Below are 121,896 nucleotides of genomic sequence, written 5' to 3' on the forward strand. Positions count from 1 at the left end.
CTAAGAGCCTGTTGTTACTTCCGTCCTTGAATTCTCTCCAATCAGATACTGGAGCACTCAGGCTTTCTGTCTCTGTCTGAATGACTCTGTTGTAAAACCATGTACCGGCACAGAAGAGCATTATAATCCACTGAAAACCTTCTGTAGTCTTCTAGGAGGCTCTGAAAAGTCTTCTTCTTTTATGCCATCGGCTTCGATTCACAACAGCTACCATGGTGATGGTTTCAAATCTAATATGCATAAAATTGTCTGAGGAAACTTTAAAAAAACGTACGGTATTATATCATTTTGAAGTACTTAAATGTACTTGTGTTTTTACATGTTCTGCTATATAAACTTCTACATCTCAGAGAGAATAATGTCTTCATTGAATGTGTTTGATAACTTTAGTGACACAGCATATTCACTTTTTATAACAAGATATAACCAACTTATAAGGAAGGATTTCACAAGCTACCTAGCAGTGTATAAAGTAGTTTAAATTAGCTCTACGTTTACCAAAATAATCATTTTTAGGGGCGACTGTGGCTGCGAGGGAGTGCGGTCGTCTTTCAACCAGAAGGTTGTGGGTTCGATCCCAGCCCGTGCAGTCAACATGTCAATGTATCCTTGGGGAAGATACTTAACTAGGGATGGGTATCGTTTGAAATTTATCGATTCCGGTTCTGCTTATCGATTCCGGTTCTTATCGATTCCCCGTTTCGATTCCAAAATTGTAAAATAAAGAGGTCAAACGTTTAGATAACAAAAATATATTTATTCTTAAAAGCTTTAACTGAAATTGTTACTAAAAAATATACATGCAATACAAATATATTGCACAATAGCTGTGCTTTATTTTAACTGAGCTATGCCTGTGGCAAGCTATTAACAGGCATTACACTTTGCCTTTTCTTTTTCTTTTTTAGTGTAGTGGAGCCTCACTTCAGAGTGTTTACCGCGACCTATCTTTGGTGTTATGAAGTGACTGAGCTCGTGAAATGTCTACGGGAGGGCGGGGGAGCATCGCTGCGGGGCAACTGTGGACCTCTGTCGCCTGTCAGCGCAATTGATATGATGCCGTTTAAAAAAAATGAAGGGCGGTGCCGGCCGTCAGCGTACCGAGCCGGCCGTCAACGGCCCGCTGACGACCGGCCGTTCTGTGATTCTCCAGGTCCGCCCTGTATTCCACCGGGTCACCGCAGCACCGCGGTGCAGACGGACCCGCTGGAATACAGGGTCTACCGCGTTTAGGAACCGTTAAGCAGAACCGAAATTGTGTATTTTGTATGGGCACCCGGTACCCGGCATTTTCTTATCGGTTCTCATCTGGAACCGAGTTTCGGTTCCCAACCCTATACTTAACCCTGAGTTGTTCCCGATGGCATGGCCAACGGTGTGAATGTTAGGTCCTAGAGTAACATACACTGCTCTGTGTGAATGGGTGAATGACATGTAGTATGTAAAGCGCTTTGAAGGGTCGTAAAGACTGGATAAAGCGCTATATAAGTCCAGTCCATTTACCATTTAACATTGAAATCATGTTTCTACTAGTGTATCAGTAATTAAAGAAACATTTTTTACCTATGAAACGGATGATTTTGCATAATGAAAACCATTTTTTTATATATATATTTAGCTAATACGATTGTAGTTGTATTGGAGTAGTTCTACATTGTGGTTTAACTGTACTACAAAGATCTCCATCTGTATTCTCAGTATATTTGCTCAGTTTCGCTCACATTAGCTCAGTTAGTTGTTTATGTTTCTCATTAGCAACCAAAAAAAAGTAAAGCTAGTGATGAGTAGTGATGTTACGTATTGCGCCGAGGCTTCGGAGCGTGTGTCGAGTAATCCCCGAAGCTTTTTGTGAAGCTTGTATCGAAGCTTGTATCGTTTTGGGCCAGTGACGTCATCGATGACAAACGAAGCCTCGCTGCCTGTCGATACCACGTGACTGCTTCACGAAGCGATTCAGATCGGTTGAACCACAACGCTCATAATACCCATGGATGTATAATAAGAACCATATTACCCCTCCTGTACCCGGGCCCGGTGACACGATGGAATCAAGAGAGCTCAGACCCTCACTTATATATAAGTGAGGGTCTGAGCTCTCTTGATTCTTGTTCCGACCTCTATGTATAGAGGTCGGAACATGTCATAAGTATAAATGGATACAAGCATAAATAAATGTAGGAATAAAAACATGAATGAATAAATACAGGAATACATATGGTCCAGTGTTTTCAGGGAGCTTCAGTGTGTGTGCTGTGGCTCAGCTGGAAAGCAGTTGACTCACGACCGCAGGGTTCCTGGTTCAACGACTGAACGATATGTATTTGTTGTTGTTTATAAAAGCTACAGCTAAATGAGATAATGTAGTTAATACATGTATTCTTTGATATGGTTTAGCCTTTCTCAGGCTACAACATGGTTAAGTTTATGAATATTATTAAGGAATACAAATCTCTCTTTGCAATGTTTAGCAGCCTCCTTAGGCTTTTCAATCACAATCATTAAACTGGAATAAATACAATATTGTTAACATGAAAATATGATTTAATGTTCGTTGTTTAGAGTTATTCTAAGGCACTCATTGGGAACTCGGTATGAGATGGAGCACACTGTTGAGATGTCCAATCTGCCTGTTTTACACACTTTGACCAACAGGGGGTTTGTGTTCAAATGAAGCCCATGATGAAGCCTCATGAGATGAACCCTTTTGCGAACCAATTGGCTGGAAAGCTTCAAAGCTTCATAAGGCTTCATCTCGCCATCACTAGTGATGAGTGTGAATGAGTTAAAAACACATTGTGCTATACTGTGGAGAGCAGAAAAGTTTCTAAGGACACTTTTTGGCATTTAAACTGGATAACCTTTTTAAAATGAGTGTAACCATTGCAACTCCAAACTGATTGCAGCTGCTGTCCTTGAGAAAGAAGTGACATATCAACTTTTTATAGCCAGTATTCAAGGTCACAGTCTTTGTAACTAACTCAAAGGATAGTTGGACTTAACATTTTAAGAGTTGTTAACCAACAACACATGAAACACACCAAAGTAAATGACGTTATCAATTGGTACTTTGCCACAAAATGTATTAAATAAATCCTGCTACCGCCACACTGAGATATATAGCATTAATGCCACCAAGAAATGTAACATTGCAATCCTAGAATCAAACCTCTGCAGAAGTCGTTAGTAAATGTAATGGAGTTGTTTTGGAAGCTCTTTGAGAATCTATCACAAAGATTATGTACCAGAGCCTTGTGTTTTAGGCTTTGTCCTTATAACTGGATTTTGAATAAACACATTTTGAAGGAAGTCCAACAATGGCAGCAAAGGACAAAAAGATGAATTGCATGTCAAGCAAAAATAGCCCTGGTATCTTCCTCCCACACAAAGTCTGTTTGGTTGAAGGTAGATGGCACTTATCACACTGTCATATATAGTGAGTCCCACTAAGATTCATGTAAACATTCATATTTCAGCTTAGGCATAAAAAAACATGGGATAGAAAAAGGATTTAGAAACGTATCAAATGGTAAATTTTCAAGCTACATGGTGTCACATGTATTTTGTCAGAACTGTTTTAAAGGTCCCATGTCATGCTTTTCTGGTTATTACCCGTCCCCTTGTGTTATGTAGGTTTTTCTGCATGTAAACGGTCTGCAGAGTCAAAACCCTCAAAGCACACCCTGTAGCGAGTAAAACCCTAACACAAAAAATACCTGTCTGTGCTGCCCCAGAACGCCTCGTTGGACATTTCTCTTTTTCCATTGTTAACTTCTTGGGTATAGTGACGTATTTCGGGTATAGTGACGTAACGTAACGTCCGCGGAGCCGTTACGTTTGGACCAATCCGCGGACTTCCTCACACACACACACTCGGCGGGACGTTGCGAGGCTCGCTGCTGCGAGGAGCGGGACACTGTGAGCTGGCTCACTGGTCAGCGAGACAGCGAGACACCGCGGAACTCAGCCTGGGCACACACAAACTCCCAGCCAGGGTGTGTGTGTGTGTGTGTGTGTGTGTGTGTGTGTGTGTGTGTGTGTGTGTGTGTGTGTGTGTGTGTGTGTGTGTGTGTGTGTGTGTGTGTGTGTGTGTGTGTGTGTGGTGTGTGTGTGTGTGTGTGTGTGTGTGTGTGTGTGTGTGTGTGTGTGTGTGTGTGTGTGTGTGTGTGTGTGTGTGTGTGTGTGTGTGTGTGTGTGTGTGTGTGTGTGTGTGTGTGTGTGTGTGTGTGTGTGTGTGTGTGTGTGTGTGTGTGTGTGTGTGTGTGTGTGTGTGTGTGTGTGTGTGTGTGTGTGTGTGTGTGTGTGTGTGTGTGTGTGTGTGTATTGGGCTGGGTTTCGCTGTGTCTCGCTGTCTCGCAGACGGCCACTGGGCTCACAGGGGGGGGGGGCAGGAGCTCCAACAAGCCATTTAGGACAGAGAGTGAACACACATACTATACAGAGATGCTGTTTGAGAAACCAATGTGAGTTTGGAACACTGAACAATATAAATGTATCTTAGTAGACCTCAACAATGGAATTATTACATGGACCTTTAATGGACACTTTCTGACCTTAATTAAAGAGCTGGTGTGAAGAACTTTTGGCACGTACTTATTGTTTTATAGATGGTTTTTTATTGCTTCAAAAATAGTTCCCACTGATGCATTTATTATCACAGGACCGTAGAACTGTACCGCTGGTCGTGTTAATGATATGTGTTGTTATTTGGTTATTAAGGGATGTGTCATTTGTCTACGTCCATAAACTGCGTCTACGCATGTTAAAGGAGCTAGTTCATTTTGTACATTGTTATTAATAACCCAGTAAGATAAAAACAAGGACTGTTATTCATGTTATTTAAGGAAAGGCAGCTTGGTAAACCGGCAGTGGAGCAAACAAGTGGGTTTATAGGAACTGTCGTTTATTTCGGAAATATTAAAAGACAATTTATAGCGATTAAGGAAGTAAGATTTTAATAATATAGCAAGTGTTTTACGGTTAAAAACGTACATTTATAGTTATAAAGGTCAGAGAACTTTAAGGCGCAGGACTTCAGTCATTTTGAAATAACTTTTGTTAATTGACCTAATGCTATATTGAAAAAAAAGGATAATTGTAATTGTTATGACCTGGCTCAAAAGGCCACAACAAAGAGGAGACACACCATATCCACGTTTAACAAAATATGTTTATTTAAGCAAAACATTCCAATCAACCAAATTAATTAAGTGCAACGCAAGTAAAGTATGAGGTGTGGATGTCAGCGGTATCAGTCGTGTAAATGCAGGCTGAGGAATGTATGGACATGTGAGAGTGTTGAAGTGCACAAAGTGAAGCAACTGAAGGAACTCATAGCATACTCAACAAAACTGGGTGCCTGCAGGGAGAAGCAGAGCGAGAGCAGAGAGGCGTTAAATAGCTGCAGGGTGCCCTGAGTTATTGCAATCAAGCAGCTGGATTCAGCACAGCCACACCCACTCAAGATGAACCCACAGGGGCATCACATAATGAATTGGCAGCTGAGCAGAGTGAATACAAGAGCAGTAGTTTAACGGTTTTCATTCATTAGCTATAGGAAAACCCGAACCCTCATGTATGAATCTTTAGCTGTATACTCGTCCAGCACATCAATCATTCATCAGACAAAGTGCCTGTTTCCTTATTCACAAATAAATCATTAAAGATGAATCAATAGGAGTAATAAGGGATTGGCTTCCAATGATCACACCCAAAGTTAAACAAAGGCACAAAAAAGCCTCAAAGAAGAAGCTGATAGTTCTTTTTAAAGCTTTTAACATGTGCAGACTAGGAGTTCACCAAGACACCCAGAACCGTGAAGTTGAGTTAATGAACGGGTTTAAAGTTTTAGACTTAGTGGTTCTCTGCGGTGTCAACACGTTCAAAGGTAAAGATTTTAAGATGATATAATGCATGCACCTATATATAGCCTCGGGCGTCAAGTTGTTGAGAGTGAATCTTTAGGTCTGAGTCTAACTCGGCTGATTGCATAATCTTGAAAAATGCAAAAATAACGTCATGACATCACGAGATGTGACGATATCTAGTTTATGTCAGCATTACGAGACACGGCAGATTTAAGTGCATGTTGAGCCATGATGTTTTTTAATTGATGTGTTTCATCACAGTATAAAGTAATTTTGTTTAGAGATAAAGAATATGCTTAAAGGTGGGGTAGGTAATATTTATGTTTTTTCCCTTAATCTGCTTTTTTCTGGAGTGTAGCTGATGTTTTCACTTTTTTTAAATAAGTTTGAGGTTTTAAAGCATATGTCATGATGTGTATGTGAATCAAAGGCTGTGAGATTTGTGCCCATGTTCTCCCCCTCCTGATCAGCTGTTCTCCCCCAGGTTTGGAGGACTACATGAAGCGGTATGGAGAGGGAATAACGAGGGTCCTGAACTCCTTTGGGCCGGTACCAGACTTCTCCGGCGGAGAGGCAGCCAAAAAAATCGTTAGTGTAAGTATGATGGAGGTAAAAGAGATAACACTTATACTGAAACATCCTAGATTTCATAGACTGAAACTTAAAGGTTTCAGTCTATGAAATCACCTGAATCTCCTCCTAGAGCACCATTGAGTTCTTTGTAACCAAATCTCTCTCAGAGGGGCGTGGGGAGGGGCTCCTTATTTTCATCTAAAGTAACAGACAGAGAATCAGCTCTTTGGAAACAGGGCTGAAACAGAGGGGATTATGGGTAATGCTGCAATGATCTGTTTGGTGTTTGGATCCAAACACTTCAGAGACATGTTCTGTATATATCTGATCTATAATATATTGATGATAAACAGTATAATAGGGGACCTTTAATAATCAAAACAGATATTATTCCCTGATTTCTTCCTGCTGTTACATTGAATGAGTGTTTTGTTGATGGTGTCTTTAGTTCTGCATGACTGAAAGTCAAGAGGTCCTTCTCACCCGGGCCCCAAATTGCTCTCTCCTACGCAGCGTTACTTAGTCACATGCTATCACAGACTGTTAAAACCATGGTTTAAAACGTTAGCCACAGAAGGTCACTAGGTGAGGAAACCCTGAGCCAGTGCAATAAATAGTTTCAGGTCAAATAGTTTAGAAAGCAGAAACAATCCATCGGGTTTCCTGCTGCTTTTTGCCTCGCTTAGAAACTTCTACACTTCAGTTGTTGAGAAATCTACACTCTCAGTACAGGCTTTCACTTTAAATGTTGTCTTTGCAAGTTGACTAAAGTTGTATTTTTACAGATTCACACCTTGGAGCGACATTTCTACTGTGACTCCCAACATTTAGCTTGACATTATTACGTTTTAAAGGAATACTTTTGAAGGACTTGAGAGTTTGACCCCTTTATTGGTTTGAAAGGCACTTCAGTTTCTAGATTGCTCTTATAAAGGAAAGCAGCTGTCAGGTTTCCTACGGTCAAAACCTGGAAAAGTCATCTAAATTCAAAATGCTAATTCCAGGTCCTGGAAAAGTTTTGGAAAACAATATTTTTCCCAAAGTTTTGGAAAAGTCATGGAAATGTAACCAAAGTTGCATCAAATATAATTTATATTTCAGATAATCGCCGAAATAGTAATACTATAATGATTATAAATACTGTATCGTATAGTAATGAAACGTAAAATGGCATTTAACTGACAAGGTATTTTGCTGGTGAGAGATTTTAGTTGCTTTAGCGTAGAAGCTAGTAAGCCTATTTGATTTGTTTTAGATAGGCACAACATGTTTCATATGCAGACCTTATTTTCCTGTTCCATGTTCAAACTAGAGAATGCAATTCCTGCAGAAATTGCTAGTGGGAATGCTTTATGCTGAAAATCTGACGCTAAACTGCTATGCTGAAATGTAATGTGTAAGAAGAAAGTGAAGAATTTAGATTGAGATGATACATGAACACTGAGGGCTTGGATGTGTGATGAGAGAAGAAAGTAAAAAGGCTTTGGAAAAGCAGCAGAATATTCGAACTGCAAACTTCTGAACTAACTTGATGGCGAATGATCTGTCGCCATGGCAACAGCATTTGACGACACCCTATAATACGCTTAGATGCGTTGATGGCTGCATCGTTACCACACCTGTGAAGTTTTGGGCTGTTTGGAGTATTTTCACTGAAGTTTTTTGAAAACCGTGTTTCAAGGCGAGCATTGTGTTGCCATGGCAACGGCATTTGAAGAAATCTCAAAACTGTCCCGTAGATGTCTTCACGGCTGGACTGTTAGCACACTGCTATCTGAAGTCAGCTGCTCTGAGCATGGCAGTTGGAGCGATGACATCATCGTGTTCCATTACACAGGTGTTTATATTTGAACTAACGAGGTGTGCAGAGATCACAGGTTTCCATTGTTCTGAATGAGAGATAAACCTCCTACATGTGAACGTTTTGTGGAAGAACCGTAACAGATATCTGTGAAATTTCAAAACGTGAAGCATGTCAAGGAAGTTGAGTATCTGAAGTGTAATTTTTGTGTACTTTCGGGTTAATAATGTGGCCTTTTTGGCAGTTTAACTAAAGGTGTGCGGCTGCTGCCGTGAGGAAATATCAGCTTGAAATTACAATGGGCTTTAATGGAGGCATGTTGAAAGTTTTTGTGACTTCATGCCCTCAAGAGGCATTTTGTTTAATTATTTTTGCTTAATTATTTGTCATTTCTCAAGCTACTAGATGTTTTCCTACGTTTGTCATGATAAATGATGTCTCAGGGATGTAGGGTTTGGGAATTATGGCAGTTTTTTAAAAATATATGAAGGCAAATTTCAAGATTTTTTACCCTCTAGCTGTGACATCACGCACTCTAGTTAATGTTAAAATGTGAAGAAAACCTCTAAAACAAGGTCTGAACAATGTTTAATATCTCTAAAAGTAAGAATCAGATTTAAAAGTTGTTTTACACGAATAATGTCAGAAAGATGTGTAACATTTTAAAGTTGGAATGAGGTTTCTGAGTGAAAGTATGAATGAACAGTTAGCAGTTGAATCGCATGAAGATTTGTTGAAGTCTGAAGATTTCCTCCATTGACTTCAATGTTAAAAATGTGATGAATTATGGGATGTATCTCTGGAATTATGAAAGTTATGAATGAGAAAAGTAATAGCCATCGATTCCCGACCGAGCTGAACGTTTTGATGTTTGAACGGAGTTTCTGCGATGTTCAATGTGGGAGAAGAAGAAGGCCAAAATACCGGCGGAATAATAAACTTTTCGTCCGTAGAATAACATTTTCAGTGGTACCGCTGAGAAAGAGTAATTTTTTGGTCATGGAAAATTAGGTAAAAGGTCCTGGAGAAGTCATTGAAAATCATCGGTGAAAAAGTGTATGAACCCTGAGCTTAGTCAGATCCACAACAAACTCAAACAGAAACCCAGGATAATAAAGTATGAAATCATCCATTACATTTCTGAAACCACCGCAGGATTTCTCTGTTGTTCATCCACTTGAAATCTTGCCTGTAACCTCAACTTCAAAAATCTGTGAAACCTCAACAGATCATGGGAAAAGAGTGAAATAACATTTAGAAACAGTGGTGGATTTGTTTTTGTTTTTTGCTCACTGGCCTGCAGCTAAAATAATTGTCACGTCTCTTCATCATGCCATGCTTATTTTTTTTCTCATAACAGTTTTAAGGGCTTATCCCTCATTTTCTCCACGCACTGTTGTCAAGACAGATATGTTACCTTTGTGGATCTTTAGACACTGCACACCTGACCTGATTGACCTAGAATAGAATAGAATAGAAACCTTTATTGTTTCTATAGAGGTACAATGAGATGAGTAGAGCTTTTTTGTATTTTTCATGGAATGCTCTTAACATCCCGATAGCAATGAATATATTAAATGCTTTGACAATAAATACATAAAAGAAATTCATCTCTGGAAGCCGTGGCGCTGTAAAAAGCAAGTCCAGTCATCTGAGCCGGCCCGGCTAAAATAACTGGATGGCCTACCTGCCTGTCAGCCTGCCATCTGTGCACAAACTTATCTCGTGCCCTCATTAGTCATGTGCGCGTTCGTGTGTGTTGGAGGAGGGGCTCTGTAAGGAAGTCTGAAGGAAGGGGCAGATTTTTTCCGGTTGTGTATTTTCAAATTATAGAGCATTCGAAGTACAGGAATATATCGGTTTAAGTAAAATAAATATGTTTGAATGTGTATACACATATTAGATTGGGAGTGTGATTGTAAAAGGCCAGAGAGACATCTTATGTGATGATTAGTAGGCACAAAAAAAAGGTCTAAGAATCAAACCTTAAACCTTAAAGCTATGTAGGCCAGTACGGGGGAAATGTGCCTCTTCATGTTTGTTCCTTAAAGAGAAGCTGCAGCATTCTGCACAAACTGCAAGTGGGAGGAGGTTTACACAGGCGAAGGACACTTGACCCGAAAGTCCAGTTCATTTCATTAATGTAAACACTGTGTCATACCAGGGCACGGTCTACTTGAAAAGCTGGTTTTTCTCATGGTTCATACTTGGTTCGCATGAGGTGGGAATACCAATATATCTAAACATGGAAGTGGACTACTATCAAAACAAGAAATGTTAAGATGTCATGTTGGGTCTGTGGCCATTTTCTGACCTTTCATAGACGAAACCAACTATCATTAGATGAATCAATAATGAAAATGATTTGTTTTAGTTGCAGCCCTACCTTAAAGTGTTCTACAATTGTTTTTTTCTCACACGTTTGCCTCCTTTCTGTCCACAGGAGATGTGTGAGCTGGTTCCCAACGACCCGCAGCATCTGTCGGCCCGGATTGAGCGGAGGGACCAGCTGCTCATGGCTCTGGCCAAACTGAAGAAGGACCACTGAGATGAAGGGCCCAAAAACCAGAAAAATAACTGTGACATTTGTTAAAAAGATAAGAATCAAGCTGACAGACATCTCACAAAAAGATATCTTTGAAAACAGTCTGGTATTTGTTAAGTGATAATGAATACATGTGCCTTTTATGGATAATAACGGACACAACTTCCAGTATTCTAATAAAGAAATCTACCCATTAGCGAAGCAGGGATCAAGTTTTTTCCAAATCTACCAGTACATTTAATATTTGTGTCTGCATGATATTAAGACTAACATTGTGGTTATTAGGGACTGGAATTGAAATCCTCTCACCACATAATGATCATGTGAAATCATGACTGATAAAAACAATGAAATACTTAGTTTACGTAATCGTTTTATAGTGACTTAACACAACATGTTGGAGCCTATTCACATAAAATAATAAAACTATGAAATGAAATCCTGCAGTGGTCTCTGTTCCCTCCACCAGAACCAATGGATGATGTGCGCTTCATTAACGCTCCTGATCCCAGGAAAAGTTGAATGGAAACACGAGTTTTCCTCACTGTGACTTCTCTGCTCTGCTCATGTTGCAGATTTCATTTCACAGTGAGATCCGACCATCACATGATCTTACTGTGCGCACTACATCTGTCAAATGTTAGAAAACAAATCATATATAAACATTTTATACAGTATATTTAATAATGGATGGTGCCAGATGTGGTGTACAGGTGACAGGAATTATTATGCCTATACAATACATAACATGTTACTTGTTAGACGCTTTTATCCAAAGCGACTTACATACTCAGTACTGTGGACAATTCCCACAGGAGCAATTTGGGGTGAAGTGTCAACACAAGGACATGCTGACTGCAGTGGGGTTTGAACCTGTGCTCCCCTGATCCGAACACTAACCCACTAGTCCACTGCACCACACGCCGAACCCTACATAGTCTACATATATTTAATATTGTGTTTGAAAAAGGTTGAATATCAAAAATAAAAGCATGTTTATATATACAATACAACAGTATAGATATATTAAAATAGAGGTTGAATTAAATAAGTTAGTGAGTTATACTGTGTATATATACAGTAATACAGTAGGCCAACAAACAGAGGTTTGATCTAATGTATATATACTGTATATAATATATATATATAAGTCAATGTGTACATTAACACAATATTGCGTTGTTTATAGGTTCAACACAGTATATAAACATTACAATATTAGTATATTTGTACATATAATTATTTAGTTTGAAAGGGTATACCAAAAATATACAATATAAATGGTGTATTTTAAGTTTTTTTAAAATTGGATGTTGGATCAAATGTTTATATATATGAATGTGTAAATATACTAATTAAATATTGTGTTTAAAAAAGTTGATAATGAAAGATATAAACACGTTTACAAGATACAATTTATATGGTGTAAACTACATGAGTTTAGTATAAATCTGAGGTTTGTAAATTGTAATTATAAATGGTAAAATATTCTGAAATGGATAGTAATTTTACTCAAGTTTGTTTTGATGCTCATGCTTTGTACCTATAAATAAACCTTAGTGCCTCTTCCATCACAATAACACACCTGCAGCTCATCGGCTCCAACAATTAGATTCAACCCAATTAAATGACTAATTTTCTTATGACAATTCACATCTGTTTATTATACATCTCTTTCGTCATCATGCACACACACACACACACACACACACACACACACACACACACACACACACACACACACACACACACACACACACACACACACACACACACACACACACACACACACACACACACACACACACAGAAAAGCAGAAGTTAGGAATGAGTGTGTGTGGGCCCTCCCTCAGAGGCCCCGCCCCCTCCCTCAGAATGAAAAGCCTCTCGAGACTCAGGTGCGTCTCACACTCAGCTGTAAGACGCACGAGCTACCCTCCGGAGGAGCGCGGGGAACATTTCACAAAATAATAAGGATTAATTGTTTTGGTCTCAATAGAAAGTCATTGATTGATTTTTGGGTGGATAATCTCCACAAAGACAGGTGAGTTCCCGCTGTTATCATGTTCAGATGTGTGAACTCCTTGCATATAATTTCGAGTTTATATGCCTGCCAAGTTCCAACAACCTCAGCAATTGGCTTTACTTATAATATTGGATAAAATAATCATTAAATAAATGTTATGTAGTATCATTTCTGTCTGATTTACAAGCAGGCACATGTCAAGTAATTAAAACACTTTTTAAACATTGTCTATTAGCCCCTAGTTAGCAAATTACCATTAATCGTATCACAGAGAAATCCAATATTTTATTTTAATAATAAAATCTTGGCATCTTTGCAATAATAACTAATATGCAAAAAGATTGATTGCTGATGGGTTTCTATAATTTGAGGAAGGAGAAGCCGAAAAAAATCTGCAAGACACTCTGGGAGCCCCAGGCAGAAGAAACCTGCCCCCCGACACATCAATCACCAACCCTTATAAGTTAACAACATATCTCTGTCGATTTCATAAAGTACTCTCTCATTGGTTGACCGGGAGAAGAACCCTCTAGTTACGTAGCCAGACAACATCCTTGCGTAACATATACAAATTACCTAATAAAACACATAGTAACAGTTGATATATTGATTATTCTCACATTGCTTTTAAGGAAAGCAAGAGAAAAGATGAAAAGTAAGATTATAGGCTTGTTTTCCCAGATAAGGGAAAAAGACAGGTTTGTTTTCACTCTAAGATGTCTTACTGCTTCTATACATTAACGTATACGTTTACATACAGTCTAATGGAGAAGAGTGATGTGCCTTTTGAAAGCAGGTCCCAGTTCAGTATCTTTTCTGAACTATCAATATTTAAAAATAACAATAAAGTACAATTAGTAGTGGATACTTATTTATATATTGTGTTCATTCATTAGCTGTAGATGTTGTTATGTAATGAAAAATGCCGACCTCTGTAACTGTATGTTTGGTTTCTTGTAAAGGGAAAAGCACTTTGTGTGCATGAAACAAAAATAAATAAATCTCCCGGATGTCCTGGAAAGCTATTTTAAGACCCACTCTTGATCTATGTCATGTATTGTTTGCCCCCTAAAAAATAGTTCAATAAATACATGGTCTGGAGTTTTTAGAAGTTCAAAAAAAGTGCGATCAACTTGCTTTCCTTGGTTGGGAACACACAAGTTTAAATGAGAAAAAAGGTCCAAGGCACTCTTCTGACAAATAATGAATATTCAAACGGGTATTTCATCATGAAATGTTAAAAGCATGGTGACTGTTTATTCATGGTAAAATAAAGCTGAGATAATGACCAATGTGTGGTGGCAAAAACATCCAAAGGTTGTGTTTTGAATTTTTAAATGTCTATGAAATAGCTCCTTGAAAAGATGTTTTGTGCCTTGGAAAAAAAACTAAAATAACTTTATTTCCAAACGTTAACATTTTTGAAAAGTTAATACAACAAGAAGCCATCAACAGTTACAACTTTTAACCTTAAAGATAAATGTGCGATAAAGGTAGACTCTCAAATGTACTTCATCAGTGCCCTGAAGTTGTGTTTCTTCACTGCTAACCTGCTGGTTCCTTCCTCCTAAAGGTTGTCTGATCATCCCGAGTCCTCTCCTTCACAATGAGTTGGGGGGTGCTGTACGCCCAGCTGGGCGGCGTCAACAAACACTCCACCAGTCTGGGAAAGATTTGGCTCTCCGTCCTTTTCATCTTCCGCATCACGATCCTGGTTCTGGCTGCTGAGAGCGTCTGGGGGGACGAGCAGTCGGACTTCACCTGCAACACGCAGCAGCCCGGCTGCAAAAACGTCTGCTACGACCACTTCTTCCCCGTGTCTCACATCCGCCTCTGGTGCCTGCAGCTCATCTTTGTGTCCACCCCTGCCCTGCTGGTGGCCATGCATGTGGCCTACAGGAAGCGTGGGGACAAGAGGACCATGCTGTCCTCCAACGGCACCGATAAGTTGACGGATATGGACCTGGAGACGCTGAAGAGGAGGCGGCTGCCCATCACAGGCCCTCTGTGGTGGACCTACACCTGCAGCCTGTTCTTCCGCCTCATCTTCGAGGGCGGCTTCATGTACGCGCTGTACTTCGTCTACGGCGGCTTCCAGATGCCCCGGCTGGTGAAGTGTGAGCAGTGGCCGTGTCCCAACAAGGTGGACTGCTTCATCTCCAGGCCCACGGAGAAGACCGTCTTCACCATCTTCATGGTGTCCTCGTCGGCCATCTGCATGGTGCTGAACGTGGCCGAGCTGAGCTACCTCATCGCCAAGGCGCTGATGAGGTGCTCCGCCAGGGGCAAAAAGAGGAGACTGGCGTACACGGACAACATGATGCGGGATAATGCCAATGTGCAGAACAAGAAGAACGAGATGCTGTTGTCCTCCAGCACAGATTCCACCAGCAACAAGATGTGTTGAAGGACGATGGCGGTGTTAGAGAAGAACAGAAGCATAAACTGTAAATCCAAACATCTGTAATGGTCACGGTCTGTGTCCACAGTTTGGTATTGAGGCTCTAAAGATGAGCATCCAGAAGGTGTAACAGCTTGTGAAGCAGATTTGAGGACGGGAAATACCAGAACAGAGATTATTTTAGGTAGACAGCAGCGTATGTAGCCGACCTCCAACCCCCATGTGTCGGGAAGTCACTGTATCATGTGCATATTTCCTACATTGTCCTACATATTGGCTCTAATGTGCCACTAAAGGCAGTCTTCCCTGATGAACAAAAGATATAAATGAATGGATCATGTAACAGTGTCATTTTAAATCTGGTAGGATACCAGTGAGTGTTACTTAAAGAGCCACTTCACCGACTAAATTATCATTTGTAATCAACTACTCACCCTTTGTTACCTTCAATTCTTGAAGAACTACAGTAAACCTGGATTTAAAGAACTAAGGAAAATGTGCATCAATGGAAGTAAATGGGGGTTTAGTCAACATTGGCAATCTGTCTCAGACATCCGTTTACAAACTCTGATACAACCCATGCATTATGAACCACGTCTCATTCATCCGTTTGTGTGTGTATTACGTCTAAAACATGCTTTTTTAATAAAATCAAAACACTTTAAAATACAAGAAGTGAGCCGACGCGAGCTAGACAATTTCTGCAACAGTGTTTTAAATAGTAATGTTTAACCAAAAAATGCATGTTTTTGAGACTTGGATTATACTTCATGCGTTGTATGAGAGATTTTGACTGAAGGTTTGATATAGTTTTTCAATGCAGCACCCATTTACTTCCATTCATCCAGATTTTTCCAGCGTTTGTTGACTGTAAAAGCATGCAAGAAAAATCCCATTTTCTTCAAGATTTGAAGGTTACACAGGGAGATTAATTGATGTACAAATGACCGTTTTGTGGGTGAAGTGTTCCTTTTTTAAAGAGCCTGTTTCAGGTAGTATTTTCATAAAAAATATTGGATATGCGGATCATCCACATTATCACAAGTGTCACCTTACTTTTCACGCAGTGGATGATTGATAGAGTTGTATGGAAGGTTTTTAATTTATTGTTAACAGTTTGAAGTTGCTTTAATGTTTTGAAGCAGAGAAGATTGGGTCGACACTGACATCTAGTGGTTCTGAGAGAAACCCCTGAGAGCACAAACACTGTCCTTAAAGCCTGAAGGATGTTGAACAAGAGGAAGGAGAACCAATGAAGTCATGAAAAGTGAAGCAAAAAGTGCCTTTGAGATTAAATTTTTAGTGTCTAGTTTACAAGAGCTGACCTTATATTTGACATGTGTTTACAGTAATTGATGAAAGCAGTTTGTATTGAATCAAGTGACTGCAGCTTGCAGTTTGAAAATTCATAGTTGAATAACTTTTTAGAGTTTTTGTGTTTTATAATTACAGATAAGTGTGTTGCACAGGTTAAGATTATGCTGACTTCAATATAACACGATGACATTTTACACCACGGTACAGATTTAATGCTGTTCAATCAGAATGTCTTTTGTCTTTTACTTGAACTGAAAGTGTTTGAAGTGTGTCGTCACATGAGTTAAATAACTTAAACACACTGAAAATGTGTTGCCTATTTTCACAAATGCACGCCATGTGATAACATATATTTTTTTTAAATAAGTTTGGACTCTTAAAGATGCTGTTATTCTTGAGTCACAAAGTGCAGTTACTATATTGCATAATTCATGCAAATCTGGATATCGAAGTCTTAAAAGAAGTGGCAACAATACTCAAATGATACATTTAGAAATACTAAATGGTGTTAAAACAAAGTAAATCTTGCTTTGAGTCTCAAGATGCTTAATGTTCATGAAGATTTTGAAATTTCAAGACATTTCACTCAATATTTTAGCTTTTTTTTTAACATTTCTTTGGCCCTCTGAAGATGTTGTTATTCTCCAAGACTGTATTTCAAATCTAGGATCATCATTTGGGATCTCAACTTCAAAAATTCCTATAAGATTACTTATAATTTATATTATCATCGGCTGATTCCTCAATATTCAAGTTAACATTGAAGCTAATAATCAAACGTTTGAAAAACTTAGTCCAGAAGTTGTCCTGTTCATCCCTGACATTCAGATCCTCCTGTTATATTTTGGATTTGTGTTGTTGCCGCAGTGTGACCCCAGCTGGCTGTATCAGCTTTCAGCCTGTGCCTTATTTTAGCCTCAGCACTAATCACCGCTCGGCCTCTTAACGTGACGAACTACGGCCGATCTCAAAGTGAAAATGTCTTTGTCCTCCCTCCCCATCCAGGAATAGCTGAGTTGGATTAGTCACATCTGTGTTGTGTGGACGAAGAATTGTGGTTAGAAACGATTGGATGACGGATATGTGAGACAATTTGGTCAATGTATTCATATTTGTTGACATGTTATGGAGTTATGGAGTTACAGCAGGAAGAGTTAGGGTGACTTTTGTAAGCAGGAAAAGTTTTGAGCGGAAAAGAAAGAAATGCCAAGTCATGCATGATTTCAGACAAAGTATTCTGTATGTAGATTGACAGAAAAGTGTGAGTTAAAATACATTTGTTGTGTTTGTGTGTCTGCTCTCCACTGACCTTTAACCTCTTGCTTTTTGTAACAGCCAAATTACATTTTGATGCAACATTTACTGTGATAGCAACGATGAGTTTTTAGGGGATGTTTTAAGATTATAACATTTTGTATCCAGATGTTTTTACACACTCTGTAGTAGTCTGCTTTAACGGCAAACAAACGTACTAATAACAAGACAGTTTTTTCTGAGCACGAAATAAAAAAAATGTTTGTAATTGTGTTTTGTACCTGAGATGTTTTCATCATACTCACACTTTGATCATTGAATTATTTGTGTGTGTGTGTGTGTGTGTGTGTGTGTGTGTGTGTGTGTGTGTGTGTGTGTGTGTGTGTGTGTGTGTGTGTGTGTGTGTGTGTGTGTGTGTGATGCACGATGCACTAACATTGTATTATAATCAGAGAATACTGCATTATCCTCACTTTGTCCTTTTTTCAGGCAATATCATGTTTTCATGAATCTCTCAAAGTAACGGTTTTTTTTTTTTACAAATTTGGTCAATTCAATAGGATTTGATCGATTAATCGTGACTTTATGATTGATTTATAATGCTTTTCCCCTTTAAATAAGTAATATAATAACATTGTCCTACTTTAAACGCAGCATTGATGATTTTTGTATGTGGTTTCTTAAACGTTTGGTTGTGTTTTCAAGTGTTTGTCCCGGGATACCACATCAAAGTTTTGTAAAAATTGCGGGAAAGTTTTGGAGGCTCATTTCCGGCACCTTTTTGCGCACTTTTCGGGCAGGTTTTTGGGGAGGTTGTCAGGGGCGTGGTGTGTCACCGGACAGGCTGATGACTCTGTGGATTCACTCATGCATGGTCACACAATGTGACAGTCCAGACATGGCTGGAAACGGGAGGCAGCTCCGTTTGACCGAGCCCCATCTCCGACTCCAAGCCGCCTCCAAAAACTAACAACAAAAGGACAACTTTTTCTTTTGCGCAAGTTACCGGACCGGGGACAAAAGAGCGAGACCGGAGACGATTGTGCACGAGAGAGTTTGAGAGGCAGGGTTTGAAGAAAAAAAAAAAAAAAGCCGAGAGAGAAGCGACAGGTTGGGAGGGTCGCTGCAGGTCTACACACTTTCCAACCCAAATGATGGCACCAAAGATGGCAGATGGATTTGCTTTCCCTATCTAAGTATGACATCTCCGATCTAAAGGTATGACGGATAAAATCTGCCATGACAAGAATATCCTGGGCTGAGTGAAGTAAGATCAATTAAGAGTTATCTCATGTTAATTAAGAATGGCTTCGGTTTGACTAAACAATAAGAAGGGACACAAAAGCCTGACAAAGCTTAAAGGGAGTCTGGGCTCTGGCACAGTCTGTATTGTCAGCCTGCTGCAGGTATGGCTTTGTATTTGAACCTGGCTCTGTCTGTGAACATTCACCACCAGCCGGCAGAAATGCCTCAAATACCTGTGAAACTCAGAGGAAATCTGTCAAAGAATGGCACTAATAATTGAGCCATCAGCCAATGGTACATGGCTATCTGGGTTTAAGTGTTCCCTATTATTATACCACTTATTATCCTAAAAAACTATATTTGTATTAAGTATTTCAAAGAAAAAAATGTCCATACCATTTTGAAATTCCTTGAAATCATCTAGAAGCTTTATTAGTGTAATCTGGATAGATTTTGTATCAATTATTCATAGAAATAACAGAACTTCTTCATGTATTCTTTAGTTTTATATACTCAGTTTTATTTAAACTCAAAGCCCTAAAGAAAGGAAATTAATTTATGTCCAATGACTAATGTTCTTTCTCTTCCAGGTGTCATACATATTGTGAGCCCTAGTCGATGGATTTATTACCTTTAATTCAAGAATATTTTAGTAAGTTTCTCCTCTGTGTGTTGAATTTGCTGTATGAATATTATTTGTTCCGTGTTTAAAATATGTAAAGGATAGCAACAGGCCCTACCTTTCTCCTTGCACATTTATCAAATGTATATTCCATAAGTGGACAGAGAATATATATGTACCCATAAAGACTAACTTGGGTTACCAAAAACTGAAAATGTTGTTGTACAAATTTAGTTTACTTAGTATAACATCTTTGACATTATATTTCAGATGTAGTGCAAAAAAAGGTGTTAATTAGTAGATTAATAATTGTTTAATTTATAGTTATATAGTTATAGTTATATTATAGCATATTAATAGTTATTAATCTGGCCAAATGTTCTAGAATCAGCTATTAAAATGCTTATTTTCTCTTTTTTATGAACTTATTTGGGACTGTTCTAACAATTGTAGCTATTTAAAGACATTAACTTGGATTTGTATGAGACTTTAAAGACTGAGTTATTGAATTAACCAAAAAACGATTTGAAGATGAATTGGTATTGACCAATGCAAATCTTTTTAATTTACAATATCCACATTTGGTGTTTTTAAAAACTGAATCTGTCATACACTATCGTATTATCTTTATAATTCGTAATTACAGTAAAGTATTTCTATTTGATCCCTGTGGCTTTAGTGTTACAGTTGACAGGCAGCGAGAGGAAGGGAGGGTGGTGTGTGTGTGTGTGTGTGTGTGTGTGTGTGTGTGTGTGTGTGTGTGTGTGTGTGTGTGTGTGTGTGTGTGTGTGTGTGTGTGTGCGTGTGCCACACCAGAGCCCCATCGCTGCTAAATGCTGTTTTCGAACATTATAATGTTGATCTCAGCACATGCCTGCTGAGCAGTGGAGCGAGCAGGTGAGAGAGAGAGAGAGCGAGAGAGAGAGAGAGAGCGAGAGAGAGAGAGAGAGAGAGAGAGAGAGAGAGAGAGACAGACAGAGCGAGAGAGAGAGAGACAGACAGAGGGAGAGAGAGAAAGGGAGAGTGAACCAGGGTTCGTCAAACAGCTGGCCTATACAGTAAAAGAGCTGCCAAAAAGCGTCTGTGTGTGAATGCTGTGTTTAGATTTGTTATCGATATCCGACGCCTACGTAGCAGTTTTTCTATAAAGACCTTGTTCTGCTAAGCGTTTTATGAAAAAGAGAAAAATGTTGGAGTTTAGTCGTCACCTCCACCGTCCTCCATGTGTCTATGTGTGTGTCCACATGTGTAGATCGGGGGTAAGGCCTTGATGATTAATATCTAGGTGAACTTTGAGAGTAGATTCACACACATGTCTTTTAACTTCGTTTCTTCTTTTCCAATCCTTCCCATTCTCTTTGACCTCCAGCCTGTACTTTCTCCATAGGCTAGAAATCGTGAAGCATGGGCGACTGGAGCTTTCTGGGGCGGCTGCTGGAGAACGCTCAGGAGCACTCGACGGTCATCGGCAAAGTCTGGCTGACCGTCCTCTTCATCTTCAGGATCCTGGTGCTGGGGGCCGCGGCCGAGGAGGTGTGGGGCGACGAGCAGTCCGACTTCACCTGCAACACGCAGCAGCCCGGCTGCGAGAACGTCTGCTACGACGAGGCCTTCCCCATCTCGCACATCCGCTTCTGGGTGCTGCAGATCATCTTCGTGTCCACGCCGACCCTCATCTACCTGGGCCATGTGCTGCACATCGTCCGCATGGAGGAGAAGCGGAAAGAGAAGGAGGACGAGTCGCACAAAGGACACCGGTTTCAGGAGGAGAAAGAACTCCTTTATAGAAACGGAGGAGGGGGAGGTGGCGGCGGCAAGAAGGAGAAGCGGCCGATCAGGGACGAGCACGGAAAAATCCGTATCAGAGGCGCGTTGCTGCGTACTTATGTGTTCAACATTATTTTCAAGACCCTGTTTGAAGTGGGATTCATTTTGGGCCAGTATTTCCTCTATGGCTTCCAGCTGAGGCCCCTGTACAAGTGTGCGCGTTGGCCCTGCCCCAACACCGTGGACTGCTTCATATCCAGGCCCACGGAAAAGACTATTTTTATTATATTTATGCTTGTGGTGGCTTGCGTGTCTCTTTTGCTGAATTTGTTAGAGATCTATCACCTTGGATGGAAGAAAGTTAAACAGGGCATGAGGAAAGAGTCAGCCCCCGACCGAAAGTTGCTGCGCAGCGTCAACATCGCCGAGCCCAAGTGTTTGCCCTCGGCCTCCAGAACTGCCCCCTCCAGCCTCAGCTACCCCCCCAACTACACGGATGTGACGGGGGGCAGCGGTGCCTTCTTGGGTCCGGCGGCCGTGCCCTCAGCGGAGGAGTTCAAGATGGAGGAGCTCCAGCAGGAGGAGCCCTCCCCCTCCTCCCACTACTACATCAGCAACAACAACAACCACAGGCTGGCCGCGCAGCAGAACTGGGCCAACCTGGCCACCGAGCAGCAGACTCTGGAGATGAAGGCCACGTCCCCCTCCCCATCCCCATCCTCCTCTTCCTCTTCCTCCACTGACAAGGAGCAGCAGCAGAGTGTGGACACAGCTCTGCTTCCTCCAGCCAGCAACACCACCAGTAACACCACCAGTAAATCCAACATCCACAACTCCACCGCCGCCTCCTCCTCCAGCATTAGCCAGGGCACGGTGTCCAACGCTGGCAGCTGGAGCGGGGGGGGGGAGGAGTGATCAGGAGGAGGGGTCCGTCACCACCACCACTGTGGAGATGCACGAGCCCCCAGTGATGGTCACAGACCCCCGGCGGCTCAGTCGGGCTAGCAAGAGCAGCAGCATCCGGGCTCGGCCGAGCGACCTGGCCATCTAAACCTCCTCCTCCCTTCCATGTCCCTGAAACCCTCCTTTTCCTCCAAACCCCCAAAATACAGTGATTCTCAGAGATAAAAATCCCATACCTGCAAAAAAAAACGAAAAATCAAAAGAAGGCGAGGTGACAGAAGACAGGGAAGCAGAGAAAAGGTTTAATGTGAAATGACTTGACCAGCAGCAGCAGTCGTTGATTTAGTGCAATCGGTGAGTTGCAGAGTAGGTTTTTTTTTTTTGGATTGTCTTAATTTATGCACATTAAATGTGACCATGCAGTGCTTATGAAGTCAGAAGGCTCAGCTCACAGGGATTGGTGGAGCGAAAGACATTGTGATGTCATAGTTTTGCATCAAAATCGACACATCTCACCAACGTGTTTGGTTTGGGGGGGGGGGGGGGGGAGATCTCATGGAGTTTCTCTATTTCCTTTCCTTTTTGTTGAGCCCAAAGGACTACAAATGAAAATGATAATTTGTCAAAAAAAATGACTGGATATTTTTATTTTATCTGGAGGAGGCACAGGTCGCTGGCATTGTTGTACAGATAAGTTATTCCATGTGTCGCCAGACAATTTGCTTATAAAGCTTGTTCTTCATTTTCCTCTGGTGTCACAGTTTAATCTGCAGCAGACTGCCTGGTCCAGCGTTTGTCTTTGACCTAGAAGGTCTTTTGCCCACGCACCAAGAAATATCATCTGCAAACATTACATGTGTTGTGTTCCCTGTGCATGCCAGCATGTGTAGCCCTACAACTTACCGATTCACCGAGAGATCCTCATGGCAACGCTGGCTAGCTTGGTTTACCCATGATCCACTGCAGAGACGATACATATTTAATTGAGATTAAATGGATAGCAATGGACTGATGTGATATTCCCAGAGTCCTCAGCATACTGTGGACAGGATATGGGTCAAACCTGCTGGTAAAGTAATCCCTTTGATTCCCAGAATGCACCTGGGTAACTACAAGCACTACATTCTCAATAACATAGACATCGAAACGTTTCCACATTGCTGTTAGTTTACAAAAGCCTTCCTCTGTCAGCGTTGCCTTCAGGCACATGTCTAAAAGACTAAATCTCTACTAACACAAAGAGATATTGCCTTCAAACTATCTTTAAGATATTATACAACTGCATGGCAGCCATTATCTAATATAAAGAAAAACAATATTGTCCTTATTCCTTCAGACAAAAGACTTCAAACTAACATTTTAACATTCCCCCCTTTTAATCATCACACCAAAAATATTAAGAGCAAGTTTGGGGGTTTTCACCGTCACTCATTTCATCATTGGTTTTACTCTGAAAAGTGCTATTTTTATTTATTTAATATTACTCGGAAATTGCATACTTGTTGTAGTCAGAAATTCAAACGCAGTCGACCTTAACGGCTTCTATTTTGTTGTGTTCATCTTAATTCAGAGATCTTTAGAAACCCACAGTTTGAGCAGCAGTCGTGTCTCTGTCACCTTAACCCACTGTTTCACCCTGTGAGTCACCTCTTGGTCAACATTTAAAGTAAAAAGTCAATTCCTCGGGCATTTTGCGTTCACAAGGCAAAACAAAGCGATTAAGTATTAAGATGTTTGTGCATTTTATGGAAAAACATTTTTCCTGAAGTTAATGTGCAGGTTAATACACTGGAGAAAGAGCAAAGTGGTACCAGCTGTTTAATTTGTATTATTTTTGGGGACGGGGTTACAAAAAGATGGTACTATATGGTGTAAGAGTATCTGTACCCATATCGGTATAATGTCTCATCTTGCTGAAATGACACAGCGCATGAGTAAAAGCAGCCTTTCCAAATCCATGTTTCTTGTTCAAAATGACAACAAAAAAACTGTTATCTGCATTTGTTTTTGATCCCTAAAGTTTACATTTTGGTAGTTGATAAAGATTTGCACATTTAGGAAAAGAAAAATTGCTGTTCTACGATGGTGATATTGGTAGTAGTAGTATAGAGAGAGAGAGAAAGAGAAAGAAAGGGCGTGAGAGAGAGTGTGACGATAAAACGGCCAATCTCCATGATCCCAAAGGAAAACATGTCTTAAAACAAAGCGGCTCCTCACAGAGAAGGCAGTATTAACTAAAACACTTATTCATCTCAAACTCAGATCAGTCTGAAGATAACAAATTAGAACTACATTGGGAGAGAGAGAATAAACAGAGGGGTGTTTTTCTGTGTTCACGCAGTTTGTTCTCACAGACGGGACTCCTGACTGGATGTTGTGTTCAAGGCCCGTCGTTCCCCGTGACTCCTGGGAAACTCTCCTCTTACGTTTCATGCCGAGCGAGATTTCTGCGGCTCGTCAGGAGGAAACCATCTCACAGCAACCTGTCTCAATGCTGTCTTAGACAAGAGAAGTGCCTTGTGTATGAATGATTCTTTTGTAAGAACAAGTTGATGTAAATGTTAATTTACCTCAAATGTTTACAAAACTGTTACTAAATAAACACATTTTTTGTACCATAATTGTTGTTCTCGTTTTTATTAAATGTCCCATCATTATCGATCCTACAGAGAAAGATGTTGTAGACTTGACTAAACACTATCTAGTTTTAAGGTTCAATCGGATAAACTTCAAATGGTAATAAGTTAATCGTAATTGAGGCCTCAGCTAAAAAAAGTACATGCTTTTTATACTTAAATTACATTTTTTACATTATTGTGTTTGTACTAATTCCCAAGAGGCAAAGATTATAGATGAAACCAATTTACAACTATTAAAAAATATATAAATATTTACTTTAAAAAAACAACCGCATTATTGCCTTCAAAATGAAAGTATTTGTTGATAACAATGATAATGAAATAAATCATCTTACATTATAATAAAATGCCCTAATAATTTTAAATTGTGTGTGAAGTGAACTAACACTTTCTGAGGACTTTTGAGGTGACTTTACCTGAAATTTTGAGCAAAAGAGGCCCAACTTTTTTCTCCAATTTGTCTTCGAGGTCTTTTGTCTCGTAACAGAACAGTCTGTGTGTTTGAACATACGTTTCTCTCAATGCACTGAGTCTTTGAGGCTTCTCGTTCAGATTCGATGGTGAAGTCTCTTCCAGATGTTTCCTCTATCGTCAGGATTTCTACCCGCCCTCCAGCTACCAGTTCTCTGGAGGGAGAAACACGGTTATTACTCACAGGACAAAACCTTTCGTATAAGAAATAAAAACTAAAAAGGTCACATCTTCAGTCTTCACAGGCAGCTGATATCAGCTGAGCGAAAACCCCCGCCTCAAGATAAAACTATGTACCCACGAGAATATAATAACACTCTATAAGAAAGGGAAAACCCCAAAAAGTATAAAAAGGACATCTTTAAGAAAATTCATTTCAAAATTGTCTTTTATTTTCTGCTCTTCAGGTCAGGTCTATATAAATGATGAAGTGATGTTCGGCCCACATTAACATCAGGAGGGTTTCTTTGGCATCACTCTCTCTGTAGACTCCTTGACCTCTGACCCCCACAATGTGAAGCTGAGCCAAAGACGCCAGGCCCACTTCAATAACCACATCCAGGAATAATTAAAATGAGACGGACATGTCAGTCTCGCACCTGAGAGTCAAACATCTCTCACAAACTCACCCTCTAAAGAGCGGAGATAATTAACAACGCAGTGTGATACATGAGAGGGGGCGGCGAAATGAACAGCTGCTGGGAAACCTTTTGAACCTTGGGCAAAGCGGGCATCAACACGGCTACAGATAAAAAAACACACTCGTGTACGTGGAGAGAATAAGTGGACTTACTGAAAGATAAAGTATACTTTAAGGGTTCTTTCGGTCATCATAAACAGATTGTCATATCCACAATAGCTCTAGTTAGTTGTCCCAAGCTCAAACAACAGTGCAACATACAATATGCTTAAGACGCAAAAAATAGTACAAGTGAAATGCAGAAATACACAAACTATGTACATTTGCAAAGAATAAGAACTTAATGTAAAGTGAAATACTGTAGAGTGGAAGGAATCAAAGTTTAAAAATACACCTGTTTGTGATATGGGTTTCACCTCAGCCTAATATCAGTTATATTATTTTAATAGCCAGTACTATAAGCAACATTTTGTTACTTGACACTAAGAGTACTCAGATCATGAAGTGGTCTAGCAGACTGATTGGTGAGCCACAGCTAAACCTGGAGACCCTCATACACCTCAGGCAGTTACAGCAGTTATCCAGCTCTATATGAATGATGACTCCCACCCTCTGCACTCAGAATTTAAGCGTCTTCCTTCAGGAGGTTAGTGTAGAACAAGGCGGTATAAAAACAGCTTTTTACCGGCAGCTATCGCACAAAGGATTAACTCGTAGCAGTATCACACGGATGTTTATTTATTTATCAACTTCCATCGCCCATGTTTGTCCTCGTGTTTTTATGTAATGGGGCATGGTAAATAAAGTACTTTTATTATAGATTTGTCGGTTGTCTGTGTTGTTTGGAGAATGTGTGTCAGGATGGATCCCTTGCCTTTTTATCTGCAAACTAAATCTACCTACGGGCACTAATAAATAACCTGAACCTGAACCTGATAGTGGAACCTGAAGATATTTAGAAGAAAAAGGCATCTAAGAACGGACTGTTGTTGCGTTGAACATTCCTGTTTCCCATATTCAACACAAATGGGACGAAGCCTGCGAGCTAGTTCAGGCAGTCAACTCGAGCACCAATGATACATTAACACATAACGCGTCTCTCTTACAACCAACCAAACTGTCATCTCTCGCAAATGATGTTAATTTAGTTTTTTTGTCTTTGTCTAGTGATTTTCCCCTTTAATTTTGAATAGTAACCTTTCCTCTCGTTTCAGATACTCTGACCTCCCTTCCTTGTGTGTCTCCCACTCCTGTGATTGTCGACCACGCCCCTGATTGTTTCCACCTGTTCCCCATTACCTGGTGTATTTATTGTCCTCGTCTCCCTTTGTCCTGTGCCAGTTCGTTTAGTTTCTTGTGACAGTCTGCCAGCGTATCATGCCAGAAAGAATCCCAAGCAGAGCTTTGAGCCACGTCTTGTCTAAGTATTCATATATTCATGCTCCTAGTGTTTTTCCTCATTGAAGTGATTTAGTTTTGTTACTGTTTTTCCTCGTTAAGAGTGATTTAGTTTTTGTTTACCACTGTCGTTGAGCAACGTCTAAAAAAAAACCTGTGTGAGTCGTGCATTTGAGTTCAAACCCGTTTATTCAGTCGTAACACAAACACAATCTCCTAAACTTGCTGCTCTATTTAAGCTGCCAGATCTGCCTGCCTCGCTAATGCTGCTGCTCTGTCACATTGCTGATGCGTTCACGTGCTGCTTGCCTGCCCCACCACCACCCCTGCTTCCACCTGTAGGCTCGGGGATCGTTATCTAATCATCACTCAATGTTCTTTGTAAATCTGTGGAGTGATGAGGCCCGAGCCTAGACGCCAAACTCAAACTATATGCTGCTTCTAATAAACAACTCAAAAAGTTGCATGTTATTGTCCATTTCTAAATAAAACTATTTAACACAGCTGTAGTAGGGCGTCCCTGCTCACTCTCTTTATAAGCTAAGGGATAAACATGGGGAACAACACCTCTTGATTGGTTTTTAAACTGAATGTGTTTTAAGTCTTCATTCTTCACTGTGAAAAAAGGGCTGAACATTAGGATCTGGAATATTTGGCATGCAGTCTGACAGCAGCAGGATACATGAGTGCTGGCTCTTGGTTGCAGTGGCTGCAGAGTGATGGGAGAAGATAGTGGATCTGCTGGTAGACTGACGGAGGCCCCCACCCGTCACTCACTCACCAAATAGGGAGAGGGATCCCTCCTCTGTTGCTCTCCCTGAGGTTTCTCCCATTTTTTCCCCTTAAACTGTGGGTTTTTCTCTGGAAGTCTTTCCTTGTACGATGTGAGGGTCTAAGGACAGAGGGTGTCGTTTTTCTCATACTGATATTCTGAACAATCTGTGCTGTTGTATTTGCTGTAAAGTGTCTCTACTGTAGGCTATTTTTATTATATGTACAGCACTTTGGCTCGACCAAAAATCGTTTATAAATGTGCTATATAAATAAAACTTGATTTGATTTGAAATAGGGCCAAACAGGCTTAATGCTTTTCAGGGACACTGCAGAACTTCTTTGATTCATAACTTCAGAATCTTTTTTAAATAAAAGCCATTTGAACCTGATGTGGTGAGGTCAGAAAGGTCAAAGGTCACACAGCGGTGCAGACCTACCCCCGGTAGTGAACACGGATCAATACATATGAGTTATTCCGATCCAAATATACTACCAACTACAGATTTCTCCCTCAGTATGTTCTCCCCAGATCACAGCATTAGACTTAAGAAACGGGATTGTAACACTGCCATTGTGTCTGACACCTGGAGCTTCGATATAACAGCACTTAGATTATTTGTTGGGCATTTTTACAATACATTTTTAAACAAAACACTGCTAAAGCTTTGGGAGCAGCAACTGTTTCCAAGAGAGACTATTTTTGTCAACACAAACAAATCGAGAAATCTTAATTTGGATGTCAGTTGGACATGTTTAGTAATAGCATTTTATAGATTGTTCATAGCTCAATTTTTATGTATGTTGCATTTTTCAGAAGGGCCTGGGATTCAAGATTTCCAAAACTCTTAAGTCTTTGAATCTTGAATCTCATTGAAACATTTAAAAATAAATTGTCTATATAAACCTTTGTGTGAACCCCCATAAACACAATCACAATACTTTATTTATCATGGGGAACATGTGGTTGCTCCCTTTTAGAATTAAATAAGATCAGGGGGGAAAATCCATTAAGCCCCCGTGGACATTAATGGATTTTTGATTTTTACCCATTTTATACTTGTGGCCCCTATAAAGCCCCTCTTGGCCCCATGGTGGAGAACACAGGAAGAGAGTCGTCTCTCGTCTGCAGCCCCGGGCCGACAGCGGGTTATTTTTAGCCCTTAATCACCTCACAAATTCACACTCAGCCCACAGCACAAATACCTCAGGCCCTCCTTATGTATTTCAGGAGTGTGATGAATCTGTTTCTGAGGCCGGGCCGCGGCTCATGGAAAGAAGTCGGTTTGTTTCACAGAAACCTTTCTGGTTTGGTAGCCGACTGTCAAAACCTCTGAAGGCATTCTTTACAGTTTAGATCAGGGGTGTCAAACTCAAACACACGGTGGGCCAAAATTAAAAAAATGGGTACTAGTCGAGGGCCGGACTGGTTCAATGTTTATTGCAGAACTTATTGAAATGAACTTATTGCACATATTAAACCTGGAACTAACAAAGCTTAAATTATTGCCTATAAAAACAACATTAAACATTAAATAATCAGTTGCATTCATTTCTTACGGCTCTATCTGCAGCTTTTCCGGAGTCATTTCTTATGAGTACATTTTTCCACAGGCCAACAACAGCTTCAAAAAAACAATTTCCCTCAAAGAGAAAACCAAACATGCCCTGTTGTCCTGAGAGAGAAAGTGCAGAAGGAAACATCCATTGAACTCAGTGTGCTGCTGTGATGCTAGTTCAGAAACTACTTGGCATCTCATCTTTGGTGCAAGTTCATCAATGTTTGGGCTCAGGCTCTGAGCGGAGGAAACCCTCAGGATTGAGTGAAGGTATGCGTGCAATATACCGGCGGGCCAGATTAAATCTACCAAGGGCCTGATTTGGCCCCCGGGCCTTGAGTTTGACACATGTGGTTTAGATCATGCAACCTCACAGTTATTTATCAACATGCATTTAAAAAGTATGAAATTTCAATAAGACTTTGAATGCATTTTTTAAATCATCCCTAAGAAAAGGTGATTTACTGAAAAAAAAGAAAATAGAATAAAAATAACTTCAATTTACATTTTCAGGGAGTGCTTACTTTTTTTTTTAGACACACTTTTATGAATTGTATGTATTTATTTAACTGTTATGTATTTTTTATATTATTTTCCCCTCATTTTGATCTTGACATATGCCTGTCTTCACACAGCTAGAAGTTTATTTTCCAGAATCATTACATCCCATACTTACACAACAAGTCGTACAAACTTAAAATGACCAGTCAATAATACCTCCTTTAAAGAAGAAGAATACGCTGCAAATAGTTTGCTCACGATAATAATGAAAGAATAAATCATAAAGCGTTGCCTCAGCACCATTACACTGTCATAGTACAGAAGTAATAACAGCAGAGAGGTGATGTAGGACTCAACAGGTGCTTGTTACGTACCGTTATATAATTCATAATAATAAATAACGTTTAATCATTTTAAAGAAACAATGTTTAGTTCACAAACTGGTCAGTAAGAGAATAAAGACCATCAGAAATCTCAGCCGCGAATCAAAAAAATAATTCAATTGTTATGAAATAACTTTTACCGGCACTGTTACCTTTATTCTAGTATTTTAAAAGTCTATTCACTTAGCTATATGTTGACATATAATATGTCATGATGATTTTAATGTTTTTATTAAGAACTTTAAAATGAAATGTGCTCTATGGATACATTGCCACCATACATTTGTTAAAAGTACATTTAAATACGGTATGTAAACTGTCATTATTTATTTTTTACTTATTTAATTACCTATTTTGAGGAGGGAAAATTGTTGTTTGGAATGTTGTATTAAAAAATAAGCAAAAAAATGTAGTGTCACGGGACAAGAAAACCCATTTTTTGTTTGACTGACTTCACAAAAGAAACAAATTCTTAATAAGTAAAATAAAATCTCCTCTAGTCGATACATTAATTCATTTGTTGGATTTAAAGAGGGCCTCCTCCCATACTACTCATGATGTAATGTTGCAGCATTAGTACAGTGGGGGGGGGCTTGTTTTGATTATCCATAGATACAGGAGGGGGCAGCTCTGAAAGGGACACCTACAGGTGTGGTGAGGGAAAGGACCAAGTGCCCACAATGCACCTGGCTGACACCTGCATGTACAGTCATCATGACTCTAAAAATGCTTCAAACGGAAAAAATGTGAGGTTAAAATGAATGTTTTCACCTGTCTCTTTGGGGGGTTAACGATAGGACACAAACACATTGACACTAATGTGAAAAGTGACAGCCTCTCCTCACTCTGCTCTAAAACTCAGTGACCTTACGTGATCCGAGCTCACTCGTCACCACAGAGCTGCAGACACTTTAAAACCTCTTTCAGTTATCATACTGCTCATGTTTCTCATTCCTTTCATGTGAACAGAGGTGATTAGGTCAGTAAAACTACATATTGGCAGCTGAGGTGTTTTTATTTATTGCTGTGGTAATAGATTTAATGGCTCAGGGAAACCCCAAAGCTTTTTACTGCAGGCCACAGCTACTGTTTATATCACCAAATAAACCTGCAGCGCATTTAAGACATTTTAATTGCTAGGGCCATGTGTGTGTGTGTGTGTGTGTGTGTGTGTGTGTGTGTGTGTGTGTGTGTGTGTGTGTGTGTGTGTGTGTGTGTGTGTGTGTGTGAGATATCTCAACCAGTTGGCTTTTTTGAAAAAGTGTAGATGGTGACTCTGCGCTGAAGGGATTGTTGTACACACGGCTTCTCTCTGGTCAGCCTATCCTAAATTTAACTTAATCCAAGCCCCCCCACTCTGCCTCCCCACCAGTCAGAGTCAAGGTTACACTGTTGTTTGTGTGTATGTGTGTCTTATGTGTCTATGTAGGGTTAGACAGTTGTTGTCCATGAAATTAAATCCAGATATCGTCATCCTCAGTTTGAAGGAAGCCATGACTTATGCTGCATCCAAGACATAAGTGGACATATTTGCTTTATTAAAAAACGAAATCCTCCAGGAAGTAGAGGAGAGAACATGTGTGTTGCACTTTAACCCAGATCCCAGATAAACCTTTTCCCGGCCTCCAGCTGGTCCTGTGCCGCATGTTGAGGCACACAACCTGAGAAATGCAGTTGTCATCCATTCCTGCCCTCTTTGCAGCTGTACACTGCATCCACACACACTTACACACACACACACACTCCCACACACTGGCCCTTCCCTCCCGCCAGAGGCTGTTGTTTTATAATTAAATGGCGACATTAGTTCATATCATGTGATTCGTAGAGGATTCGTTGCACATTAGAGGCCCTAATCGCCGCCTATAGTCTCCCCCCCGGGCCTCGCCCACATGACCCTGCTGACCACAGCACTTTCTTTATGCCCCCTGAAAGAGCTGGGGATTGAGCCCAAACAAAAAAAAACCCACGAGGGTGAAAAAATGTTTGTACACCCGCTCCCTGGCGGGCCGTGGAGCTCAGGGCCGTTTCAGCTTTAGATCAATGGGACAAGTTACTGGAGTCTGGCCAACTCTGACAGATAGCAGAAAGGAAAGAGCTTGCCTCTTCAAAAATGTGGGTTTTGTCACCGTGTTTTGTACCTCCAGCCACAGCAGAACAAGTATGATGAAATATAAGGGATAGTTTACAGTTTCACCCTTAAAGCCTCCAAAATATATTACATTCATGCAATGCTTCTTCTGTGTGGAGGGCGAGGCTGGAGAGGAAGGGGAGTAAAGGGGGATGGGGTGGTGTGCAGAGGCTCATGGGAGGGGGGGGGGGGGGGGGGGGGGGTGCAGAGGAACCTCTTGTCAGATGAAGCTCCTGATAGTGAAGCTCAACAAAGCAGCGGCTCGGTCCTCAGCTAATGATGGAGGTTACAGTTTAACAAAACGTCTGCTGGTGCTGACGGCCGATCAACCAGCAGCTCAGAAACACTCTGCCGGACCTCAGGGGAGGGGGTCACTGCGAGGGCAGAGCGCCCCCCACTGGGAGGGACAGGACACTGCTCTATTACCATTTACTGGTCTTTAATATATTTAACCAATGGACTCAGGCTACAGTCTGGAGTTTTTCTTCCAGTCCAGATCTGAGGGAGAGTCACTCCAGTAGGATTTGGAGTGCTGCCATAAATAACAATAATTTAGGGGAAATAATCATAAATGAAATAATAGGTATATAAAACACATGGAAATGTAAAGAGATCTACATAACATAAGACAAATAAGACATAAGTAATACATAAATGTGGAGTAAAAAGAAGTAAAGAAAATAATAAATACAAAACAAAATATATATATTTTTTTTTTTTATTGTATTTAATAATAAAATAAAAGTGTCACCATTAAAATAATGTATGGCCATGTTGATTTTCACACATTTATTCTCCTCTCATCCAAACCTGTATGTATTATTAAAGTATTGTTTTATCTTTTTTTATTCCTTGTGCGTACATTGTTCTTATTCCTGCGACATACTTGAACCATTTTGTGTATTGCACTATTTTCATTGTACTTTTATGGGAAGTATATATTTTATGTTGCATTATAGCAGTGATTGAAGTCATTCTTAACAAGTACAGGGGAGCAGTGTGGGGTCTACAAAATAGTCTACTCTACAATGTCCTTAAATAGTGTAAAAGTACATCCCTATTTCTTAAAAAATGTCATGTTGTTTGTGAGTCCATAACTCAAAGATATTCCCTGTATTTGGATATAAAGTTGAGAAAAGCAGGATTTTACTTCGACAACCACTCTGCGTCGCTGCCTGGTGAAACAACACATCCCGCCTTTTTTACCTTTACAACCCGACTTCCTGTCTCTTGACTCTGACCCCTGGGTGTCGACAGGCCTCCTCCTCCTCTGCTGTCTGTCATCTCTTAGATAACTCTTCCTGCCTACCTCTCATATCAGCCTGGCACCTTGTAAAAAAGAAAAAGGGGACATGATAGTGAGGAAGGTCAGAACACAAAGAGGCCTCCATGTTGTGTCAATGAAAACACTAGTAACTTTAATCAGGTGGAAAATTCTTGCCTAATGTCATCCACCCTTCACCTTGTCATAAAGTTTGACATTTCACATTTCTGTGAATAGTTATCCAAACTGAGCTAGAACTTGAACCAGAGGTGTGAAATGTTTAAGACATTAAGCATTATATTCTGACCTTCTGATGCCAATTTCCGCCCAAAAAGGTGAGGACGAACTGAAAAAATGTTATTAAATCTGACATTGCACAGTTGGACTATAACATATAATATTCTGATTGCAGGACAATATGTAGGTAAGAGCTGGGTAACGAAAATGTTCCTAGTTACTCTGGATAATTTACAGACCCTTTTTGTTTACTTCTGGAAGATAGTTACATTAACACTTGTGCTTCTATTGGGCTCTGGTTTCAGACAGAGGGTGAAAAGAGTTGCTGCAGCACAGGCAGGCAGTATGAGCAAAAGAGCTTTTTGAACATTAAAGCATACATGGAGACATGTCACAGTAGAGACACTAAATACTAATATTAACCTGAAAATGTGCAAATAGGGCCCCTTCGAGATCAAGTAGCAATTTTGTACTGCTTTGAATGGATATTCAATTTACCTCCATGATGTTAGGAGCATGTTTACAATCTAAAATCCAAACACATGAAAGAAATCTCCGAACTGAACACTAATGTAGTTACCTGACTTTGTTTTTACTACAGGCAAATTAAAACATCACCATAGGTTAGGGTTACCACACACAAAGCATCAGACTCAAGTCACAGTCACTCACTTCCAGTATGTACAGATAGGCACATTCACATTCGGCATTAGAGCCACAGCGTCTGCAACAGGTCTGACCTGGGGCCTCTGATCCGGGGTCAGTTCAGTTAGCTTCCAACATCTAAAAGGTTTTAGGGACTCTGGTCTGGTGTTAGCAATAGCCCAATGTTTACCCTCCATGCCCCCCAAAAAACTGTTCCTCAAATGCAATTCTAGAGTGTTAGATGCACTAGTGTACAAAATAACGAAGAGGAACACCCGCCCTTTACAAAAACTAAAACTCTGGAAGTGTTTTCTCGTATTCTGTTTAATCCACTTCTGTCAGTTTTTTTTCCCGATTTAGTAATAATGGTGGTTGTTACTGTTATTTTTGAGCACTTGAGAAAACTTGTGTATATTTCATTCATCTTCACATCTCAGTGTTCTCCCTTTAAAAGGAAAGTTATGTGAACAAGAAAGTAGGAAAAACTAATCCCAAATAATATTCACTTCGATTTTAAACTTGATGACACTTTCTCCAATTTATTGAAACAATCAGAAAGCAAATTAAACTCCAAAAATGAAAAGTAAAAGAATGGGGACATTACGGACATGAATAAAAAAAAAATACCAAAGAAACAAGTGTAAAACAATGAAGAAAAATAACAAAATGTCCGACCAGTTTGTATAGGCGTCATTTTAGCAGCGCTATCACTCTAAACAGCTTGGAAGAAAAGGGCACTTATTGAAAAGTGCTCAGTTTTAACTCAACCAATACTTAGTCTTAAAGGGAGACTCGGAATAGCAGAGACAAGCCAGGGAAGTACAAACACGGGATCTAAAGCAGAAAGATAATTCTCTAAAATAGTCTGAATACTCTTCATGTTCAGGAGAGGCGAAGGGGTGCAGCAGGTTGTTAATGAACGAGGGCTGAAGAGGAAATGGCACCCGTAGAAATAACCCATCCCGACGTAGAGGATAAACTAATGAAAGGATAAATAAATAGTCAAGGGGTTTGGTCAAGCTGAAGATCTCACTGGGTGTTTTTCTTTCCCCTCCGTGTTGACTCCATCTTGTTTCAGAGATATGTACACTTTGAAAGCAACTCAATCAGGGTTTAGCACGCCCATAATGCTACATCGCATCACTGAAGGTTCCCTTGAAGTCCATGAAGAAACGCAGGATGTCTGTAGGTTGTCTTTGACCCGCACCACAGAGAGCATGAGGGTTACATTAAGTCCTCTTTTTACTGTCTTGGGATCAGACTCCTCCAAATCCTCTGTGGTGAAAACGGGTTCTCCTGAGAGCAGAACTGACAGGAAGAGAGTGAGGGATGATGGGAAGAAACTAACGCAGCTCAGTTATGATGTGAGAGCAGCAAGTCACCCTGACTGAGGAAGTGGTCTTTTTGTGGACAGAAGATAACATGCAACAGAAAGACATTTGGACCAGTTGTCCTAAACCTGGAAGTGTAGCAAAACAAATCCCAGGAGCAAATCATGTTAATTGATTTAATATCGAGTTGGGTGACAATTTGATCTGCTTAAAAACATGTGGGTACAAAAGATGCCCTTCTAACAGCAATGGAAAAGGGTGCGGTCACTTTTCTGATCCAGGTACAAAGTAAAACAGAAACCAATGCAAGTTGTCTTCCGATTGGATGGTGATATACTAGTTTGGAATAAAATATAGTATAATGTTTCTCTTGGCTAACATCTGCCGAGCCAAAAGGTCTGATGGAGATCACGCAGAAACAGGAAACTCCAACAGTTCATGTTAAAAACCCCAAGACAAACTTTACCTGAGCAGAAGTCCAGCAGACTAACAGTAGGTGTGTAAGGATTTTAAATCTTCAACCCAATATTAGTGTTGCTTTCTTTTAACAGTAGGTACTTTACAAACCAGCAAGTGAAGTGGATAGAATGACAGTTAAATCACTGACGGGTCATTGCAAAAATATTTTCCCGCAATAGTACATTTGGTGTTTTATCATCCTTTATTAAAATAGAAATTGGAAATATAGAGCATCAGTTAATGTGGCGTGGTGAGCTGCTGAACGGAACAGTCGTGAATATCGGTTTCTGTACAGTTCATGCAACCACAGATGGAATTTCAACCTGCTCGCTTTTGTAGAACTCTCCAGTCTTGCACTCCCCTCTTCCATCTGCTCATATGGGGGCACTAGACCCTTCCTCTGCCTATTAAATCTTTGTAAAAATAACTCTTGAACTGTTCTTCTGCTCCGTCTTCCATCCACGGAGCGATGGTGAGGACACAAAGCTTCACGACTTGCTGTCCTTTGGCCTGCTGCTGATAACGTAAGAATATGATAACCGTTGATACACGATGAGAACAGATTAAAGCTCCTCCCATAACCCCAGTTAGGTCACATGTCAGGACTCTCTTCAGTTTGGGCTGCTCTTCATCACCACTTTCCTCCTCCTCCTCCAGTTCGTGGTTGTGGACGCCCCTCCCCAGGAGGAAACAGCAAGTGAGGGAAGAGGGTGAGACGCAGGAAAAGCACACGCACTTCTATCTTCCTCCTGCTTCCTCCTCCACTGAGTGTTCTGCAAACAAAAGTCAAAAGGTGCTACTCTCTCTCTGCCCCAGCTGCTGCTTCACCTCCACCCTCCTCCTCCAGGTGGGGTGTGTCTGTGTAAACGTCTCTGACCAGGAGCACTCTGGTGAGCAGACTCTCCAGGATCTGTCTCTCCAGCGGCGTGGAGCTGAACCGCAGCGGGTCGTCGGGACCGCACGAGGGGTCCGGCTGAACGTAGAAGACGTCGAGGCGCTCGCGCAACAACGACGGGCTGCAGGGGGGAAAGAAAGCAGATGAGGATGAGAAGGTGGTGACAATACAAGGAAAGAGATGTCTACAAATTAAGGATAGGAAGGCTGTAGAAAAGGGGAAATATGTAGGAGGTTTATATTTCTGAATATCTTAAATAATTGAGAAAGAAGTGACAACTGAGTCCTCATATTTAAATAAGTCAACATTGTAGTTCTGGATGTGAACAGCAATGAGTTATAATCACAGGACTGAGGGACGCACAATGGAGCAACTCTCACTAACTCTAGCTTTCCACAGATCACAACTATCATACAATGAACGCTTGATATGCAGTAAAAGAACCATTAGCTGTTGCAGCCAGACTAACAATTAATACTCCCGGAAAGATCTCGAGCATGAGATTTATTTGTGTCATTGTTTTTATTCCCCTCATCTGTTCCTCTGGATAAGATACTCAGTAAAGACATTGAACGCACCACTTGGATCTGTAGAGGTCGTACAGGCGAGTCTCGTTCTTCTTCACCGGGCAGCGAGCAGACGAGCCTCCCGAGTCCTCGTCTGCTTCAAAGTCCTGATCGCCGTCCTCTGAACTCCGCTTCCTCTTCCCTGTTGTTTGCACTGAAGGAACAAAGGATGAAGATAAAACATTTAGGATTTTCTCGACTGAAGATATGAACCTCCAACATAAACTAGAACTCAACTTTTTCATTAATGGCTGCCGTTTAAGAGATAATGCCAATTGCAAAAAATGTCGGTCTCATTATGTCAAATGTTTACGCTGCTATGGACGATCTTGCACTAATGTACATTCCCAAAGATATTGAAATGACTGTTAGTTTGTATATATATATTGATTGTTGTGCTTTTATCTTAATGTGTGCATATGTAAAAATGTGTCTGTTGTTGCGATGCAAGTGTCCTCATATTTATAAGTATCAACACTGTTGTTCAGAATGTGAACAGCAAATCACAGTATAATCATCGGACACAAACATCTGCACATTAAAGGTAGGGTAGGTAAGAATGGAGAAACCAGCTCGAGTGCGCTAGAATTTGAAAGTACGCAGCCGGAAAAAATCTGTCATTTGTATTTGGGATTGAGGGAAACGGTATTATATATATATATATATATATATATATATATATATATATCTGGGAACCGGTATTTCGATCTCTCCGTCTGTATACACAAACTGAAAGATTGACAATAAAGTTGACTTTGCTACATGTCTCACCACTGTGATCCTGAGAGAGGGAAGGCACGCGGGCGCACACGCTGGTCTCCTTGGTGACAGGATGCACGGTGTCGGGGCCGTACACGTTGGCGAAGGACAGGCGGAGGTGCTGCTCCACGGTGCGCAGCCCCAGGTGTTTGGTGTTGAGGTAAACCAGCGAGCGCAGCAGGGCGTCCGGACTCTGCTGGCCGAGCTGCCGGCTGCTCCACAGACTCTGCTCCTGCACCCGGCCCCACAGCGAGCCTGAGAGGGAAACAAGGAAACATCTTTAGACTAGAGAGCAGTGTGCAGGATCCAAGGTGGAGATTAGGTGCGGGGTAAAGGAATAGTTATGCCCCTTCATCGATTTTATTTGTGCAGGACATTATGAAATGCAGCATTTACTTTAACTCGTACTTTTTGACCAGGTGTAACAAAATCTCAAATACTTTAGTAGTAAAACGAACACAAGTGTATTAAAGTAATTGTATAAAAAAGGGAAATCTCCCCCCCCCCACAATTATATATAGTCAGTTGTCTTATTCTGTAAATGCTGGATTTTTTTTAAACATCACCCCTGTCCCTAATTTCCCCAATGATTCAACACTACATTCACAGGTCATTAAAAATATGGGGGGGGGGGGGCGCAACACTTGTTAAAAGGATGTGTAAAATCCCACCTTTTACATCGAACAAATGCCTCTTCACAGCCACCACACTAGTTATCTGTTTTGTAACTAAAGAATTCATTTGGTTGTTTAAAGGTAGGTAGGTAAGAATGGAGGAACCAGCTCGAGTGCGCTAGAATTTGAAAATACCCAACCGAAAAAAATCTGGCCCTTCCTTCAGACTTCCTCACAGAGCCCCTCCTCCAACACACGAACACGCATGACCAATGAGGGCACAATACGATTCCATGGAATATAACAAAGTGTTTCTGAAGTGACTTACCTACCCTACCCTTAAGTGTCCTCATATAAGAATAAAAGTCCAATCACAGAGATCAGAATGTGAACAGCAAAATGGTTCTAATCATCGGACACAGAGTTCATCTACACCAGCAGGTGGAGCTTCTGAGCAGACATCGGGAAATGGTCACTTCTTGGTGAAGGCACATGTTTTAATGGACTCACCGTCAGGGAGCACGCTGGGCTGCCAGTCCTTCAAGACTTTGTTCAGCTCTTCTCCAAAGAGCAGGTAGCACGGGTCGCTGAACAGGTCATCAGTCCGGCCTTTGGAGTGAAGATGCTTCAAAGAAAGAAAATCACGTTTAAAATAAATAAAAGTATAACTAAAAAATGTACAATTAAAAAAGCTGGATTGCTTAATTGCTGCACACCGTACTGCGATGCAAGTGTCCTCATATCTATAAGTATCAACACTGTTGTTCAGAATGTGAACAGCAAATCACAGTATAATCATCGGACACAAAAACATTATTATTAACACTACAAGTTCTCATCCGTGCAAAAAGCCTCAAATTAACTTACTGAAAATACATTAGTAAAAAAGGAGGGAAATACAGAAGCAAGGCCCAGAAAAGGTCGCAGACAATTCCCGGTGTTTCAAGCTATATTACTCAGTAAAACTTCACAATAAACAAGAGAATAGTTTAGGGTCTGTTTTTACAAAATGATTAAATTAATCTTACATTTTTCTTTGAGAAAAACCACCATCCAGATGACTTTGGGCTCTCCTGCTCTCATGTCTGCAGCCATGCTGTTCTGCTGCTGTTCTCATGTGAGGGAAGGAGAGACTGTGCGCCTGTTATATCCGTCCCTCTGGGAACACTCCCTCTCTCACGTTAGTTCCTACCTCTAAAATGATTACAAATGGCATTATAAAAGAAAAAAAGGAAAGTTGACTATGCCAAGTCTTTTTCTTGTTTTATGACATTATCTAAAATTGAAAATGTTTAGATTTTATATAAAGAAATGTTATTTTAGTTATTATATTCAGTAGTTTGGAGCAAGTCAATAACTAGTACTGTGATAACGCCACTGCTAACATCGCAAATATTGCCATGCCTTTGAATCTCTTTTTAAATAGCTTTCTAATTATTTTTTTGTATGGAATATTTGCTTCTTTTTTTAAAGAGACAGAGAGGGGACAGGAAATGAGGAAGAAAAAAAAGGACGGACAATGTCGGACATGCACCACAGGGCCGACCACAGGGCCGGATGCTCCATGCTTTTGTGTTTTAAGTTTAAACCTAGCACACCAGAAATGAGTTCCTGTTTTTCTTGCAACTGCTGCACAACAATTTCCTTTATGACGAATAATGTTATTATTTTATAGGCACAATGATTAGGATTTGATTAAAAAAATCTCAATCATCATTTAATTCCCATTTAAAAAAAATGTGTGGCTGTATCTGAAGAGACCCTCGAACCCTCTGTCTCTTTTCTTTTCTTTTCGCTGTGTTCATTTTGCCGCGGACATTTCTCTGTGTTAAACCTCATGTGAATTTATAACTGGCATTCAAACGATTCCTATATCAAATGGAGTGGATCTACCGACATGTCGTGCAATCTCAAGGATTTGTGTCCAGCTCCAATGTTCTACTTTTTGGGGGTTCATGGTCTATGACTTGCTGCATTTGTGCTGCAGTGTTTCTGTAGTTTTGTTTCCCTGGTTCGGTACCCACCTGCTGGATCCCCAGGCAGAGGTAGAAGATGCTGTCCGCAGAGTAGCGCTCGCCCCCCGGCCGGCAGACCTCCCTCACAAACCGGGACAGAGCGGCGTTCAGCTCCTCTGAGCTCAGAGACAGCAGGTTGCTTTTAGACCGACCTGCAGGAGAACAAACATGGAGAGCTCTTAGCAAGAGAGAAGAAAAATAAATAAAATGGAAAGAAATAACCATAAGGTCAACAAATGAATCAAATGTACACATAGAAATAATCAAATGGGAAAATAAATAATTACAAGAGTTAATGTAAAAATAATTAAACACATTTTTATATACATTTTATATATTTTTTTCAAATTAACCTGAAGATTTTCTATTTTACTGAATAATTTCTTGAATTATTATAACAGCAGCTTTAGTCCTCCATACTACTCATCATGATCCGGTTTAGCGCACCTGGTTTGGAGCTGTCCTTTACTTTGGTGTCGTCTGATTGGTCAGGAGACATCGCCCAGCGTTTCCAGGCGTTGACTCCGTATCGAGCTTTGAGAGGCAGCGACCGCCCCGACAGTCTGTCTGCTGGAGAGGAAGACGAGGCACAATCTGAGCCTTCCTCCACCGCCTGCTTCTTGTTCCCCTGTAACACACACACACACACACACACACACACACACACACACACACACACACACACACACACACACACACACACACACACACACACACACACACACACACACACACACACACACCACACACACACACACACACACACACACACACACACACACACACACACACACACACACACACACACACACCACACACACACACACACACACACACACACACCACACACACACACACACACACACACACACACACACACACACACACACACACACACACACACCTTAAAATGTCTAGTAGAAACATTTTCTTTTGGTACTTTCATAAACACACCTCAAAGACTGCAACCAATACTATTTAGAAATATTTATGGCTATCTTACTTGCATCCTTTGGTTACTATAACCCTTTTGTAAACACTCAGTTAGAAATACACTACATTAATACAGTTGTGTACATTTAACGTTTGTAGACTGTAAGTGTAAATATGCACATTGACATTGAATTGTATCTCGTTGCACTGTCATCACTACTACCTCTGCTTTTATCACTCTTATTTATTTATTTGTGTTTATTTTTGACTGCAGTGAGAGTTGCCAAAGAAATGTCGTTATATATAAATGTAGATATATTCTATTCTATTCAATTTGTTTGAATTCCTACCTGTGTCCTGGGCTGGGGTCGAGGCGCAGGCTCCTCCTTCTCCTCAGCCAGCACTGGAGGCAGAGAGAAGCCCAGGTCCTCGTCCATTCCCTCCAGGACTGGAACATGCTCTGAGGCTGAGACACCAAACAACATCTCAATCAATCAATCAATCAATCAATGTTTATTTATATAGCCCAATATCACGTATTACATTTGTCTCAGTGGTCTTCACAGTGTGTACAGAATATCAGTATGACAATACCACACCCTCTGTCCTTAGACCCTCTGTCCTTAGACCCTCACATCGTACAAGGAAACACTTCCGGAGAAAACCCACAGTTTAAAGGGGAACATGGGAGAAACCTCAGGGAGAGCAACAGAGGAGGGATCCCTCTCCCAGGACGGACAGACGTGCAATAGATGCCGTGTGTAAATTGAAAAGATAATACATTTACAACATAGCTAGTCCAAATGTTTGGAAATGCATGTGTGTATAATAGGACATCTGGTGAACTATTTGCTTTTTTGTCACAGAATAAAACTATAAATCCAGTCAGGGAGGAAAGCAAATGACTCTTCCTGCCGTAAGAATGAATACACAGTGTCTTCATGCAGTGAAGACACTGTGTTACTCAGATAAAACCAGGTAAGGTAGGTGATAAGACAAAGGCTTAGTTCCAAATCATTCTCTAATTTTTACCTAGGCATTATAGGTCTTAAAGTAAATGTACAGTAGGTGTTTACCTTGAGGAAAGTCTGCCTCCAGGTCAAGGTCGGGCTCGTACTCTTCCTCATCCTTTTGTTCCTCCTCATCCTTTCCTTCCTCTTTATCCTCCATTTCTTCCTCTTTCTCCTGCTCCTTCTTCTCATCCTCCTCCTTCTTCTCCTCCTCCTCCTCATCCTCCTCCTCCTTCTCCTCCGCCTTCTCCTCCTCCATATCCTCGTCCTTCTTTTCATCCTTCTCCTCTTCCTCCTCTGAGCTGCTGCTCGAGGCCTTCTTCTCTCGACGCTCCCTCTTCACGTCTGAAACACACAGCCAGGTTGTTTACAGTCAACACTTTTTGAACTGTGGGATATGCCGAAAATCAAATATGACAATACTTTTAACCTTAGTACATGTTTCCAGTTTGTTGAGCTGTATTTCTAAGTCAAATGAAATCTCAAGAATGTCCATAAGCTCTGCATTCATCACATTAAGTATATCAGCGTTTCCGCCAGGGGGGCGTCTTGCCGTCATTTGTCCAAAAATCTGGAGGGGCAAAGGAGATTATTTTCGCCGCCAGCAAAAGCGTGTTCCTGTGACGGAAAGTGTCCTGCCAGAGAGCCTTGTCGGGGGGTGCTAGTGGAGCACGCGCGTGGAATGCGAGCGCCGGAGCCTCGCAGCGGCAAAACTGAGGCTCCGTGGTAAACTGTGGTAACATGAAGAGCCGTTTAGGAGCCGAAATTCCCATCACTAATACGTAAAGAGATAGTATCTATAAGGGACGGCTCAATTCAAAATTCAAGTCACGTGACACAACGTGACGTCACACCCCAGCCCCCCCCTCTCAGCCCTGGTCTGGCGGAAACACTGAAGTAGATCATCTCTTGTGTATCAATGGAGACATCATGAGTGTACCTGGCTTCTCGTCGTCTGAAATCACCTCGGCCTCAGAGAGCTTATCGGCCTCCGGAGGGTCTGAGGGAGCCTCTCGTTTCAGATATCTGAAGGTCTGGATGAGCTGCTCCGCCCCCTGCAGGGTGGTGGGCAGGAACACAGGCACAGGGACCTGGAGAACACAGGGCATCACAACTTTAATTAATGAATGGCTTACTTTGCTTGGGTGACACTAACAACTAACAGGTGTTTCCTCATTTCAGCGTTTCCTTTTCGACCTTACAACAGACACTTAAGCAGCCTTGTATTATAACTAGGGCTGTCAGTCGATTAAAATATTTAATCGCATGATTGTCCATAGTTAATCGCGATTAATCGCACATTTTTGATCTGTTCTAAATGTACCTTAGAGGAATATTTTTCAAGTTTTTAATACTCTTATCAACATATGAGTGGACAAATATGCTTTATGCTAATGTTTATTATCATTTGAACAATGACAAATACTCTCATGAATATTAAACACAACAACCTCTGAACATTACAAATATTCGCCTTCAATTCAATCTGGAACCTCTCATACAATAATACAATACAAATGGTGTGTGTGTGTGTGTGTGTGTGTGTGTGTGTGTGTGTGTGTGTGTGTGTGTGTGTGTGTGTGTGTGTGTGTGTGTGTGTGTGTGTGTGTGTGTGTGAGATGGATCGTTGGAACTATGTGCAACTCAAGGCATATGCTCGAACGGGAGCTGCCTGGACGCTGCAATCATGTTGCACTATCCGTGCTGAGTGTGCTGACTTTTCGTACAATGTCCCACTGTCTGGCTTCCTGCATAAAGTCAAGTGCTCGGCGCAGTTGTGGCGAAATGTCGCTCCTCTGTTTTCATTTAAACAGCTCCATATCCGTTAGCGCAGCTAGCTAGCACCGGATGCTAACAACAACAATGCACGTAAGGTCTCTCTCTCGCTCGCTCGGGCCACACATACACACACCCTCCCGGTCCTCCCAACAGCCAGTCGGACAGCCCTAATTATAACTTAAACTGATATATTCCTGCACTTTAACTTTATCAGCATATTGAAGTATGAATGCTTGTCTTTTGTATGTTGTCTTCTCCTGAATGTTGTACGTCTCGTTTGTTTTTTGTATTTTTGATGGCACCTTAAAAAAAGGAGTAGCTCTACTCATCTCATTGTACCTGTATAGACACAATAAAGGATTTTATTCTAACGTTTATTATAGATTTTTTCTATTGTATGTTAAAGTCTTGTTGCCGTTTAGCATGAATAATCAGTGCGTTTGTCATGTCTTACCGGTACAGGCAGAGTGAATGGAGTGGGGGTGAACTGGGAATACATGTTCATGGGTACGGGGATGAAGACAGGCACAGGTATCGGTACAGGAATATACTCCCTCTTCACACCATCGTCTACATCTGTGGACACACATATGCCGATAACATTATACATGCAAATGTGTTTACTGATGCATCAAGAAGTTGTGATTATGTAGGTAAAGCGGCATGAACTGAAGAAATGCCCCAATTCTACATCATATCATTTCCCTTATGCAAACTTAACATTATCTCACCAATATTGTACCCAAAAGAAAATACTACTTCAGTTTTTGCACACTTCTAAGTAAGCTGGATGTTTACCTGTCTGTAAGAGTTTGCTCTGCATGTGAGGCTTGCAGTATGTAGCCTTGGTGAGCGTGAGCGGCTTGCAGAGCACCGCCTTGTTCTTCACGTCTCTCATCAAACCTCCACCAGCGTACGCCAGAGTGCCCTGATTCACCATCTGCAACATGCCAGAGACAAGAGTACAACAATTAACATGAATAGGTTCAATTGCAAACAGAAATGTGGCTTCTGCTTTAACAAAACAACCGTTAGTTAAACCATAAAATTAGGTTTTTCTAAAAAGGACAGAAAGTACACAAGTCTTGTAAAGCAGAAAATATATTCAGCTAACCAAATAGATCCAAAGTGGATACACAACATCTCTAGAACACATTTGTTTACATGTTGGCAGACGAATGCACAACAAATAATTCAGACAAAGCAACAAGTGATGTCTCAGAAACTCAAATAAAACCTTATAAAAATGTTTACAAATTCTCACTTACCCCAAGTTTGACCCCTTGCGCTTCATACCATGTAGAGAGGAAAATAAAAAACATCACATTAATGTCTCATAGAGAAATCTGATTGACATATAAATAGTCAAATAAAGCAGGCAGGCAAGATATTTGTTTTTGTGTAAATATGCTTTCGATAAAGTGAATTCATTCCCTCGTACATTTTCTGCTACATGGAAAAGAAAACTGCACCTGTAACAATAAAATAAATATCTATCCTGCACATAGCACTTACATCTTATGGCTAATTAAAAGCTAATGCACTTGCAGGACGCTAACTCTTTGGAGTGTGTTTCATGGTTGGTTGCACTTACTGTAAGTGTCTTTGGATAAAAGCATCAGCTCAATCAAATGTAACGTAATGAAAACCTGCTTGATACGGTCAAATGGAAACACACGTGCACAAACACAGAAACACTTTTTACGCTGCTCTGGACAATCTTGCACTAATGTACATTTCCCAAAGGTATTGAAGTGACTGTTATATTGTATATATTGATTGTGGTGCTTTTATTTATGTCTTAATGTGTGCATATGTATAAATGTGTCGTGATTATGTATATATAGGATATACATATTTTTGTATTGTGGGAAACGGTATTTCGATCTCTCCGTCTGTACACACAAACTGAAAGATGGACAATAAAGTTGACTTTGAATCAGTTCTTACCCACGGTGCAGTTCTCGGGGCCTTTCTGTGTGACCATGATGGGGTCGTTCTGCTGCAGGTAGAACTTCAGCAGACAGTCCTGATCACAGAACTGCTTCATCTCCTCCCTCCACATCACAGACTCCGTCAGGCTCCCCTGAACCTTACAGCAGTCACACCTCGCCGCCTGGTGGAGACAAGAGGAACTTCAGGACACAAAAACATATTCCTATATCGTTACAGCCAGTCTTTAGATTTGATCAAAAAAAGCTGAATATTGTCACTTAATGGTGACCTCTGTAGTCAAGACTATGAAAGACTACATTTCCCACAGCGCCTTGAAAGACACAGAGATGGGCAACCTGTGTGGACGTTATATTAGCCTACATAAAGTAATAGAAAGACGATCTGTTTTTTATTCTTGTATTTGAGTTGTGCCTCTTTTGTCTTGCTTTGTTTGACTATCGAAGAGAGGCATATTTTCTTTGTTGAATGTTTGTTTGAATGTTTTTATTTTATTTAGATTAAACGCGACTAGCATCAACACATCATCAGAAGGAGAACAACTCCTCACAACTGTAAGTAAAACCAAGAAATGAACAGATAATGCGTTAGAACGGTCTGTTTAAAGCGTCTGAGTGGCTTGATGGTAGGGCTGAACGATTCATCGATTTTAAATTGAAATCACGATTTTAAATGATGCGATTATCAAAATCGCAAAGCCTGAGATTTATTTGTGTTTATTTTCTTTTGTTCTTCTTGTGTGTCAGTCATCCACACCAATCAGAAGTGCTGTGCTCCACATGTACCAGCCATTGTTAACCAATCAGAAGTGGCCCATGATAGAAGGTGATTGACAGATGATCCAATCACCTGCCAAGTATTTTTGAAAGTGCCTGCCCTTTCCAAATGGCTTCTAATGGAGCTTTCCTAGATGCTTTGGTGAACCATCTGGGTCAGGTTAGTAATGCTCCATCACATGTTTCTATTACAGGGTGAATCTTAAACTGAAGCTCGACTTTAAAGCAACCCAACGGAAGTTTCATGTAAGTTTAGTTCTTTCACTCGTAGCTCGGGCTGCGGGGGTGCTAGAGACGGGAGCATGTTGATGCGACCTTCCTAGCCGGAGATATGGCCGCATTTTACAATAAACTTCCGTTGGGTCGCTTAAAAACAAATATCACAAATCGAATCGCAATATTTGTCAGAAAAATCGCAATTACATTATTTCCCCAAATCGTGCAGCCCTACTTGATGGAAGCAAAGTAAGGAAGCTGTGACAGATATATTTGTGTGTTCATTTATTAAAGGCTTCAGTGAGTATGATACCTTGTGGTACCAGTCGTGGAACTTCTTGGCGCAGGCCTCGCTGCAGAAGTCTCGCGTCATGCCTCCGAGCTGCCGGGTCAAACCTCTCTTACACAGCTGGCTGCAGTGGTTACAGCTCACACACTTCAGACCCAGGCGCTTGATGAAGTCCTGCTTAAATAACAGCTTACAGCCTGGGGGGGGAAAGGAAGAGAAGAGGAGGAAAGAGAAAGACAAAGACAATTGTCAATGAAAAGGAAATCCATCTCGACTAGAGGCAGCTAAATCCTGGATATTAAACAACAGATATACAAACCTTTTTAAACTTTGCCTAAAAATCACTACAAAAGTATTGAACACACACAAAGACACAAACCAATCGTCATGCTGCATATTTAGTTGTTTTATATAACTTTTACACAGATTTAATTGTACTATAAAAGTCATGTGGTTGCATGTGTATTAATAAATCCCTAAGAGGTGGGAAACCTCCTGTCTGCCATCAGGATTAACATACAGTACGTTGATGAGGAGAAATACCAAGCACTTGTACATTTTAACATGTCATAGATAAGCACAATACATAGTTTGTGCACATTTGTGTAGGTATCTTGAGCCTATGTTGGATATTGCCTTTGATATTGTGAACATGGGAGATGAAGTGATTTAATGTGACACTTTTTGCTTTCTCCATTGCATGAGATCAGTCTCTGATTACTTCAAAATGACTCAGATTAACGAAGTGTCCTCCAGAGGAAAGCAGATTGATACCTTCGCTGCAGAAGGGTCTCTTGACTCCGGAGAACTTGACCATCTCGTGCAGCGTCTTCTCCTCCTGGCAGTACTCGCAGAACGTCACGATGCAGTGCAGCTTCTTGTAGTCCTCGCAGCACGTCTTACTGCAGAACTGGTACGCCTTTTCCTGAACAAACACACATTTGGATATATGTATTGAACCTCTTATGTCTAAAACATTCAATTACATATGTGACCTGCTCTATCGAAATCAGTCGCATTGACCCGAAGACACATTTTGAGTTGCATACACACTGTTGGAAAGAGGATATTCCTAGCTTTCTAATGATATCAGGATTGTTTTTGTACTTCAAATATTAAGCGAAATATGTCACATTATATAATGACTGTCACCGAGTCCTCATTTTGAGAAAAAGGCCTTCAAAGTTTTCTCTCCTCTGGAATCCATCGATCTGATTGATTATTAGCAAATGATCAAATACTACGGAGGGAAGATATTTTCCTTTGGAGGGAAGCTCGCGAGTGTGTGTGTATACGTGTGCGCGCGTGTTTGTGTGTGTGTGTGTGTGTGTTTGTAATTTTGCGTTTGTGTGTATTGTGTTTGTTTCCCGGGGAAAACACTCACGAGAAACACCGGCTGTTGTTACGCCTGCTGTGACGTCAAGTTACTCCGTTCTCCGCTTGTAATTATGCCGACGCTTCAAAGCTGTATTTATCATCTGAATTTGCCGAAAGAAGTTTAATATTCTGAAAGCCAAGACTTTGTTTAATTGAAATCAGATGAAAACAAACTGTAACGGACCCTGCCATGTTATCTATGATTACTATACGCTTACATTCATAATTTCAGCCGGAGGGAGGGGGGCGGCGCTGCGGAAGAGCAGATTGCGAGTGAGAGCTGTCTTCGTCCCTTTACAAGCTTCAAAAATGTATTTATCGTGTGAGTTTGGAAATAAAAGTTTCATATTCTGAAAGCCAAGACTTTGTTTTTTTTTTTAAATCAAACAAAACACCGAACCCCGAAAAAATAGTTTTTTACGTAAATCCACGTTTATTTTTAAATGAGCCGTTGCGACTACCGACTGATTTCGATAGAGCGGGTCACGTATATGCTCATTGTGCATGATTTACATTTTTTATAATCGGCTTTGACACAAAGGTTTTCTTAACTCGTCACTTTATTCCTGAGCCGAGCTGGACTTAGGTTGCAACTTTAACTACTTGATTATCCGTCAGTTATTTTCTTAACTTAACTGCTTAATCGTTAGGTCTATAAAATCTATTTGTTCCAGTGAATTTGTATTATTTAAAAATATTTATGCAAATCTAAAATATCCGTGTCAAAAATGACAACTTTCCAGGAGTCCAAGTTGACACCAATGCATTGATTTGTAAAAGACCAAAATCAAAACATTTGTACTGGAATTTATGATCACAGGGGAATACAAAAATGATCACATTTGAGAAGCTAGAACCGACAGAATGATTGACAGTTTTCCTTAAGTATTTAAAAAAAAAAAGTATTGCATTGACTGGTTGCAGACACACGTTTGAGCATCTTTATTGTTTTACACTACTAAAGTTTAAAGGTCACCCATCATGCTATTTTTAGGCAATAGCATAGGTCTCAGATATATACAAATATATAAAAAACATGTCTATGAAGTGTTTTGCTCAAAATACCAAACAGATCACCCATTCTAGCCATGCCTCGTATCCCTCTATTTCACTTCCTGTTTCAAAAGTGCTGATTTGAGGTATAAAGCTTAAAAAAAAAAAAAGGAGGGTCTGAGCTCATGTGGGACCCGGCAGCTACCGTCTAAACTAAATGCTGCCGTGATGAAACGCCATATCATGGATTATCAAGGGTTCTCTCTGAAACAGTCTGGAGATCAAAGGCTTTCTCTCTTGCCGGTTATACCACAAGGTGAGTTCCTTTTTACTTCCTGCTTCTTCACACACATGCTCTCCAGCACAGGTTAGCTCTGAGTGTTAGCGATGCTAATGTAAACACTGACCATATTACGTCCAAAACAGTCGGGCATTGTTTCTGATAGCAACGTTTCTGATTGGGCCGTGGGTCCACATTTCAGATATTACGTAATTTCGGACGCAAATCTGGATCAGCTCCGTTGTTCCCCCGTTTTTAGAGATTTGGGTACGGAGGAAAAGAGAGAGGGTTTTATTTTCTGACGCTGCGTGAGTTCCCCGACACACCGGGGACACATGTTTATGTATAGAAGACATCAAAAAGTGCATTTTGCATGATAGGTCCCCTTTAAGTACACTGGTCATATTGTATTTGTACTAGTTGCCTTGTCATTTTGGCGTTAAATGGTTGTATAGTCCCATTTTTCTTTTTTTGTAACCTTACTATTCATCTGTACACATTTTTGTTCTTCTGCTGCTGTCACACTTCAAATTCCCCTCACTCAGTGAAAGTGAAAAAAGGGACAGTTCGTCGATGATACCTGAATAAAAATTACAAATCTCTCCCTCCTGATGGTCTCACCTCCCACTCCAGGACCTCCGGCCTCAGGCTGAACACTCCTCGACAGTAGTTACACTTCAGCTGCACGCCGTTGTTTCTGGTGGAGAGCGCCGTCTGTCCGTTGGTGGCCGTTTGAAGAGTGGTGTTCTGAAAAAATAAATAAAAGAGAAAATTAACAACTGTTCACGTGTGTAATGGCCAACGTAATAGTGGTTGTACTTACAGAGGTAATTAACTAATCTAATTAATACATTGACTTGCAGATATTTTTACACCCACAAACTTGTCTTTGTATGTGGGTGTTATGCATGTGTTATGATATGAAGTGTGTGGTAAACAGGGATAGAGTCATAGTACAACATTCTTGTTAAAGTGTAAATGTAGCAATGTGGTGCTTAAAAAGCTAATTAGGTCATGGAGTCCACTGAGAGAACCTGAGCTGTTACATGTTTTTTGAGCTGCTGTTCATACGAATAATGATAATGGTGTATCTGGGTTTCATTTTCACAACTTTGATTTCTTATCAAGTATAGTTTATGTCCGTATTATTGTGTAAAGAAATTAGGACACAAGCTCTGATCCACACAAGTTAAAACCAAGTATCAATAAGTCGTTATTAATCTAATTGTTTCAACATGTTTTGCATAAGATTAGTATGTGTGCGTATTTTTGGCAACTCTGGAACTCTCTCCCCCTTCACATCCGACAGTCTGACACAATCACCACATTCAAGTCCCTCCTCAAAACCCACCTGTCCCGAACAGTCTACTCACTGTAGTGCTCCCTATCATCTGTCTCCCTGAATAACCTGTCCCTAGCATTTGTGTCCTCTTTAATTGTCTTCTCCATGATGGTATGTTTGTGTTTTTATCACGTTCTGTTGCTTCTACCTCTTAGAATATTTAACAAATTGAACTTGGGTGTCATGGAAGGCGCCTTTAATAAAATGTATTATTATTATCATCACTGCAGCTGCATTTAAGCAAATAGTGTTTTGAACTATTAATCCAGAGCACATCAGAGGTATGACTATTTCATTTCCATTGTAAAATTGTACGTCAAGTAGTTTGTAACGTCAGAGAGCTCTCACCTGGAACTTGGTGACGCACTGCGAGCTGCAGAAGTTCAGGATGTTTCCCTCCGACAGCGTGGCCTGGTACTGCGGTAAAGAGTTCCTCTTACAGAAGTGACATGTAGGCTCTGAGGCTGCGCACACACACACATTAAACACACATTAAACTCACACACAATACATTTAATACACAAGCTTATGATTTTGTTTTAAAGGTCCTTTTACAGAAGATCAAATGACATCAAAAGCCTGGCAATACATTTGATGTTTTCTGGTTAACAGCAGCTTTTCTATTCTCCTCTGTCGAGCCAATTATCAATCATCTGAACATGGAAATATACAAATAAACGTTCAGACAGCTTTCACCACATAACCTTGAGTCGCTCAAATCTGCTGAATAATTTAACGGATTTGTTGAAATCAACAGAACTTCACCTGAAGGTCCTTTTCCGGTAAAAAGAAAATTGAGCATTGTAAAACTTTGAAAGTGAAAAGAATATTTTGGATGTACCTTAGAAAACAATAATAGTACTATCCCTGAAAACATGTGGTTCAGAAAAACTGTTTCTGTGTATGAAGGGTGATGCATACCATTTAATTATCATTGTTCATAAAAGAACAAAATGTTGGTCTATGCTGTCAAATATAGTTTTTAGAAATAGTGGCAACCGATATCGGCAGGATAGACTTTAAAAATAATGTGCATCAGCTATGTGAAACTCTACTTGTATATCATCATTCACTTTTAAGCATGTATTACCCTATTTTGTCATATTCTAATATTTCCTTTCTCTGGATTCCCCTTAAAGCCTAAACAAATTCATCCTTTGAGCATCAATTTGCGACAAGATAACAGCGCCGTGGTTCATTAAAGGACAACTTGCTGACCACTTGGCTTTTTATTTCTCAGAATTGGCTTGTGTCACAGCAACTATAAATGTTTTTGTTGTTGTTGATGCAAAAGCTGTTGTGTGTGTGACTCACCGATGAAGGAGGTGGAGGCCATCTTGCTCTTGTTCATGCAGTTGACGGAGCAGTAGGAGCCCATGGTGCCGGACGCCCCCAGGCTGTGCAGCACCTCGCCCGTCTTGATCAGAGTTTTACACGTCAGGCAGCTCGCAAGCTTACTGTTGGCCTGTGACAGAGAGGGAGACATGACGTCAGAACAGCAAGCAACTTGATTATAAGATTATATTAAAAGGTCACCTATTATGCTAAAATAAAAGGAACAAAGATTCTCTCTTTTTGTCCTGATCCATTTCTATCAAAACCAGATTTTGGCCACTTTATGATGTCATAACGATGTTTTGTTTTGTGTAACCATTAGCCAATCAGCAACCAAGGTAACCCCCCCCCCCTTATCACCTGAATCTCCTCCTAGAGCACCATTGCGATCTTCACAGTGACCAGGAGAAGCAACATGAGGCCTAGAAATCTAATAATTATCGCATTACCTGATAACGTCTTGAATATGCACCCTGAGACACAAAGCATCATTCTCTCAGTACAACAAGGATAATTCAATGATATCTGTGTGTGGATAATATATCATTTCCCTCTGGGTGCAAATCTGTAATTACTAAATGGATTTGTAGCCCTTTGTTGTTTAAAAACTGACAGGCATAACATCATTAAGAGTTTATCTCCTGCTGCTACAAAATACATGTTCTCTAATTAGAGGAGTGGACAGTTTGCCAGCGGTCAACAGTTGTGTATTTCCAAGAGAAACGTTGACGACATAGCTGGTCGGAAATGGAAATGCTAATAATAATAATTCTCTCCGCCAGGATTAGATCATCCACAAACGTTTGTACTTGTACACGAGAGCTCATTGCTGGACAAACATCCGCTCATAGTTGGCTGAATTTAATAACACTGGAATTAGACTCCATAGATTCTTCTATTCTTATCGGTGTAATATCCAATAAGCTGGTGTTGCCAAGCAACAAATACAATTCCAAAATGTTGGCTAATATTATTCTGCCACACAATTTATTCACAACAACATCCAGTAAAATTAGGATTACTGGATGTTTTAAAAGATATCTTGCATTAAAATGAAAAAGACATTTAAACTAGGCCTATCTTCATTTGGAGATCATAAACATATTGGGACGTTTTGAACAGAGAGACTGGTTGGTGATTTCTTTGATCAGCCATCATAAAGACAGCACTTTGACTTAAAGAAGATATACTTAACCTGGTGGTTATATGCTGAAACTCATCCATGGTTAATCTGTTCTTAGATCTGTGACATTTACTGTTTTTATCGTTTGTTTTGTAAAATATTGTATTATTCTGTTAACTTTCCTATTTGTTAGTCGCTTTAGGGCGCTACGCTCAAAAACTATTTACCGAAAATCTGTTGTATGTCATCATTTACACATTAACAAGCGACAACTATCTAACTGAGTGATATTTAAAGATGTCCTTCCTCTGGATTCCCCGTAAAAGCCTAAAAAATCTTCATTACTTTATTTACTTCATTACAATTTGAGGAAACTCAGTAGAATAAAAGAGCTAAGGTTTGATTTTGCGTTCATTTAATGATCCTTTGCTGTCCACTTGGATATTTATTCCCCATTAATGGTTTGAACTTATATTTTAGGAGGTGTAAGGTCAGGTTAATAATTGTACTGTAGTACATTACAGAAGCTGTGGGGGCAGTGAACTGGCTGTGTGTAGGAGGCAGGGTCACCACAGCTGAAATGATTGAAATAGTTGAATTTTAAATGGATATGGCTGAATGAAAACACACACACACACACACACACACACACACACACACACACACACACACACACACACACACACACACACACACACACACACACACACACACACACACACACACACACACACACACACACACACACACACACACACACACACACACACACACACACACACACACACACACACACACACACACACACACCACACACACACACACACACACACACACACACACACACACACACACACACACACACACACACACACACACACACACACACACACACACACACACAGCTAGTAGAAACATTTTCTTTTGGTACATTCATAAAAACACCTCCACCCCTCAAAGACTGCAACCAATACCATTTAGAAATATTTATGGCTGTTTTACTTGCATCCTTCGGTTGCTATAACCCTTTATGAACACACAGTTAGTTAGCTACAGTACCTGCTTGAAGTCCCTGATGCAGTTCTGGCAGCAGAAGCGCTTCTGTTGGCCGTCCACCAGCAGGAAGTGGTTGGCGGTGGATCTGCAGGGCAGGTAGTCTCCACACTGCTCGCAGCAGTTCATGATCAACCCGTTGGCCCGCCGGTAAACGTTGAAACACGTGTCGCTGCAGATCTTATGGGTCACAGTCTTAAAGCTAACCTCGTGCCGGATCTTTGGAGAGGGAGAGAAATGCAGAAGGGAAAACTGCAAGAGTTGAACAATTTTACTTTATTTACCTTTCCACAGTTAGCGTACACTTGAGTTTATTTGACTGATACACTATAAGCCACATGTTAGCTGACGTTAGCAGCCGCAGTCATAGGGGCTATAGACTTTTATTAGACAGCTTGGTTGAATACTGGATTCTGATTGGTCAATTTAGACATTTCAGAGGTTGTTGAAAGCATAAGTGTAGTTTGATAAGGGCATTGCTATTGCTTTTATATGCAAATGATTCAAGAAGGATGCATAAGTGATGCAAAAATGCAGATGGCTGTGGTTGCTATGTGACAGAAGTACTGGTTAGCCGTGATGCAGAAACATCCCACAGATTGATACTGAATGGGAGAGCTGGAAAACACTGAGGAAAGTCTTGCAATGCTCTCAAGTAACGGATGTTGGTTAATTTAATTTGGATACACTTGAGGAGCTGGGACAACCACCAACTAGTTGACTAAGGCTTTATTTTGAAGTGGGAGGAACTATTCTCTCCAATTTTGAGACTAGTTTTGTTCAAGGATGCCATGGAGACTGAGTTGGAGGCCGTAACACACCATACTGAATGTTACTAATGGAGAAAAAAGAGAAGTCAAGAAAGGAGAGAGAACAAGAGAAGAGTGAAGGCAGACGAGGAAGAAGAAAGGTATAAATATTGAATGAAAGCAGCCTGAGGAGGAAGAAGAGGAGAGACAGAGGCGATGAAATGAGGGTAAGATAACATTCATTAAGGGGTGAGAAAAGAGAGGAAAGGGTGACGAATAGGACTTTTTTTAGACGGCAGCCACACTCTACTCTGTGTGTTGGACTGCATTATATTTAAGGACGTTAGTAATGTTGTGCATCCTCAGGGAGTCAGATTATTACAAACACCTGGAGACTGCTTAAGCCATGATTATACTTCAGTACGGACGAGAACAGCTGCAGACTTTCACACATCTGGTTCTTCCTCTTTAGACTTTATTCAACTACTTAATTATTCATTCCATTGTCAGGAGCATAGAGGCATGCGTTGCTCTGATTGAGAGTGACGGGTAAAGGAAAGGAGTATTCAGACAGACTGACCTCTGTGAGTTTGCCGCAGACGGTACATTTGGTTTTGAGGATTGATTTGGGCGGGTTCTGTTTGTTCTCGTACGCTCCGAGACAACCCGTGCTGCAGAACTCCTGAAACGCCTCGCTGGAGTCCACCTGGGCCACGATGGTCCCCTTCATGTTTGTGATGTCCCTGAAAACACAACCCAGTTAGTACACTGTTTATTTCTTGTGTCTTGATTTCTCTTTTGTACATTGCCTTGTCTTTTATTCTGCTGCAATGCAAAAATGTCCCAAATTGGGATCAATAAAGTAGGGATGCCAGTGATTATTCGTTACAGTCTCCATAATCGAATATTATTTTTAAAAATCGATTTTATTTATATATATATATATTTCTTCTTTTCCTGGCTTAGTTTCAACCAAAATATAGACTAATGCTAATAATAGTAATAGTATTAATAATTGTAAATGGCCATTGGTCACACCACCAGTTTGTTTTACTGTAAACTTGGAGGAAGCCTGCGTGCGGGTGCGTGCGGGTCGGTCGAATAATCGATTATTATTCGCCAGGGCTGCCGAATAATCGATTTAGATCATGGTCAGTTTCTGGCAACCCTACAATAAAGTACTTATCTATCTATCTACATATGATAATAGAAACAATGGTTTGATTAACATTTTGGTGCTTTTAGATCCACTATCTCCATGCACAGGTACACCTTTATCTAAATTGAGATTGAATTGAATACCTTAATTAATTTAAATACTACAAGGATCACAAAAAAGTCATATTTTGATATCATTGATGTTTTCTAAGTGTGTTTTAGTGTTGCCATGTAAGTGTATTTTTTAAATGGATTGTCAAATACACCGTACAAAACAAAAAAATAAATGTCCACATTATAATTATTCGTATTACACACGGTGTCGACATCATGCAGGAAGATACTATAATAAATAATTGGTTGATGCAAAAATATTCTTAAAAAGAGATAAGATAAGATAAGAGAGATAAGATAGTACTTTATTGATCCTAATTTGGGAAATGTTTGTGTTGGGATCAATAAAGTACTATCTTATCTCTTTTTAAGAATATTTCAAATTAAAAAAAACTTTACTTAATTGAACATAAAGATTTGGTTAATTGTTACAACCCCCTTTGTTTTGTGAATGGGCGACGCTACAAGCACAATGCTAAATTCAAACCGTAAACTCTCAATGTGTTGCCAGGTGTTGTGTGCCTGGGACTCACTTCTTGCACATGGTGCAGCTCTTCTTGGGGGCGGGTTTGTGCGAGAAGGCGGACAGACAGGTGGTGGAGCAGAACAGGTGGGTGGAGCCTTTACGCTGGTAGGCCGTCTGTCCTTTCTTCAGAGGCTTCTTACAGTTAGCACAGGTCACCTGGGATCAGCAAACAGAACAATGGCTTCACTGTGGGGCGGCTTTACAACGGTGATACGTTATCTACGAATCTATTAGCTGCCACTAGAGCTAACATCCATCTGAGGAGCCACTGCAGATACATATTACTCAAAACCTTCTTAGCCTGAAAGAGACACACCTTGGATTTACACATCTGTCTTTAAAACAGTTTCAAGTTCCCCCATAGCCTTGTTTGTGTGTGTGTACTGTATGTTATAGCATGTTTGAAGGTCAGTGAGGCCTTCCTCTGTATATCCACAAAATATGTATGTTTGATATGTGATTTAATTGTAAACTACACAAGGCTTACAGAGAATATTGTATTGTCTATGATTGTATACATGTGAAAGGCTGAATTAAAAAATCATTTAAGTTTCAAGTTGAGGAAAACCAAGGAAAGACACATTTTTGTATTTAAAGTCACAGGAGTAATTGTAAAAAAAGACAATTACGAAGATAACTAGCAGGAAAGGATTATATTCAATATGAAAGTATAACACATATAAAGTTGCATGGACAACTGAACAGCTAACTCTGGATACAAGTTCTAACTTAAAAAACTAAAGTCGGTCTGCTATGACAGGGTCTTCCTCCACATTCACCCAACACAACTACACACACCTTGACGGTCCTGGCCTGCGGCTGCGACCCGGAGGAGGAAGTGTTGGAGGAAGACTGGCCCGGAGGTTTGGGCAGAGAGGAGGCCGGGGAGGGAGAGTCCACCCCCGACTGCTTCTGGTTCCTGGGAACTGAAGCTGACTGAGAGATCCACAAGTCTGGAGGGAAAGAAAGAAAGAATGATACAACTTGATCTAAAGCAGAGGTGCCCAAACCTTTTTCACTGAGGGCCACATACAGAAAAACATACGAAGGGCTGGGCCACTCACTAGCAGTGAGGTATATTGCCTCCTAAGTTAAGTTATAAGTTAGCTAAATCAATCAAATGTAGGTAAATTATACTTGATACTTGAATAAGATTAAAGAACAAATCTATTTAAAAGTATTGGTAGGTCCATCCTTAAAACAGAATCCTCACATTGCTAAGGGGAAAAGCACAAGTTTCATGTGTGGGCCATATCTCATTATACTTCTTGAATTAGCTGAGGGCCGATTCAAAATGGACAACGGGCCGCAGTTTGGACAGCCCTGATCTAAAGAATCAAGTTTTTTTGAACCAGTGTAGTCAACAGCACCACCTGGAGGAGATGACAGGAACATAAAACTGTCCCACATGAACAACTCATAGACTACAAAGCCCTCACTGTGCCTTGCTGCATGACGTTGCATTGTTTATAGCAAAAATAAAGCTTTTTTTAGGATGATCATGCTTTTGACTTGTTTAGAAGGCTGTGTTTGTGCATATCATCTGAACACTGTAACTGTGTATCTGTTACTCCCGTAAACAGATGAAGGAGAGCTGGTTACAGTTACAGTATATTACTCTGTTTGCCACATTCATTTTTCCATTTTATGATGATGACTTTATGAATTTCACAGAGAAAAGTTTGGAAATGCACTAAAGTTAACTCCTATCCTCTGAACGCAAGCAGGAGAAGAAAAGTAGGAAACAACATGCAGGTTCCTCAGAACAAAATAAAAGCAAACATTTCCCAAATTGGGATCAATAACGTACTTACTATCTATCTATCTATCTATCTATCTATCTATCTATGTATCCATCTATCTATCCATCTATCTATCTATGTATCCATCTATCTATCCATCTATCTATCTATGTATCCATCTATCTATGTATCCATCTATCTATCTATCCATCTATCTATCTATCTATCCATATATCTATGTATCCATCTATCTATCTATCTATCTATCCATCTATCTATCCATCTATCTATCTATGTATCCATCTATCTATGTATCCATCTATCTATGTATCCATCTATCTATGTATCCATCTATCTATCCATCTATCTATCTATGTATCCATCTATCTATCCATCTATCTATCTATGTATCCATCTATCTATGTATCCATCTATCTATGTATCCATCTATCTATCCATCTATCTATCTATCTATCCATCTATCTATGTATCCATCTATCTATCCATCTATCTATCTATCTATCTATCTATCTATCCATATATCTATGTATCCATCTATCTATCTATCTATCTATCCATCCATCTATCTATGTATCCATCTATCTATGTATCCATCTATCTATCCATCTATCTATCTATGTATCCATCTATCTATGTATCCATCTATCTATGTATCCATCTATCTATCCATCTATCTATCTATGTATCCATCTATCTATCTATCCATCTGTCTATCTATCCATTTATCTATCTATCTATCTATCTATCTATCTATCATCTACCTACCTATCTACCTATCAATCTATCTATTTATCATCTGTCTATCTATCTATCTATCTAAAATATAAGACCATAAACAGAGACATGTGTTCTGTTGGATTCACATATTTCTCACTGGATTCAGTTTACATTGTAATGAGGGTTCAAGCCAAGTTCTGCTAACCATTTCAGTAACAACCGTCACATTTTTTTTTTTGTGAACATGCTCAAGTTAGATCTCCTTCGCTGCATAATAGAAGCGTTACCTGCTCTATTGTGTGTCCCCGAGTCTCCGTTCTGCACCAGCTGGCCCCGCCCCGGGTTGAAGGAGGCTGTCGGGCGACCAGATGGGGTTTCAGGAGTCAGGCTGAACGAACTGCTGATCTGAAGGCCGTTTTCCTCCAACTGGCCTTCACCTGCCTGGACAGAGAGGATTCTTAGGTCAATTTTTTTTAACTTAGTGACAAAACATCAGAAAACCAAAAGATGGTTTGGTCTGGGAGGAACCTAAAAAGAGGGAGCCGTGTTCTGTGTAACTCAACGAACCTGCATCGTATCTAACCTCTTACTAACAGCTGCCAGTGCCACTTGGATAACTTCATATTGGAATTAACTATCAGCCCAAGGCAGTGTCATTACGAAGAGATCATCAATAGGGCAGACACCCAATATGAAGAAGTGTAATATTAAAATCACAGGTGTCACAATATTTGTTAAAAGCCAAATATGTAAAAAAAAAAAATCATATATCAAGATTTGTGGGAAAAGTCAATTAAAAGTCCTTATACTTAAAAAGTAAATAATAATAATCACACCTAGGGCTGCTCAATTCATCGTATTTTAATCGCAATTACGATTATGGCTTGCAACGAAAACAACGTAATCGAAATATAACGATTTTTCTTTTTTATTACATTTTTTTTATTGGTTTTTCAGTTGAGTTATAAAGTCATAAAGTTCAGAGTAATCAACTGTTAAAAACACACTGTTCAAAATAAAATTCTCCAATAAATGGATGTTTTCAAAGTAAATAATTGTAATAATTAATAATCGTGATATCAATTAGTGACCCAAATAATCGAGATTATGATTTTTGCCATAATCGAGCAGCCCTAATCACACCATGATCGTTTTACCATATTTTTCAATGATAATATAAATAATATTTAAAAAAGGATTATTCCCCAATATAGAAAATGCTTTATAATTCAAAATAATCATAATTTACAAAGATAAACCTTTTTACGACAAAGAGAACATCTGCTTTCACCAACATCTATTACCAAACAACACCAGAACAACCAATCCTGAACCCAATTAGAAGGCAAACAAACATTTGATCAATAAACCACTAGTTTAGTAGAGGTGAATGTAAACTACACAGTATTGAAGAAAAGTTCTCACCACAGTCGCCGCCCCGTCCTGCAGTGAGGTCACCGAGGTGATCATCAGGTTCATGTCCTCCTGGTCCTCCTCTGCTTCCTGAGTCGGGGTCTTCTCTTTAGGACCAGCCGAGCCCCCCTTCTCTCCTCCGGACCCCAGAGTGGTGACGCTGGAGATCCTGATCTTGGAGTCTGGCTCGGTGCTGCTGAGTGCACCGGGGGAGGAAGAGGAGGCGTCTTTCTGCTCAGCGTCCTCCTCCTCCTCCTCCTCGTCCTCATCCTCGATCACTATGGGCTCTGCTTCTGTGCTGGGAGTTTTAGGAGGGGCCGCGGCCGCCGTGGAAGCGCTGGAAGATGCAGGAGAAGCGGGGGTCGTTTCCTCTTCCTCATCCTCCACCTCCATTTCCTCCTCCTCCTCTATCGTTGTGACCATGTCTCCAGGCGCCTCACCTGGCTCCAGACAGGCGGTGCTGGGCGTGTCGTGGGAGGAAGGAGTCGTGGCAGAAGGCTGGGGGTCCTCCACCCCTAAGAGGACCACATCATCATCATCGTCATTGTCCGCTGTGACCCCCTCCTTCTTTGTGGCTTCATCATCTTTCTCTGTGACCCCCTCCTCATTTGAGGCATCATCAAGCTCCTCTGTGACCCCCTCCTCCTTTGAGGCATCATCAAGTTCCTCTGTGACCCCCTCCTTCTTTGTGGCTTCATCATCTTTCTCTGTGAACCCCCCCTCATCATTTGAGGCATCATCAAGTTCCTCTGTGACCCCCTCCTCCTTTGAGGCATCATCAAGTTCCTCTGTGACCCCCTCCTCCTTTGAGGCATCATCAAGTTCCTCTGTGACCCCCTCCTCCTTTAAGGTTTCATCAATTTCCTCTGTGACCCCCTCCTCCTTTGTGGCTTCATCAATTTCCTCTGTGACCCCCTCCTCCTTTGAGGTTTCATCAATTTCCTCTGTGACCCCCCTCCTCCTTTGTGGCTTCATCATCTTCCTCTGTGACCCCCTCCTCCTTTGTGGCTTCATCATCTTCCTCTGTGACCCCCTCCTCCTTTGTGGCTTCATCATCTTCCTCTGTGACCCCCTCCTCCTTTGTGGCTTCATCATCTTCCTCTGTGACCCCCTCCTCCATTGTGGCTTCATCATCTTCCTCTGTGACCCCCTCCTCCATTGTGGCTTCATCATCTTCCTCTGTGACCCCCTCCTCTTTTGAGGCTTCATCATCTACCTCTGTGACCCCCTCCTCCTTTGAGGCTTCATCATCTTTCTCTGTGACCCCCTCCTCCTTTGAGGTTTCATCAAGTTCCTCTGTGACCCCCTCCTCCTTTAATGCTTCATCATCTTCCTCTGTGACCCCCTCCTCCTTTGTGGCTTCATCAACTTCTTCTACCACTTCTTGTTCTTGTTCTTCCGTTACCATGGAAGCTTCCTCCCCAGCCTCCTCCTCCTCCTCCTCGGGGGGTGTGGCCTGTTGCTCAGGGGAGGGAGTGGCGTCCATGTTCTCCAACCTCTCCCCTGCCTCTCCTCCTGCGGCAGGGCTTGGTTCTGGCTCCCCGTCCATTGCTAAGGCAACCACCTGGCAAAACACCAACAAAAAACAGTTTAATCATCATAAAACCAGTGTCTGGTGCCGGCTCCACCTCATTATCTCCTGACAGCTGCACAGGTAACGCAGCAGGTGTTCCCCCTCCCCCCCATAACCCCCTCATGACAGGTGAAGAACCACAGCCATTGTTAGTCACCACTCGGGATATGTGCCATTAGGCAATTAAATGTTGCTACCCTCCCTTGTCATCACCAACAATACTAGTAAACAGCATTTTATAAAAAGTATTATTATATGAATTAATGCATTTCAATAAAATATTGACGAATTGTAGTAAAATGTCTTCCTAGTGAAAGGTCTCTTTATAAAAAAACAATCATCCTTTATCTACTAAGGCTAAAAAAAAAAGGAAGGTGGGAAAAGGAATCGCCCGGTTTTCTCACGCAATTGTTTAGTTGAAAAATGTTGGGAAAAAATGACATTTCATAAATCTAGCGCTATTTAAATTAGCTAAACATATATGGTTGTTTGTAGGCTGTATTAGAATACATTGGCTGTAGAGACTTTTGTTTACCTAATGATAACACATGGCACATTTACTAAATAAATATTATGTTGAATATTGTCTTTAATAAATGTTATTTAGGCAGTAATTGCTGTCATGTTTTGTAGGATAATGGACAATCAATGTTCAAAAATGCATGATGATGTGCCCTGTTTAACATGCACAATGCAAAGCAGGGCTAGACATTATAAATGGCACGCTGGCCCGTGCCAACCCCGGTCCGTTTTTTGTTGCTTTTCCACTAGGGGTAGTTCCGGCTCAGGGCTACTTTTTCCCCTTTTTTCAGGCCCTCCAAAATCGAGGTTCTTACCGGGCCATCAACCGGGCTGAATATGCTAAACTAGTGACGTAAACACTCTTGACTGTTGAATGGTCAGAGAGAATTGCTGGCAAGGGGGCTACAACTACAACACAATGAACATATTTGACCGTGATTTAATTTTACGTTTCAAAATTATGCCAAAGTAACAACATACTGATACCGGTCTGCTGACAGACGGCATGCGAGAAACCTTTTAAAATGCGTGTTTTCTGAATGGAGATCGGATCGATCAGGTTAAGCTAACGTTGTATATGCTCCGTCCACACTCACAATAACGGCCTACAGACATAAATAAACCAGCGACTGTATTCGCCATGACACAGGCAGTCTGTGGTTTGTACTTGTTTAACTTCTGTCTAGTTTCTGAACAGATATGAGGAGCTGTGAGCTCTGAGGGCTAACCGCTAACGGCTGATGTTTTGGTTTTGTGGTTCGCATCGAACATGACGTCACGGCAGATTTACGCAGCATCGCTCCGCCTACACTGCGTTACTATAGTTAATGCCCCAGCTACTAAACTGTAATGGAAACGCAGCATAAAGTGAGCCTGGCCTAACAAGGCCTAACCATACCGTACTAAGCAGGGCTAGGTCCTGCAGTGGAAATGCGCCATAAGACATCCCGGACCAGCATAACCTACTTTCCACTTGCCCGCTCGGGCCACTAAAAATATTGCTTTAAAAAAAAATTAAAGTTACAGTAAGACATAAAAACACATTGTCCTGTGGTATAGGTATTTTGACAAGCAATTTTGTTAAATTGTTTCGTTTATTAAAGCTACAACATAGCGTTTCGTGAGGCGATTGTCGTTGTTGGATGAAAAGCAAACAGCTGTTTGCTGCAGAGCACAGCGCGTGTGGGAGCGCGCTCCTTCACTACAGACTTTCGCGCCACCTAACCATTCGCCAAAATGTTTTTAAAACCACCGGTAACCGGCCAAAAAACAATCTTCAAATAAAAGAAATTCACCGGAGGAGTTAAAGGAGAGTGACAGGGAGTATGAGAAGAAGAGGGAGAGAAAGTTTCAGCTATGCTGGCTTGATCGATGGAGTTGGCTTCAATATGATGATATAAACAAGGTGCTTTGTCGGCTCTATACATCAATGCCGACCTATGCTGACAAGTAAGTGAAGAGTAGAACATATAAAGGTATTGGCTATAGGGAGATGTCCCAGCAGTTTAGGAGGCTGAAGGTTCTAATCTAATCGATTACATAGCCATTACATTTATAACCAGGGCTGCACATAACTGGTGCGCAGGTGCGCATGCGCACCTCCGCTAAAAAAAGAGCACCGGGTCATTGAAAAAAGGCACATTTGCGTACCAACATTGAGAGAGAGGGAGAGGAAGAGAGAGAAGAGAGAGAAGGGAGGAGAGAGGAGAGAGAGAGAAAGATATTTGCGAGTTGCATATGAACTCAGGGCCGGCCCGTAGCACTGGCGTTATAGATGTTCGCCTAGGGTGCCTGTGGAGGCGCTGCGCTGGCAGTTCTGGGAGGGAAAAAAACATTTTTGACCGTTGGGGCTCATCCTAATTTTCGGCCTTGATGTAACAATATTCATAATTAAGTAAATGTAACACCCTTTTCACCCCGGTTACACGTTTCATTTGCCCTGTATGATGGGCGCTGTAAGTGATTAAAATGGGGGATGTTGGCTTATCTGGCGCCCGCAGCTCACAGCCAAAATGCGAGTGAGAGAGAGAAGGGCGCACCGCCCGGTGTTGTTATTATAATCTGGTGCTAGCTGCTCTAACGGAAATAAGAAGAAGATGTTTCTACAATGATGTGGAGGGAGAGTCCTCTCCAGTCAGACTGATAACTACAGCTCAGTGAGGTAAAGGACTCTGAGTGTTTAGATAGTTCACTTTAGTCTAAGTTCAAACGGTTTGGTCACAATTTATGTAAACACATATTTCCAAGGCACTCCTTTATAATTATTGGGATAAACAGGTTTGAAAACATTCCAATGTATACTATAGGACAGTAACCAAACATATCCTTTAAAAAATGCATAAATAAATGTTAAGGTAAAATAAGATATGAATGAAGAACATAAATAAAATAAGTTACATGAATTTGTTATTGGCTATGGTAGGTTATTGGTTATGTTGACATACTTATTTGATTACATCCACTTGTCTAAGATGACAACAGAGACTTTCGACCCAAACCCAGCTGTTGACTTGTGGATGCAAGCAGCTAATCGCAGACTCAACCAGAGAGAAAGTAGTAGGCCTACATCATCAGCTACATGTCTGACAGAGAGGAAGACAAAGAGGAGAACAGTCAGGAGGGTAGTGATGACAGCTTGTAGGATTACTGGTCGTGCTAATGTTGTCTTGTGTTCACCTCTGCATGTGTGTTCTGTGTTCACCTCTGCATGTGTGTTCTGTGTTCACCTCTGCACGTGTGTTCTGTGTTCACCTCTGCATGCGTGTTCTGTGTTCACCTCTGCATGTGTGTTGTGTTCACCTCTGTGTGTGTTCTGTGTTCACCTCTGCATGTGTGTTCTGTGTTCACCTCTGCATGTGTGTTCAGTGTTCACCTCAGCATGTGTGTTCAGTGTTCACCTCTGTGTGTGTTCTGTGTTCACCTCTGCATGTGTGTTCTGTGTTCACCTCTGCATGTGTGTTCTGTGTTCACCTCTGCATGTGTGTTCAGTGTTCACCTCAGCGTGTGTGTTCTGTGTTCACCTCAGCGTGTGTGTTCTGTGTTCACCTCTGCATGTGTGTTCAGTGTTCACCTCTGCATGTGTGTTCTGTGTTCACCTCAGCATGTGTGTTCTGTGTTCACCTCAGTATGTGTGTTCTGTGTTCACCTCTGCATGTGTGTTCTGTGTTCACCTCAGCATGTGTGTTCTGTGTTCACCTCAGCATGTGTGTTCTGTGTTCACCTCTGTGTGTGTTCTGTGTTCACCTCAGCATGTGTGTTCTGTGTTCACCTCAGCATGTGTGTTCTGTGTTCACCTCTGTGTGTGTTCTGTGTTCACCTCTGCATGTGTTCTGTGTTCACCTCTGCATGTGTGTTCTGTGTTCACCTCTGCATGTGTGTTCTGTGTTCACCTCTGCATGTGTGTTCTGTGTTCACCTCTGCATGTGTGTTCTGTGTTCACCTCTGCATGTGTGTTCTGTGTTCACCTCTGTATGTGGTTCTGTGTTCACCTCTGCATGTGTGTTCTGTGTTCACCTCTGCATGTGTGTTCTGTGTTCACCTCTGCATGTGTGTTCTGTGTTCACCTCTGCATGTGTGTTCTGTGTTCACCTCTGCATGTGTGTTCTGTGTTCACCTCTGCATGTGTGTTCTGTGTTCACCTCTGCATGTGTGTTCTCTGTTCACCTCTGTGTGTGTGTTCTGTGTTCACCTCTGCATGTGTGTTCTGTGTTCACCTCTGCATGTGTGTTCTGTGTTCACCTCTGCATGTGTGTTCAGTGTTCACCTCTGTATGTGTGTTCAGTGTTCACCTCTGTATGTGTGTTCTGTGTTCACCTCTGTATGTGTGTTCAGTGTTCACCTCTGTATGTGTGTTCTGTGTTCACCTCTGTATGTGTGTTCAGTGTTCACCTCTGCATGTGTGTTCAGTGTTCACCTCTGTATGTGTGTTCTGTGTTCACCTCTGTATGTGTGTTCAGTGTTCACCTCTGTGTGTGTGTTCTGTGTTCACCTCTGCATGTGTGTTCTGTGTTCACCTCTGCATGTGTGTTCTGTGTTCACCTCTGCATGTGTGTTCTCTGTTCACCTCTGCATGTGTGTTCTGTGTTCACCTCTGCATGTGTGTTCTGTGTTCAGCTCTGCATGTGTGTTCAGTGTTCACCTCTGCATGTGTGTTCTGTGTTCACCTCTGCATGTGTGTTCTGTGTTCACCTCTGCATGTGTGTTCAGTGTTCACCTCTGCATGTGTGTTCTGTGTTCACCTCTGCATGTGTGTTCTGTTCACCTCTGCATGTGTGTTCTGTGTTCACCTCTGCATGTGCGTTCTGTGTTCACCTCTGCATGTGTGGTCTGTGTTCACCTCTGCATGTGTGTTCTGTGTTCACCTCTGCATGTGTGGTCTGTGTTCACCTCTGCATGTGTGGTCTGTGTTCACCTCTGCATGTGTGTTCTGTGTTCACCTCTGCATGTGTGTTCTGTGTTCACCTCTGCATGTGTGTTCTGTGTTCACCTCTGCATGTGTGTTCTGTGTTCACCTCTGCATGTGTGTTCTGTGTTCACCTCTGCATGTGTGTTACTGTGTTCACCTCTGCATGTGTGTTCTGTGTTCACCTCTGCATGTGTGTTCTGTGTTCACCTCTGCATGTGTGTTCTGTGTTCACCTCTGCATGTGTGTTCTGTGTTCACCTCTGCATGTGTGTTCTGTGTTCACCTCTGCATGTGTGTTCTGTGTTCACCTCTGCATGTGTGTTCTGTGTTCACCTCTGCATGTGTGTTCTGTGTTCACCTCTGCATGTGTGTTCTGTTCACCTCTGCATGTGTGTTCTGTGTTCACCTCTGCATGTGTGTTCTGTGTTCACCTCTGCATGTGTGTTCAGTGTTCACCTCTGCATGTGTGTTCTGTGTTCACCTCTGCATGTGTGTTCTGTGTTCACCTCTGCATGTGTGTTCAGTGTTCAACCTCTGCATGTGTGTTCTGTGTTCACCTCTGCATGTGTGTTCAGTGTTCACCTCTGCATGTGTGTTCAGTGTTCACCTCTGCATGTGTGTTCAGTGTTCACCTCTGCATGTGTGTTCTGTGTTCACCTCTGCATGTGCGTTCTGTGTTCACCTCTGCATGTGTGTTCTGTGTTCACCTCTGCATGTGTGTTCAGTGTTCACCTCTGCATGTGTGTTCTGTGTTCACCTCTGCATGTGTGTTCAGTGTTCACCTCTGCATGTGTGTTCAGTGTTCACCTCTGCATGTGTGTTCTGTGTTCACCTCTGCATGTGTGGTCTGTGTTCACCTCTGCATGTGTGTTCAGTGTTCACCTCTGCATGTGTGTTCTGTGTTCACCTCTGCATGTGTGTTCAGTAGGGGTGTAACAGTACACGTACCCGTACCGAAATTATTCGGTACGGGCCCTTCGGTTCGGTACAGGTGTGTACCGAAGTGTACCGAACGAATATAACGTTAAACGTAAAAAATTAAGAACGTGAACAACTTGTTGGAAGTAATCTCAGGTGCTGCGTCGCAGCATTCAGAGTAATTTGCTCACATTGGGTTCAACGCGTCATAGAGCGAGCAAGTCATTTCATTGGATGAGAGGCATACTATGAGAGCTGGTCACAGGGATGCGTTCAAATGTAGTCAGTAATTTGAGGAACTGTCGAAAATTAATGGCGAACGCAGATAAAGTTGAGCTCGAAAATCCTCCAGCATCATTGAAGTCTCCGGTTTGGGAACATTTTGGTTTCGCAGTTACGTTCAAGGATGACGGACAAAGACAGGTGGACTGAACCAAAGCTGTTTGTCAGCATTGTTCAACTAAAATTGGTTACGCGGCTGGCAATACATCAAACTTGCACACTCTTGAAAAGGCATCACCCCGAACGTGAATATCACCGGTACCAAAAGAAAAAAGACTGAAGTGCAAACCCAACTCCCGCTAGCATTCAAGCCTCCACCACTCGCAGAGAGTTCAGACCGAGCCAAAGCTATTACAAACACCAAATATCCTTATGTTGCCATGTTAGCAAAGCGCTACCTGGCTGTATCTGCTACCTCTGTCCCTAGCGAGAGGGTGTTCTCCACAGCAGGAGACATTGGTAGTGCCAGCAGATCTGCCCTTTCGGCAGCAATGTGGACAAGTTAATTTTTCTTTAAAAAAACATGAAAATACAATGACAAGCAAGTCCTAATGTCAAGCTGGCTGCTTAGGTGCTAGTACAGTACAGTTCAAATACAGATTATTTCAGTTCATCGAAAAGCTGCACCTTAATGTTTATTTTATTATATTTTGTATTTATTTGAGTGAATATTCACAGTTTAATAATAATTAAAAACCCAAAACTAATAGTTTATATTTTGTGAGTACTAGTACAGTAAAGTTCAAATACAGATTATTTCAGTTCATCGAAATGCTGCACCTTAATGTTTATTTTATTATATTTTGTATTTATTTGAGTGAATACATTATTCACAGTTTAATAATAATAAAAAAAAATATATGTTTTGTTTTGTGAAAAAAAATTCTGCTGTACCGAAAACGTACCGAACCGAACCGTGACCAAAAAACCGAGGTACGTACCGAACCGAAATGTTTGTGAACCGTTACACCCCTAGTGTTCAGTGTTCACCTCTGCATGTGTGTTCTGTGTTCACCTCTGCATGTGTGTTCACCTCTGCATGTGTGTTCTGTGTTCACCTCTGCATGTGTGTTCTCTGTTCACCTCTGCATGTGTGTTCTGTGTTCACCTCTGCATGTGTGTTCTGTGTTCACCTCTGCATGTGTGTTCTGTGTTCACCTCTGCATGTGTGTTCTGTGTTCACCTCAGCATGTGTGTTCTGTGTTCACCTCTGCATGTGTGTTCTGTGTTCACCTCTGCATGTGTGTTCTGTGTTCACCTCTGCATGTGTGTTCTGTGTTCACCTCTGCATGTGTGTTCTGTGTTCACCTCAGCATGTGTGTTCTGTGTTCACCTCTGCATGTGTGTTCACCTCTGCATGTGTGTTCTGTGTTCACCTCTGCATGTGTGTTCTGTGTTCACCTCTACATGTGTGTTCTGTGTTCACCTCTGCATGTGTGTTCAGTGTTCACCTCTGCATGTGTGTTCAGTGTTCACCTCTGCATGTGTGTTCTGTGTTCACCTCTGCATGTGTGTTCTGTGTTCACCTCTGCATGTGTGTTTCTGTGTTCACCTCTGCATGTGTGTTCTGTGTTCACCTCAGCATGTGTGTTCTGTGTTCACCTCTGCATGTGTGTTCTGTGTTCACCTCTGCATGTGTGTTCTGTGTTCACCTCTGCATGTGTGTTCAGTGTTCACCTCAGCATGTGTGTTCTGTGTTCACCTCTGCATGTGTTCTGTGTTCACCTCTGCATGTGTGTTCTGTGTTCACCTCTGCATGTGTGTTCTGTGTTCACCTCAGTATGTGTGTTCTGTGTTCACCTCAGCATGTGTGTTCAGTGTTCACCTCAGCATGTGTGTTCTGTGTTCACCTCAGCATGTGTGTTCTGTGTTCACCTCAGCATGTGTGTTCTGTGTTCACCTCTGTGTGTGTTCTGTGTTCACCTCTGCATGTGTGTTCTGTGTTCACCTCTGCATGTGTGTTCTGTGTTCACCTCTGCATGTGTGTTCTGTGTTCACCTCTGCATGTGTGTTCTGTGTTCACCTCTGCATGTGTGTTCTGTGTTCACCTCTGCATGTGTGTTCTGTGTTCACCTCAGCATGTGTGTTCTGTGTTCACCTCTGCATGTGTGTTCTGTGTTCACCTCTGCATGTGTGTTCTGTGTTCACCTCTGCATGTGTGTTCAGTGTTCACCTCAGCATGTGTGTTCTGTGTTCACCTCTGCATGTGTTCTGTGTTCACCTCTGCATGTGTGTTCTGTGTTCACCTCTGCATGTGTGTTCTGTGTTCACCTCAGTATGTGTGTTCTGTGTTCACCTCAGCATGTGTGTTCTGTGTTCACCTCAGCATGTGTGTTCAGTGTTCACCTCAGCATGTGTGTTCTGTGTTCACCTCAGCATGTGTGTTCTGTGTTCACCTCAGCATGTGTGTTCTGTGTTCACCTCTGTGTGTGTTCTGTGTTCACCTCTGCATGTGTGTTCTGTGTTCACCTCTGCATGTGTGTTCTGTGTTCACCTCTGCATGTGTGTTCTGTGTTCACCTCTGCATGTGTGTTCTGTGTTCACCTCTGCATGTGTGTTCAGTGCCGTGTGTCTGGCACATAAAGTCAAGACCCCCTCAAAAGTTACGGTTTATTTCATTTTAAGGATGAGCACCAAGCAACATCTCCAGGTGCTCCTTTGAGAACCAGGGCAAAAAAGGTTATGTGCACCCCTGGTTATAACTCCTGATGACAGGAAGTGTATTATAAACATAATAATACTCATAGCAGAAATGTCACCCTCTTTTTTTTCTTTTAACAATGACCACAATATAATAATTGTAATAAACCAAATATGAACAATTGAGGGAAATGAGGAAGAACTGATGATTCAAATGTTGTAGTACAAGTAGTAATGTAGTTTGTGCATTCATTACTATTGCAACAAATGTGTTTTCTTCATTATCAGAGTCGATTGGACGAATGCTCTTCGGCCAGTGGTTACAATGGTGGGACCAGTGATAATGAAACTCTACTTTGTCTACCACTGCAAAGTGTGATACCAATTCATTATTTGGTAGTTGATTATGTCTTACCACTTTAAATAAAGAAACTCTTACTTGAACCACGGTACAGTCAGCTCCTTAAAGAGTGGGTAGCACTCAAAATCAGCGCAGACTCATTCTGTCTTTTCAAAACATTTCAAAGACAATTTTCTCAAAGGATTGCAAGATTGCTTTAAAATGCGTATTATATATTAATAGAGCTTTGTGCTAGAGGAAAAACATTATGAAAGAAGGCAGCTACTAAAAGCAATGTCTTCAGAGCAGGTTCAAGTACAGGTGAGTCAAAGTAAAGGCAATATTCGGATCAAACTCTATGGACTGCAGTTGATCCTACGCGAGATGTAGTACATGTAGTTCAAGCTTTGGTGTTTATCTACTCCTTTTACTCCTTGGATTTGTCACTCTCAAAGACACAAACAAAAGTAGTTGAGCGTGTCACATGACCTGTATGAAGGGAACACAGGAAACCAGCAAAATAAGTGAAGAACACCTCAGAGTATCATACAGACGCTGTCAGAGCGCTCCAACCATTCAACGTCAAGGGGCGGGACATATCTAAGCGGTTGACCAATCACAACAGAGCCGGCCAGCTAACCAATCAGAGCAGACTGGACTCTGGTTTCAGACAGAGGGTGAAAAGAGGTGCTGCAGCACAGGCAGTATGAGAACAATAAAGAGCTTTTTGAACATTAAAGCATGGAGACATGTCACAGGAGAGGCACAAAGCATTTCAACTTGAATATGAGCAGAATATGTCCCTACGATTACTATCATCATCATCATCATCATCATCATCATCATCATGCTGGTGTTATGATTTGAATCAAAGAGAGGCTATTTTAGAGGAAATGTGAAAATATCAAAAATAAATATCAATAATGTCGGCATATATTATGTATGAGCCACATCGCCCTGATCTCAGAGAGCTGCTACGTGCCTGCCCAGCAACGGGAGGCCCCTCCTCCTCTTCCTCTCTCTCCTCCTCTTCTTCCTCCATCTCCTCCTCCTCTTCCTCCTCTTCTTCCACACGTCTCTCACCCCCCTTTTACCCCTCTCTTCCTGTTCTCAGCACCCCCTTCCCTTCCTAACGACGCAGCAATCTACGCCTCCTCTCACCTGCCGTTTCTCCCCGTCCCTCTTTGTATGTCGCTCTCTCTTGTTGCCCCCAGCAACTGTTGAAGCTACACCTTGGTTACCGTGGTGACGGTGTGGCTCACCACCACAGGGACTGGGTCTCTGCATCTGGGTGCTGTTGAGTTGGCCAAAACATGACTTCAATTGGTTCAATATAAGCCTATGGGGTGCTGAATTGATACCTGTATGTATCATGGCTGTGACTAATGGTTGCTTTCATTATAATGTCTTGTATTGTCGTTCCAAAATACAACGATGTTCAGTTTAATCTGATGTAAAGACAGAGGAAACCATGACATTTTGATATTTGGGAGGCTAAAACTCTTGCTTTAAAATGTACTTCAATGATCAATCAGTTATAAAAAGAGTTGCCGGTTGCACAGCAGCTCTACTCCTTGAAGAGTAGAGCCTGAAACGCCTCCATTTGACTAACAGAGTGACGTCACTACGTAACACTCGCACTTCTATTGGCTAGCACTCTAACACATTGTACTTGATAGTCTAAGGGGCGGGACATCTCTTAGCGGTTGACCAATCACAACTGAGCCGGCCAGCTAACCAATCAGAGCAGACTGGACTCTGGTTTCAGACAGAGGGTGAAAAGAGGTGCTGCAGCACAGGCAGTGTGAGAAAAATAAAGAGCTTTTTGAACATTAGAGCAAGGAGACATGTAGAGACACTACATACTGATATGAACCTGAACATCAGAATAGTATTTCCTCTATAATATCCAAAAGATCTGGTGCCACTCTGGGGATCAGATCTATTTTAAAGCACTGTTGGGGATCTCTGCACTCTTGATCTGTTTCTGTCAAAATCTCCCTTTTTATGTCACAGCAGGGAGATCACACAACACATCACTGCAGCTTCAGCACAAACACACACACAAGCTCACACACAGTTTTCTGAGCCGACAACTATCTCTGCAGCTCTATGATCTTCTCCCACACTGAACAGGAAGAGCCTGAACGCACCTGAACACATTCTTGAGCGCTACAACAAGTCTGCACTACAGAGGAAGCCACATCACTGCATGACATAATTGAGGCAGCCATTTTGGCTCAGCACAGTGGGGTGCATCTATGTAATATAATCACAGCACTACAGCTGCCATATCACGGAAGAAACAGGTAGGCAAATCGGGGTTTCTTGTTCATATTTTACAGCTTGCACATTAACAACATGTACGTTTATTCATGGTCTAGTTGGGATTTTGCGAAATATCTGTATGGTGGGAAATGACCCAAATGACCTCCGGACAGGAAACTGGAACAAAATTAAATAATCGATAATCCCACGACATTTGAGTTTTCCTATTGGTGCATTCACCAAATATTTACATAATGAGATTTTTATAAATAATCACCAGTAATGTTTGTTTAAGGACTAAGTGTGGGAATACAAAGACAGTCACTTGACTAAAACCAGCTTTATTTACTTAACATGTATGTCAGCTACTTCGCAAAAAACAGGGGGTTGAAATCTAATGCAATAGTCCTGCATTAGAGCTGGGTATACTTCCAATACTTCTATCAATACTACTGCCAATTCGTAAGTATATCAAAATCTAATACCTTTATTTTGAGATATAATTACAAAATCGTTTTTAATTGAACAAAAGCAGCCAACATCAAAAGTAATGGTCATCTTCTGCAGATTGACAAGAACTTAAATTGAAAACATGTCTAAAACTAACAGTTCTGATATGAACACACATTTAACGGCAGCTTATGAACATTTTCGAAGGACTTTCCAGGCCCCTAAAAAACTGAAATCTACCATCTCTGACCCACCAAAGATAACCACTAGTATTTACAACAAGCCTCTTCTTGTGTTGTGGTATCAGAAGTTTCAGATGCAGATTAAACTCCCATTAAAACAGCAATCAGACAAAGAGGCATGCGATCAAAATACACATTTCAGGGTATTTTAAACATGCATGGTCCTAGTGGGAAATGATTTGTTGCTCCATCCACTGCATCACACAACACACTTTCTACAACAACTATTGGAAACATTACGCTGTGTTATTGTTGCACTCCTCACCCCTTGCTTACAGTCAATGTTATCCTATCCTGACACAACTATTACTGACCAGTGTGGAAAGCAGCGTTACGAGATTCCTCTAAAACAGTTAACACCTAATTTTGGTCTAAAAATAATAATTGACAAACTATATCTGGAGTTCAGCCAATCAATCTATTTTATCGCTTCCTGTTTTTGTTCCGGCCATGATAGTTTAGATACGTTTGTGCAATTAGATGCTAAAATACAAGTTTCAAGATGTCAATACGTTTAAACAATGTCAATATTTCCATATATTTGCCTTTTTTCTATCAAAGTTAAAACATATTCTTTCATAAAAGCATGATTTTTCAGAAATGTAAAGAGGAAATGCAAGTTCCTTGTGTGAAAGTTCATCAAAGTATGTACTTTAGATTAAAAACACATGACTACAAAGCACCAGAGTTGAATCCTATATGCTTGATGATTGTCAGGAGGATGTACTTGACTGTGAAACACTGAAGCTATAACATTGCTCATGGTGGTCACGTGACAGGAAGCACAAGTGAAAACAGTGACATTCAAGATCAATGTTGTTCTTGACCGTTTAAAAGAACCAAGAAGGTATTCGGAATCATTTCCGTCTAATCCAACTCAAGCTTGTGTTTTATGTCTATGTGTTTTAGGACTACAACTGGCTCTCTGTGTGTGGGGTTAACTGGTGTCAAAATATAGAGAGAGGACCCAAAGGCACCCCCTTCTCCAAGTAAAGCTGCGACATAAAAGCATCTGATAATATAACATCACAGGGAAACTCAGTAGTGCACTGAGGGGGGGAAATAGCCTGGTCTAGACTCAGATCAGACTGCAACGCAGAGCTATGAGCCTGCATTCACGTGGACGAGAGAAACGAGGGTCCAGTATTCATTTAATGAGCTCTTACATGCAACCTTGCTGCTCTAACGTCAACACCAGGTGGCCAGAGAGAGGCTGGGGCTGGGGGGAGGACTGCTTCCATCGTGCCAAAATCTGCGCCACATCATCACCTCACATCCTCTCCAATGCTGTCAGTTTGCGCACATCATTTTCCCCAAAGCAGGTCACGAGGTGCAGGCATGCAGCGGTTTGCGCCAGTTGCGCAGATAACATCCGACTAATAGCATTTTCAACCAAAAAACGAGTGAGATTATTATATAAGGCTTATGTCACTGAGATATGATGCGTAATGCAGCCACCAGAACATCCCCCAGCTGATGGGCTACAAACAGTCTGGTTACCTGGCAGATTAATGCAAACTAAACCCTCCCTATCCTGCAGCTGATGAGCCCTAATAGGAAATGTTAGACAATCAGCATTGAAGGACAGTCTGTACCCAGTTTCAGGGGCCCGGTTCAGTCCCCCCTGGCTGTGCCCTTGGTTATTAACACAGCTCCATGACGAGGAACACAACAGCACATAATCCGGTCCAGGCGTTCACTATCATTCCCCTTTTTCTCCAGCAATCATATTTAACCAAGTACAGAAAGCAGGTCCACAACTTTAATAATAAGAAACAGAACTACCTGAGCTGCGCAACTCTTCCATAAATAACCCAGGTGAATGAGGGGGGTAGGTTGGATTCGGAGTTGGGATCCAGGAGAAACGTGGTTCCTCCCCTGCCCTTCCTGGCGCAAACAGCCATTGGATTAGCGGCGCAACGAGGAGAGGAGAGCAGGCACAGACTGCGCCATTGTTGCAATACCACTAGAAATAATCACAATTGATTCCCCTCAGATACAAAATAGTGTTACACTCTGCAAAGCTTACACATAATGCTAATCTAAAGGTTGGGAAACGTGTGGCACCCCTCCTTTTTATCCAGTGTATTATTCCTAGTCGTGCATTCCACCAAAACAGGCCGGAAAACCGAATAAAAAACCCGATTTGTATGATACCTGTGACGCCGGGCTTTTAATTGGAAGTTGCCCCTTGCACCAACCGAGCCCACCCTGGCGCAATCAGTGGCAAATATAGCCACCACCACCAGGGGCGCGCTTTGCATTACGCATCACATGAACTGCACTCATTTGTGTCATGCGGTGTGGTGGTAAACAACGAGGCGCACAAAAAAAACCTGCATCGTGTTTACAAGGGTTTAGATTCAACCGTGACCCGGTGTAAACCCGGTAATTTCATAACCACATTGCATTCCCCCCCCCCCCCAGCTAACTCCCCTCCCTTTACCCCCCCTCCCCCCCCAATGGAAAACAGCACTGCCTGCCGTCCGCCATTAGGGAGCTAAATGAACAATACTGGAGACTAGAGGCGGCTGCAGAACACACACACAGCAGCCTGGGAGAAAATCTGTTAGAATAAACTGTTAATTCTTCACTTTAGTGTGTCTCCTCGCCCCGGTTTGACTCCCAGATGAGGCCCTGGACCCCCGACTAAAGGCCCGCACAAGTTCCCCAAACTTTGACTAATTAGGCGTAAAACTGGGGTAAGAAAAACGTCTGTGAAATTCTCTTACCGGAGTAGAGCTGGAAACGGTGTAGCGCCACTTTTGTGCCTTGACATTAATCCCGGGGAGCGCATGCGCAGAACGGAGAACTTTCCACTTTCCGTCCAAAGATCGTGTGTTAAGGAGATGAGTCACTACGTCAAGAAGGCGTTACGTGCGAGGCCGGCGTTAAGAGAGCATGTTTACATGTAAAAGGGATTCCCTAATAATAATGACTGCTACTAACTGCAGTATTTTTTATCCATATTTTGTATACTATTTATATTTGATATAATATTTTTTCTTTACATTTTGGGTTGTTAATTCTATATTCCACTTTTTAAGTATTTTTATTTTATGTCTGAACACACTGAGGCTTCTTCTGTAAATAATTTCCCAATAAAGTATCTATCTCTATCTATCTATCCATCAGCTACATGACTGAAATGTTCATACATACAGCCTAGTTGTACTTTACTCAAATATTTCCATTTTATTCTATACTCCTCGTCACCCGCAAGTCCCTGCAATGCCCTCTCCCCTCAGTACCTCACAGATCTCCTCCACCCTTACATCCCGTCCCGCACCCTTCGACCCTCAGACTCCGGCCTGCCTTCAGTGTTGTGTTTTACCTTTATGAAGCTACTACTTTACAAGCACCAATGTTTTTCTACAAATCATTTTTTACTACCTTTACTTCCATTAAATATCTGAATACTTTTCATCAGTGCAGTTAAATACATTTATTCCCAAAAACACAATTTATGATGCTTTAAATCTTGCATATATGCTCACGTTTATGGAAATGGGAATTAAACAAAGAGTGACACCTCCCTCATAATATATCCTCTCCGACGTCATCCATTCCTATTCCTTAATTTTATTTTCGTCACGCATGCGCATGAGGGGCAATCAGGAGGGTTGGTTCCATTAAGATGATTTACCCTTATCGATACAGATCATGTAACCCGTGTAAACTGACACCATATCTGCTGGGAAATGGCATACTTTGATAATAAAAGGTTCAGATCCCTTTTTTTTCAAACAGGCTGCATTGAAGTACACTTGGTCCAATCAGCAGGAAGGATCCGGGTTGAGAGAGTTCATGTTCTCAGTTCTGTCCGTAAAACATCGCCTTTCCTTATGTAATTCCATCCAGACATGCAGGAGAAAACCCAACACGACATATAACATAATTGATAATCCCTGAAAAGCATCATTATAAATCTCTGTTGAAAAAGGGGGATGCCAAAGGATGTTAAAATACCTTTATTATTAAAATAGCCAATGTATACCGAGCAAAACAGGTTACATTTGATACAAAACAAACACTATGATGGGTTAATTTGGTGTTTTTGTGCACAAAATCCGAAGAAGTGATCACGTTTTAATATGGCGGATCAGGTGCGTTCAAGGTACCGACCGGCATAAGTGAAACGTGCAGATCGATTCACTTCAGGGGTTATTTCCATCTCTTCAACCCCACATTATAGACTGAATAAACCGCACAAATATCTCCAAACTCACCAGACTGATGGCAGGAGGAGGATTGGACGGATTTATTTCCAAATTATCCTGATAACAATCGGGTTGCCAGATCTTCTGCACAAATATCCGACTCTTCAATGTTCCCACATGCGCAAAGGCAACTAACATGTACAACGTTTGTGACACTGGAACTCAATTAAGGAAGTAATGCAGACTGTTCCTTTATTACACGCAGCCGTAAAGTATAGATCTACATAGCGTTCATTAAATAATTGTGTGTTTGTATGTGTGAGGCGTTCACTGACCTCATTTAATGTCATGCGCTGATGTGCGCAACACAGCAACGCGCAGTATCGTTTCCCTTGTTCAATACATCTGTCTGCCTCTTTACTGTAGCTTTATGTAGCCTATACACTATGTACTCTTTATTGCGTGTTTACCCGGACATTGTTTAGTCATATTTGAATATGAACTGGGTTTGTTTTGTATTCATCTTGTGGTCCTGCTGCAACTGCTGCACAAGCATTTCCTGCAATAGATGATATGGATCTTATCTTAAATACAAGGCCAACACTTTTGCAGAGAGGATAAAGCAAATAAGTATTTACTCAAGTGCTTCCTTGGCACCTTTTAAACAGTACAGTATTTAGTCTCCAAGAATATCTATGATGTAGACTCTTCCTTTGAGATATCAAAATGTATGTTCAGTGTGTGACATCAAATGCATGTCATGGATTGAAACACCAACCGTATAGTTTCGTGTAATTAAAGCCGTCAGATATTTATATTGGAGTAAATTACTACTGACAGTTAGTAGAAGTTAAAGTGGCATACAAAGAAACAACGACAAGTAATAAAGGCCAAGTTGTTATTACTTTTTATTATTGTCGGCCTACATATTTTATTCTGAAGCTCAGCGCGTTCTTATAAAGTAAGAGTTCATATTTCAGACCTGGCGATAAAAGTGGTTTTGACAGCTTTTCCTGAAATACTATATAATCCTAAAGATATGATTAAATGGGCGATAGCTTTTCCAAAAGGTGCATCAAAGTTACATGCTGTACATCTTCTAATTTGTTCCTATTTTTACCACCTGGATGAAATACTTAGGGGAGAGTGGGGTAAATTGAGCCATTTTTTAGTTATGCTGTCCTTAAGCAAGGAGAAATGACACATAGTAAAAATGAAAACACACACCTATAATTCAGGATGTCTCCTATCAATGGCAATGATAAGAATTCATATTTGATCAAGGACAGTGAAAATATGACTTCTTCAAAAAAAGTGCAGGTCTTGTGGCTCAACTTGCCCCGGGTTAGGGGTAAGTTGATCCAGGTCAGGGGTAAATTGAACCACTGTTCAAACCTGGGCATACCTACTCAAAATCTAACTTTAAACAATAAATAATAAACCAAATAAAAGTTTAGTTTTTCAAATATTTTTAATATAAATTTCGATTGAATTGATTGATTTTTTTTAACATGTTAAAAGGAAAAGTAATCGTACAAATGGTGATACAATTTCATCTTACCAATCAAACACAGGGTAAATTCAACTTTAAATGTAGCCATGAGCTCTTATTATCAACTTGGCCTACTTTCATTCATTTCTCCATTGAACAACTGGTTCAACTTACCCCAAGGCCCATGGTTCACTTTACCCCATAGCCACCATTTTAGAGAAAATAGCCTAGCATTACAATTCAGAGTCATCTTTAGCTTAATGATTCACATGGTTTAATACGCTGCCAACACACCAACATATACAATATATGTGTTTAAACCTGGATACATGACAGCCGATATAGCTGACATCTAGAACATTTACTTTGACAAGCAAAAAACGTTTTTTTGTAAAAATGTTTACTTACCAGACCACAATGAGCATCTCTCTTTCACAGGCAATGAGAAATGGGAGGAGTTTACATAATTTCTGGTCACGTGATTACAACTGTAAGGCGTTGCCTGGTTACAGGGGGTGGCTCAATTTACCCACTGGCTCAATTTACCCCCTTCTCCCCCTACCACATGATGAATTGTTGCAGGCAGAGAAACCAGTCTTGAAATGTATATACACGTTTTTATTTAGGATAAAACACATCCTTAAATGTGGGGTAGGTGATTTTGGAGAAACCAGCTCGAGTGAGCTAGAATTTGAAATTACACAACCGGAAACAATCTGCAACTTCCTTACAAAGCCCCTCCTCCAACACACACGAACGCGCACATGACCAATGAGGGCACGAGATAAGTGTGTGCACAGATGGAAGGCTGACAGGCAGGTAGGCCATCCAGTTACTTTAGCCGGGCCGGCTCAGATCATTGGTCGTGCTTTTTACAGTACTACGGCTTCCACAAATGACATATTTGTATGGATGTTTTGTCAAAGGCATTGCTATCGGGATGTTAAGAGCATTCCATGGAATATAACAAAAAGTGTATCTCGAGCCGGTTTCTCAAATGGCTGCAGTATTCTGTACAAACAACATTTTCATCAACCTTTCTCACATGTCCATTTGCAGGGTCATTCACAGCCGGATATTTGTAGAAGTAAAATGTGTGTACAGCATATTCTAAAAGCGAGACGGTTGAGTATGTTAAGGAGTGATGAAGGATTGGCTAAAATAGTAGTATGGTTGTCTCCACTTGTTCTCATAAAACTGTTCACATTGCTTTTAAACGAGCAATTGTTTAACAAGTGTTATCTCAGCTACAAGTCCTGTATGTTATATTATATTGTGTGTTTGAAAGCTTTAGATTTAGTTATGGATTTTCCTCCCACGAGTAACTTTCTGTCTTTTCTTTATTAAGATCCCTATTAGCACTAGCATGAGCACTGGCTATTCTTCCCGGGGTCCACTGGCTTCTATTCATTTCCATGCATTGGGTAAATCAATAAGCATCCAAAAGCAAAGGATAGCAGTTTAAAGTGCAGGAAAAAAGGAAAATGATGCACTTTCATATTGATAATTTTTCTTTAAACCAAAAAACAATAACAATGGCAGATGAATGGCTGTTGTTATTTCTTATACAGCTCAGGTTTCTGGAGCATCCATATGCTTGTTAAGATTACATTGAGCTGTGACGTTGGGTAAACACGAGGTAGGCATCTCTATAGAGAAATATGAGAATAATATGAATAGAAAGATATAACAACAGGTTGCAGTGATACAAAGTTAGGGTATTAAAGTATCAAACTATAGCCACCTGGATGATGTGCTGGTATGTGTATGTCAACTGGCTGCCCTTTATTCATAATACATTCGGAGTTTTATACTAGAAGGTAAACGTAAAAAAAATCGTACATGTTTATCTGCATTACATTATTGAAACAGCATTGATTACAGGCGTCAACATTGTCTCTGCTAGCTGTAACTTCAGTAGTTATTTTTCTTACATTTAAGTTTTCATTGAGACAACACCACAGAACAGGAAGCACGCCATTTCAATCTATGGACTATAAACTCTGAGGCCAAGATGTACAAAGTTGGCATCAAGCTGTTGGTTGGTAAAAAACGAAAAATAGTACAAATGGGTTTATTTCTTCTTCACGTTTTTAATTTTGACAAGACAAGGTGAAAACTCTTGATATTAAGGAAAGCATCGACAGGGCTCATCTGTTTTGTGTTTCTGACAAACACAGTGGTTCATTTAGCACTGCAGACAGAGAGGACACAGTTTAAAAGCATTGTTCAAATATTTTTAAAGACAATATGCTGACCTAAGATGAGTTCATAAATCACGCTCAAAATAAAACGTATTCTCAGATTTAGGTTCAAATTTTGACAAAATTATCGTCAGAGTAAAAATGTCTCAAATGATCGGAAACTAAAAGGCTGCCAACAAGCTTTCCCAATTAAAAACTCCTAACTTTTATTAGCAGGGTGGTTGATCTAAGGTTTAGCCCTTATAGCGTTTGACTGTACAAACTAAATAACTTAAGCCTCTCCTACAGGGGCACATACAAAACAACTAAACATTAGCAGTCATCAGATTACATTTGAATAACTGTATATATGAATATACCTATATAAAGTATGTACAAACCAGAACATATAAAAACAGGAACTCTGTGCATGGAAGGCAAAAGGACTCTTTCTTCATTCATAAAAAAACACTTATCACCTCATTCTGGGGGATTCACCTGTGGAAAGGGTTGCAAATGAGATACTGGCCTTCAAAAGGGGGATTCAACCCATTTTAAGGATGTACATAAATTGTATGTTGATCAGGAAATGTAAGTCAGTGTTTGTGATAATAGCATGTGAAACTCCTCTGATGGAAAACTGGTCGTGGATACTGGGAAACAAACGGCTGTTGTAAATTAAGGCTGGCATCAAATATGATATCAAATGAAAACCACATTTGGGTGTAGAAATGTACAAATGAATGTGTGTTGAATAAAGCTGTTCTATTTCTGCAAAAACAAATCTTTATAGAGTTTTGACTGACACTGATAAATCCCTCTGCAAGGGCAACACTGATCCACAGGTGAATATCCCGAATTAAGTCCTTAGTAAAGTGAAAACATAAGTGGGAAAGCATGGTCCATTGAAAATGTTACAAAAGTGATGGAAAATCCCCTCTTGAAGCACCCACAAACATTCTCAATCTGCACACAGGCTAGTTATACAAACACACACATCTATCATATCCACGCTGACATCAAGTAGAACTCTGGGAAAGGCACGACCCGCGGAGGGGCTTTCTTTTTTTGGGGAGTTGCTCCAAAGAGAGAGATGGGAGTTTCTGACCGAGTAGCGATGATTTCACCAACAAATGGACAGGATTTTTATCAAGCTCTACTTGAACTGTGGAGATCATCAGTGTTGGATAAAATGGAGCAGTAGTGCGGACAGGATTCAAATGTCATCAATTTGGGAATTTACACTGACGTCAGAGGAAAGCCAGCTTCTAATTTCAATTCACGTGACGAGATCCCAACGAGCTCCTCCTCCTCCTTTGAAAGACAACAAGCTCTGCAAAGCTGCTGCCCATTGTGTGTGTGTGTGTGTGTGTGTGTGTGTGTGTGTGTGTGTGTGTGTGTGTGTGTGTGTGTGTGAGTAGTGTGTTTTATTGTGTTGGTGACCAGAGGGGGCGTTATGGCAGCTGAACTCTGTACGCACAGATGAGTAGCTTGACCTGCAGAAAGAAAAACGATGTAAGAAACAGTTAACAAAAACTGTTCATACCAATAAGACTTGGCCCTTTTTAGCCTCTAAGAATTATACATAATAATAATAATGATATATACAATGTCCATAAAACAAACTCCAAATAACAGCTGGAGCATTATTCACTTCTCTATGACATTACACTCTATACACTATCTTTTTACAACAATTGGCTAAATACACAGCTTCTATCTCGTGTCCTGGACTTTGATTAGTCAAGAACGCTAATCTAACGAAGCTCACACTTTTAGACACTTGTCTCTTCAATTTTTACTTTATTGCAGATTTCGAGAGTACATCAAAATTCTGTAATTACGACTGTCACACAATTATAGAGAGCAGACAGTTTCATGAGCATGATTCAAATTGTGTGTGTTGTATCTCTGTGTGAGTGTCACCTTGGCTATTGGCGCCTCTGCCAGACGAATGAAGAGTCTGTTGATGCCTGGAGCCGGGCTGAAGGAGTAGATGAAGTGACTATCCTATAAAGAAATGTGGAAAGATAACTTAATTTACAGTAACGGGGAACTAAATGCATGCAAAGCTCTAAGGTGTTAGTGCAGGTGTAAGTCATTCTGATCCTCCTGCAGCTACTGTACCAGGAAGATGGGCAGCTGGAACTTGTCGTTGAGCACGACGGCGTGAACGCTGCAGGGTCCGCAGAGCCGCGCCGTGATCTCATTCAGGAAGTTGGCGTGGAAGATGAAGAGGAGGATGCCCGAGCCTGCAGGGGAAGAAGGACAGAGGTATTGTGGGAGAGGAACATTTAGTAAGGATAAAAAAGATAGAAGATGGAGGTCTAGAGAGGCATAGAAATTAGTATGTCAAATGCAACCCAGGGCTGGGTGATGAATCAATAAGATGATGTCTCGTCTTATCCTATTGAGAAGAAATCATAGATCAGAAGTCCCTCCTTTTCCGGTGGACCTCCATGGGACCTTATTTCGGAAAAAGTATGTATTGAAGTCAATGGAGAGCGAAAACGTATCTTTCGATCCCGTTTGAATTGTGCCATGAATTACACATATGATGTTTGTCAATCTTAAAAAATAATTTCCATGTCAAAAAAGTTACAGTTTGTCGTAAAACTGTTGAAATATAAGACTGTGAAAAATACGCAAGTAGAAAGACTACAAATCCCAGAGTCCCGGTCCCGCATGCTGGCTCTCACGGAACCGACTAACTCCCCTTGTGTGTATGTCCAGCTCTCAACATGCCCAGACTTGCAGTGATTTTCACCTCTTTTAATACTTTCCGCCTCATTCTGAAAGAAAGAGGTGAGATGTGCCAACGTGACGGCCGTCTTGGTGTGTGGTGTGATACGAGAGATGTAGTTCATTCAGCGGTTTCACACAAAAAAAAAGTGTTAGTTCACATTTTCACGACACATTTATTTTTTTTTACTTGCAAAATTATCTTTTAAATTGACAAACATCATGTGTAATTTGTGGCACAATTCAAACGGGATCGAAAGATAATCTCTCTCTCCCCATTGACTTTTTACGAAAATAAGGTCCCATGGAGGTCTACCTCACAAATCACACACACTAACTCTCTGAAAACCTGATCTTAAACGCAATATCAGTTCAAAATGAAGGTAGTGGTTTGCTTTTCAAATCACTTTATAACCTCCAAATTAAAGGGTGTGTTTTACCCTCTTGTTGTGGCTGTGACTTGAAGCCGAACTCCAGCGAGAAGTCGGGCCCCTCACAGAGCCGGTGGCAGGCGAGAGGGAAGACGGGCTCCAGCAGCACCAGGCGAGACTCAAAGTACGCTCTGATGGCGTCCTCCGCTACACTGGCCAGCCTGAGAGACAGAAACAAACAGTCACTTTACAAACAAAATACATCATGAACACACCAAAATGAAGGGATTCTATTTCATTTGTAACATAATGTACTTGGTAAAGCCAGAGGTGGGAAGTAGTGGAGTATAAATACTTCATTACTGTACTTAAGTAAATTGTTCTGGTATCAGTACTTTACTCCACTACTTATTTTTCTGACGACTTTTTACTTTGACTTCTTACATTTTGAACACAAATACCTGAACTTTCTCCTTCTTACATGTTCAGGGTATATGCAGGAATCCTGAAGTCAAATTGAATACCTTTTAAGACCTTTTCCATACATTTTAAGACCTCATCGCAACTTCGAGTTCTAACCGGTTACATTGGCGACACACTTTACCTCACATTTACTATATTGATTGTAAGATAGCACAACTAAACAGAGTGCAGACAGACTACTGAAGCCTCCTCTCCACATGAACTTCAACCTCTCTGTGAAGGTCAGGGTTAATGCAGGATGCTGCTTTGTTGCTTCTGTGCTCTTTCATTCCAGTAAAACTCCTCAGAAACCATTAGAAACCAGTATTTGACCAATAAACAAAACAATTGACAAAACTTTGAACTATGAAATATATTAAACTTTGGTGAGCTTCAGCGGGGTAATGCCACATAGGAGCTCCCTCACAAATACCATGGGGTTAAACTGGGCTGGGGCTGTCCGGGGCTAAGCCCGGCACATAGGACGATGCTCTGACGTCATCACCCTCACACATTTGTCATATGTTTAAAAAAACCGATATGTATGTTAAGACTTTTCTCGTTCTTAATATAGACTATATTTAGGGTCGATATGTGTTGACCTCACTTTAAAATAGCAGATCTCTGTGACCGGATATAGTTTGGCTTAGACCCCGGCCCCACGAGGACGCAGACAGTAAAACGCATACGCAAACGCAAAAAAGTCTTCCGTTCACACGCATTCGATTCATTAACGTGTCCGTTCACACTAGACCGCTGGAAATGCTGGAAACGCTGTAGTACATATGCCAGGCCTGTAAGTGGCGCTGCTGCCGCCACAAAATACACAAAAAGCAGCGAAGAAGACCCCGGAGCATGGTTGCCCTTCTGTTTATTCTCTGCGGTGGACGGCGTGTTCTCCTGCTGTATATCTCTCAGGTATTCCACCAGCAGATAACCCCCCCCCCCCCCCGCACAGAGCGGAGCAAGGCAACTAACTTAAAATAAGAAGCAGCATTTTATGGCACGCTATGCATGGGGCCACCTTGAGGGGGTTTCCCGACATGTTGTTTCAGTAAATTAAAGGGTGTTTTATGTTGTCGTTGCTGTGGACCTTCTTAATACCTTGGAAAATGCCGTTTAATACTTTTTACGCTGTCCATATAATCACCATCTGCCCCTTATATAGACCAGCCTCGGAAGCCGGCCGCTTTGACCTAGGACCAGAGATGCGGGCATGGCTACACGACACCGAGTTGGACCTCTAACGTTACACGAAAGAAGAAGTGAACACGATCCGTGTATCCGTCATTTCCTGGTCTTCTCTAAAGAAGAGGGACCAATGGAAACGTTGCCGTTGTTCAGCATGGAAACATTCATTAGCTAACAATGACATTATTGTTCTATTAATATAAAGGGAGGTCAGGTACTCTTTAAAACAGCTGCTAGTTATGGGTACTTTTTACTTAAGTACACTTCAAAGCCCATACTTCTCTACTTTTACTTGAGGAAATAAGTTTAGTCAGTACTTCTACTTTTACCAGAGTATTTTTAAATATCTGTACTTCTACTTGAGTAAAGGATGTGTGTACTTTTGTCATCTCTGGGTAAAGCTGTAATGACTTAGCACTACTGTGTTACATTACACCTGTTTTACCTGGTGTTTATTAGTAATTTATTACATGGCTTAGTTGAATACTCTATTATGATTGGTCAATTCAGAACACGTGACACGTTGTTAATCCAGAACAGACAGACCGCTGTCAAGCACGTATTGACCATTGTTAAGGACGCTCACATCTGCACAAAGAAGTCCGTTCGATTGAACTGTATACAGTTTTTGAACTGACAAGAGCGACAAGAAAACAGCGGAGAAGTAACGGGCAGAAACCCTCCTTTTTACGCAGCGGTCCAGACATAGACACCAAACGGCAAAACATATTACTTTGGCATTAGGGCAGGGATATCTAGATACTTTCCAAGGTTTGACATAATGAATTGTGCTACTTTTAAAGCAAGCAACGATGCTCCGCCTTCCTGCCGTTGCTACGTTTTTCAAATCGTAACAACGGACTATTTTTCTTAGCAGATGCATGTCAATTTAAATCAATACATACAACTATTTTTTAAATCAATAAAAACATTTTCTAAATCCATAAAAGCATTTCAATTAATATTGGGAGTCATATCTTTACTTTGTTGAGAACGTGGCCATGTAATATGCGGGATTATTATATTATAATTATTATTAGGGACATTATCCCTTTCAGTGTTTCTCAAACTTTTTCATACCAAGGACACTTAACCAATAAAAAAACACTCGCGGACCACCTAACTCCACAAATATCCAAAAACACATCGTTTTTCTAGAACAGATTACAAATCGCCTGAAAATGGTACAAACAAGTGGTAACATGTGTGATGAAGGTGTTGCGCTGGGCTATATCATGCAATCGAAAGTGAAACTTAACCTCACTCCATTGCGGAGATATTCCTGCGAGAGTGCGGAAAACTTAAATGTATTTATTTATTTCAAATGTGAAATTGTACCAATATACTCACGGACCACTAGGGGGCGCTCACGGACCACCAGTGGTACGGACCACACTTTGAGAAGCACTGCCTTACATAGTGCTTTGTGACACACCAGGAATCATTACAGTATTCTAATGTTTGACTCACATGCTGACGTGGTCCTTGATCAGGTCGCACACCATCAGGTTGTTGCCCAGCTTGGCGAAGTACATGGCAGCGGTCTTGGTTTTGGACATGATGTTGCAGTCCGCTCCGTACTCCAGCAGGAGGCGCACTACGTCAGCGTTCCCTCTTTTGCAAGCCTGCAGTGAAGGAGAGGAAATATTTACCGAAACAGCATGTGTCCCATTTACAGATCTTACCACTGTAAATCACTGAGTACAAGAGCCTTAAATCTTCTTTTTCTAGTCTTTATTTTTTATTTATTTAAATTTAAAAATGTTCTAATGTAAAAAATGTATGGCGTTGGACGGATTATTGGCGTAAACTATTTTATTATGTATGAAAATAAATTAATAAAAACGTAAAGAACAACACAAATATTCTTGTTCTCGTCTCATCACCTTTACCTTAAATTTACACACATTTCAATCAATCTGGTTTTGAGACTGATTGCAATCAGTAATAATACTATTTATAATCGACTATGTATGCTTAACAATTGAGATTTCTAAAGGACCTATATTACATGTAAAACTTTTATAGGCATATAATAGATTTTAAGAATGATATTTTCAAGCTTTTAAATTATTCTTAAATAGTGGTCGACGTTGTTTGAGACTGATGTGTGGTGTAAACGGTCCAACTTGGGTTGTTTTAGTTGTTCTGAGGTGTGTGTGTGTGTGTGTGTGTGTGTGTGTGTGTGTGTGTGTGTGTGTGTGTGTGTGTGTGTGTTTATTTGTGAAATGCAGCATTACCTTCATCAGGGCCGTCTCCCCACTGAGTGTCTGAGCGTTGACGCAGGAGCCCGCCTCCAGCAGGATAGCAACGGTTGTCAGAAAGTTCTGACAGATAGAGATTAAGGAGAAAAAGTGTGAAAAAACACCCAAAAAGTGATGACGGCAGATGATGTTAATACGATCGCTAACACATTTTCTGAAATGTGTGAAAACTGCTCGGGAAGATGAAATTAAAACTTTTTTTTGGTAATGAAATGATGCTGCAAGTTTGTCTGTTTGCGCATGTGTGTATTTTGAGTACATTTTTGTAATAACAGTTTAAAAATCGATTATCCCTAAATCAGATTCATGTTCTTCCATCACTTTCTCAAGATGTTATATCTAATGTGTTCGCAAACCGTGGCTTATGGACAAGAGGCAGCATTATAATTCATTTGGAGTTGTGTCTCTGGCCAACTTATGAATGTTAGTCTAATCTTTATTCTCCTTTTGTCTCCTCCAGTTCTGGATGGAAAAGTTCTAAATGAAATATGCACCAATGCACATTCTCAAATATTGAAGTGACTGTTATTTTGTATATATTGACTGTTGTGTTTTTATTTAGGTCTCAATGTAAAAATGTGTCTTTGATTCTGTGTATATATATATATATATATATATATATATATAAATATTTGCACACATATTTTTAGATACATTTGTTTTTATATTCTGGATTGTGGGAAACGGTATTTCGATCTCTCTGTCTGTACACACAAACTGGAAGATTGACAATAAAGTTGACTTTGATAGCTTCATAGAAACATTGTCATTTGAGGTAAAATGCACTGTTACCTTTTCAGCAGCGTGCATCAGCGCTGTGGTGCCGTTCTTCTGTCGTCCGTTCACCTTCACCCCCTTCCTTATCAGCAGCCTGAGGATGTCGTCCTGCCCCCCCACTGCTGCCAGCATGCTCAGAGACATACCGCTGCTATCCTGCGGACAAACAGACAAATATAGAGCTACATGTCACAGACGTGGGTGGGCAATCGGCAACTGTGGATTTTTAATTAGCAGGTTTTCAATTGTGTAACAGCTGGAGAGGAGGAATCACTTCGATGTAACTAAAAGAGATGGATTTTGAGGTATAAATATATCCCAATTTTAATCTTAATCTCGTTTTGGACAGAGACTCACCACCATCTAAGATTGGATATAGACTACGGCTTTTTTTCTTTTCACATCCATGACATAATGGGTCAAATTTGCTTAAAAAAATTCAAATTTTAATAATTTTACATTAATCCTTTGGTGGAAATTCAAGTTTGATCAAATGTGCATAAGAAATGTAAAATAAGTGTTACGGTTTTTCACTGATATTGTTATTTTAAATAATCAAAATCATTCAAAAATATTTATTTTTCTTCTAATCCATCCATTAAAAAAAAAAAAAAGCAGCCTGGTACTCTCTGGATAGATCGACACAGAAAAAAACATTCACACGCGTTTCATTCATCTCGTTAGGCAATTTAGACTAGTCCCTGACTTGCATGCCCTTACACACACAGAGGAAGCAACTGCAGGCGCGCGCGCGGGGGGGGGGGGGGATCTTCTTTCCCTGAGGCGACAACCCTGACCCTTTAACTTGGGTCAGCAAATGTTTCTTGTGTGATTTTATTTATTGTGCTCAAATGTCCTAATGACATTTCTTGACAACTATTTGATGAATTGCAGCGTAATTAATTAGCGACAGTAAAGGTCCCTTGAGGATAAATTGTAATGATTTAGGTAATCAAGGCTTGTCCTTTAGCATCACAAGCAGGTACAAATATTCAATCATTTCCTTTACATTTATCATCATTGGATTGGCACAACATTTTTATACAAACATTCATACTTACCAAGACTCAAGTCCTACGAATCCTGGCAAATGCTAGCACACTAAACAAGATCATGAAGATGGCAAAACATTATACCTGCCATTCACTAGCATGATAGCATGTTGACACTTGTTTTTTGAACACAAACTCTTTAAAGTTTAAGTCAAGAAGCATTTTATTGTACAAGCTGGGGTTATAAGTTCCTTACAGTACTTGATCATAAGCATTAGGAGAAGGCAACATAATTACAACAGGATGAAGAGTAAAACGCAGTGTGCTCATACAATGGCAATGAGAGGAAGTTATAACTATACAGGGAAATGTTGCTTTGCAACACCAAACAGCAAGTGTAGCGTCTGAATGAAAATTAAACATCTGTAGACACTACTGTATACCGCAACTTTCAAAAACTATACAAGGAAAACATGTTAGCTGTTGGTGTGAATGAGCACACAGGTCACATGATCGGGCTCACAGTCAAGGTTTTGTTTGTCTGACTCTCAGGGCTTTGGGTACAAAAAAAATGGTTATTCTAAAACATATTCACTACAGTTGGTATTCAGGATCACACGAACAGCCTTGGTGCAATCTGAAAGTCTAAACCATAACTTTAGCTTCCTGATCACAAAGACATTTTTAAAAACGACTGCAGAAGGCATGTTCTTTTCTGGTGTCCTAATAACGAAAGACACGACTAACCAGACATCAGATTTAAACCTGTGAATATCCAATGGCAAATAAACACTACAGTGACAATGTTTTAAACTGAAATTTGGCTTGTGACCAGCAATCTGCTATTGACAATGTGGATTTCAGGTTGAACCTGTGTTCAGTATTCTGCTTCAAACCTACTACAAGGTACGTGTTTGACAGGAACAAAGTTCAGCTTAAAAATTAAATGTGTATTTTGTGGGCAAATAAAACACTGTCTTTCAGTCAAAGGGGATATTGATAATGACTATATTAATTTACTTGACCTTTAATGTTATCCATTGGGAATCAAAGTGGTTCAATCATTGTCCATCTGCCACACATATTCTACACATCCCTTTGGATTTTTAAAAATGGTCTCATTTTTATTCTGGTCATACATTTATTTAAGGCAATCTAATTTTGGCTACTAGATATCAATATCCAGATAGTAAAAGCTTAAAAGGAAGTAATACAACTTAGACAAATGTAGTGTATAAACCCCAAATCAGAGTATACGAAATATGATAAAATACTCAAATGTTCCGCACCGTTGCTGTGGTGATACAAAAATACAACAACCAAAGCTTACAGCAGCTTATTAATAAACATACAACAAAACTAAAAACTTAAACATGAAAAAACATTATTAACAAGATTCATGGTTAGGTGAGAGGTATACACATGGAGCTCCTAATTCTCTAACATCAGCAGGGAAGGTATACCATTACTGCTGCAGACTATCAGGGGCCATCTACAATATAGGCTACTGGCTAAAGAAAGAACACAGTACACTCGGGCAGGCATTTGGGAATTATGTAAAGCAAATCTACCCACATCTATCATGTTGGAGGGACTGGATGCAAATACTGCTGGTAGGTTTTCCATTTGTTTTATGATCATCAAAATCCATAAAAACACTACTGAAAACAGTACAGGCAGAAAGATAGGTGTTTCAGTAGGTATTGACGTAAAGAAGAGTAAAAATGTCTCACTGAGGCTACCTTTGCTCAGTTTCACATATCATTTGTTTGAAAATATCAAAGCGTGTTTACAGTAGGTGCTGCAGTTGCTTCATCCCAAAGCCAGTGACTAATTGCAGGTGGCAAATCCTGGAACAAATTAGGTTTACATTTACTAAATGATCACACATCTAAATTAGAGCACTTTCCAGAGATCAAACCTGTGATGATTGGACAACTTGACAGAGGTACATAACTGACTGTCACATATGCAATCTAACCATATTAAAACATTACCATCAGCCTTTTTCTAAGTCAAAGCTACAGTACAAACGTCCTTAGTTAGACCCATTTAGCGTATAGTCATGCAACAGTACCAATGGACATGATTCTGAATACTTTGAACTTTAAACAAAAATTTGACTAAAAGAAAGGCAGGGCAGACACCAATTCACTGCTGAATTATTAAAGGTCACATGTCATGGCCATTTCCACTGATCATAATTCCATTGTTGAGGTCTACTAGAATAGATTTATATTGTGCAATTTTCCAAACTCACATTGGTTTCGCACACAGCATCTCTGTAAAGTATGTGTATTCAGCAGTATTCACTCTCTGCACTAAACGGCTCGTTGCAGCTCTTGCCCCCCCCCCCCCCTCCCTGTGAGCCCAGTGTGCTCTGATTGGTCGGGACCAGTCGGGACGTTGTGAATCGCGCTAAGCTCCATGGAGGTGTGATTTCCTTGTTTAGCGATACACAGCGAAACTCATCCTGAGCACACACAAAGTCACAGCCGAAGTAAAAACAATAAGTGTGGCTTGATATTGAAGGGTTGATAAATGCTGTGAGAATGGGTCTGCAGAGAGAATGGGTCTGCAGAGAGAATTTCGCCGCGATCCCAACTGTCTGTTATCAGCCTGCAGCCAGGGAGGAGATCAGCAGAGCTGCTTGCACTGAGTGTGTGAGGAAGTCCGTGGATTGGTCAATTTGGACCAATCAGCGGGGGCTTAACGTAACGGCTCCGCGGACGTAACGGCTCCACGGATTGGTCCATTTCGAAGAATCAAATGGACAGTGACGTATCTTCAACGAGGCGTTTTGGAGAGTTATTTTCTGTTTTAGAGTTTTACTCGCGACATGGTGTACTTTGAGGGTTTTGACTTTGCACACCGTTTACATGCATAAAAACCTTCATAACACACAAGGGGACGGGTAATAACCGGAAAAGCATGACATGTCACCTTTAAGGTAAAAGCTACAGCCCTTGCACGCCTCTAAAATCACTTATTGTTTGTTTTTTTTGGAAGTCCATTCGAAATATTTACAGGGACATATAAACAGGACCATCCCACTCCGTGTGTGGATTATTTTGTGTCTCTGGTTCATGTCCTTCACTCGGTTTGGAGGCCACAACATGCCCTCTTCTTTTAAATGACTGAATTGAGTTATGTACAAAATACTTGACATCCCTCCATGTTCTGCTGTTTAAGGCAGGTTCAGCAGCTAAACATGCATCACAATCCTTTTTGCCTGGCACTTTCACAAGTGTACAGAAGTCTCCCATCTGATGCCTCACAGCATCCTGCTCCTCCTTGCTCCACAACCTCTTGTTTCTCTTTTGAGGCTTGTCAGCTGCACTTGACCCACTTTCCTGTCCAACTGGTGTTCTGTCAGAAACACCCGTTCTATGGACTGTTGGGACAACCTGAGCAGTTGTAGGAGCCCTAGGTGGTGATCCTGTGGGGTACCCAGGTGTACTTACATTGTTCAAAGGTGTGAAAGAAGAAACAATTGGCCTATTTCTGTCAGTTATTGGTGAGAAAGCAGTGGCCATTGGTGCAATTGTGTTCAATGGCGTGAATGTAGGAACCATTGAAGTGCTTGGGACAGTAAAGGTGCTAAAATGAGGAATCATGGATGAACCTGTATTGTCCTGTGGTGTATACACAGAAGATACTGACATACTTGTGGCATTCTGTGTATAAGAAGGGGACAACGGCATTATGATGTTGTTCTCCGATGTGTATGCAGGAGGCATTAGTGCATTTGTTGTGTTGTGTGGAGTGAATGTAGGAACCACTTGTGTATCAGTAGCGTTTAATGGTGTGAAAGTTGAAATCAACTGTTGACTTGTAAGGTTCATGTCTGCACTAGTAGAACACAAGGAAGCATACGTTGAAGTCATCTCCTGGGAGAAATTGGTTGGAACCATTGTCATACAACAACTACTTTCAGTCAGATGATCTAGATTCACTGTTGTCAAACTACACACAACGTTCGAGTCTTCCAAATCTTTCTCTGTGTTTTGGACTCCACCTTTTGAACTCTCAGTTAAACTCCCGTCAGATTTATGGTGGTTACTTCTCCTCCGTATTGTCTGTAGTGTGTTGTGTACGTAGTTTTTGACGTCGGTCCAAGATCTCCCACAAAGATCTGGTTCAGCAGCTATGCAAGCATTGCACTCTTTTTTGCCTGGAACCTTTAACTCTGTGATAAATTCACTCAAGTAACGCTTCACTGCGGCCTGCTCCCACTCACTCCAGGGTCTTCTCTTTAAAGCAGGCTTCTCTACAGTTCCTAAAAAGATAAAGTGTATAATGGTTAAACAAAGAAAATAAAGAATGCATTAGTCTCTACATTTGAAGTGATAGACTCAAGAGCTTGACAGTTCATTCCTGATCTTAGAAAATGGAAGATTTTGTTTAATTGGCTATTGTTTGTCTGATTGAAGTTGATTGTTCTGGAGTATTTATCTGAGTGCTTTTTAGCAGCGTGGGGTATCTTGTTTTCTTTTGCACCTCAGAGTCTTTGCAGGAGCACCCTAGTTTAAATCATTTGAACTCAGAGCAGAAAAGCTTCTGACCTCTGTGGTGGCTTACTTTCAATGTCTTCCTAGGCAATCTGCAAAACATTTGATCAAACTGTGGCCTACTTTCTAACCTTTAAGCGACTGACTAGCTTTTAGCCAACATTGTTTTACCCTGTTTTGTTAGAAACGTAATGCAGAGGCCAAAGGAAAGGTGATTTGGTGGTACAAAAAAGAAAAAGCGAAGGCTTCTAGTTAAAAAACTACAACAAAAAAGGCAGTTGACTGCGCCCAAGCTATGAAAAGTAAAGACTGTCAATTGTTGTTCACGAATTAACTGTCAAGTTCTGGAAGTGATCACAGGTCAATCTACTGATAAATACAGTGTAGTAGGTAGTGTAGTAGGTTAAATACAGATTGGAACACCAATACTTTGAGCCCTTGAAAATCAAAGAACACAGTAATGCAAAAGGTACTCACCATCTCTTGCATTGGTAGGTGGACTTGATGGAAGCGTTCGATCCATTTTGAGAAGCTGTTGGCTCATTTCCTCCAGCAGTAATGCATTTTTTGAGAGACTGTAACACTCCTGGCTACTGCTTCCCAACATCTTGGATACTTGATCCACTTCGTGTTCACTCAGGCTCATGAGCTGCCAGCAAAGGGCAATTTGCTCTCTTAATGATGAGGACAGAAGGGCTTCAGGGTTTTTTACTCCACATTCCATTGCAGACCTTCGGAAACAATCCAATGCTCTGATGAAGGACGGACCTTCAGTCCGTGCAAACAGGTATGGGTTCATTTTTGACACGCCGGCTTGTTCTCTATTTTCAACGAGCAAATCGATTGATAAAACCATTTTCTCTGTGAGCAGAACCAGCATGTTCCTCCCGAACTGACCTTCTAGTTCTAATCTGGTGAAACTGCTACCAAGGTCCAGCTCCAATTTAGTGCTTTTTCTAATTTGATCTGCAGAGGGCATAAATGTTCCACAACTCTTCTTATTGTAACTTTGCAAAAGCAATCTACCAATATTTCCTACCCGTCCCCTGTTGAACAAACACACATCTGCAAGGGTGGCCTCGCTGAGCTTTTTCCAAGTTGACAAATTAGGACTTTCTTTCAGCTCCTTCCTTGCTTCTTCTTCTTCCCCCGTGATAAACGTGTGGAGTTTCATCAGATCTTCCGTCACAGTTGATTTGTCTACTTCCACTTTCTTAACGTCTTGCTTTTGGGATAATGCGAGAGCTTTGCGAGAAAAACACTCACTCCACTTTGTATCGAGAAGTTGTATGAACTTTCTTACTTCACTTTCTGTTTCACTGTCCTCTGTCATGCGGCTTTCCCCAAAAGCTATTTCTGCAGCACGTTTCAGAGAGTAGCGAATCTTGGAGACGAGGGAAATTGTTTTAAACTTACTGGAACTGGGGTCAAAGCCACTTAGTTTTTTGGCCCCTTCAATGGCTAATCCAAATCTGGATGGAAGGCATATTTCATGCAGGTACTTTACGCTGCCATCAAGCTCATTTACAGCGACCACAAATCTACCTAATTCCCTCATCTTTTGTGCAATATAAGCAAACTGAGACTTGTCATGGTCATACTTGGCAGACAATGCATTTCCATATTTACAAATAAGGGGATCGTTTCTAACATGCCTTGAAATATCATCTTGATGCATGATGTGGATGATTTCCTCGCACCCACCAATTAAGAACTCTGACATTGGAAGCAGTCGGGAGGCAGCACTATGGACTCTGCTTTTCTTAGTTTTATCAGAAGATTTCTGATCTCCCTTTCTGGCCTTACATGACCGCTCATGCCTCCATAAATCTGTTTTGCGATAAAAAGCAAAGCAGTGCTGGCAAGGAAGGAAGTCACGTACTGATATGCTGGGATTTTTAACCTGTTTCTTGGTGACAATTTCCCCTTCGCCACTTTTGAGAACTTGGCAATTATGTTCATAATCTCCTCTATTTCGAATCTGGTCAAGTAGACTCTGTCTAACTCTGGAACCTTTGGGAAAGTGTATTGCATGGGTAACATCTGTTTCCTCTGCATGCCTTCTTTCCAAGTGCTTTGCAAGTTGGGTATAAGCGATTTTGCAATATAAACAGAAGTGCTTTTTACCTGGCTCTTTTTTTTCCACATCCACTTTAGCAGGAATCAACTGAATAACTCTCTTACTGGATCGTGCTGGTTGTTTTCTCGCCACATATCTTCTGCGACGCCATGGTTGCCTTTTACGAATCTCTTTTGTGCTCGACTGAAATGTATCTTTACCATCTGACTGACCTGCCTCTGCCTCATCACTTGAGCCATTTGAGTCCTCAGGGGCATTGCCATTTTGTTCTGTATTGTCATCGTTTCTTGTAAGCATCCCTTCTGCATTTGTGTTATCTAAATGAACAAAGTTCAAACTCATTTTACTTGTAAAACAACCATTTGCGTCCTCTGACATCTCGTCTTCCTGTGCTTGCTTCTGGTCTTCCTTTCCTTGACTTTCCTGCTTGGCAGCAGAATCAGAAGCAGCACTTTTTGATTCCGTTATATCCTTTCCACCATTTGGGATCAGTTCATGTTCCCTGAAAGTCACTTGCTCAGTATTTATACTGGCAGAACAGCTTGGCATTCTTTCTACCTCCATACCTTGTGGGAAATTCTCTTTTACTCTTTGAGTACCCTCGTAATTTCTGGCACTGTCAAGGTCAGAAGTCAACCTAAGAGCATCACCCGAACTTCTCTCTTCAATCAAGCTCCTCTCGCCTTCAAATGACCTCGCCTCACCAATAGTACAAGCCTGCAAGAGAACAAGTATATGTAAGACTCATTGCCAAATCAGATTCCATGTATAATTTACTGAGTGAACCTAAAGCACAGACCCACTCAATGTGGGATAAACAAAATAAAGCTATACTTTAGTTTGAATTTTGGTTGTTAAGTGATGGTAAGTCAGGCAACTCGTTTTTGGTACTGTCTTTTAAACATTCTTTGCACATTTTCAAATGCTTTTTAACACATAAGCACCTTGGCTATGCCCCACCAAGATCCAGGCTCATTCAAACAGAAGTCAATGTGATGGCCACACATCACTTTTAGACCAACATCTGTAACAAAAGACCCATTGACACCTCTCAAGTACAAAAACCACATGTGACCCATTCGAGAACAGTTAATGGCTTTATTGGATCAAGCATTTTGATATTGTAAATGTCTAACCAAGTATATGTAGTCATGGCATGTTGGATGAAATGCTACATGAAGTGAACAGAATATGCACTGACGCTAGACCTACATTGACGTCTTGCATTTAAAGAAAACATATTTGTTATGTTATGAACAGCTTTTAGGCTTAGCATAGCAGTTTTCCTCCAGTATAATATTAAAAAATGGGTGACTAGGTACAGATGCAAAACAATTGAATGGTGTTCAGCCATTTTAAGGTGAGAACAACATATATATATAATGTTGAATAAATGATAGTACTGGTGCATGCTGGTTGCACGTGTTGTGTTATGCTAATCATTATGAAACATCTGAGAGCATATACAGTAAGTACCTGCTTCATAGAGATCATCTTGTCCCAATACTTCATGTTTTCAGTGTCTTCTTCCATTGTTGGGTTACCTGCAAGGAAAGATGACACAACAGTCTCTAATGTGTACATATCATCATGAATTAATAATGTTGAATGAATAAAGTGTCCAAGTTATCAATGTACAACTCCACTAGCTGCTAACATCACGTGTAATTAGAGCAATGAGCAATTTACTTTGGTGAAGATTCTTGTTAGCTTTTATAATCTTCTGCCCATATTACAATACCTTTCACGTTGAAAGTAATCAAAAAACATGATGTGTTTAATTGAACTTTTAAGTGTTCCATGCTTAAAAAAATTGCAATTGTAAACAAACTAAATGGCTACATAAAAGAATATTCACAATATTGAAATATCCCTCAACATATGTCAAATATTTAATTTGATAAAACATTTAATGACACACTCTTACCTGGGTTTGTAGCAGAAGTGAAGGTGATTTGGAGTTGTGAAGAATATCTTGAAGCGTTCAATTATTAGTAGACATGAAACCGTTAAGTCTGAGGTTTGAGATGTTGAAGAGAGATTCCTTGGTGCACTGTTTACATTTCTTTCATAGAAGCACCGTTTGGGTTATTTGTTTAGATCCTTTAGTTGTAACGGTATTAAGTCATCTCTGCTTCAGCATGTAGCTCTCATTTTTTTATTTTGACATGTACAATTATTTTAGGGTGTCCTCAGATATTCCAAAGACTCTCCATAAGTCTTAAAATGTAGTCAAATCACAAATAGATGATTGTATCTGAGACAGAAACAATGTCGTAAAGAACATATGTTGATCCAAGATGGTGGCGCGCAAAGACGCAGTGATCCAGCGCCTTTTTTTTCTCTTCGAGTTCAATTTGGCTGCATCATGTCACCTTAAAAAAAAACTAGTAAACAAACACAATGTGCTGATGTTACCCCCTCCCACCGCTACTGACATTTCACCTGTTGCCAGCCGCCTCAGCTTGTCAGTAAATTGTAACGGGTTGTCAGCAGTAGCCTGACACCGCATTGGGCCGGCAAAACCGGAAAATCTACCCAACTCTAGTCATAATGAATAGGAGGTGCAAGATTTGTGCTCAAAAATGTAAAAAATGTCTCACGTGAGGACATTGCATATGGGACAAAAGCAATTATTGTGCAACCGTTGTTCGTGTGATATGGATCTCAAACCGTTCTACAACTTTGCTTCCATTTGAGCAAAATATAATGTAGTTTAACTCAATGTAAGTTCAACATTTTGTACGGTGATGACATGGCCGAGCAAGTCTTTGACCTTATTTGTTTTTTTTCTACACACACACTTCCATACACACTCACACACATACACATACTGGGGGCAACCAAGGTGCTAGTTGTAACATTTTTTTAAATGTGGTTTTGTCTTGAAATTGAAGTATCAAGAAGCTATATCTAAATAAAATAAATAAAAACACAACATTTGTTTTAAAGATCGCAGATTGGTCAGCTGATTGTTTTTCTAAGATGAACTAAAACAAAACATTTTGTAAGGGAAGGAACATACCTCCTGGTCCAGATTGTACTCCTCTTTGGAATTAAGAGCCAACTTTACAGCCATGTAATCTCCACTCTTCACAGCTTCCCGCAATTCACCTGACGGGGACAAGATGGAATTTTAAGATGTCAAAGATACATAACAATATATTGTGGAAAAAAACAAACAAATTATATGAACAAAAAATGTAAAATAAACATGAGGACAGACCAGAAACGTTATGGTATTTTTTAAATGTTACTAAATGATTTTATAAGCAGGAATGTAAGCATTACTTTTTTGTTGAAGTTGTTAATGTTGGCCTGTTATGTTTGTAGTTAATTTTACATTATTACATTACATTGCATTTAGCTGACGCTTTTATCCAAAGCGACTTACAATAAGTGCGTTCGTCCAACAAAATACAACTTGAAGAAAACAGAATCATATAAGTACATCAGGTTTCATAGAGCCAAAACATTTCAAGTGCTACTCAACTAGCTTTAGATAAGCCAGTCCTTTATTAGTATATAAGTGCTTTGTTAGTAATTTCATTGCTCAAAGTGGAGTCGAAAGAGATGAGTTTTCAGTCTGCGCCGGAAGATGTACTTCAACTGTTCATATTCAACGGTTGGCCTTCAATACGTTTGTTCCTGAAAACTCCTTGACTGCTTCTAGATAGCAGCAGCAGTGTCTCAAATGTGTCCGAGATGTGAATGGAAATACTCACTGGGTGATAATGGAGGACCTGACAGGATCTCGTCGTCTCCGTTCAGATGTTTCTGGAAGTCATCCAGCGTCATCCAGTCCAGGTTCAGGTCCATTCCTAGACTCAAAGTGGCTTGGCCCTTGTCTTTAAAACACACAATGCAGGGACAGAGATACTTCATTAGTTGGCAGGTGGAAACTTTGCAAAATGCAACTCTGAAAATCTTCCGTACATATGCTTCGAACTTCAGTTAGTGTTTGTAGCAGGGATGGAACGATTCTTTGTTTTGCAAGTCAAATGTTATCTTGTAAAATGTAGTTTTTGGTGAAAAAATTAAGTTGTTTCCAGGAGAGGATAACATCTTATCAATTTCCATGTTCTTTCAAGTTTAAGTGCCCTGTGTTTAGGAGGGGGCTCTCGGAAATAAAGAGATTTAAATAATAAACGTTTTACTTGTTGGATTTGGGGAATCTTTGTAGTATTTCTAAATTAATAAGATCAAATCCAAAATAGCTCACAAGACAGTGGTATTACAGCCCAAGTTTGCTTTGGATGGTTCGGTTAAAGTAAAATGTTTTAATTTTCAAGTTAAAAGTCATACATTTGTCCAACTTCAATCCTACCTCTGAATTATTTCAATTCAGAGATCAACAGAAAATGGACATATCAAAGTTACAAGATTGTTGTTTCATTATGAATAAAAAACAATTGGATATTTGGAAGCATCAATGATTATATTCTCAGTGGCCAATCAGATGCATACCAGATTTGTCAGCGCCCCCCGGTGGGTCCTGGGAGTCCTGATTGTCGTCACATGCCATGAAGAGCCTGGTCTCGCTGTCTTCTCTCCTCTTCCTCCTGTCCTCTGCGGGAGGTTTCCTCTCCCAGCCGGGCCGCTGTGCCTCCTCTGATCTCTCCTTCCTCTCCCGGGAATCTTCTCCAGGCTTCTGCTTTGCTGGAGTCTCCTCTGCTTCCCTCTCCTCGCTGTCCAGGCTGAAGCCAAAGCTCTGGCCAGGTCTGGAGGCTAAAGGACAGCAGACAATTCCTCATATTTCTTGGGCTTCAAAGAGCCTCCACATAAAACAAGAGACATAAAAAACGAGAAAAAAAATGTTTGTGCCGGTGTCATGCATACCCTCCGATTGCTTGTTCTTCTCCGTCTTCTCGGACTCTGCTTTCTGAGCCGGAGACTCTTTGGTTGTCTTGGGGATCTTCTCAATCTTTCCTATTAGCTAGAAGTGGGGAAAATACAATGTTAACAGCTTGTAGTTTTTGGAGGTAAACTCACCGGAGTAGCAAGAACAGCGCAAACATGAATGGTAACTAAGGTATATGAGAAGTTCAACATTTGACAGAATTATGATAACTAAGGGTATTGCTTATTCTGAAAAAAATATGAATGTGGTCCTCTCCTGACTTACAAATGATTTACTTTTACTATATCGTTTTTATAACAGTAGATTTAGGCATTTTATGCACTTTCTGTTGCTACGTCCGGCAAAATGTGCGTATTATTACATGTTTAAGATAGCTTCATGAAGGATAAAGGCCCAGGACACAAGCAGTGGTGTTACATCTCATTACCTACATCAATCATTTATACAACGTTTAAATCAATAGACAATTTTCAAAAAACTTAAAAGCATGTACGATGTGAAAATCTCCATTTTCCATGTGTGTTACCTTACAGAAATGTTAAGATAAAGTGTGTATGCACTTTTGTCAAGATAAACCAACATGCAACCCATTTTCGAGAGAGGGAGAGACTTCACCTTTGTGGGTTTGCTGCTGGCCTTCTCTGGGGGGGCCTGATGCCCGGGCTGCCTGCGGGGGGCACGGTCTTTGGCCTCGCAGTTTAACAGGAACTTCTCAAACAGATTAGTGGAGCCTGTAGCGTCCTTCGCTCCCAACGGCTCCTCTTTAGCCACCTCCTCCTCCCTCAACTTGAGGCCGACTGCGGGTGTGACCGAGGAAGAGGAGGACGATGAGGATGTGGAGGAAGACGGGGCTTTGGGGGGTGCGGGCGTGATCTCCTGGCCTTTGCTCTTGGCTTTCTTGTGAAGGGCGGAGCTATCGCTAGAGTCTGAGTGCAGAGCAGTGTCCTCTTTCACTTTCGAGGTGAGGCTCTTCAGTTTTTGGAGGCTGCTTCTTTCTGAGCGGCGTCTGGCTTTTTGCTCTTTTTGTCATGGATGAGGTCTTTAATGCCCTGCAGCTTCCCTTCCAACCTCCCCTTGGTAGGTTTGGACTTGTCGTCAACGCGGGATTTTTCTGCCGACTTTGTCACCGTATCCGTTGATGCATTATCGTCCATTTGGGACTCTGATGGGCCGTCGCTCTGGTTCTCCTCCAGCGGTGCAGCGGCCTCATCTTCAGAGGTTTCTACCTTCCTGTCCTTCTTCCCTTTCCTCTTCTTCCCCTCCTCTACCTTGTCCTTCTTTTGTTTCCCTCCCTCTTTTTCCTTCTCCTTCTTGTGTTTTTTGGAGGGAACAGGCTCATCGTCCTCATCTTCAGATTCAACCAGACGCTTTTTGAAATCAGGCTTTTTCTCCTTTGGAGGAGAGGGTGGAGTCGGGGCTTTCTCTCCTTCTTCTTCCTCTTTGTCGGTGTCTGGTGCCGGGATCGGCCTCAACTGCTCCTTCCGTTTCTCTTTCTTCTTCTTCTTCTTCTTGTCCCTTGGAGGTAGTTCCTCTTTTACTTCTTCTTCTTCTTCTTCCTGTACCCTTATCTTTTTCTTCTTCTTGACAGGTGCCTCTGTGGGACGGTCTTTGTCACTGTCGATGTCTGAGTTTGCATCAAACAATTCGCTCTTTGAAGGCAGAGGTTTCTATTAGAAGGACAGATAAAGCACAATAAGATTTATATATTATTTTTGGCTATCTAGCTAAGGCAACATGAATTTCAAAAATACTAGGGGCTGAAATCTTCAAAGGGCTCTACAAGTCTAACGGTCTAATCTCTGATAATTTCTCAGATAATCTTTTTAGTGAATTTAACACTTATGTTGTGATCGGGTCTCCCGTGACCCGTTTCAAGTTAAAATGATATAATAACTAGGGCTGGGACTTTAACGCGTTAATTAAGATGAATTAATTACACAAAAATTAACGCATTTTAATCGCACTTATTTTTGCACCGCGGAACGTTTCTCACTGGATGAGTTTCAGGCGTACCGATTATACTGGAGCACCAACTAATGTTCATGACTTCAGACAACAACAAACCACAGTGAACAACAGTGGGAAATGTTGTTTTAAAAAACGGACGGATAGAAGCGTCGATAAGAGCACGGTTGTGTGCAAATTATGCAAAAAGGAATTCGCATATCACCGCAGCACATCAAGCCTCAAGTATCACCTCAATGCAAAACATATAGCAGCTAGCGTGGAAGCTAGCGTGGACGTTAGCCTCTTTTATCGCGTTCACACCAAAAAGAGCCGGTACTAAAATTAGTTCATGAGAACCTTTTTACCCCCCACGAAAGTCCCTGCTAGAGAGCAGAGAGCTGCTAGAGAGCAGGGACTTTCGTGCGGCTCTCTTGTGAGAAAAGAGCTATATTTCTGATTGGCTGGGCGGATTGCAAACCACGCCCCGTAAAACTCCCAAAAAGTTTGGTGAAGCCGCCATTTTATTATCCTCTCATTAGCATTATTAGCATTAGCATTAGCCCAGCGCAGAAACGCAGAGAGACTAACTTATGGCAACACAAAATAAAAGATGGGAGCGGTGGAGATGAGGAGGTGTCGACGTTCTGGCGATTTACTCGGAAGGCTTCAGTAGAAGCTGCTGGGACTCCCAGCAGCTTCTACTGAAGCCAGTCCCCAACTCCGGGAACTTCCGGCCGCGGACTTTGGGCGGCAGTATACGACGTGAAGTGGTTTTCGGCCTGCCAGTAAACCCAAAGCAGAAGAAGAAGAAGTGACGTCAGCGGCTTCATTTGTTCTCATGAACTAAGTTCTCATGAACCTTTGTGGGAAAAGTACTGCGGTGTGAATGCGCCTAATGGTATACTAAAATCCATGTGAAAAAAATTGCTTCTCACTGTTCTCAGGTCAAATATTTATATGCGATTAAAAAAGCGATTAATTTCGATTAATTAATTACAAAGCCTCTAATTAATTAGATTAATTTTTTTAATCGAGTCCCGGCCCTAATAATAACTAAACTCTAGTTTTTTTTTTATCGGAACAAGGCTTCATGATATCCTCCACAACAGATATATAAACACTACAAAACTGATTTTTACCATTTTAGCCAAGTCTGAAGGTCTCTAAAAAAAAAAAAGCGTATAATTTGGTGTTCAGGTCTGGGTAGACCCAGTAGAATTGTTGGGGGTGACTCAGGGTCAAATTTGGCCCAAGATTCATCTTTGACTTTAGACACCCCTCCCCCTCCCCCTTCATGCACTGTAACAATCATTTTTTGCAACATGCACCTGGTCTCCCCTCCCTCTGCCCCCCTCCCCCCATGGGAACTCCACCTTTCTCAAAGAATATGTGCACTAACACTTGAACCTGAACTCACATGCACATGGGCAATATGTGGTGTAATGAGTTTTGGGCCATAAAATAAAATTACAACAGGATTGTACGGTTATGAATGCATAATTAGTTAGTTATGATGTAGTTCAAACAATATTGGATGATAGTCATTTTTTGTGTGTGTTTTGGACTGAGATAAATCATGGGTCAAAATTGACCCGCTAACACCATGAACGGTAACAGCTTTCGAACACAACACAAGGGTTAAAACCCAGTGTTTTTCTGAAAAGGATAGCTATTAGGGGTGTAACGGTTCACAAACATTTCGGTTCGGTACGTACCTCGGTTTTTTGGTCACGGTTCGGTTCGGTACGTTTTCGGTACAGCAGAATTTTTTTTCACAAAACATATATATATATTTTTTATTATTATTATTAAACTGTGAATAATGTATTCACTCAAATAAATACAAAATATAATAAAATGAACATTAAGGTGCAGCATTTCGATGAACTGAAATAATCTGTATTTGAACTGTACTGTACTAGCACCTAAGCAGCCAGTTTGACATTAGGACTTGCTTGTCATTGTATTTTCATGTTTTTTTAAAGAAAGATGAACTTGTCCACATTGCTTGCTGAAAGGGCATATCTGCTGGCACTAACAATGTCTCCTGCTGTGGAGAACACCCTCTCTCTAGGGACAGAGGTAGCAGACACAGCCAGGTAGCGCTTTGCTAACATGGCAACATAAGGATATTTGGTGTTTGTAATAGCTTTGGCTCGGTCTGAACTCTCTGCGAGTGGTGGAGGCTTACATGCTAGTGGGAGTTGGGTTTGCACTTCAGTCTTTTTTCTTTTGGTACCGGTGATATTCACGTTCGGGTGATGCCTTTTCAAGAGTGTGCACTGTGCAAGTTTGATGTATTGCCAGCCGCGTAACCAATTTTAGTTGAACAATGCTGACAAACAGCTTTGGTTCGGTCCACCTGTCTTTGTCCGTCATCCTTGTACGTAACTGCGAAACCAAAATGTTCCCAAACCGGAGACTTCAATGATGCTGGAGGATTTTCGAGCTCAACTTTATCTGCGTTCGCCATTAATTTTTGACAGTTCCTCAAATTACTGACTACATTTGAACGCATCCCTCAGACCAGCTCTCATAGTATGCCTCTCATCCAATGAAATGACTTGCTCGCTCTATGACGCGTTGAACCCAATGTGAGCAAATTACTCTGAATGCTGCGACGCAGCACCTGAGATTACTTCCAAAAAGTTATTCACGTTCTCAATTTTTTACGTTTAACGTTATATTCGTTCGGTACACTTCGGTACACACCTGTACCGAACCGAAGGGCCCGTACCGAATAATTTCGGTACGGGTACGTGTACCGTTACACCCCTAATAGCTATACATCTATTCTCGCTCAGATATTTGGTATATAAATATCTACGGATGTGTTTTGGACACATTTCTTGGCGGTGGGGAGTTCAACAATCTATCTCAGCCGGTCATGCCAACAAGCCATAATGAGTAATTAGGGGTAATACCGTATTGCTTAAATGCTGTTTCTAACGCCTGTCTTATTAATACAGTGAATATAGTATCAGTGATACTCTGGTTAGCAGACTGTCACTTAGACGTACCGGGGGCTTCTTGGCTTCTGCCTCTTTCTTGATCTTGATCTCAGCCATGTTCTTCTTAAAAGCCAAGAGGACCTCACGACAGTCCTCCAAGTGGGCCTCTGGCTCCCAAGTGTCATCGTCCGAGCAGTAGTTCTTCCAGCGGACTCTGTAGAGCACTTCACCCTGAAAACAGAGAGAGAGGGATATGAAGCTCCAGCATTCAATCAACATCAACCTGACAGGGTGGCTGGTAGCTGCCAGAATGTATCTACCGAGTAGTTTACCAGCTAATCTGATGATGGCTTCCTGTGATAAACATTGCAGACAAGCTAAATACCATTTTTATTTTACTCATTCATTTTTCGTTTTCATAACAATGTCAACAAGTGTTCATTGGGCAGAAAAAGTGGAACAGTAAGATTTAAAGCCTAAAAAGACAACATCAAGTGCAACCATCAAGAGATCAGAGAAAAGTGAGAAAAAGTGTGCAACAACATGGCTTTTATTGTAAAGTAACCAGAGGAAGTATCCTAGTTATAGTATTTGTTTGACAAACAAGAATAATCTTGATTTACTGTTAAGATTTTAAAATAATTTTTCTATTTAGCCGGGACAATGTCTTCATAAAAGGGGTGGGTTAGTTGAAGGGCTGAAAAATTAATACTGAGGCTATAGCATACATCAAATGAGAAAGAGTAAAAGTAATTAAGTGAAACAATGTTCTTCATCTCTCATGGATTTAAAGACATGTCACAAAAACTAATCGGAAAAACAGTGACTTCTGACAGTAAAATATGTCTTTGCAGGAACAATCTTTCTCTGATATAGAAAATTCGTGCAGTTATCATATTGATTATCTTAGCACTGACTTTAGATATTCTGTTCCATTTATTATCTAAACATGCATTGGCTTCCTCTTCCCCTTACTTCACACATAGATAAGTATTTCTACTTTCTTCACACACAAACAGTTAGTGTATAGCCCTTTATAACTCTAATCCATGACATTGGGCTCCCATGTTGTGCATCGCTGCACCTGTACATAAACTGTCTATTTGAATGGCTGCATCTTCATGTAGAGCTGCCAGCAGGCCAGGCTTACTTTCTAAATGTGTTTGTTTTCACTCTCCTCTGTTTTTGTGAGCTTTTCTACACAGGTGGCGCAAACCCCTTGAGGCTCTAAAAAGCCTCTTTAAAAATCGGAGACCAGCACTAAGCCAAGTGTGTTAATAACTCACTCGGGATCAAATTAGCTCCACCACCTCCATGACCATGTGATCCTCATTTAGCAGATTCTACTAGTCCCTCAAGTCTCCCTACATAGCAGTCACTTTAATCTGTCATTGAGGTAATTTGCCTTCAATTTGTGGTTCTTATTATATGGTTACAATCCAAATCAGAGCATGATTCCTTTCATTTTCTCCAACTATTTGGCCAAAATGGGTTTCTCCTGTACGATATGTTGTTAAACATCAATTTCATGTGTATTTAAATCGATCAAGAAATGCGTTAAGTCAGTGTTTTGAAGTGATGCTGCATAATTAAAGTTTTATAATGACAAATGATTCAGTGAGGATGGCTCTGCAGCTGGAGATTTGTTTATTTGTTGCCTCTGTGAATGTGTTACAGGTTTAAAAAGAGCTTACTCTTGAGGTGTGGAAATTGAATTTAACAGTACATCTTTTGACAGAAACATGAATACAGTTTTTGTTCAGTTGGATACAACACTTGAGTTGCTACTGAATCGACACTTTGCTTATTCCTGATTCTCGTCATGAAAATGCAAAAACTAAATAAAAAAACAATAGGAAAGAGCTCAGTTAAGTGAAATCATTCCAGAATAACAATGTTCCTCAAGCATGAATACACCTATGTTTATTTGTAAATCTCATAAAGGAATTTGAGTGTGTTGAAAGATGGGGAAAACGTTTAAATGACCGTAAATGAAACAAGTTGACTGTGAAGAATCCTTTAAAGTTCGTAAGAAAAACATCCACTTTTAAATCACTGGGAGTATAAGTGTGAACAAGTTGCTTTGTAAACCTAATGCAAACATTTAAATAAAAACGTGTTTTAAGTCGTTTCATTCTGTGTTTTAAATGTCTTCTGTTTCTATTGGGAAGCACTTTTTAGCAGTTTATACAATTAACTTTATTATTAAATATGAAAAAATAAAACACCTGTCCCATGGTTAATGTGTGTTATTTTATTATTAAAAGTAACTGGTTTTTTAAATTATTCTATAAAATGTCATAATGTTAAGATAATACATATCCTTAATTTAAAATTGCAAATGAGAGGTTTCATTATAATCCATCTGGAGTTTCTTTACCTTCAATCAATCAATGTGTATTTGTTTATATGTGTAATGCCTTTCCTGTACAACCTATGCCTAGGTGGTAAAAGTACTTAGGCTAAAGTAAAAGTACCAGAGAGTAGGGATACAAGTTACAAGCAATCAAAATGTAGAAAATTATCAAAATATATTTAAAGTAAAAGTACTCATTCTGCAGATTGGTCCATTTCAGAATAATTGAATGATAAGAATAAATACATGCTAATATTCATCTTAGTACCTCAAAATTGCACTTATGTATAGTACTTGAGTAAATCGACTTAGTTACTTTACACCACTGTGTGTTGTTCATTATCATGCATTGATGCATTTCTCTTTCAAAACACACGTTAGTGATCTGTTGTCATGCCAATAACGGCGTAACGTAAATACAGTCTATGGTAAATACACATCAGGAATTAGGCTAATTGATAGTGCTTACCGCTGTGAAAACTCCCTATGCAATATGTTTCATGAACAATAAAACCAGCACTACTCTGGGGTATTGTTTTTATTTAGCTATGCATGTGGGCAAGATATAAAAAACAACTGCAAGCTTGCAGGGCGGCCGTCCTTGGAGGAGAGCGATGTCCGCTCTCCTCTCCTCAAGGGAGAAGTTGTGCTAAAAAGCCCGATGCTAAATGTGCACGAAAATACCATTTAATGCATCAAAATGAACTTGAAATACACCGCATACAGGTGTTAAAGTAACAATATGTGTCTGCATATGGTTGTAGGTGAGCTATGCACAGCAGGAGTGGAGAATATAGCAATGCCACCATGTTGTTAGCTAGTTAGCTTAGCTAGCTTTACCTCTTCCACCCGCATGTCGATGATCCGCTCCACTTCGAACTGAGCCTCCACTTCCTCTTCTTGCTCGCTGTCCGCGGTCTCTACTTTGTCAGCCTCCGCCGCCATGGCTGCGGATTTGTTTAAAATTGTAAGATTTTTTGGATCCAGGAGTGGTGAAAAAGGCCGCTTTGGCTGTGTTCAGGAAGCAAAGTGTACCTGTGCTGCAGCAGCACCGCCCGTTCTTACCACGCAACGATGCATTCAAGTGCTGCCCATAACCTCACAATTCACAGATCTCACTTTTACTATTTGAATTTAAAACAGTTTTTGTCAAAGCTTTCAGACGTAAACACAGTACATGCTTCACGATACACAGCACTCATTTAACCAATAAATACATTAAAATAAAGCAGAACAACGCGATACTTATCATTTAACACAGGCCGATTCGGTCAACCACCTGTGTCTGACAAAGTTAACAAGTTCCCCTATAATGACATGTCTTAACTACATGAATAGAAAGACTACAATAGTTAAACAAAATAAAAAAGAATGTTCTGAACTGTGGGTTTCTCTACCACCGCACTACGGTGTCGTTATTACACACGTTGGAACCAAAAACCCCGAGGTTACGGGAAGGCAGCATGGACATTAAGCTGCCCTCTGGATTTTAACTGCATACATTTTAAAACAATGAAACACACATGGTGGACTGGACTGCACAAAGAGACAGATTTAAAATGATAACATATATACATTAAAATATCCTATACTGTTATATTGTAACACACAACTAACTCGAAAAGGGCAGCTTAGTGGTCATTTAGCCAAGTGCAATTCAATTCAACTGTTTGTGGTCAGAAGATCTTGTGTAGAATATATTATATATCCCATGCGTTGCATATCCATAGGCGTCATTTGCGCTGGGGACCCTGGGGAAAAGTATAACTTATAAATGTTCTGAAAAATTGCGTGCACAAAGAAATGTAATAGGCCTAAACCAAAACACTGGTTTAGTGTCAAGATGTGCAATTTGGACATGTTAGTAAACTTTTAATAGACAATGTAAAACAAAACATGGCTCCCGCTTTGCGGCAGAAGGGCGCAGGCAGAGCACTTTAAAAAAAAAAGTAATATAAACTGAATGCATAGTTTACATGTTAAAATAAAAAAAATACTACTTCCCCCCCCAGACCCCCCTGCAGGGGTTCGGTTTGCGAACATTGTTTTCACAACATGTGAGTATGCATGTGTCTCTGTGGAGAACAGGCGTGTTCAAGGCGGAGATCTTGGCTTCCTCATTCATTCCTGGCTGCCAACACTCACGCATTGAGCGTGAGAGTCACGCAATTAACCCATATCTCACGCACTCACGCCACACTTGCCTTTCCTCACGCTAAGTTTTCATCCAAAATAAATGTATAAATATAAAAATAAAGTGAAGGAACAGCAAACCGAGCGGTCTACGAAATGAGTGTGTTTTGAGTGTTGTATGTTTTGTAATAATGGACCAAGAGTCTCTTTAAATAAAGATGATGATGATGATGATGATGATGATGATGATGATGATGATGATGATGATGATGATGATGATGATGATGATGATGATGATGATGATGATGATGATGATGATGATGATGATGATGAAATGAGACGGTTTTCTGGCTTAGTTCAGTAAAGTTGGAACGATATTGGGAGATTCTGATTTCACGGATCAATAACTCATGAACAAAACGTTATTCAGACACAAAGGACGTCTCCTAAGTACCGTGGGGTTGACAACGAACTACAATCACATTTTGAAAAAAGTCACTGCGCCGTCCTCCGAGCTGGACACACATGGTACTAACGGAACTAAAGAACCAAAGTACCAGGGAAAGTCCTGCGGTGTGAATGCGCCTATAGGTCTCTATCGTGGTCTCTATCCGCAGCCGGAGAAGAAACGAGTGCTCAGGGACCGTCTGCAAAGTGCAACTCCGAAAAAAGAGAATACAATAGTATTCAATCATTATTATACACTAGCCTATACAGCTTATTACCAAACTCACTACACACATCAATAGTCTCCTGTGCGTCATACTACAGCAAGGAGTTTGGAAGAATATGCCTTTGAATAATTTTGGGGAATATTTATGATGTAAAAGCTCCAATAAATATGGCATCATCTTAAATAACTTTACTATTATCCAGTATATTTCTACCAAACTCACTATTTGCATTGTTGTTGTTAGCATCTGGTTAGCTTAACGGATATTAAAAGCTGTTTCTAAAACAAGGAAAGGGAGAGCTCCCTCCTGCCAGACTGAGAGATAACTACAGCTCAGTGAGGTAAGGGGCTCTCTCAACGTCTCAAACGTTTTGGTCACCATTTATGAGAATAAATGAAAAACAGTTATGAAATACTATAGGACAGTAAAACAAGGATACAGTTTAAAAGGTGAGTGATTTGTAAAATAAAAATAAAATCTGTTTGCCATAAATTCATTTTGCTCTCAAAATGCACCAGGTTGATGCATTCTTCCCGGGGAGCATTTTTTGGTTCCTACGAACAACATCTGTAGCCTGCCTGACACTGTCAATCCTGCCGATACAGGTGTTGCTAGTAATAGTGCTGCAGATAGCTGTAACAATCTTTCACAAGTGGTTACAAGCACCAAAATGTCAATGTTTATCCCTCTGGGGCCATTTATTTAAAAAAAGCCTGTTAGAGCCACCTCAATTTTCAAAATGGCGACCATCTTCCAAGATGGCCGCCATTTCCAGCCGAGGAAACAGTATTTTACCACAGAATTTCACCACTGTGTACATTTGGGTGATTTTGGTATTGAATTATATGTTTTTGACTATGGGAAAGTCAAATGTATATGTTTGAACTTGTTCAGAGCTGTTTTGTTTAATTTTAAAATACAAAATACAAAATGTAAAACATAACACTTAAAAAAATTGATAATTACAAAAACATGTAAAACTACGATTTTCAAACACCAACAGGAAACTTATTTCCATGTTTATTAGATATAACATTGCCACAGTATGATTGTGTATGTATTTACTCCTGACACCTGCAGCTAAATAATGCTGTACAGGGAAGACCAAATCGGTAACATTTGCATTGTTCACTGCATTCCGACTTGCATCCACACTTGGTTAGCTGCTGACAGCTCTCAGCGATAGGCGGAAGCTTGGTCCAGAATATCTGCCAATGATCTTCTTCTTTGGTCCATCCCCACTCTGCAGGACTCTGTATTTCAGGTTGAAGCACTGTTGACTGACTCCATATACCTGCCTGGTAGGCTGCACGTTTCAAATGCTGCAGTAGAGCCGCTTGGGAAGGAGGAATGCTTGTAGGCCCTCTGTTTCCTTGCAAACATGTAAAATCTGGCATCATTAACACCCTCAGCAACACTGGACCTGTCATACATCATGACCACACATTTTTCCAAGATCTTCAATTCGTCATCATAAACCACTGTTGGTGGATACTGGCTAAGTTTACTGAAGAGATCAGATGCCTCGTCAGTCGTCACAAACTTCCCATGTCTGCCAAGCTGTCTTCTTGCCTTTACCGCGGAAAGCTGAAACAACATCACAGCCAGTAAAGGCATGAAAGAAGAGAATCCCTTTGCTCTTTTCCATTCCAATAGAAAGACAAAGGTCATGCACAGTGATCCACTTAAGGTTCCGTCCATGGCCAAAGGCAATCCACAACTGTTGCAGACCAATTTCCTGAAGGGTTGGAAGAATGCTGACTGCAATCACAAGAATATCTGTGTCGTTGGCTTTTATAATTATGTTTTTTCTGCCCTCTTTTGCTGCTTGCTTGGCATGCACAAAGATTATTGTGTCGGCTTCTTCGTGACTACAGGGAGCCAACTCGTCTAGGCTCATGGTTTGGGTACTAGTGTTTTCTTCTTTGGTCACAATGACCACATTTTGCGCTGACATCTGTGCAATTTTGTCAGCAAGGTAGTGGAAGAGTTCAGTTTTGTTGTCATTGTCTCTGAGAAAGCTCTGCCAGTTTGATGGAATTTTGCCCTTGTTGGTCACCCTACGTCTGACTCCACGTCCTCGCCTTGACCTGGTTTCAACCTTTAGGCTCATGGGCAGGTAGACATCAAACACAATGTCAGTCCTCTTGTACTTGGTATGCCTCGATCGTGGGAAGGAAATCCTGTACTGCATAGTGTTCAAAGCTCTGGAGCCTCGTGGTGGAAGACTGTATACCAGTGCTGAACCATCAATAATGATGATATCTGCCTCAGGCTCAGTGTCAGGGATTGCAACAAGCGACTTGAGTATGCCAGCAAGCTGGGATTTCTGGCAGCTGTGAATCTTTCCCCCATCACTCAGAGCAGCAGGGAATGGGTGGTTCTCATGACCAAATGAACAGTTTAGAGAATAGTTGACATTCCTCCTGCAATACCTTCTGTCTGGAAAAAATGATAGAGGCTGGTTTTTGACGAAAAAAATCCACACGGTTCTATTGGTTTGTAGAAGGTTGAATCTTCGACGTCGATTCCTGCCATGAATTCCTGGAACTGAGCTTTGCCACTTTCATAGTGAGTTCTCATCAAGTCTACTGCACTGGTGTGAGCAATATCCTTTGTGTCTAGTGACAGCAGGTCACGACTCTCCTCTTGGAAAGGATTGCCTATATCTGTACATCATATCATAACTTGTGAGAGCTTATCAACTTTCTCAAGGAACACCCTTTGAGCTTGTTCTGTCTGCTCATGGTGGCTGGTGTGCTCTGTACCCTCTTTGACTTCAGAGGCTGCTTCACACTGTGCGACCAAATGGCTGATTTCAGGCCCAGCTATCATCCACCTCCTGAGTGCTGATGGATCTTCAGTTAGGCCGATTGCTCCCCCATCTGCCTTGACAACAGCGTTGGCCTGTTCGTGGGCTTGGTCGATGGCCATTGCTGAGAACTCTCGGCTTGATTTGTGCACAACTAATGTTCCACTCTCAAATTCCTTGGCCAGTTGAGGGTGTTTTTTTTTTGTCTCTGAGGTGGATCGGAAGCCAACGTGTATAGTTTGTGTTGTTGTTTGCAAAAAAGTAGGGTAAGAACTCAGCAAGTGAATGACAGTATAAGCTGAAGTTGGCTTCCCTGAATGATCAAATCAACATGAAAACCACCAGTTCCATCGACAGCACTCTATTCCAGAAGAGAAACTGGGGGCTTTGTAGTTTGTGGCTCTCGCAGCATTTTCAGTTGCCTCACAGGAGTAGTCAGCATAGGCCACCTTCATTAGCTTGAACAAACTGCATGCTGTTATCTGGTGCATCTGTCGTGTCCTTGATGCTTGAAGCTGTTAAAAAAACGATTCTGCTGTACCGGCAGATGCAATGCCAGCTTCAACTAGCTCCTGTCCCAACTGACCTCAGTGCAGCCATTTCAATATGTAGGCCTCCAAACATGATGACAAACTTGTCCTCACCATAATTTTCAGGCCAGTGCCACAGCACCTATTTGGCTACTGCATAAATTGGCTGGTCAGCAGCAATTACAGGTACCTGGCCTGGGTTAAAAAATGCCACAATGTCCTTGATTTTGTCCATCACATTGTTAAGCTCCTCGTAAAGAGACACAAAACTTGAACCCGCTATGCAAGAACACTGGGACGGAGACTTAGGTGAAGTGTCAAAAAGACTGGATTTGATAAGTCCACAAAAAACCAGGCAGGGGACAAAGCCAACTCTGAACAGAGTGGGGAGAACGTGGAGCAGGGCTGAGACGGAGGTTGGGCTGGACGTGGCAGGCAGGACGGAATGGAATGTGGAGTTTCACTGTGAGTATACGAAGAACTGGCGAAGTCTGATGATCGAACCGGAGTTTTAAGCAGCAGCAGGTGAGTGGTGGTAATCAGTGATGATGAGAAACAGGAGCGGAGGTGAGTTGGCGGAAAACGGAAAGTAGGTCAACCACGCCCAGCCAGGAAGACAGACAAACAGATAGACAAACAAACAGAAAAAAGGAGAAGGAGATACCGCAATTCCTCACACACATGTCTGACGATAGCAACAGAGTGGGCTTGATCTCGGAGCAGAGGTAAAAGTGATGTTTTCTTGGTGTTGCGCTCAACTGTCGTGTCTATCCTGCAGCGCATGCCTTTATAATAATAATAATAATAATAATAAATAATATTTTTATACCGCCTTTCAGGAAACCCAAGGTCGCTTTACAAGTCGGGTAGGGGGGGGGGGGGGGGGAGTAGGGGAAAAAAGGCAGACAGGTTAAGGGGGGGGGGGGGGGGGGGGGGGGAAGTAGCGGAAAAATAAACCTATTAAACTAACTATACAGTGGCGAAAGCCTTGGTAAAAAGGTGCGTTTTGAGGGCTTTTTTGAAAATGTCCAGGGTTGGGGCGCTGCGGATTTCGGGGGGGAGAGAGTTCCAGAGGGTGGGGGATGCCACACTGAAGGCTCTGTCACCAAAAGTCCGCAACCTGGTGCGGGGGGTGGAGAGGAGATCCTGTCCAGATGATCTTAGCTTCCGGGATGGAGTGTGGTAGCGGAGAAGGTCAGACAGGTATTGGGGGGCGAGGGCATGGAGGGATTTGTAAGTCAGAAGAAGGAGTTTATAGGTGATACGGTGCTTGACTGGGACCCAGTGTAGGTGGATCAGGGTGGGGGTGATGTGCTGCCAGGGCTTGGTGTGAGTGAGCACCCTGGCAGCCGAGTTCTGCACATACTGGAGCCTGTCCAGGGCTTTACTGGGAACCCCGAACAGGACTCCGTTGCAGTAATCCAACCGGGAGGAGACGAATGCATGAATGAGGGTCTCGGCCACGGAATCAGAGAGTGATGGTCGTAGACGGGAGATGTTCCTGAGGTGATAGAAGGCAGACTTAGTGACGGATTTGATGTGTGACTGAAATGAGAGAGTGGAGTCAAGGATGACACCCAGGTTACGGACTTCGGGAGACGGGGAGATGGAACAGCCGTCAATGTGGAGGAGGAGATCCCCAACCTTCCGGAGCAGTGCTTTGGGGGCCACAACCTAAAACTTTATAGAGTTTTAGGTTCCACCCAAGCACTATCGCCTTCTAGTGATCAGTCTGCATATCGCACAACACAGTTAGAATGAAATTGGTATTTAAATAACTTAGACACATTCAAATTAAAATAAATATGGGGGTGACACTTCTAGAACCTTCTCAACATCAACTCTGTTGCGAATCTTTAATAATAAATAATTTAAAAAAAATGTAATCCAGACAATCCAGTTTCTACGTGGTCCAAAAAGTATGATTTGACATCAAAATCATTCATACAGGGCAGGTTAAAGTGAATTTATAGCAAAACAATTATATTTTGAAGCCATCAGCGGCGGCCATCTTGAAAAATGGCGGCTATCTTGGATTTTTGAGTGGCTAACGTGCTTTTTCAAAAGAGTAACCTCCATGGAGTATATGTGCCAATTTTAGTGCTTGTAACCACTTGTGAAAGATTGCCCTGATAATATTTAATTATCTGCAGCACTATAAAACATGCGAAACATATAAAACACTACACATGTGCAGCCTAGAAATTTCTCGCTACGAAGTACGCCGGGCTTGGTAGAATTCCCAGTATGCTGGACATTGGAAAAGTCCTTCGGCGGCACTCGATGACGTAGTATGCTTGAAATAGTGGCTCTGGAGCAGCTTTACTCGACATTGAGAAACACCCAGGGCGTTGCCCATACGGTTGAGACTAGATGGAGCAGAGCCGCCCCTGGCCAACATGAGGGCCCACGCAAAGTTATATGATGAGGCCCTCTGTTTCGCGAGCGTCGGGGGGGGATGCTAGTGGAGCCTCGCAGCTGCGAAACCGTTCCACGCCACACTAACTGCGCCACATAAGCGCATAGGTGCGCCGCATTTTCGGCTCAGTTGAGGCACCCTCCTCAAGATGAGGCCCCCTCCGCAAGGTCAATCAATCAATCAATGTTTATTTATATAGCCCAATATCACAAATGTTACATTTGTCTCAGTGGACTTCACAGTTTGTACAGAATATCAGTATGACAATACGACACCCTCTGTCCTTAGACCCTCACATCGTACAAGGAAAAACTTCCGGAGAAAACCCACAGTTTAAAGAGAAAAATGGGAGAAACCTCAGGGAGAGCAACAGAGGAGGGATCCCTCTCCCAGGACGGACAGACGTGCAATAGATACCGTGTGTAAATTGAAAAGATAATACATTTGCAACATAGGTAGTCCAAATATTTGTAAATGCATGTGTGTATAATAGGAAGATGAATCCACGAGGATATCCATCCAGGACTTATGATCCAGGACCACAGCCACGACTCAAGATCCAGGGCTCGCGATCCAGGACACAGGACCACAGCAACAGGATCATCCATGTCTCCGGATCCCAGCGTATATAGACACCAAAAAGAAAGAAATTTGGGGAAGCTGGGTTAATCGGAACATGAGAGTACACAGGTATAGACAGAGAGAAGGAAGAAGTAAGATGTCCCCCGACAAACTAAGCCTATATCAGCAAAACTAGGGGCTGAATCTAATCAGCCCTAACTATAAGCTTTATCAAAAAGGAAGGTCTTAAGCGCACTCTTAAAAACGGATAGGGTGTCTGCCGCCCGAACACAAACTGGAAGCTGATTCCACAAATGTGGATCTTGATAAGAAAAGGCTCTGGCTCCCATTGTACTTTTAGAGACTCTAGGAACAACCAACAACCCTGCATTCTTGGAACGCAATGCCCTAGTAGGGTATAATGAGTTCTTTAAGGTAAGATGGCGCCTGCCCATTAAGGGCTTTGTAGGCGAGAAGAAGAATTTTAAATTCTATCCTGTGTTCTATAGGGAGCCAGTGTAAGGCAGCCAGAACAGGAGTAATGTGGTCCCTTTTCCTAACTCTGGTTAGTACACGAGCTGCAGCATTTTGAATCAGCTGAAGCGACTTGACTGACTTCTTGGTACACCCTGATAATAAGGAGTTACAATAATCCAGCCTTGAAGTAACAAATGCATGGACTAGTTTCTCTGCATCGTTTTGATTTTTGCAATGTTACGTAGATGGAAGTAGGCGGTCCTTGAAATTGATTTTATGTGGGCGTTAAAGGATAAATCCTGATCAAATATAACACCAAGATTCCTTACAGTCTCACTGGAGGCCAAATGAATGCCATCCATAGTTAGTATATCTTTAGATAATTTATTTCGTAGATTCTTCGGGCCAAGTACAATAACTTTTGGTCATGTTTAACATCAAAAAGTTTAAGGTCATCCACGTTTTTAAGTCTTTGAGGCAGTCTTGAATTTTATTTAGATAATTAATTTCATCAGGCTTGATTGATAAATATAGTTGAGTATCATCCGCATAACAATGAAAGTTTACAGAATGATTCCTTATAATATTGCCTAACGGAAGCATATATAATGTGAACAAAATATGTCCGAGCACTGAGCCCTGTGGCACTCCATGGCTAACTTTGGTTTGCGTGGAAGATTCATCGTTGACACGTACAAACTGAGAGCGTTCAGATAGATAGGACCTAAACCAGCCTAAAGCAGTTCCCTGTATGCCAACTAAGTGCTCTAGTCTTTGCAATAAGATATCATGGTCGATAGTATAAAATGCAGCACT

General features: G+C 41.0%; 5 protein-coding genes across 7 annotated transcripts in view; 3 read left to right on the top strand and 2 right to left on the bottom strand.

Annotated features, from left to right (window-relative positions):
- Positions 1–11,222, top strand: part of cryl1 (crystallin, lambda 1) — a 36,898-nt gene extending 25,676 nt beyond the window's left edge. Inside the window, exons 8-9 of the mRNA XM_034201458.1 lie at positions 6,349–6,458; positions 10,682–11,222. Of these exons, the coding sequence (XP_034057349.1) occupies positions 6,349–6,458; positions 10,682–10,786 (215 nt within the window). The 3' untranslated portion in view covers positions 10,787–11,222. The remainder of the gene's footprint in view (positions 1–6,348; positions 6,459–10,681) is intronic.
- Positions 11,223–12,693: 1,471 nt separating this feature from the next.
- Positions 12,694–18,049, top strand: cx30.3 (connexin 30.3). The gene is made up of 2 exons (XM_034201494.1): positions 12,694–12,827; positions 14,383–18,049. The coding sequence occupies exon 2, from the start codon at positions 14,416–14,418 to the stop codon at positions 15,214–15,216; it is 801 nt and encodes a 266-aa protein (XP_034057385.1). The 5' UTR covers positions 12,694–12,827; positions 14,383–14,415; the 3' UTR covers positions 15,217–18,049.
- A 964-nt stretch (positions 18,050–19,013) lies between these two features.
- On the top strand, positions 19,014–22,634 carry gja3 (gap junction protein, alpha 3). Its single transcript, XM_034201454.1, is given in 3 exon segments — positions 19,014–19,048; positions 21,036–22,306; positions 22,308–22,634. Coding segments are annotated over 2 exon segments (1,413 nt in total). The 5' UTR covers positions 19,014–19,048; positions 21,036–21,052; the 3' UTR covers positions 22,467–22,634.
- Positions 22,635–36,450: 13,816 nt separating this feature from the next.
- Positions 36,451–78,100, bottom strand: zmym2 (zinc finger, MYM-type 2). Of its 3 annotated transcripts, XM_034201451.1 has the most exons (26): positions 77,920–78,100; positions 63,817–64,059; positions 62,508–63,056; positions 61,370–61,523; positions 59,401–59,555; positions 58,610–58,758; positions 57,385–57,547; positions 56,062–56,274; positions 53,859–54,009; positions 52,893–53,008; positions 51,824–51,949; positions 49,327–49,477; positions 48,577–48,749; positions 47,269–47,434; positions 46,587–46,606; positions 46,117–46,258; positions 45,773–45,894; positions 44,480–44,630; positions 43,606–43,884; positions 42,880–42,995; positions 42,044–42,224; positions 41,606–41,748; positions 40,092–40,206; positions 38,980–39,222; positions 38,221–38,362; positions 36,451–37,763 (listed from the first exon to the last, which is right to left on the bottom strand). In XM_034201451.1, exons 2-26 carry the CDS (start codon positions 64,042–64,044, stop codon positions 37,544–37,546), a joined length of 4,368 nt encoding a protein of 1,455 aa, XP_034057342.1. In that variant the 5' UTR covers positions 64,045–64,059; positions 77,920–78,100; the 3' UTR covers positions 36,451–37,543. The 3 variants fall into 3 exon arrangements, with proteins under 3 accessions (XP_034057342.1, XP_034057341.1, XP_034057340.1); XM_034201450.1 differs by lacking the exons at positions 63,817–64,059; positions 77,920–78,100 and having other exon boundaries at positions 62,508–63,719; XM_034201449.1 differs by lacking the exons at positions 63,817–64,059; positions 77,920–78,100 and having other exon boundaries at positions 56,062–56,307; positions 62,508–63,719.
- A 5,746-nt stretch (positions 78,101–83,846) lies between these two features.
- Positions 83,847–112,555, bottom strand: mphosph8 (M-phase phosphoprotein 8). The gene is given in 15 exon segments (XM_034201447.1): positions 83,847–85,465; positions 85,896–85,979; positions 86,097–86,221; positions 87,152–87,303; positions 90,206–90,360; positions 90,976–91,062; positions 91,792–91,932; positions 102,385–102,473; positions 103,085–103,207; positions 103,827–104,087; positions 104,199–104,295; positions 104,836–105,206; positions 105,209–105,887; positions 109,188–109,349; positions 112,315–112,555. Coding segments are annotated over 15 exon segments (2,673 nt in total). The 5' UTR covers positions 112,420–112,555; the 3' UTR covers positions 83,847–85,423.
- Positions 112,556–121,896: the final 9,341 nt, after the last annotated feature.

Source organism: Gymnodraco acuticeps, unplaced genomic scaffold (assembly GCF_902827175.1).
Source record: "Gymnodraco acuticeps unplaced genomic scaffold, fGymAcu1.1, whole genome shotgun sequence".
Taxonomy (NCBI): domain Eukaryota; kingdom Metazoa; phylum Chordata; class Actinopteri; order Perciformes; family Bathydraconidae; genus Gymnodraco; species Gymnodraco acuticeps.

Excerpts from the sequence above, each read along its gene's own strand:
- zmym2 (XM_034201449.1), bottom strand. The coding sequence starts at position 63,707 with ATGATGAAGCCTCAAAAGAGGAGGGGGTCACAGAGGAAGATGATGAAG. Across the intron at positions 57,548-58,609 it reads AGCTGCACCATGTGCAAGAA|GGACATCACAAACATGAAGG; the intron begins GTGAGTCCCAGG and ends TTGTGTTTTCAG. Across the intron at positions 54,010-56,061 it reads GCATCAGGGACTTCAAGCAG|GCCAACAGTAAGCTTGCGAG; the intron begins GTACTGTAGCTA and ends TCTCTGTCACAG.
- cx30.3 (XM_034201494.1), top strand. The coding sequence starts at position 14,416 with ATGAGTTGGGGGGTGCTGTACGCCCAGCTGGGCGGCGTCAACAAACAC.